Source organism: Vanessa cardui, chromosome 17 (genome assembly GCF_905220365.1).
Source record: "Vanessa cardui chromosome 17, ilVanCard2.1, whole genome shotgun sequence".
Classification (NCBI taxonomy): domain Eukaryota; kingdom Metazoa; phylum Arthropoda; class Insecta; order Lepidoptera; family Nymphalidae; genus Vanessa; species Vanessa cardui.
In genome coordinates, this window is record NC_061139.1 from 8,849,010 (window position 1) to 8,993,188 (window position 144,179).

The following is a 144,179-nucleotide window of genomic DNA, read 5'->3' on the forward strand; positions in this document are numbered from 1 at the left end:
AAAGCCTACTTGAATAAAGTTTATTTTGATTTTGATTTTTTTGTTGGATACATAATGAAAAAAGAAGATAGAATATCTTTCCGAAGGTTTCCTCTTGAAAAAAATTGTGGTAGTAATGGTACATTGGACCCAAGTTTGTAACACTTGCGCACTATAATGCCCTGCGCAGGTGGATTCTCCCTTGAGACTTGTTGGCGTTACCGAAATCGACTTCACCATCAATTATTTTGTATTGAATTGAAACTTTGGAAGATTATATGCTTAATATCTAACTGAGTTGTCCCTTTTAGATACCTTCACACTTGTGCTTATTTTTTGTTTTTTATTTCTATATAATTATATCTGTATAATACACATAATTCATAATTTTCTGAATAATATTTATTCTTTGTTCTTAATTTAAATAAAAGTATTATAGTTTTGGTACCATCATTAAAGTTAATTATTTTGAGACTGCCGTGAACAAGACATTCGTAGATAAAGTCGAAATATCGAGCTCCACCGAACAAAAATAAAGAGCATGGTAAATATCGCGAAATAAGTAACTTTAATAATAAAAATATCCATGTTAATTTAAAATCTTAGTACCATTATGTTGATCTGACGAGGGAGTTATAATAAGGGCAGGGTAACTCTTCAAAATTAATTTATATCCCTGTTTTGGGCTTTCGGACACATTTGCTATGTTTAATTTAATAACGTCATTTATTTTTTCATTTTTCTTATTCTAACTACCTTGATTATTTAAAAATATATCCTACGTCAATAAAATGATTTATACATACTTACATTAGAATTAAAATACAGTACAAGAAAATATACTTCGATGTTAAAAAGGCGTTAAGGTATTTATAATTAGCAGACACATCATCATTCTGGTTATTAGACTGTCATTTAATTTAATTTGAAAAAAAAAGACATACAGAATTTCTTATAAAATGTACATTTTACAGATAAGAAATTTTTAAACCTTTAGTGGCTTAACATTAAATTGAATCATGTAACTTCAGTATTCAAAAGAGTATCTATGGCTTTTTTTTAATTATGATTATATTGATAAGTACCTGTATACACTTATTAGGAAAGAAAATAAAGGCTAAAAAAATATTACCTACTTGTATAATACATAGTTCAAACCGTATAAATACACTATTAATTCTTTTAAAATTCATTGTCATTTTTATGTAAACTTTTTAAATGATATCAATAACTTTGATTCTGACTTGAATAAAGTCCATCATCATAGTACAATTAAAGTCATAGACTATATAAAAAAAGGAAAAAAAAACATTCTCCCTCAGGCAGTTCGAATTTCACATACGCTACCACTATTCCCCATTCGCTCTCTTTCTGACTCATTCAATAGTTCGCCGTGCATCGGCTTCGTCGAAACTCGAAATCGTTCGCTCAATCAAATTCACCCAGTCGAGTCCAGTCGCACGCCGGCCGCCGGATCGAGTGTTTCGCGCATGCGCCGTGCCGCCTAACCAACGAACTGTCATTTCGAACGTAAATAAACAAGTGAATTGTTCAGTGTCGGAATTATATTAAGTGTGTGTTGAATTATATGTATAACAATTACATGTTCTAATACAATAATAACATTAGTTACGAATAAAGCCAATTTGTGCAGCGTTTTTGCGAGTAAGTATCCTCTTTTGTTTTTTTTTTGCACGGACCGGCAGCGGACTGTGATTTGTTTTATGCAACGGCAACAACGTGCATCGTAAGATTTATTAGTTTTTTATTGAATCAATTCATTGTAAATAATATATAATTTGTTTCATTTAGAAATCAATTAAAAAGTCGCATTGATACGTTCGAAGCGATCTTTCATATGCATATATTTTACGACACTCACGATAAAAATAATTTTAACTTTTCAGATTAGGCAATGTGAAAGCATAATTACTAATTAGTTAGAATAACTTATATTTTAAACTGTAATACATAGTGAATCGAAAACGAATGAAAACGTTTATATGAAAAAATTTTTACTAATTATTCACTGAGTTATACATTTCTGATTAATACTTATTTACATAAGAAAGGAACGAGGTAATTCAATATCATTCATTCTTTATTTAATTTGAACATTATTTAAAAAATCTCTGTGCCTGAATTTGTTCATAGACAACCCACAAAACCTAAGTTCCGAAAGATAATTAGGTATTTACATCCGTTCATTGAACCCGAGTCTCGAGCTAAAGATAGCCGCCAACACTAGACTAGATTAAATCTCACGTAATGTTAATAATATTACATTCTAAACCTATTGTGCTTTAAGTCTCGAACATTTTATCGTATGTTAAATTAAAAAAAAAAAAAAAACAAAATTAATTTGACGTTACCGAAACTTGATTTACGGATAATCTCCGTCGTCTGTTTAATCCCTTTATAATTTTGAAAATGTAGCTTGTAGTCTTACCCAAGCTGTATCCATACTAAAATTACACAAAAATTAGCTAACAATTTTGCAATAATGAACAGACGTAGTTACTAAAGCATTTAATAATTATGTAAGTACAGTAAAAAGGAGTGTATTGTTACTTAATTGCGTTATTTTTAATATATTTAAAACCGTGTGATATAACTGATAAATTATTTCTTCATATATTTGAGATACAATTAATTCATAGTATTATTGTTATAAAACTTATTTTCGATTTAAATTGCATTTTAAGTTTCGTTCCACAGATTAAATAATAAAATTACAGTGATTCGATTTGCTATTGAAATATCGGTTTTAGGGGTTGTTTAAATTCGAGGGGACTTATTTGGTAAATTTAGGGGTGACTATAATTGCTTAATTTTGTAAGGAGTCTGTATATTTATAAACGATTAAATATTGAGATATATTTTGGTAAAACATCAAAAGGCAATTTCATTTCACTACGTAATGTATGATAAATATATAATACAAGTATATATGTAAATGTAAGCATGTGAACTATATGTACACTGAAATCTTCTTCAAAACTCATCCATCTTCTGGTATAAATGTTATGTATGGACAGTCAGAGTAAGAAAACCTTCGTCATTTTTCGAATTCATTCCTTTATCAAGTCTTAAACTCTTAGTTCCTTTTGAATCTAAACATCAAATCATTGCAACGCAATATGTCATTCTCGATCGGTAAAACAGATTATCGCCTATATTGAGCACACGAAAATAGGTCTTGAGGTGACGAACCTTTTCTTACCCTGACTGTATATGTACATTGTTTTAGTTAATTGTTACAAAATATGTCCTTTATTTATCAGGTACTGATATGAACCGCCCGCTTCGATGCTCGAGCTTAAATTAATATGTAACTTTTTTTACACAAAAAGAATTGGCCTTTCAATGAGCCGTGTACATGCTTAAAAATTTGATTCGAATCGGCTAAGCAGTTTTGTCGTAAACATTATCATATAAGATTTAGACATTTTATGCATGAATTAACAATTATACAACCAGAAAAATGTTTCCCAATTTATATTAATTTATAATGTATCTTAATTTTTAATCTCTTAATTTAACATTTTTATTTTAATCGCCTTAAGTAATAGATAATTATCGTTCCGTTTCGTCTAAAAGAAGCCTAATATCTATGGTAATTACCTATGGTACAGGTCTTATTTGTCCGTTCGTTGCGTCACAGATAAAATAAACTAATTAGAATACCAATTAACTGTATAATATAAAACCTACTTAAATATGTAATGATGCTTGTTAGTTGAACAAACTTTTCCATCTAACTTTTTAAATTATTTAACCCGTATGCTGAGTGAAGGTTACCAAATTTTAACTTGTTGTTTCATTTGAAATATTTTATTTTATGGGTAGAATACATTTCGTGTTACAACATAATTACATTAAAATTCCTTTAAAAAAAAAGTTCGGAGTTACGATTTAAATAAACTTTATTACGTAGGTAAATAATGGAATGTCAATTCAAACAAATTACCAAGCTATTTGTATTGAAGATTTAGGTACAGTCAGAGTAAGAAAACCTTCGTCAGTTTCATGCCGTTAGCAAATCGTAAACTCTTATTACCTTTCGGAACTAAAGCACTAAACTGACTATTAATATTAAACCCACATCGTATGATAACTTGGTTCAAAATAGTGTAACATCTTTGACTACGTCTAGGTTTATATCAACATGAAACCTTTTTAATGGCGTAATTAGTCATTACAAATTTAAATTAGATATAATATCTTCTGCTGAATTGTCAAAATGTCTGTCAGTGTTCTTGATCGGTAAAGCAGATCATTACACTGAGCACACGAAAATAGATCTTAATGACGAACCTTTTCCTACTGACTGTACATAATATATAATAGACGTTTCAAAGGTCCAACAAATTAGAAGTTATTTATCAATTTCGTTAGGATACGTTCTCTAGCGTATATTGCAAAAATATTTCGACATCGCCTCTCGAAGCTGGGAGCGGCAGCCATACCTGATACGACCGACCTGAGTTCACATTCCTTTTAATTAACGCGATTAAAACTCATGGGAAGTGAAAAGTTTTGAAATAAAAAAACTAAATATCGGTTCAGAATACATCAGTTGGTGTTAATTGGTGGACAAACGAAAGCGATTTGGAAACGAGACCGAATTTGCATTTTATAGCCAACGATTTGATCTGAAGTCTGAATAATACGAAAACATGCACCACGCAGGGCCGTATTTAGGGGAGGGCAACCGGGGCAACTGCACTGGGGCCTCCACATTAGTGGGGGCCACATTTTTCATCAAGTTAACAAATACCGAGATATAGTCAAATTATAATTATGTTATTATTTAATATTTTAAAAGTTAACGATACAAGTAAATAAAACATAGCTTAATGATTGAAATGAAAAAGTAATTCATTCATGATAATATAATTATTAGGTTGTTCACGCTTCTGTTTGTCTAGGGCCCCCACTGCTTTGTGGCCCGGGGGCCTCCAGACCTTTAAATCCGACTCTGGCACCACGTTTAACTATAACACATGTACATGTATATGAAATGCAAAAAACCGGCAAATTGAAATCCAAACGACTGCAAAACAAAGAAAAAAATTATGGTTACGATATGAACTAAATGACGGCAAAATAAATATTTTCTTGTTCTGCTTTTTTGACCGCGTGTTAGGAGGGAGAGTCATGTTTTAGATAAGGTGAAAGAAACTTAGTGGGTTTTACGTTTCTTTTCCTTCCTATGGGAAATAACAGAATAAGTTTACCATTAAGATATTTAATATACCTACTAATATTATAAATGCGAAAGTAACTATGTCTGTCTGTCTCGATTTTACGACAAAACTACTGGACTGATTTAAATAAAATTTGGTACACAAATAGTCTAAACCCTGAGAAAGGACATAGGCTACTATTTTGGAAACAAAGTGATAAGACCCCTTTGTATAACAATTATAACGTAAAATTTTAAGTGAATTTGTAAATATATAACAGCTAGTATAATATATATCTATCTACCAATGAAAAATAATGTTATTTTTTATTAAATTACATCATAAAATAATGTAACAATTAGGATTTGCATACTTAAGTACATTAAAACCAGTTTAAGACACGGAAACGCGTCGCACCTCTAGATAACTCAAACATTAACATCCTGTATGTGACGGTGACCACAAATCATTCACAAGCCGCTCATTCAAAAGAACGATAACTTTATTCTCTAAAATTAACACATTATTATTAACAATTAAACCTATGTTTTCAATATAATGTTTATAAATTACAGACTAATACAGGTGATGATAATGTATTTGTACTTAAACAAAAAGTTTATTTCAAGAAGATTTCATTACTCTTGAATTTTGCATTCTAAATAACAAATTAAAACCTGTTTAGTAAAAAAAAAATACCTTTGACTCGAAAAGTGTAATTAAAAAAAGTATAATGTAAATATTATTTAATAACGTTAAAACTATGGCCACGATATTGACAGTGGCGTTGACTCCAATAGTGATTGCCGCGGCCTCGACCCCTGTGAGACCACGTATTTTTAGTTTTCATTGCATACCTAAACGAAACTAGCGTGTGACTCACAATATTAGGTAGGAAGTTATGCGAACTTTGCCTTAGTAAAAATAACATTTTTATTACAACAGTTAACAACCATGTTCTTGAAATCGAGACGTCATTCTACTTACAAGTACATTGTAAAGAATATTTTGAAATAAAAATTGCCCTGTAACACTTATTTGGCCCAAGGTCACGTCGCACTTTAGGGCTATGTTTTTTTGTCCAACATTTGAATCTTAGGGTTAAATCTTCTATATATGACCTTTGTATTTGTTCTTAGTTATCAAATATGAAACAATGTAATTATTGCTTGTATAATTTAGTATGATAATTATGATAATTAGATGTCTATATTAAATATGTAAATGTTAACGCTATAGGTTAAACAGCATTAGCTAGCGAATTACTAGTAAAAGGAATATTTGCATACGTTTGTAGTTTATCCGCAAATGCCAGATCGCGATCTTTCTGTTAGTTTATTGACACTCTAAATGTGTATTTCTCATTTGCATTGTATTTACGAAACGAATAACATATGACTAATATTTGTATCTAAACTAAATGTTTATTCGTTTGGTTATTTACTAACTACCCTTCCTTGCTTGGGTGGAATAAGGTCACTTAACGCGTTTCTGTTGAAGAAGGAACGCTCAACATTTTATCACAATATTATTAATAGCTTAGGAACTCATAGTAGACAAAAATACAAATAAATTATTTGTTAAAGGCGGACTTAATGCTAAAATGATCCTTTTACAGCCAAACTTAGCAGCAAACTTTAGGTAGGTGTGCAAAAGACGAATAAATTATTTTAAGATTTGTATGATATAGAAAAAATACGTGGTATCATGGGAAATTAAATGCTAGATAATAATTAAAGTTAAACTTGACGTTTAAATGCGCGTGTGAAGTATCTAGCTTTTTATACAAATGTGAGACGTGTTAAATACCTATGTATCTAGGTACCAAAAATTAGTTAACTTGTCTATGTTCCAAAAAACTATACAATATTCCTACATATCGCATTTTCGTGAACCCTATTTTCGTTATTTTTTATCGTTCTTCAAATATAATTGATCGATCTCTTATTAAGATGTAATTTATTCGGTCGAATTATCAGTTGAATTTAAATGAATACATTGAACGTTATCAAGAAATTCGTGTAAACGTTTCAATCCATTATCAAGAAGCGCTAAATTGCATTGCTAAAAACAAAGATAACATTTGATTCTGATGCCATTCATAACTCGAGCATTTTGTTCTTGAAACTATTCACATTCACCTTCAAATAAGAAGAGTTATTAATAATTTAGACACGGCAATTTTACGAACAGGACATAGAATGTATGTTTGTTAGTAGCATGATAATAGTACGTCATTATAATTGGCGTAATTATAGAGTTCATCAATCTCCAGGGAAATGACGAGAAAGCCGCAGCCATTAAGTGACCAGTTAAATGGACTACTAAAATTTTACGGTCACACAGGAGGAAATGCTCATTCCGTTAACGTTATTGTGTCGACAGCATATGGAACTATGTAAGTGGAACGTCAAAGTTTTAAAATGTTAAACAATACACCCTCAAAAAATGATTTTCGTTTCAATTTTGAATTGTATCTTTAAAATTTTTGCAAAATTGTATTATATTCGAAAAGGGATTGATAGACTTTTCACTTAACATGAAAGGCTTTAATCTGTTAGACAAAAAAGCCTCATTTGACCGTAGTTTAAACGAGCTAACATAGTGGAAGTGGAATTCAAACGGATTCCCAGACGGGAGCGTATTTAGCAACGTGGGAGTGGTCGAGGTGCTAAACAACTAGGATCTCGCTCTTTAAGGATACCGGAATCGAGTTTTTATACACTTTAAAAAGGATGTTTGGCGAAGAAATAGTTCCTGTTCATTTTAAATTACAAGCAAATCAAATAACCACGAAACATTGTCCAAAACAAGAACTAATAAACTATTGCAAAAAGATTCAACAAAAGTAATCGCAATAATATTTTTCTTTCCAAAAAAAAAACAAATTTTTTTCATCTTATTGCATTCACTGGTAACTTGTGGTTTATTTTTCGCCCAGATAAATCGGAATTGCAATTCAACGGAGACATGCTGCAACGTTCTTGCCAATATCCACATCATGATTTGTACATAAGCTATTTTAAAATTTTCGTTCCCAGCCCTCAATTTGGGACGAAACAAAAGAATGTTAAACTCGTGAAATACAGTAATATATTGAAAGGCCAAGAATGGAAACGGATCTAACGTTTCCATTCTATAATATCCTAGTATGTATAACCAATTATAAATGCCGCAAAATTTCGAGACATGTCTAAATGCCGTTACCAATAACAGACTGATGTTTGGCGAAAGAATTTTGAGTTTCAGTTAAATAAACACGCCATTGCTTGTCTTCAGAATGTTCGCTGTCATCGTTAGTTCGTTTTGGAAGCCGTGCAAGATCGCAATAAGATAATACAGTATGGCGTTGCACTTTAAGAATTTCCAACTCAACTTTGAAATTTATTTTAAATATACTCTGTTCCCACGATCCTTAACGATTCATATTTATAGATAAATGGCAGCATTGTAAATTAAATCATCGAAGTCCGTGCTTTTGGTGCTTCCTGTTATTTTGATTGGGTTGTATGATTTTACTTCTATGCATCATCAGAATCGATATTTATATCGCGATAGGCTATTCGATTTTTAAACTGTTTGTATTTAATTCGTATTGGTCGTTTGAATAAATATGGAACATCGCTTGTCAGTCTGTTCGAAGTAATTTCGTCTAAGTGCGACACAGCGTACAGTAAGCGATCTAATAAATCAACGAGCAATGAGAACATTACTCAGATGTTATCACATATGACTCATCTGTAATTTTATTACATCTTAGTCTGAACATGTCGTGACCGGTCGATTCGTGTCATGAACTTGACTGATCTTATACCATTTGTTAGACGTATGTTACTATTAAACTGTATGGATTGAAGTAATTAGTGTAATGTGTCGTTGACAAAGACCGGTTGAATGATATTAATAACAAGAGGAAGTGCTGGTTACTGAAGTGTTACTATGAATTTTTATTTAATTGTCTACAATTGTGACCGAGCTATGACGTTTTGAAAGATAAACGTAAATGCCGATGCGCGGAAAACCTTTAACCTTATAAAACGACATTTCGATTAATAATCGTCAAATTCGCTTCGCATCGTTATTCCGAATAAACGTCTTGTTAAATAATCCTATGCAAATAATTATTTTACTTCTTTTTCAGTCCATTAGTTATTTTTGAAAGCAAACTAATCTAACAATGATAAATTTGCATAAATTATTATTTTAAGTTGTTCTTTCTGCGAAAATTAATGACTTCCAATCCCAGTTCGTCTACTGCTTCTAACTCGTTTCGCTGTTGCACTGTTTCTAATTATACGTTTTTTTCCCTGTCAGTATATATTTTTTCGGAGGAAGTATCTTATTAACAGGTTTCTTTATCTTCATGAGTCTCCTCTGATTCACGTTCGACCAATTCATAATGTAGAACTAATTCGTCATCGTCGGATCACTAGTTTGTGCTTAACGATTAATCATAGCTTTTTTTTAATTTTCAAACGAGTGATTATAGGTTTTGTTATATTTGATTCGACTGTTGTCAGCTGTTACATTAGTAAAGTTTTTTTAATTTATTTACTAGGTACCGTATCCCAAGTTGGTACGGGTGAATTGAGAAAATAATTTATTTGGCCATTTTTGATCACGTGACCAAATTTCTATTAAATGTGAGTTTCCTACGCACACATGAAATTGTATACACACATATATAAAGATATTATTTACATCAAATTAGTAATTATTTTAAATATCTCAAACTTGTATGGGTTATATCCGTCAGCGTTTTTTTACGTCCGGCGTTTTAACGGACATTCGCCTGGTTTTAAAGTCTAATAAAAATAACTTAAACTTTATTATTGGAAATGCTATAAATTAGGATTGCAGCATAATATAATTAACAAGCTGACGTATTCGTATTGTGAAAATATTTACTCAAAGAGTAAAAAACCGTACTGGGTTAGACTGGTTAGTTATAAATTTAATCAATTTTAAATTAAAATATTATTTCTAAGAACGTAAACCCTAATCAAAATAACACTCGGGCACGATATTAATGCTATGCAATATACATGGAATAAAAATCAAGAACAACGGTTAGCGCTACATTTAAGGAAGAAACTATGTATCAAACGATCAGCCATTAAAAAATAATGTATGTAGGTGTAAAATGTTCTAGATTTAAAATAATTGTGATATATTTCAGTTTAAAAATATAATCTATTTTAATGGTAATAGTGTTCAAATTGTAATTCAGGTGATATTATGAGTTAGTACGGTTCATGTAAGCAAAAAATATGGATTACTCCGCACATAATGACCCCTTGTGGCTGAACAGCGGATATCCTTCACATATGTTTTAGAGGAAACAAAAAGTCGGCCATGTTTTTATCGTACGGCTACCGTACATTTTATTTCGTTTTACCCTAAGGGCACATTCGCGTGCCGAAAATTATCCACAAAGGAAATATCGAGCAATTTCTTGTAATCTCACTAACAGGTATACAAAAGTACCAGTCATTTCCAAGACGAGATTGTAAGAGCATTGGGTTCCGCGTGTTTACTTTATATTTATTAATTTAATTCAGCGTCTCTGAAATTAATTTGCGCAACTCGCTTCAATTAACCAGTCAGTCTCTTCGGAAATGAAAGCGTTACGAAGTGAAATTATGCAGGTATTTTAGTAAAGATATTCTGTAAGAATGAACCAGAACCACCGAAGACGATCGTAAGATCGAAAAATGATATGGGAAAGTGGCCATTATAATTATTACATTTAAAGGATAGAGGCATTAAAATAGCATACCACCGTATGTCAGATTCAACACTTCAAAACTATATCAATTCATATATACTATGTCAATTCATATATTTGTATTCTAAATATTTTTGATTGAATGTTTTATTTGGTAAGTTCATGTAATGTTTTTAATAAAATTTATTAGGCAAAGCGTACGAAGGGTTTTATAAATTTTAACGCAAAATTGATAAGTAGTTACCATTTTTTGTAATGAGTGGTGTTTGCTGCCCGGGGCTAAATATAATGAGCTAAGTTCTGTCCTGAGCAGAAGATCAATATTTATAAGCTTGTATTATTAGAAGCGTGCCCAATTTGAAATAACAGCTTCACTGAATTTTAGAGTTCGGTTTGAAGTTAATAGTCAGAAATAATAGATACTTATAAATGAGAAAAAAGAATTTAATGTTCAGAAAAATATATCGAAATATTTAATTTCTAATTGGCCGCTCTATATATTTTAAAGTCTTGAACTATTTGTTTCTTTCCAAACATTACTTATAAGTAGGTTTTCTTTAGTGAGCTATTGTTGAATATAGATCAAAATTTACTAATTAAATTATAAATTTATTTCCCAGTTACATAGGAATTTTAAAACGTAATACGTCAAATCTTCATTTAGGTAATGTTGATCACAGAATCTAAGCATAACATTATAGAAAATAAACATAGTAAAATCAACGCGTAAGCTAGAGATTCTACGGGACCCTCGTGGTCATGTTAACCGGTTATTTTTTACTCGGTAGGCAGGTTAACCGTCAGACGAATCAATGTTGATGATAAATGATTGCAGAGATTTAATATAATGACGTACCGACTTCCAAGCGGGCTTCCAAACGCGAGATCTCTTTTATTTGTGTTGTACCGTGTAATGAAATGTGTAATCTTTATTGTTGAACCAGTTATCTCAAAGGATGTTTCGATAGGTATTAATAATTATTAGTAATGCGCTGTTTTGAGTCGTATCGATTTATCTTGCACAATATTTTGAAATTTCGTTTTTTTTTTTTCGAATGCTGGCCAGAGAATGACAGATGATATATGTAACCTTTTTGGTACACTTAAGTTTTATTTTCCCGCCAAGAACCGCTTTGTATGCGTGTTTCGGCTTGGCAGGTGATTTAGTCATAGTAACATTTACAAGGAACACCTTTGTTTCATAGATCAGAGTGCAGTGACATTTAAATAAATTTAACTAAAAATTATTTTAAAAAAAATATCTTAATCATATTACTTCACATTACGTCACCTTCAGCTGCCTTGGGGATCCTCGAAATATTGTCGGCTTCGACTTAATAAACCCAGAATTACTTTAAATAATCTAGAGACGATGACTATTGTAGTAAATACATCTTATTTTGAAAATAATAATATGTATTTTAAATATCATAATTCCGAGCAATACTCAATTGTAACGCAGATACGTTGAAAAGTAATTTTTATCATATATTTCGTGGTCAAACCTGTAAAATAATTAAATGAATTATTTTTCAAATCTTAATTTCTGAAATTAGTAAATATTATTTTAATCAAATGACAGATATAAACAGACATCGAATACTATGAAGAATATATATATATATATATATATATATATATATATATATATATATATATATATTATATGTACATTGCATATGTTGTATTACTTGAAGCAGTGTAAGTAAATATATTTTTTCGAATTAAATTTATCAGTACCCGTAACATGGCTACGGAACCTGCATAGTAAACTGATTACAGAATCCTCGAACGTAAGCTTTATGCAAATAATTTAATGCTATCGTACGAACACTGAATACGGCGGTAATAACTTCTCGCATTCCAACAAACGCCTTTATAAAATTAATGGAGTTAGTGTGTTTGTACATAGAAATCAGTTTATTATTCAACTAGAACAAAAACACTGTTAATATTTATGTAGTTTTTGGTGTTGTCCGTTCGTTTTCGGTTAATGTATTATGTTGTGAAGGATTTTGGAATATGAACTGTCATAAATGTCAGATTTATTATGAACTAACGACTCGCTCCGGCTTCGCACGGGTGTAATACTAATACAAAAATACTACAGATTTTTTTGATTTATGACATCACATTACATACTTCTTGAATGATCAGTGTTTCTTTACTATATATATTTTTTTTTATTTGTCCATGTATTATATACAAAAACCTTCCTCTTGAATCACTCTATCTATTAAAAGAATCCGCATCAAAATCCATTGCGTAATTTAAAAGTTATAAGTATACATAGAGATAGGACGTGTTAAGCGACTTTGTTTTATACTACGTAATGATGTCTTAAAGGATTTTGGAATATGAACTTGTATAACTATAACTAACGATATAGCTTTTGTTTGTTATAATATGAATAAAATATTGTCTAAAATAATTTCATTACAACGTCAAGCCATGTATTCGAATTTATACGTGATCAGAAATTGATGTAGTATTGTATAATTTAGACGAAAGCGAAGTTTGAAATTGCTTCGACAATTTTCAACTAACTACAGATTGTTTAGCTTCCTAGTTATATGTATGTAGATTATGAGAACACTAGCGACTCGACCCGGCTTCACACGGGTACAATACTGATACTAAATATACTGCAATGTCAATATATACATGAGTCATAGCTTTGTATCATTAGACAATACAAACCGTTACAGATAAATTACTTTAATTCATCTTTTAGGATTAGAAACTTCTAAAATCATCAGTTTTTCTTTACTAATTTGTCGATATATATACAAAAACCATCTTCTCAAAACACTATATCTATTAAAAAAAAAACGTATCAACATCATTAGTTTATTATGTAATATATTAATTACAGCAAAAAAAGTTGTTAATTTTTTTATATATACAGTTTTTGTGTATCAAATTACCACACCTTAATCTATAAAAAACATTGAACGCGTTTAAAAGCAGAAAGGGAAAAGCTAATTTTATAAGTAACTATTATATGTACATGTTATTTTATCCATATAACATATAATTAATTAAACAGCTCATTAACATATAATTATTTGTTTATATTTTTTCAATTTATAAATTTATTAAAGAGTATAGTGCACTTATATCAAATTCTATGTAATTACGAAAATGTCGTAACTACAATAGGTAGCAACAATGAGATAGGTATTTCCTAAAAAATTTAATACAAGAAGTATTAAATTTCTTTTTCAAATATTTATCTCGTATTTACTTAAATAAATATATAATCGACGTAATAAGTAGTATAAATTAAATGCTATACGGGGATTATACACGCCACGAAACGTACCTGGTAATTTATTAAGCACGGGGTACATTTAACTTGACGTCTAATTAATTGTCTGTATTTGCATAAACGGTAGTTACTGAAGGCGCATATTATTAAGTATTTCATATTATTTACTCCTAGAAAATTATTTCGAAGCAATATTATAAATCGAGTTATTATCAGTATTTTTTTTTTTCAAGCTTAATTTTTTATTCTTTATTTACATAAGAACTCTTTACATTAAGTAATTGTCTATGTACAAATTAAAAAAAAAATAGATTGAACAAATCGTTACCGCGTGGAGTTCAAGAATTATTATTATATTTAATTTTCGTCCTTCATAGAAGTTATTTATAGATATTTAATGAATATATAATATATACTTATATTTTTTTATCAGTCATTCTATCTTCCTCTTTCGAATGTAAAATTATTAATGATAGACAGAGATGATAGATCATTCTACTGCTATACTTTATCAAAACTACCGAAATCTTCAGTAATGTTTAATGAAGTTTCATGCTAGTAATATATGCTTGTGCTTTGTTAAATATGTTTGTTCAGTAAGATTTGAATATTATAATGAATATATGAAGATCTTAGACTATATTATGTATTATGTATCCCAAATATAAACCTGTATTCACTATTTAATAGTCTTAGTTATAGTGTCTGACCAACACCTTGTCGGTATACCGAATCTGGTCTTGTTCATGGGCACTATTAAGAGAGATTTAAGACCGACATCCATTCACTCATTCCATTCAGTGTTGCCAAATACTCCTTCCAATTTCAAATGAATGATTTCAAAATATATAGACAGTTAATTGTTCTTTTTTTTCTATTTTGTGTGAATATTTGGGCAAGTTTAAGATTAGTTATTTCGGTAAAATCTAAATAAAGATAATATTACAAGAGCGAAAACATCTTTATATATAATTTATTAGTGTTGTATATATGTATTTAATTGAAGTGTTTTTTGACTTTTTATAAAGATCAATGGGCCATTGTGATTCGGTATGTGTGGCATCGTGGGCGCGTGAATGATGCCGGCAAAACGGTCTCATCCTCTTACAACCAGAAATAAATACTTATATAATATAAAGCATCATATTCTAAAACAAAACACATAGGTACTAAATCATTAATCATTCACATATTGTGTTCTATTTTCAAATGTTTAGTAAAAAAATTACAAAATCGTTTATAAATACTGATTATTGTATTCGAATTTCAAAACATATTTAATTTAAGTGCATATCATTTGTAATTAATAATGAATGCATAAAAAACAACTTCCGATCAAAGAGAAATAAACTAACGTGCAAGGAAGCAAGTGGAACTCGTTACGTGAGGTTGACTGATCCTTCGAACTGGTTATGATGTAACAGAATGATCAGATTTAAAACGAATGACACATCTTCGCGACGAAGTTTATCTCGATATTTATATGTTTATTCGAGTGACTATTAGTAGGTGCTTAAGATTTTAATAAAAATCATAATGATAGGCCTACACTTATTACTAATTATAAAACGATTATAAACACATGTGTTTTCAATGTTGTATTTTTAACTGGTGATTAGATATATGCAAAGACAATGTGGACCCCTATAATTATGTCACTCGAATATAAAACAGCTATTTATTTAAATCGATGTTCTAATTCTATTTTTAAAATGCTGTACGCCAGTATGAACGAAAAGGAAAGATCGTTCGAAAAAGTGCTCGAAATTCAAAATTCAAACATGGTATTGTAAAGGCCGCCATTCACCCGTCCTCTTCAAAAACTGGCAACACTACTGACAGGTGTGTTCCCGTCGTGCCCCTTTTTTTCAACGTCCGTTTCGTACTAAGGAACAACCTTTTAAAGGACCTAATAACAAAAAAATATCAAAGAAAATATCATCTTTAATATATAAGCACAAAGTTCAAATTGCATTGTATGAAATTAGGAGCGATACAAGCGTAACAATGAATGGATCATTTCCCATACAATATGCTACAACGGTTTAATTCATCCGCCACTGTAAAAGGAATTTTAAAAGAGTTAACCTTAGTTTCAAATTTGTGTAATTCATATTGTAATTTTTAGAAGCTATAATTGTGTTTTTAATATACTTTAGGATATCGTGTATCTCAAATCACGGCTTTTGTGTTTAGTTGTTTTTGTATTTAGTTTGAGGTCGGGAGCTTTGAAAAACAAAATAAGTTTCTTCGGCTATTTGTTTTTAATTAAAATAATTCTGACTTCTTATATGAGTTGGATTCATCGAAGTGAAATTCGATATCAATTTAACACGATGTTATTCGAGTTTACGATTTCTTTTAATTCGATTTATCGTTTTGTTCACAGCACGTAACTATATCGATTTTCATGCTTCACACGCGGTGATTATTTCGTATACGATGTTAGTCCTCTCACGTTACCGACGACGTGGAGCTATCTTCATAATTGATTCCTGATACGCTTTTAGTCAGTTATTCATCAATAAGTGAGCAAAGAATTTGGCAATATGAGTATCCGTATTTTTCTTACTAGAAATATAATGTTTGATATATGACTATCAGTTTCTTTCTTGTAATAAATATTCTTCTAATATGATTTTAATGATCTGAGATGGCTTAGTGGTTAGAACACGTGCATCTTAGCCGATGATTGCGGGTTCAAACCCAGGCAAGCACCACTATATATATGTGCTTAATATGTGTTTATAATTCATCTCGTGCTCGGCAGTTAAAGAAAACATCGTGAGGAAACCTGCATGTGTCTATTTTCATCAAAATTCTGCTACATGAGAATTCCACTAATCCGCAATGGAATAGCGAAGTGGAATATGTTCCAAACCCTCTCCTTAATGGAAGAGGAGTCCTTATCTCCGCAGTGGGAAATGTATAGGCTGTTACTTTACTTTAATTTTTTTAATGACAGTCAGTAAACCAATTACGAAATAGTTCTCATTGTTTAATGTGTTGTAAAATAAGCATTGTCATAGTGACTCGCCAATTATGCAATTTGCACAAGTGACAAAGAAATTGTTTAGTTACTGATGATATTTGCTCGCTTGGAAAGTTGACATAAGAATGTCTACACCTTAAAATTGAATAAAATAGTTCGCTATAACTAAGCACGAACGTTAGTCTATAGGTTATGATAACTTACTACATAAATAGAATACCTTAAGAATAAACAGAGCCCATCAATACCGATTAAAATAATTTAAAAAAAAAAATAGAAGAAATAGTTTTGATACAAAATTCAAACTAAACTAAATCCGAATACGTCACAAATACCCCATCTGTTTTCGAACCTTTTGAAAATCATTAAGCTGGTGTTAAGACCTCTTGAATAAAGTACAAAATAGTACTTCATTCTATATTGTCATAAGAAATGTCCATACACCGTCAGTACTTCTCCAACTACGAGACTTTAGAATCTTGACCAAGATAAGTTACGTCTTTTCGTCATTAAACTTTAATTCCTTTAATGGACTCACGATACCAAGATGTGATATTTTCAACCGATGGTATTTCAATTGCTGTATTTTCTTGTGCATTATTCTTTGGAAATGTCAGCTTGCCAATTACTTTAACCTTTAGGTTTACCTACAATATTTAGTAGGTCTTTTTTATCAAATGTTTCGACAAATTCCAAATTTGAAAATGTAGATACATTACGATTAAAATTTGACTTTAATTCTTATTTATGTTCGACAGAAAAAACTTAAGGCGATTGTCATCTGTTCTCGTCTAAATAAATACTAAGAAACAATTAATCAATGAACTATATACAAAATCCGTTAAAGTTAAAGCTTCTTCCACCAAAGCATTCAGTTCAACGAATAACCTTTGAGGTGAAAGTATTCTAAATTTAATGTTATTCAATTTGTAAAAAAATATATCTTATATTTTTTTGTCTGTTCCAATGTGAACATAAATCCACAATGCCATCGATTTAAGATATTTAAGAAGAGCTGAATGTATTATTTGAACTCTCGATGGTATTCGGGCTGAAATATTTGCTGACCTAAGTAAGTTTGCTTTGAGTTGATAAGCGAACTAACTTATGGATTTACTTTACCAGTAGGAAGATCTCTCTTGGGATTGACTAAAATGGAAGCAATCTCAATGAGAATTTTATATTACTTCAAGAATAAAAAATTACGTTTGTCTAAAATTTCTCCTGGGCATTCCAATTCATCCGAACTTCATTTTTTATTCATAGATTTATATTATTTCAACTATTGGCTTCTATTGGACAAATTCGTGCCGATAGTAATTTTAATTCATATTTATGTTTAAGGAGATTCTTACAAATGTGACGATGAGTGAAGCGTTATTTGTATTTAATATCAAAGTACCAGTTGAAAGCATTTGAACTGTGTTATAGAGTCTGTGAACCGAGGAATCTGGAGAATATCTCTCTTGCCAGTCGATTAACCCTCAGATATCCAACAGTGATAAACGATTTACGATAGACCAAACCGAATCGGAAACGAGGCCGTTGTGGTAGAGCGGCGTGCTCGGAATAGTCTTAATTATCGAATCTTTGTTGTAGCAGACGTGCCGGTCATTAATGAGGCCGTGGAGAATGGTGGACATGCTGCATGCGCCGATGCAGCTGTTGCACGCAATGTGCGGGGAAATCTAGAGATGAACTATGATTGGTCCTAAATTGCTATGGTGCGTGGCGTTATTATTGTTTTTTACTTTTTTTTTTTGTTATACGAATGAAATATGTTTCAAACCTTCTCAAATGAAGAGGCCTAAGCCCAGTGGGAAATTTACAGGCTGTAGTTGTACGAATGAAATTATATCTCTTAGATAAAAATAATATGGGTTAATAAATAGGTTATGAAGTAGCTTGAGATATTAACGCTTTACTAACGAACTATACATAGTAATGAAGATTTTGTCAGTAATTAATAATGTAATCATTTAGTTATTATTTTTTTAACTTATTTGAAAAAATATAATCTATTTCACTTTTCTGTATCTATATTAAGTAAATAATATATTACACTTCACATTTGAAAGTGAGCGGCGTTGGCTAGTAACAGAAATGTGGGTAAGATTTCTTTCCGGCGCAAGCGCAGATACAGTTTCTTTATAAGCCTAAGATTAATGTGAAGTTATTTCCGATTTTACATTCTTCAACTATATTTTTTATTGCATATATTTACTGTATAGAAAGCTGCTAAAGCCTAAGCCTATTTTAACGTGGTACGATCACATACGGACTTAGATTAAAGAAGTCTTTATCAACCGACTTCAAAAAGGAGGAGGTTATCAATTCGTCTGTATTTTTTAAATGAAGAAATATCTCAGACCAAAGAAGATCCTACGAAAGAAACTCAGTACTTTTACTCCAATATAATCTGTAAGTACCAGTAATACGTTATGGTTTCATTATATGGCATAGAATATAACATTTGCCCTATTAACATATCAAAACCTATGTTAGACATTATTGTTACTTACCCAAAGAGTACGTCGCTGTCATTGTTATATAAACTTTACATATCCATCTAAGGTCTTGGTTAATCTCAGTTTAACTGTTATCTTTAGAAAGCATGCTGAGATAAAGTTTTGTTGACGTTTTTGTTTCCACTTCGCTCATGCTCGGTGGCTAAGGAATGTTCACGGTCCGTGGCGTCTTTCGTAACAGTGCTGAGCGTGCTGAGCGAGCACATAAAAACATTCGCAATGTTTTTATGTGGATGAACCATAATGGATTTGAGCCACGGTAAAAACATCGGCTCGGCTTTAAATACAGTCGCTGATGGAGGAACGATTCCTTCACGATCTAATGCAACGATAATAGCACCTGGCGTTACTATGTATTAGTCAGATATTTTTAGATCTAAATAATGATTCGGCATCTATCGTTTGATGAATCGTTGTTGTATTGAGAATCGTACATTTAATTATAAGTTTCATATGAGAATTAATTCATAACAAGCGGCTCTGAATTTCGTGGAATTTAAAATTGGAATTATTAATTGGCTATTTTTAAAGTCTTTCCAAATTGAGCTCATTTGGTTTCTTTTGTTTAGTCATGTATGTAGCATTTGATAACATGGTTTGATGATGAAGATAATATAAAGCTATGATGCTCATCGAATATTCGTCATGATTTCGTCATTTGTTTTTAGAAACGTTTAGGGCATGAGCTATAGAAATAAATATCGATATTTGAACTGATATCAATACTGATTATATAAGTGTCTTTTCAGCTTATTCTAAAAAATTTATATCTAAAATATTTTGTATGTATAACAATAGTAATAATAACTTAAGATTAATTATACAAAATCGTTTGATTAGTAAGACTTTAATGCCGTATGTTAAAATAAAACTCGCTCTATTTGTTATTATCACATGAATAGTTATTCAAATAAGCTCTCGTATTTTTCTAACTTGATAGTACAATAAAACCAAGTAAAATGTCATTTATAAAATATATTCGTCTGAAATTATTAACGACATCGTGCCTTTTAACTACATCATTTAAAGAATCGATTTTTTTGACCTGAAAGTGTAGTAAGTGTTCAAGCTACGATGTATCAGCGAAAGTTGTTATATTGCGTTTATTTACTTTATTTATCCAATAAAAGATCTTCGAAAGAGCTTGAAGAAAATTAAATAATGTTTCATTTTCCTCGCTATACAAGCACTAGTGTCTGTAGGTGACCAAACACTCGTATCGAAGAGTTAAAAAGACGCAATGAACAGCAAATGGAACCAATAAAAATAAGGACGATAATATTGTATATTTCCTTTTCATATTTAACATTTAATAAATGTCTACTAATGTTATAAAACTGAGGAGTTTGTTTGGTTGAACGAACTAATCTCAGGAACTAATGGATCGATTTGAAAAAAAAAAACATAGCTATATCACGCTACGATATTAGAAAAATCTTGTATGATAGAATGAGTACCTACAGCTTTTCGATGTCGTGATGAACAATTAATAAAAAAACAATTAGTAAATGTTATTAAATATCTCTTAGAGTGAAGTTGTTGAGTTGACTTGATGCACGTATAAAATATCAAAAATCGCAGACAAATTTAAAGTAGGTACCATCCTCGTTTAGCATACGAAGACATCTAAAAATGGAATTATTCGAATTTGGAATGAGACAAAAAAGTCGCACTGAAAACGCGCTAATTTCTTTTTTAACATTCCGCGTTCGAAGGCACGACATGTAATGCTTCTTTAGTCGTATAAACTTTTTTTCAGTAATTTATTTCCTTCAACTCTTAGGTTTGTCTTGAAATGCATGTAGATTGCAGTTATATACGAAAGTATTTCTCATGTTATAAGCCTTGGTCGTGGCCCGTTCAATAGAATCTGCATTTCAGACCAGTTTTAACAAACGACACGATGCATTTGTAACTTGAATTAAATGAAATATACATATAGTCAAATGTATGACGATTTTGAGTTCAACTCCTTGATAAAAACATGTTAAAACCAGTTATCATTTTATAAAAGATTTATGGATTTATTTCAACAATGAGCTTAACTAAGGGGTTAGAATGGATCTTTTACACAACTGAGCTCTATGTATTGTCATCCTATTAATAAACATTATTCGCGAAAATGTAATCTTTCAAAAAATAATATAATAGTAAAAAAAGGTATAAATATTATATCTGAAATTTAAGTAAGTTCATTCCAACACAAATCGATATGGTATTAGAAATTTCTAACCCCAAAGTTTGATAAGCAAAAAAGAATTGATCAAAATATATATGTATATTAAAATAACCGTAATTTCTGAACCGATAAATGTTATATATATTATGAATACACAATGAGGTCCGAAGTTTCAAGAATTTACGAACTTTCAGAGGGAAATATAAATATGATATTATACCCAGTGATACGAAGTAGGTATTATTGGACTTTTGGGTATTATGAATTATGACATTTCAGAGACCACGGCTTTACTTGGAATGTTTAAAATTTACCATTGTTTAATAGTCATTTATTGTTCACAAATATTGTCAATAAATATCAATCTCATTCGAGTCGTTGAGTACTATTACAGCTTACTATTTATAAATAGAAATTACAAACCCTCGTCATCCAATATCAAGACAATGTGTTAAAATAATTGTGATATTAGACAAAATAAATTATACACACATAGCTCAAGAAAAACCTTTGTAATTTCCTCACTCAAATCAAATATTTAAAAAAATTTTCTTTTAAAAAAATGCGGAATAAGCACAAAATAGGTATGTAACGCAGTTACTTCTGCGAAAGGTTTTTTATTAGATAAACCCGTCTGACGACAATGACTATTTCTCTTTGAGATTCTCTGAAGTTATATTAAATATTTATATATTTGTTTCTTAGACAAACCACGCTTATTTTACCTTTCAAGTTTTACAACAAGTAAATCGTTTTGAAACATAAATATCCAATTACATAAAGTTCTTGTTCCTGTTAATTGAACGTTTTACATCATCGACATCAACAGCCTGTAAATTTCCCACAGCTGGGCTAAGGCCTCCTCTCCGTATGAGAAGAAGGTTTGGAAAATATTTCACCATTCTGTTCCAATGCGGATTGGTGGAATACAAATGTGGCAGAATTTCAATGAAATTAGACACTTCCAGGTTTCTTCACGATGATTTTCAAGGAAAATGAAATTTAAGATCGTTAAGAAAACATTGAAAACACACACTATGTTTTAATAGCAAATCTATACTACCCAAGCATTATTACATATTCTAACGCCAAACATGTCTTTGATGTTGTACAGTTTACGCCACTGAAAACGCAAACAAACAAGTAACCTGCTCGGGTCGCGTTAACATCAATATTGCTTATAGTCCCTACGACACAGTCAAGTCAAAATCAAAAATCTTTATTCAAAATAGAAGTGATTACACGTTCTTATTGAAAGTCAAAGCTTAGATGTATCATTGGCAAAATTCGTTAAACCGATCAAATCCGAATTAAGTATGCTATCCCAAATTATCAATATTTATTTCTTACGTGAATATGATCTTTACAAAAACGTAATACCTTGAATTATCATATGACCTAGTATATTCGTCAATTTGAGACGTCGATTTAATGCACTTGTTTTCTTAGGTTGAACTAACGCGAGAATCTATATCGACGAATAGCGTCGAATAGTGCGATTAGGAGCTATTTCTATTGGTTGTATAAATCTGCAGTAATCGTTTTTATTGAATTTGCCAATGATTGTGTCGTATTACTTCTTATGACATCTTAGTCTCCATTAGAGTAAGGTAGGTGAACATTTACCAACAACAAAATTAAATAAAGCTAATAAAACCTGGCTTATGTAAGAAATTCTACAAATAAATTCAAACATAGAACATCAATTAAATAGAATAAAAGACATCTTCGAACGGATAAAGAATAGAAGCAATCAATTTCATGCATCAAATAGTGGAATCGCAAGTAGCGCTCCGGAATGTCACGTCTTCGCAGGTGTAGGAACAATGATCTGTATTTTTCGTTCGATCTTATTCATTCGTTCATTCCTCGAGGCTAGTGCAAACATAATACAATATATAGTTCAACTGCAAACACTACACAATATTTTTCAAGTTTTATTTAATTTGTAATATATATATAAATAAGAAAGAGCAATTTAATGAAAATTAAAATTTCATCATTTTAATGTCCAATTTTGCAATCGTGACTTTCAGTTACGTTGTACGTTTTTCTACTTGCTATATTTCTAGTTCTCAGATCAAGGATTGACTCAAATTACTCATACAATAAATTAAAGGTATAGAAGAGGGTTTATTTAAACACCTATATAATTCAATAGCATTTTGATATTTTTGTGGAAGAAATGCGCCCTTTTTTTATTCATTTATTGTGAGTACATACAAGTAACGGTACCAGTTTAAATATCCATAGTATCCCTGAAAGATATTTACGCTCCTTTTGAGAAGAAAGTTTGAACACGCTGCTCCAATTCTGTCACACCTGTGACGTGATTTAATTGCCATAAGACATTCAGGTTTACTCACGATGTCCTTAGAACTCGCTTAACCACAGAGTAGAACATGTATTATCAAAACAAATTAAGCACATCAAAATTAAAGGTTATTTACATAAAATTTTATAAACCATTAGTAATCATTTCGTTGTTAATAATTACTAAATATATTAATTGTCTACACATATATGAATGTATATCAAAACAGTTCAGTACCTTTTCATTGCTGTTTATTAAACAATGTTTAGTTTAAATTTATCAATAAAAAAAGCAATGGAAATACATAATTAAAAACAAATGTTCGAAACATGCAAATTTTTCTAAAACTTTTCAATATTTCGCCTGAGTAGGTACCACGCAATCATCAGATAATCTCCCCAAGGTTGGCGGTACATTGACGATCTAATTAATGGTTAATATTTCTAGCAGCACCAATGTGTATACCATTTATCAGTAGACGCATTTCCACATCCGCCTACTTTTAACAAAAAAACAACCACTGGCCTAAATAAAAAACTAGCATTAAAATAATTGAACTTAATTTAAATTTAAAATTATTGAAATCCATCGAATGTATTAATACATAAATTAAATGTATATTGGAAAACATCACATACATTACTCTGATCCCACTGTAAGTAGCTAAAGCATTTGTGTTGTAGAAAATCAGAAGTAACGACGTTACCAAAACACCCAGACACAAGACAACATAGAAAACTAATAATAATCTACATCGACTCGGCCGGGAATCGAAACCGGGACCTCGGAGTGGCGTAACTGGTGTACACTCTCGACCACGGAGGTCGTATTGACTGATGTTTACGCTTCCAACACTGTGTAATTCAAGTAGTTTTACTATTTGAAGGCTCTTGTAACTTATTTAAATGGCTTAATTCATTAAAATACTCTGGAATAGTATTTATACACTTAAAATTTAAAACTTAAATTTTGAGTAGGTACTAAATTATTTTTCATTCATTTAAAAAAATACATTTGTTAAAAAAATGGGTATAAATTTTCATTTAAATAAATCCCGACCCTAAATAGTTTAGTTAATAGAGGTCGAATTTAGAACTTTATAATTAGCCTAAAGTTCTAAACGACGTATGTACCTCATCTTATTAGTTTAACCACAATATCGTTAAATTCTCAAATTAATAAATTATATTTAAAAAAATTGCCTTTATTTTTGACGAGTAAATGTCTTAAGGCGTTAGACACTGTGTTGCTAACTGATTAAAATACATCATGTAGGAGCTTAGTTAAATAAAGTATATTTTGATTTATTTCTTAATACGTAAAGAACACTTAAAAACTACATTAATTGTGTATAAATGCGTAATTATGATTATTCCACGTATACATCGATTATAATTACACGTACGAAGTAATTTTTTTATATACAATGTATTTCCTGGAATTGTCTATTGTCATTTTACAATGTTGATTCTCACAGCTATCTCAATTAATCTACTATAATTGCATATCTTATTACCAGAGCTTAAAGCGAATATTCAACGTTTGCGAGACTTAACGCCACGTCAGCGGTTATACTGCTACGACTCTTTGACAGAATAGGCTATATGACTGGTTTTTAAAATCCATTTTATATTATTTAGTAGAAGTTAAAGAACCCAGTAAAAGTTGTGTTTTTTTTTCTAGTACATATTTGCCGAAAAATATCATATTAAAAATTCCATATTTAAATAGCGCGCAAAAACGCTACTTGGACAATATGGCGCTGCAATGGGGTCGGTGACGTCACTTTGCTGTATTTGATCTGTGGTACATATAGTAGAAAAGCAAAGTTTACAAGAAAGTGACTTGTGTCGGGAACGTTTTGTGTCACGTGACAAACGTTTGAAAAAATGCATTTTTATTTATAGATTTTTGAATAAATTAAGTATTATTTTCAACTTTCGTTAGTAAATAACCATTTTTAAACTCATAATATACACCGATTACAATAATTCACAATTTATAGTTCGCATTGTCAAATTCCCTACTATAAATCATATAAATAAATTAATTTATATCTATACATATAATAAAATTGGAGTGTGTTTTTGTAATATTAAAATAGCCCTTTTTACTCATTGCTTATGTACTATTTTTGTCTGTCTGTCAATTTGTTCTGGCTAATCTCTGGAACGGCTGCACCGATTTCACTGTCAAATAACTGATATAATAAGGAGTAACTTAAGGTCGCGGGCACAGCTAGTTGTTAATAAAAACGACTTATTCCACTTATAATTTGAAGTAAAAAATCATATCGTATGATTTGTTAGTTTGATCTATTATTTAAATTATTTTGTATACTATTACATTGTAATTAGTATTTGGCATATCACTTTTGTGATACTGAATAATCGTTGTGAGCGGTGAGTTTCGAGTATTATCATTGTTTAATAAGTACAGAACTAACATTTAAAATTACTTTTCGTTGTAAGCCAACTGTCAAAATATAAGCTTCACAATCGTTTTAATTAGTTGAATTATATTTATTGTTCGGGTACGTTCAAAATCAAGTTTATGTCAAAATTTATTCTCATTTCTAAATATTTGTAGTTTTTACTAAAAAGTCGATATTATAATATGAAAAAAAAAGTATGATTTCGAAAACACAACAAAACGTAAACAGCGTAGAATTCTTTGAAATTCATATAAAGGACGTATTGTCAGACGGAATAAAGTTAAGAAGCTAGAAACTAAACTTAGGACTGGTACGTGTCACGAGCTGCTTACGTACTGCAATTTATTCTAACAGAAGAAAAACTTCACTTTATTTTAAATTTGAAAGGAAATGCTCATTGTTTTCTTCGTCTTTGTGTTAATATTGAATACTGACTATATGTGTATTTAAACGATATTGTATGAAAGTTTTAAGATATACAACAAAAACAACCTGTATATAATACAAATTTCCCACTGCTGGGCTAAGGTCACCTCTCCCCTTTTGGAGAAGGTTTGTAACATATTCCAATACGCTGCTCCATTGTGGGTTGGTGGAATACATATGTGGCAGAAATTCTATGAAATTAGACACATGCAGGTTTCCTCGCGATGTTTTCCGTCACCGCCGAGCACGATATGAATTATGAACACAAATTAAATACATGAATATTCAGCGGTGCTTGCCTGGGTTTGAACCCACAATCATCGGTTAAGATGCACGCGTTCTAACCACTGGGTCATCTCGGCTTTAAGATATATATTTATCTAGATTTAAAAAAAAATGAAAACTATATTTTTTGGAAAAGAGAATACCTACTGGAATCTCAATCGATAACTTTGAATACAAATCCAGAGAAGCATCGCTGCATTTTCATGCGCTTAATGTGTTTATAATCTTCTGCGATAACAAGGTGAGAAGCATCGCTTTTTTATACATAATTGTTTCTCCACGGCCTTTTGCGTTCGTGCCATTTTTTGAGTTTTTATTTTTCATTACACTTTTTCGCTCTGTTACGAGTTAATTGTGTATTTAAATTGTAATACAGTATATTATCTTGACGACCTCCAAAGTTGAGTAGTGTGTAGGTACACTGGTTGTCATGGTTTCGCCACGCCGAGGTCCCGGATTTGATTCCCTAAATACATATATAATAAATATAAAATTGGAATTCCCAAATATATGACAGAAATATATAAGTATAAAATTTAGCATATGAGTACTATAATTCCATTAACATTTTGAAGTTCAAATTAGCGAACATCTATTAAATAGATATCTATTAAATAATAAGTGTTTAGTATTGCAATTTTTTAACTTTTTACTCTACACGAACACTTAAAGTTAAAATCGAGTACGCTTTTTGGTATTAATGTTTCCTTTTACGAAATGTTACAGAAATATTAAAATGCTTTAAAAATTTTAACGGTGCATCCGAAATATTAAATTGCTACACCGGTAAAGTTCGCTGAAGCGTATTATGATCTTTCATTATTTAGGTGCGAATCGCGTTCCAGCCTGGATATTTTATTGGTATATTGATTTAATTACAAGTCAATAATTAAATAACTCATTTAAATATAAATTAATTTTGTTTAAATTCATATTAACTATGTTTAAATTTTCGTATTTTTTTATTAAATGTGATTGATATTTAATGTTTATGTGTGTAATTTATTCCATTCGTATAATCAATAAAGATAAGGAAACCTTAGATTAACCAATTTCAGGCGCTTTGCTAATAGTACAATTATATTTTGCACAACTTACAGTTCTTGAGTAATTAATATATCATTAATTACCTACACTAAAACACTTTTCACTTAACGTCTTCACTTCACTTTAATTTTACTTCTTAATTTTTGATACCAAAATAATATGAAAATTTAGTTCCATTGACATTCAAAACGCCATCTTTAATATCATAGATTATTCAATCATTCAACCAATGATATCACGTCAATTCGTTGTCAAATGTTGTTTATTTTGTTTGTGTTTTCTTGTGTTTGAAATAGACTATATCTTCATCGGCTCATATATTTAACATATTTACTATTTCTTTTCATTGTTAGAAGCACAATAGTGTTTTCATTCATTTCAATAAATCGCTTAAATTTAATAATTTTGATTGAGTTCTTACATTCCTGAGCAAACATTACTGTTATTCTTATAAATATTACTTTCCAGACTAACAAAAAGTATCATCTTATGTAAATGAATAAATATATAATACTGTATTTCAAAAATAAATGACGTTCCTTTATATGCTGGGCGCGTAAATTTTTATGTTTTTATCCGACACAGCCGGCACCTGGCTCACCGTGAAATTAGCAATTGTCTGTCAGTATATTTAAATCGGCAGCACAAATTAAATTTTAGTTTCGTGTTAATGTTTCGTGAGAATATACTTTAATAATAAAACTTTTAAATATTTAAACTCTTTGATTATCAAACAGCTATATTATAGTATAAAAAATGTTGTATAAAACTAAACTGACCACATGTATATCTAGTCAATACACCTACATATTTCTTTAGCACGAACTTCCTTTCTGCTGTTTACAGTAGAGTTTACTGATAGAAACTGTCTCGTAATGAAAAAGCGTTATGCTCTCTCCAGCCGATCTCTTCCTTTCTTCTTTATATTTCTTTCTTTTATTAAGTTTTTATTTTTATTGTGTTCATTCAAACGAGATTTTTAATTACAGTTTAATTTCCTTGTCTCTATAATAATTCAATATAAAATAGTGATAGTAATTTCGTTCTAAACAAGTGCCTCATTACAGCCCTCGTTTTTTTTTTTAATTTCATTCAGGAACGTATTCCATAATTCAATCTATAGTTCACTCATTATCATTGGCACTGCAAGAAAAAAGCCACTCATTAGACGTCATTGCGCTACCAATCATGGGATATAAGATTTAATGTCCCTTATGCCTGTAATTGCACTGGTTCTATCGCTGTTCAAACCGGAACATGGTATATTTTCCTATGAAATTCATATCAGACAAAAAAAGAACGAGTTCTTTTCATTTTAAAATATATAGATCAGAACAGATAATATATGACAGCTCGAATCGAATATAAATAAATCGTTCTTAAATAAAATCGAATAATTTATTTCATATGTATGTGTGGGTAATAAATACCTATTTACCTATATCAATGTGTGCGTCGAATCTGCAGCATTCTAATTGTGGCCGAAATACCATTGATTTATTAAATAGGCTTCTCTTTACCTCTTTAGGATCTCTTACACTGTGCCTTGCGCAATATTTGATATTAGTGAACGTAGGCGATGCATTAACGTATCACGCGAATAATCCTTTACGCAATTTTCGAATGTTTGTTTGACTGCGCAACCAAGCAATGGTATTAAGATTTAATTTTAGAATTGTTTCAATATTCAATGAATTAAACTCTCGATATATTTAATTGACGCGATGACTAACTTGTTGGTCGGTGGACTAAAAACCAAATTCCAGAAGGTTTTTCTACTTGTCAAGAAACCAGAAGTTGCCTCGAGTTCTGAGCTACCTACTCGTTTTCCTTTCCATCATCCCAAAGTGGAACAGCGTGGTGGAATATGTTCCAAACTTTCTCCTCAAGGGCAGAGGAGGCTTTAGCCCAGCAGTGGGTAATTTACATATTGTTGTTGTTGTATTCGTTTCCGTGCCTCGGATTACACTTAAATCTATATAAGTTAATCTTATATAATCGTAATAATATAATCTTTAATATACAGGGTCAAAACGCTACAAGTAATTTATGTATGTAATAATTTAAATCTATAATCTAATTATTTAAACAATCATCATCTGAATAATTTTTAATAACAATAGTTAGTTATTCAGTATTGTATTCAAATAATAACTTTTCTATACCACTATCACTGTAAGTCGGGTGACGCAACCCAAGGAGTGGGTAGCCAATCTATTAGCATTTTACTTGTGGTATGGTATTAGGCTGGCGTCCACTGCGTTTGAATCATTTTCATAGCTTACCTAGAATTAACCTTGGTTTTTAATATTGTGACAGTTTTTTAATCATTTCATTAATGGTTGATGATGGATAAGGTGTGAAATCGTGCGTCTTAAACGATAATTTCATAATGAAATCTAGCACCGATGGATTTCTTGTGCGTATTATCATTAAGGTTTACGGGGCTTTTGTAAACTTCTCTCTTTCTACCACTATTGATTTGATATTCGAAGGAACGAGACAGAATATAGTTAAACTAGTCATCCTTTGAACAATTTTTATAGAATCCGTGAAAATTTATTAAGCGCTTTTAGCGCTTTAATCAAAGGACGGTCTCCATAACAGTATATTACTTCATTCTCTGATGCAATATCATAGCAGTAATCCTATAAAATGATCCAAAAATGATATTTACTTATGAATTTAAAATCTCTGAAGCCGTTGCAATAAAATTCGTAGTGACCATAATTACCAATACTTGAATATTTTATGATTTACTATTTACACTGATAATGATAATGAAGCTTTATTTAATTCAACATACCATAACACTTAGGTCAATAAACTAATGTAAATAAAGATTTTTTTACTATATTGCTAAGATTATTTGTAACTACTAAACTAAATTACTTACATTAACTATCAATAAATGAATTAACAATTTCGAAATAATAACATTGGCTCACTCACCCTTCAAACCGGATCACAACATGTTGTGTACAAAATTGCATGCACTGTTTGGGTATAATATCTGAATGTGTGGTAAGTAATCAAATGGGTTTGCACAAAGCACCACCAAGTAAACGTTATGTAAATGATGCACGTTACACCATAATTATAATCTTGGATATACATTCATTCCAGAAGTTGAAGACAGTTTGTTACAACCAAAGCGGCCAATACGTGAAAAAACAAACGGTACTCGAATATACGGAACGTGGTCATTAGCTAGCTTCCTATAAAATATGTAAAAAATATGTACTCCTTTTCGGATATGCATTTGTAAAAAAAATAAATATTCATTTAAAAAGTGCCAAATAGCAATTTCGATTAAGAATACCATTGATCCATAATGATAACCTGATTACCTAATAAGTGTGATTAATTAATGAGAGACGCAATATGTTTTTCGTTATGACTCAATCATTAATTCATTCTTAAACAGTTGCTTAAAATATCTTTTTATATAGGCGGAAGCGGAAATAACCAGATATTACACATCGGTGACAGTCTTTCTAAATGACCTTTATCTTGATGACACTATTAAAGTTTTGGAGTAATTCTACCTAATGCTACCCACAAAGTTACAGGTAGTCACAATGCATACATATTTGGACTCATTTTCACTTACACATCGTTTCAACAGAAGAATATGTTTGATCAATAGTGGTAGATTAACGGGTTATAACTGAGAATTATATGCATTTATTAATAGTAAATGGAACTATAATAATATTCCTTATTCCTTATGTGTGTGTGAGTGTGTTTCACTTCATGAAGTCCTTAAAAACATTGATATTTGACAGAAGAACCATATACAAAGCTTTAACAAAAAACATAACCTAAAATACTACTTTACCATCGTACTTAAATATAATTAAAAGTAGCTTATCATATGTGTATCTATCTAGTACCATGTGAATTATCTGTTTGATTTGAAAATATGCGTAGCGGAAACATTTTTCTTCGTGCAACATCGTTTTTACGATCTCAGATAGAATATTAATTAATATACTGCATTAATTAAACGATTATTTGCCGTTAAAAGGTAATAAAAGTCATTTACTGAGGTTTAATATATACAGTATTAGTCGAAGCCCATAGTTGAGCAAATATTTCCTACTTTAGAAGATGTTTTGAGCTCAAACGATAAATCTGGGTTATGATTTAGTGACGTTTTTTTAACGCATTTGAGTTTAACGTTTTGGTAATTCTACTAAATTTATGAGTAGCGATTGGCATAAGGTAATTAATTTTGATTATTGAAAGTTGAGGAGTATTAATAGGATTTGGATAAAGAAGCTCATAAATTAGTATTTATGTAATAATACAAGAACCAAATGGACTGGAAAGATCAGAAATTATATTGAGACAAAAATTAACAGATACTTTTATGGTTCCAAAAACACTTGTATATGATGCGGCAAATTGTTATTTTGGTCTGTAATTAAGTCCTTGACAAGAGAACGTCATCAGAACAAGTTAAAATGACACCATATGTATTATATAAAACTGGTATGTTCTAGTCTTATATTACGGTGTTAGTTAAACAATAGGTACATTTGTTTGAAACAAACAAAGAAAACTTGTTAGTCTATGAATACATATGAAAAAATAAGACGATATAAGTGGAAAGAATTGCCTATTCAACAGAACCTAGGGAATAATGAATGAAATTTTCGCGTGATCTCTCCACGTGGGCACTTTTCGCCAGTTTTCTGAATTGCGTATTGTTCAAGCATGTCGCAGACTTCAGACACGACAAATTTGTCGGAATTTTGTTGTCTTAATAAATTTGATATAAGGTTAGAGATTCGTTCTGCGTCTGAATGTCGCAACGTCAAAAAACCGTCCTGTCTAATCATAAAAGTGTTTACTTGCGTATACACCTGTATAGTTTAGTATCTCCCGTAGTGCTGTTGTCTTCAACCGAGCGCTACAGCCGAAGAACGATCGTGAGAATTGAAAATTGAATCTTATAAAATATAAATAATACACTCCATTCCATTACATAGCAGTATTTTAAGACGTTCCTTCCATTACTATACAATTTTTTTTTCAAACTTACTTCTGTAAGACATTCGAAAAAAAATTATTCGAAATAGCAGTTTTATTTCCATACATAAAACTGTTCCTATTTTGAAATGTTCTCTCGATGGAATATAAAGTTAGTAGTTTGCTAGTAGCTGCTTGTTAAAGTTGAACAACTAGTACATAGTAGCATAACCTATTTATAATTTGAATACCAAAAATACATCATTTATTGCTTACATTTATTATAATTACTATGCAATGTATATCAAGTTAAGTAATGAAAATCTCATCAACATCAAACGCGGCTTCGCTCGCGTTTAGCGTGTCGGTTGTCATGTTTTAGGAAAAAAGTAGCCTATGTTATTTTTTCTTTGGAGTTTATTTTTGCTTCATACCAAATTTCATCCAATTCGGTTCAGTGGTTTGGTAGTGAAAGATCGATAGACAGACAGACAGATTTATTTTCACACTTTTATTTTACATAGCGTCCAAACTATGTTGTTATTGAATATGTATTTCTCCAAATAAATCATTGGCGCGATCATATGTAATTTTCAAATATTCTACTGCGCTCTACTTATGGGGTATAACTACATTTAATTCTTAGCGCTTATTATTTTTATACTTTTGTTTGTACAACTTATAAAATCTTGGGAACTAAGATATTATGTCCTTCGTGCCTGTAGTTACTGGCTCACTCACCCTTCAAACCGGAACACAACAATACTGAGTACTGTTGTTTGGCGGTATAATAACTGACGAGTGGGTGGTACCCAGACGGGCTTGCACATAGCCCTACCACCAAGTAAGTAAAATTGTAGTCAGAACGCTTTCAAACATTAAATAAGTCGTGTATTGTCTTAAGTTTGCGCACACCTTAAGTAAATTCACGGAAACGTTTATTTGTAGTCAATGATGCGGAGTCTATCAAAGATTGATTTATTGTATGGCTGTCTATTTATCAACGTCTGTTTGTGTTAGGGAATGAAATGTTTATTTTACAAATTACATAAACATCGCAAGTTCATTTTGATTTTCTGACTGTAATATTAAAAACGAACGTATGCTTCTAATTGTAAGAATACTTCTGTATCTTGTTTTATTTAGGTTAAAGTCGGTAAAGACCATTTCAATATTAACTTAATTTTTGATTGTGTTTACTTGTAGATAGTCAAAGTCAAAGTCAAAAACCTTTATTCAAAATAGAAATGCTTACACTTTCTTATTGATTGTCGATAATCTACCACCGGTTCGGAATATAATACCTCAGACCTGAGAAGAACCGGCGAAAGAAACTCAGCGGGATTTTTTTTTTTTATAATGTCAATTTATAATTTACAACAATAAACATATTCCTGTTATTTGAAACAGCCTGGAAGCGATCATCTATACAGATATAATCATCCACAAAGTGAATCCATACTAATAATATGAAAAGTACATATAATTAGTTTGTACGTAGGTAGATGTGAAACTAACGAGCCAATTCTACAAAAAAAAAGAGAACACTGTTATATAGCGAAATCATTCCTGACTGCTCAGGGGTACCAATTATATATACAACATATCATTTTAAATTTGGTAAAGGTATCTAGTGACAGTACTATTTACTTATTATAATAATTTATTTACGGTGTAAAAAGGTTGTATGTGTAGGTAGCTTACTCGTTTCTACTGGTTTAGTAGTACAACAGAGCCAATTTGTTCGTAAATTGACAGCCTTTGAAAGAGCAAAGCTTTATAATAGAATACCTTCTAAAATTAAAAGCACCTGCTCTTTTAACGCTTTTAAAACTATCCTCGACATTCAACAATTCGTCTGAATTTTGTGTTGACTGATCTATTTAGTTTTTCTGTTCATTTTATGGATTTGTTTACATGGAATACTTGACGTGTACTATTTGAAATGAATTAAACACTTTTAAATTACATAATAGTATTAAGTTACAAAATAAAAAACGAATTTATTGGTAGTAGTAGTAGGCTTTGTGCAAGCCCGTCTGGGTAGGTACCACCCACTCATCAGTCTTTCTACTGCCAAATAACAGTACTCAGTATTGTTGTGTTCCGATTTGAAGGGTGATTGAGCCAGTGTAACTACAGGCACAAGGGACGTAACATCTTAGTTCCCAAGGTTGCTGGCACATTGACGATGTAAGGAATAGTTAATATTTCTTACAACGTCATTGTCTATAGGTGATGGTGACCACTTATCATCAAGTGGCCCATATGCTCGGCCGCCAATCTATACCATAAAAAAAAGAATATAAAAGAAATATTATTGTGTACGTTTCTCACTGCTGAGCTGAGGTCTCCTCTCCCTTTGATGATAAGATTTTGGATCTTCTTCGACCCTTCTTCTCCAATGCGTGTTTGTGAATACACAGGTTGAGTGTTTATGAATTATAAACAAAAAACAAAAATAAAGCACTTTGCAAAATATTGTGATGCTCTTCTGACTTTGAACCCGTTGTCATCGGTTAAGTTGCACGCGTTCTTACCACTCGAACAACTCGTTCCTGCAAAATACGAATACAAGAAGCTATTAAGGTTTCCAATTTTTCATCAAACCAAACGATAACACTTTGCTAAAAGGGTACAAAAATAGCTGAAGTTTTTGAAATTTTCACTTTTACAAATTATGACAATCTTAGGTTCTTACCTAACAGTTTCATAATTTGTGAAAGTGAATGATGTAATATCTATAAAGATGCCCCTATTTTATGTAGACCTGAAAAAGGGTACCCATTCATTTATTCTACATTTAAACATAAAGCTTTTGCTGTGTTCCGCTTTGAACTAGTATAATCACAGGCATGAGGGACATAATAACTCATGTTTGGTTCATTGATGGAATGACTTTCGAAAAACCTTCACCATAATTACTACTAAGCGTCCCGATTGGTCGTCCATTATAAAAAAAAACAGTATGAAAAATGCAACAACGGATTATTTTCAAAATTCGAAATTCAAATTTGAATTTAACAGTAGAAATAATTTAGTATCGTTACAGTTGCTCAAATAAAATATAACAATTCCACTATTTCAAATAAAGAATAAATTGATATCTTGGGGTTCGAAGAAAAACATTGGTTTATTTTATAACGAGAGGCGAGCGGTTTACACTTCCTCCCAATAAGTGGATAATCAGATACCTTGTTTCGGTGCGACGGGTTTTAGTTACTATTTCGGTCGTTACACTGAATTCTTAACTGTAATATTTTATCAAATGGCTGTCACTATTATATTTATTACGATTCTACGTCGTGTTTCCGTTAATCACTTCCGAGTTTGGTATCACGAATTTAAATTTGGAACGGGTAATTCTTGTATAAATGAAAGAGTTCATATATGAATTATTTTATGTGTGTTTGTTTTTAGTGTGTGTGTTTCGGAAGAAATTAAAGCATATTCTTTACTACGGAGTCAAGACATATAATATACAACTTTGACATTTAATAGATACGGTATTATTGTTTGACATCTACATACAATAATATATGTTATTCAGGATGGATTCGAGAAAAATTATCGGCGAATTAGCTACCGGAACTTTACACCGGTTCTCATGCGTACGCCACTCCGAGATCCCGGGTTCGATTCCCAACCAACGATGTAGAAAAATTTCAAATTAGTTTTCTATGTTGTCTTGGGTCTGGATCTTGTGGTACCATCGTTACTTCTGATTTCCCATAACACAAGTGTTTTAGCTACTTTACATTTGGATCAGAGGAATGTATGTGACAAAAATAATGAAGTCAAATAATACTGTAATATAAATAAAGATGTATTCAACTGTTTATACTGCGTAATAAAGTAAAGAGTTCTGTTAAGTTAGAAACTCCTTGGAATATTTAAAACGAAGATTTGTTTCTCTTTTGAAATAGTTTTTAGAAATGTTAGGCTGTTTTTCTTTCACATATACTCTGGACCTAGAAAAAATCTCGGAGATAAAACCACGTAACAAAAATTTCATTTCACATTTAACACTTCATTTAAAATAACTGCATACATTAACCCAATTCTCAACTAACCAATGCTGTTGTTAAAAAGGGTTACCGTGTTATACTCGTATGATATGTTTTAATTCCCAGAGTAATATGGCTTAAACTATATGATTTATTCGGTGACTCGTTAATTCCTACCTACCACGGGAACAGCTGTCGGAATTTTTGCTCATCTCCGTGAGTTTTATCTTTCGGGAGTTCGATATTATTATTCAGTTTTCCTACCATGAGCATGACTTCACGTTAGAGTTTAGGAGATTATTTCATTACGATTTTCCATTGCGGCATTTATTTTTTCTTCAGCGCAGATTGCGCGATATATTATAACAATGCAAGCAATGAACTCTGCCCGGATTTGATTATCATTTGTTACAATCCATGTATTAAAAACTAGGCCATTGTAGTCCTCATCACAACTTGATTAGCATTATTTTCTAATTTGTACGTATAATTAAAACCTTTGGTATAACAACAGCCACTTTCTTTAGTTAATACAGTTTTAGATTATACTGTTAACTTTGAAATACATTGATAATCTCTAGTACGCTTCGGTTCGTAAACTTTGGCACAATATGTACGAGAATTGTTAATTTGCATATAAAGATGTTATAAAAAATTGGGTCTTCATTATCAAGTGTGGTCACGGTGTATGCTCTTTATAATTATAGATGTTGATGGAGTTTTTGCGAATTAGTCTTAAGTTCATTCTTGTTACTTTTTGTAGATCTTACGAACGTGAGAGTCGAAAAAAATGGTTTATTGTTAAATTGTAATAATATATGCGTCTAGAAAATTTATATAATTAACCAAATAAATTTGACCTTTCCATATTACGTATGGTTGTTCTATCCGAGGGTCAAGTTTAAATGTAGATCAGAAAAAAATATACATGTAGCGAATTTAATTAATGTTTAAATGAATGCTAGTGATATTTCTCACGATTTTTTTGTCACTTATATACGTAATAATTATTAATAAAATATTATTTTAAATAAAAATGTCTTGTTGATAACAAATTTTGAAAAATAAAACATCCTATAACTATGAAATATATCACAGATGAAAACGTTCTGATAAATCTTGGTAGTAATTGCGTAGTACTGGAAAAAAACAACAATTGCTTTGTTAAAATAGCATTTTCCCAATAAGCCTATTAAAGATATCAGAACTTTAAAAGGATCTTTTTTACCGACATTCCGAGAATCTTTATGTTGACGGAAGGGTCTTCCTAGTAGGATATATGTAAGGTGTCACCGGAAATTGTAACACTTCGATGGTTAAATATTTTTTGTCACATCAAAAAAAAAAAGAGACGGCATCAATGACATGAGACGAAACGAGATGAGCTGTTACGAGAATAATTGAATTTTATGTTTTTAAATCGAATAATTTTTTTAGAATATTTTACTTAGCTTTTGATCAACCAATTGGGTTGACGGATATTGATACTTAAATCGAATATACTGTGATATAAGATATAACACATTTAAAATTAGAAAAAAAAAACTTTGACATAAAAATTGAAAAAGGAGATTCACTAAAAAGTTTTCACCAAAATTCTCCGATCGTTTTTATTGTAATGTTTCGTGTAATTGAACACTATCGATTCAAGATGTTCAGATTCCTTAAGCGGAAGCGGTCAGAAAACAACTAGTAGTCACGTGTAAATTACATAATTATATACATTTACATATATATTTATATATAGGTACCTATCTTTAAATTAATCTTTTTTATATTCAGCTTAAAGTTGCGACGAGCCTTATGAACTAAGTAGCATTTGCAAATAAGAGTCCATAACGAAACGAAATATTGCGTTTTTTCTTTTTTTCTTGGATAACTTTTAGATATTTGAATGAACAAATCTAATAAAGAAAACTTTAGCACTAAAATGTTCGGGGTCGCCGTCTTATCGTCTTGCGACGGAATTTATACATTTTTTTTAATGATTTGCCATTACTGTTTCGAATTTCAAATATTTCCATTTTATTCGCGTAAAACTTGAATGTGACTGAATTCTAAAAAGCCCAAACAGTCACGATCGAACTTTCGACTTTCAATCCAGGCATCTATTAAGCTATTGGGGTTTTTGGTAGGGTGTAGGTACGCCCGTAGATAGAGGTTTAGTAGATACCTATATACTTAATAGTCATATTTATTTTAATATCTTGTATTATTCATAAAACGAATTATACCAAGTGTATATTATAAAGTTATATAGTTATTTTTTTAAATTAATTTTAATCTAGTATTTACAAAATGAACAAAATATATCATCATATCCAAAATAAACAAAATAAACAAATAATAGTCCTATTTAATTGGTACTTCCAATTAGTGTTTTAAAGCCATATTAAGTACCTACATTATAAAAAGTACTAATTTCGAAATAATAAAACAATTATATTAATGACGTAATTATAATACGTAATGGAGTAGTCTGATGTTTATGATTGTATTAAATACTACGTAATTAACTAAGTTTTTTTTTGTTACAGATTAAATCGAAGTTATGTGCTGAAGAAGATAAACAAATATTCAATAATGCATCTTCAAACTGTTCTAATTTTAAGCGCCTTATTCATCTGCGATGCGAAACTTCCGAGGTTTAAACATCACACGCAACCCAACGACCTACCATCGATTACACAGAACTCACAATCATCACGAAATTTACAAACAGTAAACAAAAACGAGAAAACGAGTCGAATAGTCGACCAATATAGGACACGACATAGAAGGGAATCATATACCTCGAATTCATACGAATCGGGTTTAATATGGGCGCACGCAGAGAGGCTGGATGAAAACGGTGACGTCATTTTGCGGTGGGTTAATACGGATTCGACTATAACGTTCAGATTAGAAGCGAGAACCCGTGGTTATGTCGCTTTAGGATTCAATTCGGCGAGAAATATGAGAGGGGCGGACTTGGTTGTCGCTTGGGTGGACGACAGATACGGCAACGCTCAGATATTGGTAAGTGCACCTGTTATCACATTCTCACGATATCCAATTCACTCCAAGGAGGTCTTACTACTATTACGTAATTTATTTATGATTAGAATTAAGATTAATTTGAATAAATTAAATGGTATAAATAATTGTTTTAATTAATTGATTTAGTGATAGCGCTGTGAGTATGTAGGGCTAGTTACTAGTTACCAACATATACTTACTGTACGCCAAAGAGCAATACTTAATATAGAAGGATTTGTATGCATTGACGACATTGTGGTTGGTTGTGACCACTTACCATAAATTAGTAAATTTTTCTGAATGCAATATGAGTAGTTAAGAGTTTAATATACAAGGATAATGAAATGTTTTCACGTAGAAAATATTTGATTTATTATATATGACGTATAGCGAAATATAATATCGAATACTTTTGATCTTTGTTCAAATATCTTTACAAGATTAACTTTAAAGGAGTTGTATTTCTAGTTTTTTTTTATAGAACAGCCTAACAAGATACCCACTTGCGTAATTTCAACAAAAATACAATACGATTGATTTTTATGAAAGTAGACCTTATTGCGTTGGGATAAGGTACATTCTGTGCGCCCTTTAAGTATTTTTTTTTTTATGAAACAATAGTTCGGCTGCGGTTTTTGAATGCTGTCAACGTCCCGAGTATCGAACCGTGACGGGCACCGCCATCATCTTAACTGTCTCTTTTGTTTACGAGAATTCATTTCTCACCTGCCGATTAAAAAACCCATTTATTTTTTAATATCTAGCAAATTACAAAATCTCGCTCATAGATTTCCTGTTATTTTCTTATTCTATATATAATGCTTTGATATGATAATATTAATCGTTATTTAGACACAGCAAACAAATTCGATTCAAAATTCTTATAATTGCCTCGGGTCAAAAAATTTTACTATGAATCATCAAGCGCTTTATTTTTTTCGGTATAGTAGGATGTATTCCTTCCTTAAAGCGCTGTAAAAACATTCGCTTAAAATGGGATAAGAGCAACGATGATAACGATCAGCGTTGTTCTGTCCTTACAGAGTCCTTACTCCGTATCTCGATGTGAAATTTTGATGAACGACTAACGGTGATATTATATACTTATTTTATTATTCCTTGTTAACAATTTATGTCAGAAAACTTAAATTCAGGTTTGTAATAAACGCTTACAAAATCTACCTACCGAATATTAATTAAAATTTCAATACTTTTAAATAAGTAATAGATTCATAATTTTTAATAAATATTTTTTTATAAAAAAATAAAAAAAATATTAATATGTATGTATATACTGGTATTATAAAAGCGTAGGAAATGCTTCTCTTACTAAGATATGAATCAAATTTGATGAAATTTGATTTCTTATCAAGAAACTCAAAGTGACTTTTTGATACCTAAAACTTAACAAGCCCCCTAAAACGCGAGCGACGAACCGATAAAACCGATAGTAAATTAAACCCTAACAAGACTAGACATGATCGCTAACAATTTATACTGTAAAGCTATAAATCTATGATATAAAGTTTCAGTATAATTAAATGTACAGTCAGAGTAAATCTTAAACTCTTAGTACCTTTTGAATCTAAATACCAAATCATTGTGACGTAATATGTCATTCTGGATCGGTAAAACAGATTATCGCTAATACTCGAGCACACGAAAATAGATCTTAAGGTTACGAAGATTTACTTACCCCGACTGTACTTGTAGATTAATCACTTTGTTAATGTTAATTTATCTGTTTACGTTTCTTTAATCACTAACATAAAGCCATTATTATCGTAATTTTCTAATCGAGTTTCCTTATCTCACACAAATGAAAAAATACTAAAGATTTTATATTTATAGTCTACTTCGGTTTCCCGCACCGGCTTCGCACGAGTGCAATGCTGATACTAAATATACTACAGATTTTTTTTCTCTCTCGAATCACTCTATCTATTAAAAAATTCAAATCAAAATCTGTTGCGAAATTTGAAAGATCTAAGCATACATATGGACAGACAGCGATAAGCGAATTTGTTTTATACTATGTAATGGTGATGTGTATATGTATAGTGTATATAACACTTCGATATTTCCCGATCGTATGTGAGTATCGAGTTCGGTGTTATAGAATAGTTCATCTGTTAATAGTGCTGTACGTTATGGTATATGATTGTCGAACATTTTCGTGGTCGAAGTAACATGTAAAACCACTGATTTATACCTAGATTGCGTTACGCTGAACGCGCATAAATTAACCAAAGTATGTTACGTACAAAACTGTTTAATAGTTTCCAAGACACTTTATCACGTTCTTATACCTATGTATTTTGTGAAATTAACTTATATAAAAGTCTACATCGAACTCGATAGTAGAATGTCAGAATGTATGACAGTGACTACAATATAATGATGATGATTTTCTCCTAACCGAATTTAGTCTAAACGATTTCCCAAGGTTGAACTATGCGGGACAGGATAGAACGCAAATGTTATTCCATTCTTATAATCTAACTAGCAACCCGCCCGGCTTCGCACGGGAGCAAAAGTGATACTAAATATTCTGCATAATTTTGTTTATTTACGACATCACATTAAAAACAACTATCATTATCAGTCTTTCTTTACTATTTTGTCCATGTATTATATACAAAAACTTTACTCTGAAATCTTTCTTTTTTGAAAAAAACCGCATCAAAATCCGTTGCGTAATTTTAAAGATTTTACCATGCATAGGGTCAGATAGCCATGCTGTTTTGTACAATGTAATGATGGGACCGGATATCTTATACATAGTTATAACTTATAGTCCTGGTACAGAATTACTTCTCTTCCATTTTTCTCTACATTTCTACTGTTAATTTAAAGAAAGATAATTCCAATAAATATTTATCAGGGATATGAAGCCAGGACTTCAGTAACTATACTTATGAGTACTACAAGACATTAAATAATAATAACAATTGAACGATCTGCCGTTAACTGATATGATATATGACATCTGATCGATTTTCGTTTTTGATGGCATATGAATACGAAAAAGATTCTCTATCGACATATATTCGCGATTTTTTGATATCTTGATTGGTTTTGGAAATCATTTAATGGTCTGATTATCGAAAGTTACATAGATTTACATTTAAACCCCTTTTTTGCTCATCGCTGATAATTTTATTTAGATAGATAACTGCAAGATATACCACGGCGGCGATGCAATCATCAAAATAGCGTGTAACAGTAAGGCTTTTAACATTTCACGATCTGGTCGGGCGTCAAGTGTCGAATTTATCTTAACTGAACAGCTTTTCACGCTGCGGCTTCGTGTAGAACTTAGACATTTAAGACAGATTTATTTTAAACGGAAATAGTAATCAATATATAACATACATATATAATTACATTTTAACATAAGAAATATGTACAAATATGAACTAAAACTAGTTACTATGTAAATCTTGACCGGGTGGAATGGTGGCAAGAATGCTAGCAGCATTATTTTAACATATTGTGAGGAAGGCCTTGAGCATGGATGTGGATAGATATAGAGGTAGAGGAAAACCATGGATGGATTGTGTTAAAAACGATATGGTTAGAAAGAATGTTACTTGTGAGATGTCGTATGCCAGAAAAGTATGGAAGGAGGAAGAAAAGGTAAGGAAGGGCAGGAGGATGATGATGATATATTATTGTATTCAACTAACATGACTGTATTTTTTAAATGTTGAAAAAGAGTAACTAATGAGTTTCTTGCCGGTTCATCTCGGATGGATCTACTTTCCGAACCGGTGGTAGAATCACTTAATTGTTAAATGACGATTCTAAAGTGCCTGTACGTCTACTTGAATAAAGTTTATTTGAATATGTTTCGACTAGCGTGATCTGCAATCAATGTGAAACCTGATAATAAGTGGACAATTATGGACTCAAAATGTCGTCCCTTCTAAAGGACACACCCTTCAGATCGCTCCTTAGCACAGATTGTAAATAATTCTATTAGAAGACAAATTTTTGCATTGCAAACTTCAAACAGTATATCAGATAAATGCATGTATTCGAGGTCTTAATATGGGTACTTGAATGATACGACGTTTAAATACCTTAATTGTTGTTTTGTTTAGCTATAAGTGATGTTCAAGTGCATACTTAGGTATGACGTATGGGGATATTCTTCTCTATTATATTACTAGTTGCTCCGCTCAGTTCCTGTTACGCCTCCTTAGACCGTAGTGTTTATTTGTCTTTGTTGAGAAATGTTGTATTATTAGTTTTCTTAGGATTCTCAGCTAATATTTGGCCATTTTGTCCATAACTTGCTCAGCTATATAATGGTTCGCGATTTCAAAATTATATTTCAGGATATCCTTAGTTGCTATCTGTGACCTTAAAATATTTCATAATCTTAGGGTTTATAAATTTGGGTATCATAATCAAAGCTCTTCAAATCAGTCCGATTTTATGTAACAGAAATTGGTGAGGATTTGGTATACCTTATAAAGTATACATCTTTGAATATAAGTCACGGCTAAAATATTTTGATCTCAACTAGTTTTGTCGGTGCATAGGTTACAAAACAACAGTAAGGTTATGTATAATCTGTTAAAAATATAAAAAAAGTACTTAGCTAAAGAGTCCACTTATTAAAATGTTTCTTTTGTTACGGCAACAATAGTTATTCATGAGGTTTCTATTACAGTAGGTCGTCGTCTCTGAACTTGAATATTTAATACTCTGTACCAGACCGTCTCGTTTAAAAAAAATGCAGGAGATAAAAAAATTTGAATGTCTTTCTGCTTTCTATGTTCCATTGCAGTGTTGGATACAAATGTTGCAAATTTTCCTTTACCACCCACAGTTTCTTTTAGTTGATGTTATTCTTCACTTGAAATGATTTAGTGATCGTCTACTACTTAAAACCGACTAAGTGTGAGTAGAACTCGCGCACGATGGGTTCCGTATTTCTAAAAACGGCATAACAATCATGTTTATCGCATGGGAGAGACTTGATACATTTCTTGTCATAGCAGCATCAAATAAAATCAATGAGAGCCTAGTGAAAGACGGACGAAAGGACCGACAGCGGAGTAGTAATAGGGTATGTTTTACCTTTTGAGCGTGGAACCCTAAGATAGACTAACAAATAAATATGGCAATTTTGTACAAGTTAATTTATACATTGAATGAATTAAACTTTCTTTATCATACAAAATCTTTTACATACAATGTTTTTATTAAATAACACTTTGATTAGATTTTCCGAACACAAGCAAGCCATTCGATTGAGCTTAAAAAAAGTATATAAAGTATCCCGCCGGCCTGCCAATTGGGATTAACTTGAAATCTCTGTTTATTTAACCCAGGAATTTCAAACTTAACCCAATTCAGCTTTGTTTTATTGCCGGCATTAAATTACTGATTTACACTCAATTATTATTGCCTGCGTAATCCTCATTTCGTGGATTTTAATTAATTATTTATTATGATTGATATTGTAACATCCTCTTAGTACATTTAAATTTCAGTTACTGTTTTTTATAAAAAATAAATATGAGACAACATCACATACATTACTCTGATCCCAATGTAAGTAGCTAAAGCACTTGTGTTATGAAAAATCAGGAAGTAACGACGGTACCACAAATATACAGACCCAAAACAACATAGAAAACTAATGATAAATCTACATCGACTCAGCCGGGAAGCCGAGACTTCGTTGTGGCGTGCCCACGAAAACCTGTGTGCACACCACTCGACCACGGAGGTCGTCAAAATAATAACTTCTTATTATATAAATATCAGGGATAACATACGATGACTAAGAAATAGTAACCATCTCTTACGTCGTCAATATGCCACCAACGTCGGGAAATAAATCGTTCCCTGAGCCTGGCTCACTCAACCTTTAAATCGGAACATAATACCAGGTACTGCGAATTTGTGATTTGAACCGAGAACTTTTTATAAAAGCCTTATATGCCACTTGTTGTTTCCCGAGGCTGCGCTCGCGTTTTAGGGATAGGCTGTCATGTGTTCGAAAAAAGTAGCCTTAGTCTTTTCTTGGAGGAAAGTTTGCTTCATACCAAATTTCCACAAATTCGGTTTAGTGGTTTGGTAGTGAAAGAACGATAGACAGACAGGCAGATAGAGTTACTTTCACATTTATTATATTTATTATAGATTACATCAACGAGTCACGCCGTACCTTAAACTTTTTTTTGTAACACATTAAAGAGTTTATCGGTAACCTTGGTTTTTACATAGACCGCAAACAGTAATCTATATCTATTGGTTACATTTATAGATACGACAGGTGAAACTAACCGCCCATTGGTCAGCTGCTCTTCACACGGCACGAATACTTTGCCAATGATATACTCGTATATTTTATCATAGTATTATTATAAAGGGAAGTTTATTTGTTCTCTTCTTGTTTTATTTACTAATCGTAATCGAACTTCTCAATTTTACACTTTATGACGTTTTCGTTCGGATGAGTTCGAAGCAAAAACTACTAACTACTATTACTAATATGTATGTGAATACTGAGATTAGTGCGTTCAAACAACACACACATGGAAACTTTATGATATACATTTACATGAAATATTATATTAGGTTTTAAAGATCGTAAGGGGCACGGTTGATTACGCGCAAAATAAATCCTATTTATATCGACTGAGCTCCTATTTTAGACTAACTCATAATACTATTTTGGGAACTAGGCCTAATTTAGCTTAATTATACCAGGAAATAACAGCATAGCGGTGGACCAAATACAATATATGATAGTATTGTTAATGAACTTGTTCTGCGGTTCACTTTGTATGTGATGCATGATATCTATTACATGTATACATATTTGTATTATATTTGGACGGCGTATCACCTGTCTTCGTTATGTACAGACTATTTCGTCAACATGATATAAATGAGACATTTTGTACATGATTTGGTGGTACGATTTTGTGCGATACTTGGTAAGGTTTAGCTGTGACTTGAAGGAAGACTGAGCTAGTGTGACGACCTCCGTGGTGGAGTGGTGAGTACACCAGTTTTCATGGGTACGCCACTCCGATGTCCCGGGTTCGATTCCCGGGCGATTCAATGTAGATTATCATTAGTTTTCTATGTTGCCTTGGGTCTTGGTATTTGTGGTACCGTCGTTACATCTGATTTTTCATAACACTTTCACATCTATCCCATTGAGCACAAATTTCTTTGTGCTCGTTGGGATAGATGTCACAGTTAGGCGATGACATCGCGAGCCAGAACATTTCATACATTATGTTCTGTTTTTAAATATTATCGGGGTTCTTTCGTGATCACGAGCCGACCGTCAGCTAATACTCAAAAATTATCCATTGGGAGGGAGTGTAAGACTCCTTTTTTTTCCTTATCTTTTGAATCCTAATTTTGTTGATACAGTTTCAAATGTAAATTCCACTTTGTAAAGAAATAAACTTAGTCTTTACTTTGAGATAAATAAATAACTAAACATGTAATCATAAACATTTTTTAATAAGAAGTCAAATTTTTTATTAATATTACGTAAAAAAGATAAACAAAAAATATCTTACACTCATTAAATTCATTCATATTAAAACTCAATGATTGGTCAATGTTATGGGTTTTTCAAGGGATTACGTGTAAAGCCATACAGAACTCGGGTTGTATGACGAATGGTTAACCGCTAGGGTCTGAATCCCGGTTAATGAGAGAGAGTACTGTCGAATGGAAAAGTGTTTGATTTTTCATATATAAGTTTGAACCTTTATTAATCTAATAAATGTACTATATAGTAGGAAAAGCAACTCCCGGCTCAGAATATAAATTATACTTAACAACGTCAATAAGAGATATATACTACCTTATAAAAACCACCATTAGATAGAGATAAAGTGACAGGAAAGAAAGAGAGAGAAAGTAAAATATTATGATAATAGTAAAATACATATAGACGCATCTTAATATCTTATGTTTTTATAATGACGTAAAATTTCTGATAAACTTTATATAAGTGTATGTTTTATATGGAGCAGGGGAATATTTAGTATTGAAGTGCTACTCACACACAGACAGACACACTCACACAATCATGCATTGATCACACGAACACCTTTATAAAAATACAAGTCAAATAAACACACATATATATATATTAAGAACTGTATATGTGCATTTTACTATTATAATAATATCATAAGGTCAAGTAAACATTGAGTCACAGTACACATAGTAACATATATCGCGACCTTGGATCTAGAACCACTCTCATAGCGAACTTTTCTCGATGAAGTTAAACAGAATGACATTACGTTTACCTATTTAATATGTACAATGTACATATATATGTGTAATAAGAGAACGCTTTGTGGAAAAGGTAAAAGTCTGTAGGTATGTTTATGGAATGGAGAATATATACATATATACATACCTATATATACCTACTAGTATTCGGCACGGCTCCGCTCGTTTTAGGGTTTTGGTTGTCATGTGTCAGGAAAAAAAGTAGCCTATGACCTTTCTTGAATTTCAAGTTTGCTTCATACCAAATTTTATCAATTAGGGCTCAACGACTTGGTCGTGAGTTACTTTCACACTTTTAATAGTAATATAGATTTCAACGTTTTTTTTTTATGGTATAGGTTGGCGGACAAGCGTATGGGCCGCCTGATGATAAGTGGTCAACATTACCCATAGACAATGACGCAGTAAGAAATATTAACTATTCCTTAAATCGTCAATGCGCCACTAATTTTGGGAACTAAGATATTATGTCCGTTGTTCCTGTAGTTACACTGGCTCACTCACCTTTCAAACCGGAACACAACAACACTGAGTACTGTTGTTTGGCGGTAGAATAACTGATGAGTGGGCGGTACCTACCCAGACGGGCTTGCACAAAGCCCTACTACCAAGTAATAATAAGAAAAAAATGTTTGCGTCATGGAAGAAGGGAATATCCGAACGTATTTACATTGATAACCTAAATAAATAATTGTATTGACACATTCATACTTGTACATGTAATAAATGTTGATACGAAATCAAAATCAATTAATATCTTTATATGTAAAGAATTTCTTTCTCTCCAATAACACGGGAGATTTAGAACAGTATGTGTGTCATAGTCCAAGGTAACAGTAACCCAACCCAACTGAAAAATGATCAGGTGTAGGATTATTACGAGGCCTTGCATTCTCTCAAACACGGAACTATAATACCGCCTAAATTTTTATTTTAAAATAAATTGCTTCTTAAAACCTTACAAGAAAGAAAAAACTGATTCAATTTAAATTTCGAACACATAATCTTTAAAGATATGTAAATTCGCAAAGCTATTACGAGCATTTGCGATTTTAAAAGTACAATATTAGTATGCGAATCGTTTAACATGTTACCTTTTCTTAAAAATACGTATCAGATCTAACGATCGAATAAATTAGGATACTTTAAATTAACTAAATTAGTATTCAACATATCGTGTCGTGCCGTCATTGCTTCGGAAAATCCGGATTCTATCATTTGTGTGCACGACAGTACTTAGCCCCCTTACACCCTGAGTACAATCACGTAGAGATGACTCATTCGATGTTTTCTTGTCACATATTGACGTACCAGTTGAACAACAACGTGTATATTAGAACCATGTTGTACTCGGTATTGATGAGTCAACGATGCAGTTCCAGTATTATATAGTATTTCGAAAAGGTTCTAAGATGTTTATTTATTTTTGGTCACGGGTACAAATTTTACGATCAACTATAAAAATGTTTGTAGAATACGTGTTATTGTTTTAGTCTTCGTTGAATACTTATTAGTGTATTTTATGATAATATAGACTCTTCAAGGAAATATGATATGTGGTAATTTCATTAACATTATCTCATTTATTTATAACTTTGTGAAGTGCGCTGTGATTATGGAACCCAAAAAAACCGTAATCCTGATATTTTGAGGCTAATAACACAATTATGCTAATGATGATATTGCATATGTGGATGGTTAGCTGATAGTTATCTAATCACACAAAAATGACTGGATAGATTTAAATGAACATTGAAATAGTGTTAGCTTGTAATGTAACACTTGAACAAACGCCACCCCCCCTCGCTTTGAAGTGAAAGATGGAAGTGAAGGATGGATAAATCAAGAGAGGATGATATCTCACTAAAGGATATCGATTAGGGATGTGAAGAGACCCGGTTCAACTACACGATACATTTATGCAAACGGAAAGATTCCATGCTTGTAGATGGCAAAACTTAGATGGTAAAATACCAATAACATTCTAGAGATCCGTAAACTTCGATGAGACACTCATCTATAACCTGACTCACTAGTCGTATTACTAAGATTTTGTCGATATAGGTAAACGAACAAAAATGAAGGAAAACATTGTGAGGAAACCTGCATGGGTCCAATTTCAAGGAAATTCTGCCACACGTGAATCCACCAACCCGTATTGGAGCGATCTCTACTAATATTATAAATGTGAAAGTAACTCTGTCTGTCTGTCGGTCTTTCACTACCGAACCGCTGAACCGAGTTTGAAGAAATTTGGTGTGAAGCAAACTTGAACTCCAAAGAAGGACATAGGCTACTTTTTTACCTAACACATGGAAGCCAACAGCTTAAACGCGAGTGAAGCCGCAGATGACAATTACCGTGAAGTATCTCCTCAAATAATTCATATTACCTCCTATTAGATACATTCCTTACACACTAAATCATTTCCAAGAGATTCCATTTAAATACGCCGATCTTAATTGAAAAAAACAATTTCCCACAGAATATTAACAAGTTTAGGTGAAGCGATAAAAACCCAATAAATAGCATTTTAAATAAAATCTATCTCCCGTTTTGACGCATAATTTGATAATGTTATGGTTAAATTTTTTTATCGCGCCATTAGATTGATATCTAATTCTCACGTTTACACTGTAAGACCAGTAACGCATGTTATGACTGCATTCATTAACGCATTTACACCTGGCATATTAATTATTAACGCATTTAAAACGCGATACGATTGCGTTATGGTTACTTGGTACGACTAAAAATTGACAACTATTCGTCTTAAATTCTAAGTAAATTATTTTGATGATAATAAGTACAATGTAGATACATATCTAGGTTAATCATGTAACAATGTAGGTACATATCTGGGTTAATCACTTAAGCGATCATTGCAAACATTTGTTGCCATCTTTGGATATTTCAAACTCATTCGATTAATGTGAGAATTAAAATTAAAAAAAAAAAAAAAAAAACAATAGCCTTAAGCCTTAAATCTTTGCTTTAAAATATTAAAAAAATAGAGTTATAACACGTTTTGGGCGTTTCAACATAAGAGTCTGTCTTATAAACAAACTAGCGACCTGCCCCGGCTTCGCACGGGTGCAATAATACTATAGTTCTTTCGATCTATCTAGTAGGGTTCAGCCAGAGTTGAAATCGCTGTTGAGTGTATGTATTATACATACAAACTTTTCCTCTTGAATCAATCTAACTATTGTAAAAACCCCATCAAAATCTGTTGTGTAATTTAAAAGATCTAAGCGTAGAGAGACAGAGCAGTATGCGACTTTGTTTCAACTTAAAAACAAAATAAATAAATAAATAATAAATAAATATGAGACAACATCACATACATTACTTTGATCCCAATGTAGGTAGCTAAAGCACTTGTGTTATGGAAAATCAGAAGTAACGAAGGTACCACAAACACCCAGACCCAAGACAACATAGAAAACTAATGATAATCTATATGGACTCGGAAGGGAATCGAACCCGGGACCTCGGAGTGGCGTACCCTTGAAAACCAGTGTATACACCACTCGACCACGGAGGTCGTCAAATACATATATATCCTTTTTTGACCATCGTGAATATCTAAGTTCGATATTTAAAATGTTATTCAATTTGAAGTCAAAGCGTGTCCTTGGCAGCTATCACTGCGTTATGTCCAAAGAGTCATAACATATGAAGATTTCGTTACACGTCACGTAATTTTCGGTCGACACACTTTAAATTCCACACGATACGGCATTTTAAATGAATACAGACATCACACTTATGGACGAATCGCTGTTAGAATAGATAATAGAGAAGTTTCCTTATAAATAGATCTAATCAGACCCTTTCCTGTAATAGATTCCCACAAGAAATTGTCATTGTCACGAAATACAATGCCGTTTTAAGTGGATGGAAGTTGGATGCTCTTGTTATGTGTTCCATGGGATTGTTAAAGTAACTGTGAATGGTACTTTCTCCATCAATCATTTTTTAAGAATAAGGTATATTTATATTTCCATATACTGTCCACAAGCGAAGCCAACGCTTATTAGTCGTTTTCTATTTGATTCCTATTTCATCATGCAATTTTGGGTATTAAGTATACCTTACATATAATCGAGATGACTGGTAGTCAGAATACGTACATCTTAGCTGCTTGCGGGTTCAAACCCAGGCAAGTTCCTCTGAATTTTCATGTGCGTAATTTATGTTTATAATTCTTCTCGTTTGCGGTGAAGAAAAATATCCAGAGGAAGCCTCCTTGTGTCTATAATATGTTCCTAATCTTCTCCTCCAAAAGGGAGACTAGGCTATAGCCCAATAGTGGGAAATTTAGATGCTGTACATGTCACATACAACATCTACCAATTCCATTACATGAGTCCAACTTCCAGTTGACAAGTAGGCGAAAATTAGTAAATTATAAAATCAATGAACTGTCTTAGGCACTGCACTTTAGCCTTGTGAAGTTTACACCGTGCTGTTCTAATGCGGGTAGGATATGAAATGAGATACGAGAAAGATTTTTATCCAACAAATACAGAGTATATTACAATTATTAATACAAAGTTATAAAATATCTCCTAAAAACACTTGTATCATAACGTAAATAAATTTTGATTAAAATATTAATTGAAAACTCTTCATTAATATTTTTATTTGAATTTGAAAATAGAATATTAAGTATAAAAGGTTATGCATATAAATTCTCGAGTACATTATCGTTCGAAAAATAGTACGTTATATAAAATTTAAAATAAATCGATCGATACTATAAGTATGGGACGTGTAAAATCGTACGAAACGCTTATCTCACCTCGATCTGTCTTGAATTCTTACTGTATCTTACGAGTACATCAGTACACAGTGATCCGTGCATCAATACTCCGGATCTGCGGATTGAATCTTTGTACGGATCGAAATCGCAAACGATAATGAATTATTTATCTTATGTATATAATAATACGTGATATTATTCCTTGAATTTTCTACTTAGTTTTGCCGTTTTCAGAACACGGTATGCTTGAAAAGTTTTTACTAGCATGTAATTATAACATAGAATTTATTAGTAGAACAGAGCTTTGTTTCATTGTTCACGATATTTCTATGTATAAAGGATTAAATCTTTGTTTTGCTGTGTATAATAATTGCTTTTATCGTGGGTAATTATTATAAGTCAACTTAAAATTAAATTATTATAATAACTGTGTATATAAGATATTATAGAAATTAGATTACTTTATAGATACTTAGCTTTGTGCAAGACCGTCTGGGAAGGTACCAACCAATCATTCGATAGACCGCCTAGCAGTAATATTTTGTGTTCTGGTTTGAAGGGTGAATGGGCCAGTATAACTACAGGTACAAGGGACATAACAATCTATTTCCCAATGTTGGTATTCCAATGGTAAACAAGGGAATGATTAATATACCTACTATGATACTTTTTATTAAGGTGATCCATTTGCTTTGCCGTTTACCAATGTACATAAGAAATAATACATTTTTGTACATTTAAGAATTCATACACCTCAGTCCTTAGTATTAATTATGTCAGAGAGACCACGTTAGTTAACTTTTAAAGTGCTTCTAAGGTTACAGTACTAAATTTAATTAGGTCTAGGAAAAAGTTACAGTTTTATGTTTAGCAACTTTGTCAGCTTCTTTGTATATCTATCTTTCTTGCTTCAAATTACACATTTAAAATATGCTTTAATAGTTAAAGGTATTTGTACGTTATGTTATATTTTTTGTTTCTTATGTAATAAATTATTTACATTTTCTTTTATACCTGTGTTACGGTTTACTACGTGCTTAATTCAAAACATGACTTTCGATCGAGGTCATACATAATGCAAGGTGCACGGCAGACAGACAGACACCTGCAGTTTAATGTTTATACGTAGAAATACAAGTAGAATTAATACATTTCTTTCCCACGATGCAAAATAAACTTTAAATTTTATATGTAGAGTCTAAATTTGCATACATATTTATTGTACTTTATTGCTCCAATATCATTGATGGAAAGAATTAATATTTTGTTGACAGTTTGCTTAATGGTTTTAATTATTTGAATAAATTATGAACAGACGACGTATGTACTGAGCAGCTGTGGTATTCTCTTAGAACTCACTATCTCAATCGCATCTCACTCGGAAATCTGGTTATTTTTGCTGACTCTGACGCAGAATTAATTTACTAAAAAAATATCAGCTGTTTTTATATTAGATACTTATTACATCTTTCACCAGAGAACTCGAATGTAAGATACGTTCGTGTTTTCGTTTTTAATACTGTATAGGTATACAATATATATGAGCAACAAACACACCAGTAGTGATTACCATAAATCTTAATTAATAAATTCATAAATAAATAATCAAAATTAAATCAAAAAGTCCACAAAGAAAATAAAGTAATAAGGTTGTTATTATAAAATGTTTCACCTTAATTATAATAAACGTTTGTCATGTGAATACAGATTAAAAATATGTTTTGATTTTGTTTTTTTTTTTTTTGAACAAATTATTTAATAATGCAAATTAAGTATTAATGCATAACCATAACATGTTTGTCGAATAATTAGCAAATTCTTCTTTATACCTGATATCTTTAAATCCTTTTTTTATTTACTTTATTAGTAGTGAATATAGATACAGAATTATTTAATCATTTAAAATTCATACACACAATGTAACTGTATTCGTTTTTTTTAAAGAAATTATTAATATTATTATTATTTTCTCAAAGCAGGTAGCATATTGTAGCGTAACCGATCGTCTGGGTAGTTTTATAAGGCATCTTTAATTCATCAATTTTTTGATATTTTGATCGAATTGAAGGACGAGTGATCCAGTGTAATTATGGATATATAATATACTGCTATTATACGGCCTATAGTTCATAGAGGTTTTTTAATGTAAAGTATTGTGAACACTTCTATTACTTCTGGGTAAAGAATTCGGTGGTCATCGGCCTCCCCAAAGAAATCTAAGTTAATCTTAAATCAGTTGTAAGAAAGTATCGGGATCGCATTCATCATTCGAATTCACATGAACGATCTGAATGGTTCCACTATCGTTTTACGTCAATGTTTCACGGTTATTGTGTTGAAGATTCACATGCGCGAAACATCATTCGATTCTCAAAACTTATTCTTTTGTGTAAACGTATAAGGAATTTTAATGCTTCCGCCTGAACTTGGAATATATTACAACAATAGAATCGATTGCGCAATGCCGGCTTGTTTCATAGACGATCATTTACCTGACGTGGTTCCAGATACCCGATTCTTGGTGTATTGTTATTGTCGTCTCCGATATGTATCTGAATCTGCCCTTTGTAAAATACACTTTGGAATTAGTTGCTTGTCTGAAATTTAATTTTCCATTTGAATAAATAGCATGTATTAAAAAAATGCATGGAATTTTATGCACCTTTAATGTCATTGATCTTTAAAATTAACCAATCAAGATATTGTTATTATTTTTGCACTGTTCGTGTTGCTCAGTGTTTTTAATTTTTTCGGTTAATCTCTTATTTCCGGTCTGAAAATTATTCTAAAATACCTAATGCCGTTAACATATATTAATCCGGTTTTATTTATTTATAAAAACAGATTTACTTACTAAATTATTCATAACTATTTAAATTAGTACACAAAATGTTAGTTTTTGATTACAATTTTCTACATAATTATATTAAACTAAATTAAAGATATGGAACAATATTGAAACATCACTCTCTTGGGTTAGTATTAATTATTATTAAGTTAGTTATTAAATATAATAATGAAAACCAATACAAAGCAACAGAGCAATGATACAGAAAACATTAACAGATACATGTTTGACATTATCGAAATAAATAACCGTGGTGATTAAAATGAGCAATTGTTTCTCTTAACCGCATTTAAAGAGTTAAAATTATGTCGAAAACCCATTTATTTTGTCATATTTTTATTATTTTTCACTGTTTTGGTATTAAATATTATTTTTAATTAAAAATATTATAATAACACAGACAGGTAGACTTCCAAAAGAGCTCCTGATAGTGATAGTGGTATTGTAAGAAATATTAAGCATCACTAAAATCACTAAAATCTCCAAAGCATCCTTACTATTTTCAATGTTAAGTCATCGATGTCTTCTGTTTCAAACTGGAATACAAAAATAATGATTACTGTTTGGCGGTACAATGATTGGGTACCTACGCAGATGGGCTGACACAAAGCCCTAGCACCAATCCAAATTAGTGATCCCTTCAAGCCTTTTTATCTGTACCAATAAGAAAATACATCTGTTAATCTTTCACGGCTGTACTACTGAACAATATTTGAATCTACATTCCAATACAGTGTGTCCCAAGTTCGAACTTCAAGGAACACTTTACAATCAAATCCTAAAACGAACAAAGTTGCCGGATCACTTGGATTATAATTTAATTGTATTTCAAAAATACTCGTATAAAGTTTATTTTGAGATTCGTCTCCTTTCTCAGACTTCATCACTTTGTCGTGATCGTTGTTATTAAATGCGACCTCATTGTCCTCGTTATACACGATAAAATAAAACTGATCGAACTCACTTTTAAAATGTTTAAAATTATTTACTTCGTTTTTTACCATCCTAGTAATATTATAAATGAGACATTTGTGAGAGTATGGATTGTTGATAATCTTTCAAGCAAAGTCAGAATAGATTTCAATAAAATTGGCAATGATATACCATATCAATCAAAATAGGACATACTCAATGCTATATATATATACATTATGTTTAAACTATATTGTTTTCATTGTCAATATATTGTACCCGTGCGAAATTGGAGCTAATTGATGATAAATTATATAATTGCAGAAATTGTTTGTTAATAAGACAACTTTTATTGGGGAATATCCCAATAAAAATCCTAACACACTCATTTCTTTGACTCACACTCACTCACTCATTTCCTACGACTGTTAATTAAAATCATTTTGCGTCTCGCAAATAAATTATTTATTATTAACCTTTTAATATAAAAGTTGTCATAAATATGAAAATTTATTCCTGCGTTACATTCCGGTAAATTCTGATGCGCAATTCGCGTTGCTCACATGTTGACGGGTAATTTATACGTGAATCAACTTGAGATCAAAGTGCACTTTTGTTTTTAATCCAGTTTTTTCTTTATTTATACTAAAACTAACGACCCTCCCCGGCTTCGCTCGTGTGCAAAGCTGATATTAAATGTACTACAGAATTTGTTTATTTACGACATAACAAAAAAGTATTAGAAATTATTAAAATTATCAGTATTTCTTTACTATATTGTCCATGTATTATATATAAAAACCTTCCTCTCGAATCAGTGTATCTATTAAAAAAAACCGCATCAAAATTCGTTGCGTAGTTTTAAAGATCTAAGCATATATAAAGACAGACAGCGGTAAGCGACTTTGTTTTAAACTATGTAGTGATTTGTTCTTCAGACCGAAATTTCATATCGCATTCTCAAAGAAAAAAACACACGTCTGTATGTATACATTTTACAAATCTTTACAAACTTTTCTTTCATTTACGCCCTCAACACGATCGAAGAGCGTTCAGGCATAGTCGTATTCCCCTTTAAACCTAAATCAAACAATACACAAAGACAGCGCTGCAATTCTGGTGCATTGTTTGCCCAAACTGTCGGATTTGTGTATTGAAATGTTGTTGATTGTATTCTATGGCATATTTTTTAAATTTCGAATTGAATGTATTTTTTTTTAAATACCTACTCGAAGTGTCTGAAAGAATGACGTATCATCAAATAATTAATTTACCAGTAAGTCTTTAAAGTTAAATGAGTTAGAAGAGTGAAACTATGTGAGTTTCTTGTCGCTTCCGGATTCTGGAAGCTGTTTTCCTAATGACTGGTATTGACAATTAAAAATTTACTCGACTAAAATATTTTGGATTTACACTTTAATTCCATTATTTTCCCATGTGTGACTGTGAAAAACAATTTACATTAGAAATTGTTGAAAATAGTAACTACTGAGTCTTGATACTACTGGGTAGAATCTACTTTTCAAACCGTAGGTTAATTCGATAACATCACTTTTCTTATGAACGTAATTGAATAAAGATTATAATATTTTTTTAATTTAATAGTAGTATATAGAATTAATAAAATAGCGCATGCAAATCAGTACTTGCGACGAAGGTGAAACTTTTTGCCCGAAACTTTTTAATAAGATATCTTGTACGTTCTCAAGTTCGACCTAAAATTTTACACCTTGCTCATGCGAAGAATTATTAAAAAAAAAAAAAAAACAAAAAACTTATTAGACGGTGTATGTAATTTAATCATTAGTATGTTCAGCAATATCAATTTTGTTACCCCTTGTTGTCTTAAATTTTCGCGAATACACATTGAAATAAAACTAGCTATAACTAGCTAGCTAGACTGTACACTCTACCCGTGACCACGAACGCTGTAAAGTGCTCGAAACGTCGGGATGTTAAAAATAATTAATATACGCGATTCAAATCCGTTATAGCTAGTTTTATTTGTTACCCCTTGTTCGTTTTTTTTTTTTAATAAATATTAATCAATCAAATATTATTTAAAATAAAAACTACAGAATTTTTATTATCTGTGCAAATATCAATGGTAAGATTTATTTAGATGTAAAGGACATGTGTAGTGGAGCATTCATTTTTGGTAAATCGCACGCTTCGTCGCTTGCCGGGTAAACGTGATTTCATGCGAGAATCAACTATGGTAATTGATGAATTGGTGACCCCATGTTTATTCTACCGTGAATCAGACGTTACTGAAGGAATTCCTTTGGCGAAATGTTGCCTAAACATTTGATATTTGATATCAATTATAAGTAATGTTAGAAAATGTAAACCAACTAAGCGGTTACTTATTGGTAAGTACTACCTATTCGATCGTTTCATATTCGACCGCCAAATAGCAGTACTTGGTTTTGTAGTTACCAGGTTTGAATATTGAGTGTGCCAGTGTTATACGGGACATAAAATTTATCTTCAAGGTTGCTGGTGCATTGACGATGTAAGGGATTGTTAATATTTCTTTGACACTCGATAGCAACAAGAGTGATCTTTAGGTGTCCCATTTACAAGTCTTCAATAATACAATGATGGTATCCTGAATAAGCTTGGTATTTCTTTATCTATTAATCCTCACTCTCATAATCCTGAACGGCATTCTGACATTATCGGAAAGAGTTCGCAGGGGTAACAGCTTAATCCTAATGTCCTATCTGAGGCACAGAGTGAAATATGGGAATCTGGAGCTATAGAGAATTTACATACCAAAAACATTCTATAGTAAACATTTCTATATTATCCAGTAAAGATTAGAAACCTCTGTTTAGTTATCGAAGCCATATAAATATAAGAGAATCGTATTATTCGAAGGAGTAGGCTAGATATGATGATATTAGTCATACGTCTAAACCTTGACTGAATTTATTCTACCGAGAAACAGTTAACAATGCTCGTCTTTGTTTTATTACTTAATACATTTTAAAATAGGTATCGTTCTTTAAACTAGGTGTAACTCTGGTGGGCAGGCAAACGGGCCACATTATCGTAATTGGTCACCTCTGTCTGTATATTGGCGTTGTAGGAGATGTTACCCTCACACCGTCAATGTTCCAATAATAGTAACAACCTGTAAATTCCCCACTGCTTACTCAAGGCCTCTTTTCCCGTTGAAGAGAATGTCAAGAGCATATTTCAACACGCTGCTCCAATGCGAGTTGGTGGATACACATTAAACATATTAAAATCCAGTGGTGCTTGCCTGGGTGTGAACCCACAATCATCAGTTAATATGCACGCGTTCTGACTACTGAGCCATCTCTGCTCGATGAACTGAATGCTCCAAAAAACTTGGCAACTAAATAGTTATGTCCTCTATTTCTATAAGTATACTGGCTCACTCACCTTTCATCCAGAACCTAATATACTACGTAGAGCTGTTTAGCAATAGAATAAGGAATGAGTTGATTGTTACTTAAACAAGTTTGCACAAAGCCTGCCAAGAGAAATAAATTCATTTATGTTAATAAAATGTTATTAAATATTACCTACCTCATTAATTATTATTACATATTCTAGTATAAGTGTTTTAAAAACATTAGCTTTTCAAATATTATATTCAGATATTTATAATTAGTTTATCAAATATATATAGAATATAAATGAAAATAATTGAATATTGTCGATCCAAAAATTCCCAGTCATGTATTGTATAGATGCAAATAGGCTGTGTAGGAGCTCACCGAAAATAGTCATGTAAAACAACTTTATCATCAAAGGCTTTTTTGTGTGTATTTGTTTGATGATTGTCTCTGTACAGTTTTTATTTTACTTCCTATTATTACCATCACATTTCATTCAAATCAAAATAAACTTCATTCAAGTAGGCTTTTACGAGCACTTTTAAAACGTCATTTAATAATTAAGTTTTTTTTTTTTACTTTTAATAATTAAGTGAAGTTACCACCGGTTCGGATAGTAGGTTAACCGGCATAAAATTTGGTTCGACTGGCAAATAATACTTTTTGGTGCGATATCTACCTTTGCATAATTTGTATGAATTGTAATAAAAAAGCAGGTCTGAAGCAGTTAGGACCTTAAGCGTCTCTGTAATCTACAACCAGGATCTTAAATTCGGTACACATCGTTCTCATATGCCAAGATATCATACAAGTAATAATTTTATTTGTTTTTTTTTTACACTTATTTGTTAACGACATGCTATCCGGTAGATGGTAGATAATAATCGTTCAATGTTAACGCGTTATTGAATCGCAAATTAAATTGTAACTAATGAAACGTAACATGTGCTATGCCTTGAGTTAGGGTTGTCACGGCGGATATATTGCAATTATAAAATTAGAAATAATACTAAGAGTTAAGGTTGTGAAATAAAAATATAACTATTGAGTTCCTTGCCGACTCTCGATAGCATCTACATTCAGAAACTGTTGTAAATTCAATTCAATCTCACGACGATGAACTTTTGTATAAGGTATATTTTGATCGCACTAATTCCGAATTGTAATTATTACTAATTTTAAATTGATATAATTTTAATTTTAAATAATCTTATTCACAATTTCTCCATTGAATATTTTATTTAAGCACAACATTTAAGACGTTAGTTTAAAGTTATTATTGTTAAGAGCGTGTGTTATATCGACAGCCCTGTTGAGTAACACTCAGAAACAGGCTTTTGCATGAATTCAGCGATTCGACGCAGAACGCCAGAGGTTCCCACGACTCAATAAAACCTCTTTATATTACATCCTGAGCTTAATTGTTGTGATTTCAACTCACCAGACCCGTTTCGCAACGTTTTCCTGCTCGCTTCCTATAGTAAAACAAATAGAAGCTGATAGGGCTTCGATAGTTAGCCTTCATTTTACGTTTCTTTTGTTCCTGTGTGAAATTATATGTCTGTCTCGCTCGTGTTCGTCTTTAATTAATACGTTTGAGACTCTGTGTAAAAAGGATATCAATAGATTTGTCATGTTTGATTGTGATACGTTAGTGCTTTTTTCAAATCAGAAATATGTAGTTATTATTGAATATAAATTTAATTTTGATACACTTTAGTACTATTATATTAAAAAATAATAATCCTTTGTGTTTATATTTTATTAGTATATCAGTAATAAAGGGCATTCGATATTTTTGAAGTTAAATATGACGTTGTTATATACTATGTAATATAACAGCACCGTATTTGAATGCTTTGCAAATACTATGTTAAAAAATATTCAACATTTCATTGCTTTTAAAAAGGAACATCCTATTCATTATATCGAATATAAAAGGTCGCGGATTATTATCGTTCAATTAAAGTTTAACGGTACGAAATGAATATATTTTTTCATCCGTATAGCATCAACAATGCGTTGACGCTGACATTTGGTAAATGACACCCCTGTCAGTACACAGGGCCAGGTGCTTCTGGCACGTGCGATGCGACATCTGCCGGCACAAAAAAAAAAAACGAAAATAGTATAGGAATTATTATTATTTATCTTTATAGCACAGCTCTAGCGCATCTGCCGTTTTACGTTCAAAGCCCTTTCGTCAGCTGTTTCGATATAATATTAAAACTACCGTCGACTTTAACTAGTTATGATACATCTTATCGCGTTGCGTTAGAGTTGATTTTTGCTTGGCATATTGGTCGTAACAATGAGATAGATTTAATAAGGAGTTATTAAAGATAGACTGCTCCTTTTGGAAAGTTGACCCTCGCCTTTATAGCGATGTGGATGACGAATGCCGACGTGAGATAGATGCCGAATTAGTGCGATTTTGTATTATATAATAGTAATATATTTCTTGCTTTTGAGTATTAACATAAGCAAGTTATTTGAGGTCTATACATGTTTGAACTGTTACTGATAAAAAATAGGCAAAAATGTGCTGATTTTTAGTGTATTTTTACATTACTTATCTTCATTACACGGTATAAAACAAAGCCTACTGCTGTCTGTCCTTATGTGTGCTTATATCTTTAAAATTACGCAACGGATTTTGATGCAGTTTTTTTTTTAATAGATAGAATGATTCGAGAGTTAGGTTTTTATATTCAATAAATGGATATTATAGTAAATAAACACTGATAATTTTAGAAGTTTCTAATGTTATGACGTAAATAAACAAATTCTGTAGAATATTTAGTATATATTGCACCCGTGCGAAGCTGGGGTGAGTCGCTAGTTAAATATATTGTTATTTAATAATTCGTACATACGTATTTTCTCATACAATCTCAAATCAATATTCTCAAACTACAGATGAATTTGAATATGAAGAAATCGTAAATGTATTTTACACGATTTTGGACGAACTATCCAGACTAAACATACGAGCGTTAGTGACCTCAGAAATTTCCAAAGAATGTCGACTATGTTCATGATGCAATGCAAAGATTTAAGGCGATAATATAAATACAGCTCCACATATTCTTCGAAATTTAAATAATTCGTATCGATTTGCAGGACTGTCACGGACTAGCGTTCGATGACCGAGCGGTCGCGGACGAAGTGCAGAACTACGAGATGGTATTGGGCTTTCAAAACGACACGCACACAATCGTGGAATTTAGAAGACAGCTGGATACGTGTGATCGACAGGACTTTGTTATTGGTGTGAGTAATCATATGATATATTATTTCTATGTGTGCATTTTCAATATTAAAAAGAAATCACACGTTCAAAGGAATTATTGGTGTGATTAATCATATGAGATTATTTTTCTATGTGTGCATTTTCAATAATAAAAATGAAGCACACATACAAAGGAATTCTATTGCAAGATGTTTTCGCCGCGTTTTGTTTTATTGTACGGTTACACTAGCTTTATATTTTATTTACAAGATTTGTAATATTTTCATAGTAATGTCTTGTTACTTTAACGTTACTTTAATATTTTCCGTTCGATCACGGACCTACAAGGCATGCGTTCTCCAGCGACCGGACTTACGTGATACAGTTCAATAGAGACACTAAATATAAGTACCTTTATGTTGCATTTGTGCAAGACACTCTTCAGTATAAAATATTTTCTCTTATTTGATTGTTAAAATCATTACACGAACTTGAATACCTTATGATACCTTTTGGCGAATTCACTTTAGCTGTAATTTTGTGAGGTATTTGCGATTTGCAGTGTATGCACTTAAGCTTAGCCGTGTGAATATGTATGATTGAATCCATAGGTGTCACTTTGTTTATTAGTAATTCGCAATATAATACTTTCCAAGAAGTATAAGTTTGTATTTCATTTGAATAAGAAAATTAAACAACATTTCAGATAACCTTACTTACAATATATTGTATCTATAAAGAGACATTTGATTATTAAGCGTAGAATTTCACTGATTTATAAAATTAGCAAATTGTCCGCAGCTTTACCCGCGTTTGATCCCTCTAAAATTGCTTGAATATTAATTTGTCGTATCTTACTTATACGAACATACGAACTCAGTACCAAATTTCATTCAAATCTGTTAAGCAATGTTTGAAATATATGCAAACAAACATACGACCTTACATGTTTTTTTAACATTCATTTAAAAATAGAATACGTATTGTCAATTATAAAGTCCTTTTTTTAGTTTTGTTAAGTTCCTCAATAAATAGACTATGCAAATAGGTATTTTAAATTTGTCTGCTCTGTGCATATTAGGACGTTCAACCAAACACTCCAGCTTCATGCTCTTCAAGTTGCTGCTCCATAAGATCAATCATTCAAGAGTTAAACGTTACTGATTTGTCTAGATAGGATGTACCGTCATGTTATTAAATCTATACAAAGGCTATATAATGCATTTTCTTAAAATCATACTATCAATATCATTAGCACGCTCAGGCAAAAACGGATTTACAAAACAGGTATACATTCATCGATATTTACTTTAATTGTGAATGAACTAATGAATGAATGAAAACCAGAACAATTAAAGACAGGTCATCATGGAACATTAAATTTGCAGAAGCCTAATTGTCTTTTATATCCATATTAGGAAGACACAACCCAAATTTTATGGGCGCTTGGACCAGAAGGCTCGGACGGTGAACTTCCAAAACATGTTGAGAGTGGTTCTCGACCTCTACGATTATTGCAGCCACTGCCCAAACCAGACACTATACCGCTTAAACATTGGGACGTTAAAATTAACAATGTAAGTATAAAAATATTTCTCATTCCACATAATAAAAAAGCAATGCCAAAGTTGATTCTCTATTCAAATAGAACTGTAACATTTTTGGGCATATTTTTCCATATTTTCGCAGAAAAAAAAGTAAAGTAATAGCCTGTAAATTTCCCACTTCTGGGAAAAGCCTTCTCTTCCATTAAGGAGAGGGTTTGGAACATATTCCATCGCGCTGTTCCAATGTAGGTTGGAATGCACATGTGGCATAATTTCGATGAAATTAGACAAGATGTTTTCCTTCACCGCCGAGCACGAGATAAATTATAAATGCAAATTAAGCATATATTATTGGTGCTTGTCTGGGTTTGAACCAGCAATGATCGGTTAAGATGCACGCGTTCTAACCACTGGGCCATCTCAGCATGCAATTATTAATTTTAGATGGGAATTGGCAGATATTAAGAAAAAAAAACCAATTCATAAGATACGTTTTTTTTTCAGCTGACAATCCCTCACGTCATGGCAACATTATTCTGGTGCAAAGTTTTTAAAGCGCCTGAATTAACAAAGAAGCACCACATAGTCGGGTACCAACCTTTAATAGATAGCAGACCAATCAGAAATGGAAAACCAGTCCAAGAAAAAAACAGTCTATCTCCTGTCCATCACATGGTGTTGTATGAGTGTGCTGAAGACCACGATAAGCGGCAATGGAATGAGTGGTCTGAAAGTGCAGGGTTTTTTGGACCAGCTCGACCTGGAGAGTTGGCAACGTGTGTGACTCCCATTGCAGCTTGGGCTATGGGTTCTAAAGGTAAATTACTTACCCTTACACACCATCATGTAAAATCTTTATACATATTTTATTAGATTATTAAGACTAAATTAATAAATAAATCATATTATTCATTAAAAATAAGAGCATTGTGTGAGTTTCTTGGCGTCTCTTCTCGCTAGAAGCCACTTTCCGAAACAGTGGTAATACTTAATTATTGACAATTGAAAAACGCTTCATTGTTAAGTTCACTTGAATAAAATTGATTTTTGATTGTCATAAATAACATTCAATTTTTGAACATAGAATGTCAAGAATATATGAAGTCCCAAAAATAATTCACTTTCCAAATATAAAAAAAGTATACTTGATAATATACTCAATCCGGATATTTCTAGTTACATTCAATACTTCTTGTAACATTAACATAGGTTTCAATAAATTCCGGAATAAATCGCAACGGAAAATTATTCAAAGAATTCCCATACCGCGTTCAATTCAAACTTTGTTTATACGCTGCCTATAAAACGTGTGAAATATTTAAACGATTCAAACATTTCACTTAGACAAACTAAACTTCCTCAGCTATGACATAATTTAAATCACTATTACTACCTACGCTGAACTACAATTTACGTCTTAAACATATATCTTTAGCGTCGAATTTCCTTGGGAACTCTTATTTGCATCCACAGTTGATTTTGAACTTAAATGTGATTGTTTTAGAGGCTAATTTGGTTTGAAATTCGTTAAGTAATATTGTGATTGTTTACAGGTGAATTCCTGCCTGAGAACGTTGGTATCCCGCTAGGTGAGAAAGGAGGAGTCTCCTACTATATGCTTGAAGTTCATTACGACAATCAAGCGCTTCATGAAGGTAAGCGCTTAACACCTTAGAACCAGGTGTATATTGTTTGTGGTCTTTTGTAATTTTACTTCTAATATAATTCTTTAGTATCAATCAGTCCATAACATTTATATTCATATAACAATAACAGCCTATAAATTTCCCACTGCTGGGCTTCTTCTCCCGTTTGAGGAGAAGGTTTTGGTACATATTCCACCATGCTGTTCCAATGCGGCTTAGTGGAATGCACATGTGGCAGATTTTCTATGAAATAAGACACATGCAGGTTTCTTACGATCTTTCCCTTCACCGCCGAGCACGAGATGAATTATAAACACAAATTAAGCACATGGATATTTAGTAGTACTTGCCTGGGTTTGAACCCGCAATCATCGGTTAAGATTCTCGCGTTGAAACATTGGGCCATCTCGCCCCCTTTATATTATATATACCATGACTAATTTATCAGGCACGCGTGTTAAGGCTGTGGGATCATGATTACTATTCAGAAGTCGCATACCCAAATTGATATGTCCAAAAATGTATTCAAATATATCTAAATATAGGGTTTTTGATTCAGTTTTAGATAGTTCTGGCATCCGTATCCACTATACCCCGGCTTTGCGAGCGCATGACGCCGCGCTCTTGGGTGCTGGTGTGGGTGTCTCCGCGTTACACGTCATACCGCCGAAACAGAACGCGTACAGAACCGTGGGGATATGTAGCCCAGAGTGCACCAATAGCGTAAGTTATATATCTCTCTTTCTCTTGCTATCTTTATTTTTACAGGATAGAAAATATAGAATTCCTGTCTGTCGGTGTTACCGATAAAAAATGTTAGGTTTTTCAATCGAAAAATTCAGCAGATGTCCTGAGTCTGATTTGCGAAAGTAATTCCTTGTGTCTGACATATTTTAGGTCGCGTCGGATTTGCCATTCAATTAGAGTAAGGAGTTAAAGATTACATCTGTGTTGGTGAACACACCCATACGTAATACGTGCTGTGTAGATGTCAGGTCTTCTTTAGATTAGCTGTTATGGCTAAAAGCGTACAAAAGAGAGCCATATTAAATAATACTACTTATTGCAAAATTCATTCCTCACGTTTTTAGGAATTGCCGGTTGTCAGTCATAAAAAAGTAGCCGATGTCTTACCTTTGAGTTCAAGCTTGCTTCATACCAAAGTTAATTTAAGTCAGAAGAAGGTTAAACTATGAAAGAACAACCAACAGTCCAAGTTACTTTCGTCCCAATGGTCAAATGGTCCCAAATATCAGTAGTATTGCCGGAATAAAGTTATCTCACTGGTTATAATTTAAAACTGATTCTATTTGTTCGATTTGATTTTCACGAAAGACGATTTATTATAAAACCAAAAAAAACAGATAAGCGTATAGCAATAGTGCGTGTCCAAATTTCCTCATGCGATTCTGGTTGAGTTCCACAAGTATTTGCTTTAATCTTACTAGACCATCTTGCCTTTTTCCAGAGATAACTAAGGAAGAAAACCTTTCCAAACCCTACATGACGGTTGCAATGGCCTTAATGTTAAATTGATAGCTCTCAAGTCTTGATCTTCCTTTTCGCTATCTCGAGCATTTGTATACTAAAAACGCAAGCTCATAACCCTGATTATATTTATTTCCACAAAACATTTATGAGAGTATAAGTAGGGTACATGATCTGCTTAATGTTTGGTAACTTTTGTGATATTATATATAACATGAAATTATTTTGCGCAATGTAAAGTGGTACGAAATAATTATAGAAAGCGTATTGGTGGAATTGATGGAATTGTATTGATGGAATGTCATTCTGAGATCGGTGTACGAGACATAGGAGTGTGATAATGGCAACATACAAACTTTGGACAACTTCTAATAATTACTTAAGAGATGACCACAAATTACACTGGCCTATGGACCTTGGGATTTGTAGCCTCATAAGTTAAAATATTACCAGCAGTTAGGTCTATGTGTAATGGTTAAAGTTGTTTAGTAATATTGAAATATTATTTACAAAATATGATTGTATATTTGTTATCATTGTATCGTTTACTTTTCTTTAATTACTAATCGTCTTAAGCCATCATCTTCATTAATCTCAACATCGAACTATACGAACGCAAACGAAGACCTGGTCCAAAATCAGACCACATATTTTCTATATGACTCATTACAAACCGTATGTGTCTATCACTATTATAAAATCCACTATATTTTATGTATCCGTGTGAAGCCGGAACGGATAGCAAATTATTCATAAAATATGATTGTCAATCGTCCTAATTAAAACGATAATTGTTAAATTAAATAAATATTCATAAGTTTTCCCATAAACCGTTAACTACCCGCTAAGCGTCGTTGCAAATGGATTTTGCTTAACAATCATAAATATTTATGGATACCATTAGAGGCATGGCTGTATGCATTAAACATATTACATATATTAAATTAATTTGTGCACTGCTAACGGTACTATGACGTGATTTTTTTAATGAATAATGTTAACTTTGAGACATAATGCCATAATGACAATACAAATGTATTTAAATGTAAGATTTTTTAGAACAAATAATAAATAGTTCATATTATTTAAATAATTATATTTTGTTTCTATCTGTACCAATCGTTTCATGCCTGTAAGCAAGATGTAAAATAATATAATAAATATTCACTGGAGAGCCTTTAGGCTTTTAGTTAGTTTATTTTAAAGGGTATTCAAATTCTATTCAATTTTTTCTTAATAATTTCATATAAAACATTTCATGTAATGAAAATGATATACATTATTATTTTATGGTGCTTTGAAAGTTACAAGATTAGTATAATGTAATAGGTACTTACATAAATTCTATTTTGTCTTTTAAACCCGGATTAGTTGTCTAAATAATGCATGATAATAGTTTTATTCTCAATAAAGTATTTAATAATTTATTATGTTAATGTTATTTAGTAATGCCATTCATAGACGGATATGCTTGCCATATTAACTGATAATTACTATTAACTATTAATTAAAATAAAAATCAAAGTAATACACTATTTCATTGTTATCATAGGAATCAATATGTCATAGATTTGCATAAAACAAGTGGCAGAATTTTATTCGAACACTTGCTAGTATAAAATATTCTTATTTATGGAGTGTGTACTCATTTCAGACTATGCCAGAAGACGGAATAAATATTGTATCAGTCTTGCTACACGCTCACGGTACTGCGAGAAAAATTTCACTCAAGCACATACGAGGCACAGAAGAACTACCTAGAATATCTGAGGTAACATACCAATCATTAGTTAAAAATTTACATTACTGTAACAGCGCCATCTATGGACGATATTGTTAAACTTTGAAATAATGATGTGTTTTATAAGAATAATACTAGATGGCGCTGTAGTAGAAAATATATCTGTATTATTTTTATTACTTGTAAAGTTTTTCGTTAGACGGCTCTGAGTTTAAAATGCTTATTGTGATTTTGCTACAAGACTATAGGAGGCGCTTATACTATATATTTTGTTTACAGGAAAACGCTTACGACGCTCGCTACCAACAATCCCGAATAGTACCAGGTGGAAGAAAGTTCTTTAAAGGCGACACTTTAATAACAGAATGTACTTACGACACTACATCCAGGGATAAACCTATCTTGGGAGGATATTCAGCGACACAGGTTTGTAGCATATATGACAAAATAATACCTAGTTTAGAAGCAATTTACATGTTTCAACGGCGTTTTAACATATTCCGTGATTAAAGAAGTATGCTTTAAAAGGAACATTAAAGCAAAATCATTCCATATGTAGCCAAAAAAAATGACTTTAATAAGCTACAGTGCCAAGTACAAAATACTATCACCTCAAGTAACTCCAAGTTCCAATTTTCAAATACAAATTACACAATATACCTTCTTATTGACTATATATTAATAATTATAATTTATTTTAGGAAATGTGCTTGTCGTTCATATTATACTACCCGCGTACCGAATTAGCTGGCTGCTATTCCATGACTCCAGTTGTTGAATTCTTTGAGACATTCGGCGTTCAAGAGTTCTATGGATTGAATATGATGCAGGTTGAGAACATATTTTTGTCTTCTGGGTGAGTTTGATATGATATTTTCATAAACAAATGTAACCTTATACATGGTGTTTATAAAAAATCATGAATTATCGTATATATTGTTTTCTTTGTAATATATATTACGCATAATTAATTAATGACATTTTGTTACAGTTATTTAGAAAACTTGCCAACGGAATTGGAAGCGATTACAAGGGATCATAGTGCGGAGGAAACGGCTATGCAAGGGGATGACCAAGGCGTTGGTTTGATGAGTAAGTTCACGAGTTACATAATAGATGGCGCTATATCAATTTTTGATTTTAGAAGCTATTCTAAAAAATCTTTTTTGTGGGCTACTTCGTCAATAAGATGTCGTAATTAAGCAACTACTTTAATTCAATTTCATTTATTGTTGGAAAAAGAATCTTCAATCAACAAACATCAAACAACACTAACACAAAATAATTTCCTTATTTTCAGAAGACTTAGTAATTAAAGAACCCTTAGAATTCCGCAATAAGACATTCATGGCGCATTTGAACGAGATGCCGTGGCACGAGCCGCTATTAACCGAACAAATTGAAAAGACCCTGTACCGAGGATGGCATATGACTTTCTGTAAGAAGAGAGACGATAGTTGGGGAGCGGTGAGTTGTATAAACTTTTTTTTATTGAATCTGACAACACTAAAGAGAGTGTTAATTGTTCTGAATTTAAAAGAGATTTCTATGAACATGAAAATATTGTTCAAAAAATTCATGTTGTTTTCGAATAGGTCCCTGTCATTAGTTATGTATATAGTATAATCTTATCTTAACATAATTATATACTTATACTAGCGACCTGCCCCAGTCATGTAGTTGCAATACTGATACTAAATATAGTACATATTTTTTCTTGTTGTATATTGTCCATGTATAATATACAAAAACCTTTCTCTCGAATCACTGTAAAAAAAACTGCATCAAAATCCGTTGCGTACTTTGAAAGATCTAAGCATGTATAAAGACAGACGGCGGTAACCGACTTTGTTTTATACTATGTAATGATAGTTAGTATGGGATATAAATGTGTATTACTCAATTAATGGATTAATCTATGTCATTCGTGATTAATTAATGTAATTTAGTGTTGAATAGGTAATTTCTAACCGTAGCATGTCACCCGATTCTTGGTAGTTACACTAATTGGAAATCCCGGCTATACAAGAGAATCGCTTATTAATTTCTGAAATATTACCATAAGTCATACATGTTGCAAATATTTTTGATTCATTAAAATATATGAAAAAAATGTAATTACTTCAAAAAATCAATCAACAAAAAAATAAATTTTATTTTTAATTTCTGATAAAGCTCTTATGTCTCTTTTTAACGGCGTTCTAAATCGATATTTAAAATAGACAAATGACAAAATTAAAACATACGTATGGGGTAAGGTTTATCATATTTTAAGCCGTATGTTGTGGTATTAAACTGCAGCTAAGATAGTGTGAAAAATACTATAAATAAAACACAAAAATATATAAATAATAGTATCGATTTGTTCTATCTACACATACATATGTATATTAATTTAATAACTTTAATCTTAATTTAAATGTATCAGTTGATTTAATTTGCTTTTAATGTCTTTTTCGTAATTGCACTTATAAGGTTTAAAAAGGTTTGTGTTTAAGTGATTGCTTTCTTTTTCAGCCTATCCAGATACAAAATTATCCGAATTACACCGAAATAACAAGCAACGATGCCTCAGAGAAGTCCTGTAACTATAAAAGCGTGAGATTACACTCAAAAACGAACACGACGGGTTCGTCAACGACAAATAAATTACAATCCGCCATCTTGGCTGTTTGGATCTTGGTAATAATCGCGCGGTAATAATAAAAAAAAAGAAAACAAATTATTATGTTGTTTTAGTTTTTGAGTTTTTATCGCGAGAGCTTATTCATTTGTTTTGGAATAATTTCCGCTCGTTTTGTACAAGAATGTATCGAAAAATGTTTTTTTTTTTGCCAAATTATTTTATATTTCGCGTATTTATTATCTGTGGATAATGATTTTACAAGAGGACACGGTTTTGTGTGTAATGAAAAATGGCAGCTGTTCGATTGTTATCGTATAAGTATTAATTTTAAAAGTCAATTCGTATTGCAGATTTTTGAGGCGTTAATTAAATGGTTTTGTATGTATGGTTATGTATATGCGCTTTAATTGAATAAGTATAACGTTCATTGAGTAGCCTGGTGTGAAAAGGGTATAAGTGCCTTTATAAAATATGAGTTTATTTGTCATTTAAAATCAACATCCGTTCGATCGCTCGATATGGGCCCTTTTGACACCGGGCCACTGATTTTTTTGATATTAATGTAATATCTGCAATGGTAATTATGAGTGAATGGTTTTGTGATAATTGTACTTATGTTTTTGCTCACGGAAACGTTTCAGACATAAACGTGTTCAATTATGAATGTGTGATCAACGATACCAAAAGTATGGTATTAATGTACTTTTTTATTTTAACGAATTCCTTTAAGAATTTTTTGATATTATTTTCTTTTATTCAACGAAATAATTCCTGATTTTTTTGTTTGAATTATTTAAATCTAACGAATGTTCCTTTGATTATTTCATCAGTGAAATGTAATTTATATAAGGAGGCGCATTTTTGTACATATATTATGATTATATATAATTATATTGTGTGTCCGTGTATAGTTACGATAGATATGGTTTAGTTTTTCTATACTTTTTCAGTTGTTGGTTCATTAAAAATGTTAACCTCTAACTTTTAATTTAAAGGTACACTGTATGTTAGAATACAATGACTATAGTCATATAGGGACGACTAAGGACTGTCAACACGACCCCCCCCCCTCCAAGAAAATACGTTGAAATTATGACAGATATTATATATGAGATTAGAAAAAGTTGAAAAATCGACTAATTTTAAAACGGCGTATCTCACATCTCAGTAGTTAAAAATGTTTAAAGCAACCTTAAATAACTATTGTAAAAACAAGCGAATTGTGAATCTTCCTATGTTTGTGAAGTCCCTATACCTAGAACAAAACTATTTGCCAATATAAACGATACCCTTGTATATTCATATATACATAAGAAACTTAATAATTGATATGTATAGCTAATATCAAGAGAATTTTTTCAGTATTGACTGTTAAACTTTAATTTAAATTTAAATTTCGAATGCTGTAACCTCCTTGCTGTAATCCTTTTTTCTTACTCGAAATCTAAATAAACTATGATCAATTAGTCAATCAATCAATGATACAGTAATAGTTGTACAGATAAAATAAATAAAAAAAACTACAATTATATTTCTACGAAAGTATTTTTGTAATTGTAAAATTTCTATTGACATTAGCTATACTATCATAATAAAATAGGGCTGTGCTAAAATAAGCTCTTAAATATTCTGTAACCAAAATATTTTGATAGAATTTTTATGTTTATTTTTTTTCAATGCAAGATTTTTCTATTTCAACGGTTGTTGTTGAAATAGAACAAAAATATATATTACAAGTCATTCTATTAGAAACGAATGCATTTTGCTATAATTATTATTATTTTTTAATTTATACGTCACTAAGGTGTTAGCTATAAGAAAACGCTTAGTATTAATTAAGTTTTATTTATTTAAAAGTCAATATAATGTGTTTTATTACTTGGAAGAAATTGTTTCATTTGTTTTTGGACCATGATATAGCGGCGTCGGCGACGCAACCGTTTTTTATACGTGACGTCATAAATTCGCGTTTATTGGCAACTATGCTCAACAAAGACAACCTTTCTCAATTCATACCACGAAATCTATTGATAGTAATAAAAAGAAAAACTATTAAAGTGAAATATACAAGGAAATGTTATCATGACAACCAAAGTTAAAAACATTTTTTTAGGATTGAAACAAACAATAATATTTTTAGATCATAATCCAGCATTATGCACGATTTTATATTCGCGTAATTTAAATTTAATTTCATAATAACTATTGAAATTAATCTTATTTTGGTATATGGCAACATTTTATTTTGATTATTACTAATAACGCGTCGCATATCTTTTCTTTATATCACGGCCCTTATAGTTTTCATTTTAGTACCTATTATGCCTTCTATACACATTACTGTTCGATCTGCTCTGTGTGTTAGTGGCAGTATTTTCACTCTGACTGTCACTGGTGCCAAATTTGGAATTAAGACCGTCAGTGTCACTGGCAACATTCTGCTGATTGTTATTTGAATTAGTAAAAGAATTGGGTTTCTGTTCGTATGTCTGTGGATTTTTCCTGTTCTCCTCGAGGGCTTTCCAATTTATGTACCAAAAAGGTTGTTTGTCGATTGGAAGCTTGCTGATACGCTCCACAAGATCTCGATCGCCTTTCGCTTCGATGGGTAAAACTAGAGGTGTACCATCGCCGAATCTATAAAAAAACAAATACACATTAGATGATATACTTTGTATGAAAAAAGTAAGTAACCAAAGTATAGACAGGATATTATAATATACAGGATAAGTTTTTATCCTTACAACAGCTTTACTTCTAGACAACACAAAAAATAGTTTAGGTTACATTAATGCGTAATAAATTAAGTGTTTATATATTTAATGGTTGAATTTATGCAAGACTTCGTAAGACTTTTAACATTCTATATAATAATAATCATAATTAAATATGTTTTGTAAAGGACAACAACCTACCAATGTCTCACAATAACTACATATACAATTCCTTTGTTTTGACGTCTTGAACTTAATAAGATGATGTTAATAATGCGTTTAAGATCGATACGTATTATACTAGCTGTATCTGTTCGCCTCACTGGGCATTCAATAAGAAAGGGAGAAGGAAAAAACATTAATTGACGAAAAAACAAATGCGTCAATGGCATAAAAACACAACGTATCTCTATAACACTATAACCGATCTTGGTATCGTCCGTACATAATTAAAGGCTATTTTATTTAACGAAACGGACTAGTAATAGCTAATAATTGGATAAAATAACAAATAATAATGTCCTAAACTAAAATACCAGTAGGTAGTTAAATAATAGTCTAAATAGTCGAAAAGGCTAGTGACTTTCGTTTCGGTTCTCAGTAGAATCTACTTTCGAAGCTGTTTTAGAGTAGCTTTATTTCAACATAATGATTCAACTAAATAATTTGATTCAACGGTAAATACTGGTGAATAAGATAGTAACTAAGAATAAAACTAAAACATAATGTATATATATTATATTTTGCTGATGACAAAATGTGATGAAAATGTGCAAGCAATATTAACAGATATGATAATACAATATCTCTTTCTCTCTTCGTTTTTCATAGAGTTTCTATTCATTAACCCCCGACGCAAAAAGAGGGGTATTATAAGTTTGACGTGTCTGTCTGTCTGTCGATCTGTCTGTCTGTGTGTCTGTCTGTCTGTGGCATCATAGCTCCCGAACGAATGAACCGATTTCAATTTAGTTTTTTTTTGTATTATAGGTGTTTTACGGGCGAGTGTTCTTAGACATGTTTGATGAAAATCGGTTTAGCCGTTTAAAAGTTATGGGGGGTTAAAGTGGGGAAGAAAAACCGAATGTCTGCAAATATGCTCAAGTGGGGTATCAAATGAAAGGTTATGACTTGTACATCACAAAAAACATTAGTAATTAAATAAAATTATTAGAAAAAAAAAATATTAAAAAACAAAGAATATTAATTAGTAACTAAAATAAAAAAGAACAAGATTGACCTTAAAATGTAATCTTAACTTATATGTTTTAAATCGACAAGAACCTACGTATTTACAACTTAACCAGAGATATTATAAGGATGTTTACCTTTAAAAAGTATAAAATAAAAAATTAAATTAAAAATTTCAGAAACCCCCGCCACAAAAAAACATAAGCTACCTTTAAAAAGTAAAAAATAATAAAAGAAAATTAATCCTAAAGTACCTATATATATAAGTATGTATTAATATTAAAAAAAATTCGCGTTGGGGGACCGAGCGCTATTGTACAAAATAATAATAAGTGTTAGATAAAAGATGAGATAGGTAAGCATGTGACACTAACTAATTAGAAGCGGTCCCCCAACGCGAAGTTATTTTTTTAATATTAAACATACTTATGCATATAGGTACTTTAGGATTAATTTTCTTTTATTATTTTTATAGTAAGTTCTCACTTTCAGAAGCTGTGAGTTTCAAAAAGCAAACATACATTTAATTTGCTCTGAAGGTTGTGTATGAAATTTCACGCTTGTTAAAAAATCAAGGACGCTTCATCTAATCTTTCAACCCTTGTTTCACCTTCTAATGGGATCAATTAATAAGATATATGCATATTAATTAAGATATATACGTATTTATGAAACCAGACGCTTGTATATTAAATAGTATGCGACTTAATAAACTATGAACACCTTATATACTATATTATTAGAAATAGATTTAAGAAATGTTATTTTTTTTAAATATTATTAGAAATAGATTTAAGAAATGTTATTTTTTTTAAATATTTCAATGGCGGCCAACAGACATTTTCATTATATGACAGGCTAATTGCTAAAATATTCTGACAGCTAAACGAATAGACGATTATCGCCAACCAGTAGTCCTTATATATCCGGTCACAGTGTTGCTATTTGTGATTTTAAGTTTCTTCTAATAATATATATATATATATATAAGTAAACATTATCCCCAATTTACATACATGTGCTGAGCTTACCTATTTCCAAGTGGATCCGATGTTCTATTTGTCAACTCAGGGAATCCTATCGGTTTTGACCCAGCGAAGGTCGGTCTTTGGCCAGATACGAAGCACGCTACCGTGAGCAGAATTAAGGTCCGTTTGTAATCCATTATCTAGAAAAATATATATTATTATTAAGGTAATTGTTTCACAGTTTTATATACAAGACAAAATGTGTTTGATGTGGGTAAATCATACATATAAAAACAAACACATCAGTTTTCCTTAATATAAAACCAATACAGCTATTCTAACTCTTTAGAAACGGCATTTTTTTATGGTATAGGTTGGCGGACGAGCATATGGGCCACCTGATAGTAAGTGGTCACCATCGCCCATAGACAATGACAACAACCAACAGACAACCTTGGGAACTAAGATGTTATGTCCCTTGTGCCTGTAGTTAAACTGGCTCACTCACCCTTCAGACTGGAACACAACAATACTGAGTACTGTTATTTGGCGGTAGAATAACTGATGAGTGGGATGAGTGGGGTAGGTATACCCAGACGGGCTTGCACAAAGCCCTACCACAAAGAAAATGACATGGTCTTATTACTTGGATTATCAAATTTTACTAACATAACAAAGTGTTTTATCATTCGATAGTATCTAGTTTATAAAATAAAATAACGTATTTTTAAAATATGTACATACCTATAAAAACAATATTTATTTACTAGCAATAACTGTAGTCGTAATCTCAGTATAGGTATATACATATATGTTTGCACTATCGCACTTAATAATAAACTTTGAATAGAGATACACACAAACAAACGATCTGTACAAGTCTGGGAAGGTACCATCCACTTATCATAAATATTTTACCGCCAAGTAAAAGTACATAGTATTATCATTTCAGTTTGAAAGCTGAGTGAGTCAGTGTACAAGCAAAGGGGCGTAACATCTCGGTACCCAAGATTGGTGGTACATGATGATGTAGGGAATGGTGAATATACTACAGGGCCAATGTAAATGGTGACCATTTAACCACCAACTGGCTCTTTTGACATTTAGTCTATCAATATCTTTAAAAATAATTTATCAGTGGGTATATACGCTTTATATGCCTTTGAGGAAAATTAAATCATTAAATATGGAATACACAAATACTTATTATAATTCACTTCTGTAAAGCGTAAACAAAATAATAAATGTTATACATTGATGTGTATATGCCTTAATAATTAATGAAATCAATATTTAATAAATAATATAATAATAACTCACTTGTAATTTTTATTTGTTCACACACATCAGCCTTGGTACGCGAAGCTTAAACGACTGGTTTATCCGTTGTAATGCAAAAAGCAAGTCACTAAACTGCTTCGGTCATAACATTATGCGAGGTCCGTTGTGTCATTATTTAATAAACTATTTTATTATTATAGAATATTCTTATACCACTCACAAATGAAATTCTTGAAAATTACTATTTTTTATATTTGTAAAAAATATTTGATTATGGAAGATTGTTTTAATTGAGTATGAAATGAGTGAATTGGTGAAGATATCATGACGTTTATGTTTTTAACTAGCTGTGTCCGCGACTCCGTGCGCGTTTGAATTTAACATAAGTACATTAGTTGTCTGACAGTGAAAGTTTCGTCGAATCCGAAAATCGGAGAAGCCAAATATTAATGAAAATAAACAGACAGATAAAAAAATCTCGAAACAAAAATTATTTTGTCATAAGTACCGCGTATGCATATGCATTTAGTAAAAGCGTTTATTTTGATGTTACAGAAATTGTACAGAAAATATAATTCGTATATATTGAATATTTATAAATATCACAGAATTAGAAGAGATATCCATTATGAATACTATGAGGAATAATCCAATATTATTGTTTTTAAAGTATGCTCTCGACTTCTTTATATCTTACGTTGACCTTTTGATTTCAATAGATAACCTTAACTATAAGTATATTTAAACATACGGTAATATTATCATCGCGTTAGTTCATTAAAAACTACGATGGAATTAACAAAGTATTATAATCATTCCATATATCCAGCAACATGTAGCTTATTTTGAAGTGTCATAAAGAATTTATAAATAAAATTTTAACAAAAAGAAAAACCGACTTCAAACAAAACACTATTTTAAAACAAATGAATATGCACGAAAAAGTAATAAAAATAATTGCGTATTCAACATATTTTTTAGAGTCTTCCTAAGTTAAATGAAATGAAAAATATTAGACTACTTAAAAGTCGATTAACGATTATATCATGTAGTTATAATTATTGTTATATTTGGAGCCGGTGTCAGCCACGGTGCCCTTGCCCCAACAATCAAAAGAAAGAAGCGATACGAGCCCCTTGATTGATCCAGTATATTATTGTGTAAAAGGTAATTTGTAAAAAACATATTTGTTAAAGTATTCTCGTATCATTATTATTGTTTTTTGATAGATATACTGTAGGGTTTTATTGGCTGACACCGACTCCAAATATAACAATAATTATAACTACATGATATAATCGTTAATCGACTTTTAAGTAGTCTAATATTTTTCATTTCATTTAACTTAGGAAGACTCTAAAAAATATGTTGAATACGCAATTATTTTTATTACTTTTTCGTGCATATTCATTTGTTTTAAAATAGTGTTTTGTTTGAAGTCGGTTTTTCTTTTTGTTAAAATTTTATTTATTTTTTGATTTTAAGTGAAGCTGATGTTGACTAACTAATTTTTTTTAATAAGGATAGATTAAGCGTTCCGTTTATATGAGTCAGAAACTACTTCGAGGACAATTTCAAAGGAAACTTGCGAATAAAGCAAAAATAGACTTTCGAAAATGCGGATTTAATACGTCACGCGGCGTAAACTACAAGGATCCCTCGAAAGAGCTGTAATCGAACTCAGCAAAAAAACTTTGAAAAAGACCAACTATATTTCGTACATCATATGACATCACATCACATACACAAAATTTGATTAAAGATAGTAAGAAATTCTGCCCCATATCGCACCCTAACTGCGAGCCGTATAGGAGTTCCATCACTATATAGTATAAAACAAAGTCGCTTTCTCTGTCCCTATATCTTTAAATCTACGCAACGGATTTTGATGCGGTTTTTTTTAAAAGATAGTGTGATTCAAGGAGAAGGTTTGTGTATATAATACATGAACAATATAGTAAAGAAACACTGATAATTTTAGATGTTTGCGATGTGATGTCGTAAATAATTCTGTAGTATATTTAGTATCAGTATTGCACCCGTGCGAAGCCGGGGTGGGAAGCTAGTTGATTATAATATTCGACTATGATAATTACATAAACATAACCACATTACGGAAGGTGACTCAAATATCCAAATAACTTATAAATAAAAGATTCGACCGAGTATCGCTAACGTGCTCCTCAGAATTGTTCCGTTCCCTTCCGTTCCGTTACTTTGTCATGGATCCTGTGCTCAGAACCTTACCAAACTTTCACCAAATTACCCTGGAATTATATATTTTATAATAAAAAAAGAATTATCAAAATTGGTTAACGTGATTTTCAGTTATTCACCTATTTGTCGCGCATATACATAATGCAAATTTAAGACTTATGTCGTTTTCACATGGATACCATCATCGGAAAAAAAAATAAAAAAATGGGACCCCACGGGAAGCACTACCTTTCAAACAAAAAAAAATTATCAAAATCGGTCCACCCAGTGAAAAGTTATGAGGTAACAAACATAAAAAAAAAAAAAAAAAAAAAAAAAAAAAAAAAAAAAAAATACAGACGAATTGATAACCTCCTCCTTTTGGAAGTCGGTTGAAAAGAAACAATTTATAACATGTCCAAATGTATGTCAAAAGTTTATTGACCTGTTAGTATATTTGGAAGTAAAATTTAAAAGCGTATTGAGATCCTTAGCGTCCGTTTCTATGTGTGTGTGTTAGTGTGTTGCGTATACTCGTAATTGGTTTTGCATGTAGTGAATATTGTTTCGTCACAAATGTCTGGAGAACAAATACGTTGTTACTCGAAATCAATTTAATTGCTATAGAGATTTCATTAAATTCTATACAGTAGGTTTCTTTTAGGAATGACTAAAATTGATCTAGCAAGATTTAAGTAAAAGTTAATTAAGGGTGAAAAACACAGAAATTTGGAAATATTTTTTTTGGGCTATTACAAGAAATCTGTAAAAGTTACATCCTGATATAAGTGACTTTAAATTATTTGTTGCTTTAAAATATTTGCGTGTCATACACTCCTTGAATGAAAAGAAAAATAAAATTCAAGTTATTTCAATATTTACAAAACCCAAAGAATTATTACTCAAAGCAAGGCTAAATCTATAAAATATATTTTCAAAAGTTATTAATAATAATATAACATTAGTTATTTATATATTTACGTGCAAATAAAACATAATTTTAATTGTAACTGCTTCTAACAAATGAGTGAGTTTATTTCAAGCCTAAGAAGTACAATTTTCCTTTGTAGTCTTTATCGCTTCGTTGACGTTCGAACAACCAAGTTTTATGAATAATGGTTTGCAATCACGAAAGTCTTGCAAAACAATATGCGCATATTGATCAATGGCCGAGTGAGGACAAGGCTTACCGAAATTCAGACATCAAACAGCCACTAATTCACATTCCTGTTAATATTTCTACCAATAAACATCCATTACTTCACATTTCTGTTAATATTTCTACCAATAATATGATTAAGAGTTTATTTCAATGTACACCACGAATGCAAGGGTCATCTGTTATTGAAAGAAAATTTTCATTCATTGTTTTAGTCACTAATTTCTGGAATTGTTTGAATTTATAAAATATTCAATTAAATTAAACTTAAAGTTCATCTGTTAAAAACCCCTTTTTTCTATTACCTGAAAATAAAATTTGTATCGATAGTTTTGACAAAAACAACTTTAGGTATTTTAATTGGTGTTTTTAATAAATAAATATTGATCCTTTAATATATCATTACATTTTAGAATAAATTTTCGTAAATAAATTGCGACTCTATGAATAGACTATACAAAAATAATGTTAGAAATTTACACAGGTAACGTTATTTTCTTACGATAATAATATACAAACTAAAATATGTAAACCGACCAAATTAAGAAGTAATCTTTTTGCCAAAATTGACTCAGTCCCAGAGTCTTCCTGGGTTTCTTGACAGCATTTTGTACCGATTTCTAAAACTTTTGGGTAAAAGTCCGTCCAAAATTCGAATGCCTTATAATTAACTGTCTGCGGTGTACTCATCGTGAAATTCTGTCTATCAATGATAAAGAAGCCAGGTCTCTCAATCTCGAACGTATCCCATTGAATAATAACACCCGAATTAGTGGGATTTGAATACCAAGCAAAATTGGTCCACATTTTCATAATAATCTCGGATATGCTCTTATCTCTGTAGTCCCATTTCGTTAAATCTTCGGGCAAAGCTAAATAGGGCATACCAAAGGTAAATATTAAGTCAAAATTGTGTGGCACTGCGATCCAATCTGGTATACCTTCGTTGGCTATATCAGAAAACGGTTTTAAATCAAATCTATAAAGGTAGACAGGAGAATGCTTACTCATATATTTTGCTAATTGGTAAGTTGTAGCTCCGTATACTTTATCGGTATAAAAGTCCAAAAATTGTTTCCTCAATATAGTCTCATTTGTTGTTGGTGGAATCGGTTTATAGAAAAACGCAACCGCATCTTGTATATGATGTTGGTTTGTAAAACACGAGCTATTGTCCACTATTATATCAGAAAGAATAACTTCTTCGCGCATCACATCAAATTCTCTTTGACTTATACCAGAATCTTCATTCCCATCTTTATCTAAGAGGAGAGCGTCTTCCATATTCGTAAAACCGGTTAAAATTGGTACCGGACTAAATATTTCGTCACTGAACATTTTACTCGGTAAATCTGTTAAAAACGGTTGAGATATATTACTGAAACCGTTGTCGACGATCGGTTTCCAGGAAGCTAAAGGTTCTCCAATATCCAGTAATGCTTGGTAGTTTACTCGTCTCAGACAGTCAAGCAATTGAAAAGTTGGCTTTCTGAAACAGCTGAACGCTGTGGCCACTTTATCGACCGTTATCAATTCCTTTCTCGCTATATTAACTGTTTCAGGCGATAGTACATTACCGCTCATGGCAATTGCCTTTTGAAACAGGCCTGAAGAATACGGTGATATCAAGTGTAGTCCAACACTCACAGCACCGGCGTCATGACCAAATATACATACGTTTTCCGGATCACCTCCAAAAGCTTCAATGTTATTTTTGACCCAAGTCAGAGCCGCAACTTGATCTAACAAGCCAAAATTTCCGGGAGCTTCGTTATCTAAAGTTGAGAAAAAGCCGAATATATTTAAACGGTACGCCACAGATACAAATATAACCTGGAAAAATGAATAATTCATTAGCTTAATTCAACTGAGAGATAAAATAAAATTTTAATAGCAATTACATCAAAAGTAATATTAGCGTCTTGCTCGTACTAAACCATGGAATAGAGTTACATACCTTTTGTTTGAGTACTAGTTGAAATGGATTGACATTATTTGGACTGCCTCGAACGAAGTCTCCGCCATGAAACCAAACCATTGTTGGATAACCTTCGACTTTAAAATCTGAAAATAAAATACGCAATATATTTAATTAACAGAAATTTTAAACGCCGCTGAATCGATACCTTTAATCGTAATGTGTAAAATGTAATATAATTAAGAAGATATAGCTCTTATGTAGTGAAAACTAAAATTGGGAAATCATGTTTTGAAGTTTATTGTTATGAATAAAATTGCAGTGTGGTAAGAAAACTATAATTAAGTAATTTAGCAGGTAAAGGGCCTCCGAAACGAGCACTAGCCGACATAGTCAATAAGGCCCTTGCTTAAAAAATATTGTATAGAATTAAAACCAAAGTGTTCTTTATTGAAGCAGGCCTACTTTGCAGGAATTTATGAATCGTCACGTTACAGTGTTGAATTAAATGTAAAGCCACGTAAGGAAAGTAGATCCTTACAAGAAGATGCGAAGACAAATTCAGTAATTACTGTTATCCACAGTATGCCAGTAATGTATAATTAAATCTTTATTTATCTAGAAATCAACAAATTCTAAGTCCACGCCTTTTATCTTATATAATCTGACTTTGATTTATCGTTTAGTAGTTATTAGTGTTTTTTGACATGAGCTGTAAATGTTATAGGTCAAGTTAAAAATAACTATGGAATATTATTATAGAAACGAATACCGTGCCCCAGGACGGGTATATCAACCTTGCGAAATTTTAAACTGGTCATAATTAGTTTAACTTTCCTGGTCGTGTCTGTGCAATAAAATTATTGTCTCCGTTTCTTTGCAAAATATCTATATAATTGGTAAACATACTTTGCAACTGTAAGTTAACGTACTTTATTAAAAAACATCCCAAAGACGGTCGAACTTCAAGACTTTAAACAGACCGGACAGCTCTTTTTTGAAAGAAAAGTTTCAGCATATTTAACGTTAATCCAAAATACTGTAAGACTATGTATTGTATGTATGAAGGAAATTATAGTAAATAAATACCTAAATAAATATTGGATAACATCACATACATTACTGATCCCAATTTAAGCAGCTAAAGCACTTGTATTATAGAAAATCAAAAGTAAAAGAATACTAATATATTATAATGCTTGTGTAATCAGAAGTAGAAGGGATGAACCCCTTGCTACCTACACTGTGTTCTTTAAATTTAATTTTTTTTTCTGAATAATCTATGTATCTATGTAATGTATGTGTGTAGCAAAATAAATGGTTTAAATGGTCTAAGTAAACCGATTTTAGTCCCCGTGATTATGAGACGATGGTTGGACATCGAAAATCGTTTATCTTCTTCTTGGTCTCATTTTGAAGAGCACCAGCCGTGGTGCAGAAAATTAAAGAGGATTCTTGATTTTAATTACTAAATTGTTACGATTTAACAAATTATTATATTAGAAAAAAGTTACTGGCCACGAAGAGGAATACTTCGGCTGTAGAAAAAAATGTAAAACATGGGAACATACAAATTATATTAGAACAAAACCTGTCATCGGTTTCGAATTTTCAAAAAATCTCTTAAATAAACGCGAAGTTATGCGGGCGAATCGCTGTTTTATAAATATCTTATACTTAATATTATGAGGATAATATGAGGAAAACATAAACGACGAACCTTTCATATTAAGATAATATGTTAATATTTTTACTATCGTCCAATAAAATACAAATGAAACAAAATATATATTACACATTTTTATATTTAGCCATGATGTTATCTATCTTTCATAAAAATAATTTAAACACAAAGATATTATAATTATAATGAATGTATTTCTTAAAGAGAATCAACATATTTTGTTAATAACTTCAGAAATTTTAATAATGGGAGTCAGATCGCGAGATATTTATGTAAATCTAAAATGAAGGTATTTCTAATAAAAGGTACGTCGATCAAAGCGAAGACGTGATTGGTCTAAAATATACTAAACTATAGCGATTGGTGCAAAACATTTTTTAAATTTTTACTTCGTTAGACACGTTTGTTAAACTACGTTTGGATATGATTGACAACTTGTTTGCAAGGGACATATTTTAAAAGAGCTAACGTTACAAAAAAGCTTAGTACACCATACACATAGTAGGTTGACAGCCTCGTCAGTAGTGTTAGTCGAAAAAAGTTATTGGGTTTCTTTGTCAACAAAATCTCAATCCCGTATTAAAGTTTTATAGACCTCACTGACTTGCCCCCTAAAAAATATTCTTGGATTTGAACGCTTTCCGGTCGTGAAGAATTTTCCGCCCCATGCCGGTTTATTAGGATGTAGATATAAAGAGTGTATCTGTATATCTAGTGTATTATGAAATATCCTGTTTGGTTAGCTGGTGTCCCTTGAAATTGGCCCGCTGTGGCCGAAATCGGACAGGACTACATTATCACCAAGATATGTAGGAGACTATCTTGCAGTTCTTTTTTATTTATTCTTTCTGTGCAGAGGGGGGTCAGTATAGAACACCTGTTTAAAAAAGAAACGTTTCGTATCACTCACGGAAATTAACATAACCTTTAATTCTAATAATTAATTGTCTTAATTACAAAACGAAACGTTAATATCCGATCGGTAATATCAATTCCAAAATATAAATATACATATATCAAAGGTTCGAATAAAAATAAAAGACAGGAAATTCAGTCCCCTCTAAATAAATATTTGTGTTGAAAATGTTACTTTAATAAAACGCAATGTAATTCGAAAATAACTCCACATTCAAACATTCTAAAGTTTTTCCAAGAATTATAAAGTTCGATTCACACAAAACAAATATATGTTAGACAGTCGCAATATCATGACAACGCGTTAGTAAGATGTGATGTCACGCAACTGGGTGAAAAATCCTTTTATTTTTGAGTGAAATGATTATGGGATGCAAAATCTTATCGATTCCATTTAAAATTTAAGCAAACTCAGCAAGTGTGATTTAGTTTTCATTTGTTTAATGAATTTTTGAATCAGTTGAATCTGATGTTCAGCCGTGAAGAAAAATATTAATAGTGTGTCGGAATTGACACATATATATGTAACAACAATTTAGCACTCGAACAGCACACTGAAATATCTCCATAAGATCCAAATCTTCTCCACAAGATAGAAGAAGAGAAGAGAGCAGTAAGCCCCTCAGGGAAATATTCACGGGCCTTCTCATCACCAAACAAGACGGGAAAGAATTACATAAGAATTTTCAAATATTTATGTTATTGTTAAACTAAGACAGTCGCAATATTTACCGCGACTGTCTTAATGACAGTGTGCGTGTATATTTAATACAGTGTTATAATTTAGGTCAGGTGGTAGATTAAGGTTGGGCGGTCAAGTCAAAGTAGCTTAACAAGAGTATTGGCACGGAATTCCTGCATTAATGTCAGGAATTCATACTGAATCACGATGCTTAGGCGGCGTCTACATTGTTCGTTGTTATTTAGCTCATACTTGCTTGACAATTATGGAAAACTTTGTAAACTAACGTGTTGTTTGAAACAACAATATTATGTTATTTAAATTTTACATAAATACTAAGCAATCCAATATTAGAATTATATGGACGTGAAATTTACAATGGACTTATAAACTAAAGTTAGGATGAAATATGTTCGTTAACCAATTTCATACTTAGAGGAAGTTCGATCTTGTTATATTTTGGTTTGCTAATTAATATACAGGGTTATTGGTTTCGCAATAATTTTAACCCCTGTATGCACAATCCAAAAGTGAACCATTTTTGAATTTTCACGTTTTTTAGCTATTTTCAAAATTTTTGTGATGTACGTCGAATTACCAATAACCCTGTATATGTAAATATAGATGAGCTTACTTATTCTAGAATAGCGTTACGGCATACATTTTAAATATTTTTAAGAAGGTGGTTGGGTGGGTAAATTTGATTAAATCTTACTTTTTTATCAATACCTACTTGCTCTTTTTCTTATACCAATCATATAATATAAACTAACAGCCTGTGAATGTTTTACTGCTTGGTTATACCCTCCTCTCTTTTATGATGATGTTTGGAGCTTACTTACGGTTGGTAAAACGCATGATAAATGCTCATCTCCCATATGTACAGTAGATCACGATGTTTAATCTCACCATCGATCACAAGTCATATTATAATCAACATGTATCCACGTGGAGAATTAACAATTAAGATTAACATCTTCTAACCTCTGAGACATCTCAACTAATAACCAAAAAGTAATTATTTTATCTAATAATTGACGTATTGCAAAATATAGTAGATATCAAATATGACCGATTAACTATTTTTTGAGATGATAGTATCTCATTATCAACATAGAGTATGAGTGATATTTTATCGTAAGTATAATGTCAACTTTGATAAGATCTATCACTACTATAAATATTATCGTAAATACCCAAATACTTGATAGAATTAAAATTGGGACAAATTAGATCAAAGCTTACTTCTCGAAATTCTTCAAGGAAAGGTGAATGTTGAGATAGATAGTGATATTGTAAAAATGTTACCGAATTATTTAAACTGCCTTTGACCATGAGATCAAAGAGGAGAGAAGGAATGAAGATGTCCCTTATGCTTGTAATTGTATCGGCTAATTTGGTTACTTATTAAAACTGAAATAATACAAATCAGTTTTCTTTGATTATCATTTATAATAATATATTGTATAAATTTGGCTTTACCAGAATTATGTGAACATGAAACTGGCTTAAAACATTAATTTATTATTTGGAAAATATCTTTCTAAAAACACATATTATATATTATATTTGTAAATGTATGACTTGTTCGCGTCCGTTTTCTTATTTTGATTTTTTTTTTATGGTATAGGTCGGCGGACGAGCATGGTTAGTGGTCACCATCGGCCATAGACAGTGACGCTGTAAGAAATATTAACCATCGTCAATGTGCCATCAACCTTGGGAACTATGATCACTCACTCACCCCTCAGACCGGAACACAGCAATACTGAGTACCGTTATTTGGCGGTAGAATAACTGATGAGTGGGTGGTAACTACCCAGACGGGCTTGCACAAAGCCCTACCACCAAGTAAAATGTAGTTACGTATAATCGTCTGAATCAATTGATATGAAATGTAAGCTCGTGAATACCAAGAATCACCCAAGTGGGTGATTGGGTATGTTCCTACGTACTATATCAATAAAATAATATAATTAAGGAAGGCGTAGATAGCCAGTTAGATAAAACGTTTAACATTTTCATATTAAAAAAAAGCAACATATAAAATGTAATGATTCTTTTGTTTTATTGCAAAACGGAGTGAGCTAACACCTATGTTAGTCACTATTTTCAAGTGCACTCATGTTTTATTTATAAGGTAATACAGCTATAAAATGTTACTTTTTATGGTCGCAATACTTAGTAAATATAAGGGGGAGGGTAGTTTATCTTCATACAAATTATTATTACCAATTGAGAAATACAAAAATCTAAATCAAAATATTATTCAAGTAGGCTTTTACCGAGATTTAAGCCGAGATGGCCCAGTGGTTAGAACGCCTGCATCTTAATCGATGATCGCGGGTTCAAACTCAGGCAAGCACCGCTGAATATTCATGTGCTTTATTTGTGTTTATAATTCATCTCGTGCTCGGCGGTGAAGGAAAACATCGTGAGGAAACATGCGTGTGTCTAATTTCATAGAAATTCTGCCACATGTATTCCACCAACCCGCATTGGAACAGCATGGTGGAATATGTTCTTAACCTGTCCTTAAAAGAGAGGAGGCCTTAACTCAGCAGTGGGAAATTTATAGGCTGTTGTTGTTGTAGGCTTTTACAAGAACTTTTGAAGCATCATTTTACAAAACTATTAGGCGAAGCCACCACCGGTTAGGAATATAGTTTAGCTTAATATATGCTGAAATAAACATTGTGAAACCACAATGTTATTTTTTTCATAGACATATATATTGAAAGCCACTTATGTATAAATTTATTTCAGTTTATTTTTCACGCAGGTGACAGATACACTAAATTACCATCAGAATATAAATGGGATACATCTAACATCCCATTTCACAAGACAGTGATGTGATCACATTGAACCGAAAGATAAATATCTCATAATAAAATAGCAGAAAAAGGTAAATCGAACTCGAGGAATATTTGACGTTGTTAATAAAGTTTAGTTTAGTAAATATTTAAATATAGCTCTTTTATATACAGAAAATAATCTGTGTTAAAATTTTTATATCTTATTTAAATGAAATAAAACTACATATCCACTAGCCTCCATTGCACGTGATGGAATTGATTTACTTGGCGGTAGGGTTTTGTGTTAGCCCGTCTGGGTAGGTACCACCTGGGTAGGCACATTGAAGACGTAAGGAATAGTTAATATTTCTTACAGCGTCATTGTCTATGGGTGGTGGGTAATTGTGACCACTTACCACCAGGTGCTCCATATTCTCGACCGCCAAACTATAACATAAAAAAGTAAATAATAATAATAATCCCTAAAAGCTTTACCAAAAAGGAATCTTTTGTCCATTTTCAGGTCAGACGTTAAGGTTACTAAACATACTAAATATTTATAACACAAGACACGTGGCTAGTAATCAGTTATTATTTGTATATAAATCTCCGAATACATTGATATTAAGGTCAGTTACCTTATATATATGCATATGAAAATGTATATTCATAAACATTAACACATCACAGTTGCTTCAAAATGTTTAATCGATAAAGCAATTAATCGTCACAAGATGGGGTTTTCAGAGGGTAATTGCTTAAGAGGAACCGGAACAGCTTTTAATTAAAGGCGTCAAATGGGATCATACCATATAAATTAAATGAAATCATTAATATCATGTATGACATTTAGTAACATGTTAATTAATATGAACTCCAATCAAATCAAAGATTGTAAGACTACCTCCATGGTCGAGTAAAGTATGTACATCGGTTTTCTTGGGTACGCCACTCCAGTTCAGAATAGAATTTTGAAATTTTGAAAACAAAAATGTTGAATTTTTTATTTTTGTATGTTGTCTGGTCCGGGTGTTTGTGGTACCGTCCTTACTTCTGATTTTCCTTAGCACAAGTGCTTTAGCTACTCACATTTGGATCAGAGTAATGTATGTTGTCACTTTCAAAAAATCATTCTGTGGGGTAAATTAAATTTTAAATTATGACTAGCTCGGTATGACTTTTCGAGACAAAAGTTTTATTTATATGTGCTCTATGAAATTGAAGAACTCTCCGCTTTTCATTTCTCTTCACAACTTCAATTGTAGTGTTACTTGGAAATGAAATCATGCAGCACATCAAGTGCTGAACTTCAATCATATAATGAAATACACCAGAAGGCATACATAAAAAATCTATATCTAGTTTTGAGTAAATATATTTTTTTTATGTCACAGGTTAATAGACTAGCATATGGGCACCTAATGGTAAGTGATCACCACCGCTCATAGACAAAGCCACGATAAGAAATATTAACCATTTCCATCGCCAATGCGCCACCAACCTTGGGAACTACGATGATAGGTCCCTTGTGCCTGTAATTACACTGGCAAAAATACTGAGTACTGTTATTTAGCGGTAGAATATCTGATGAGTGAGTGATACCTACCCAGACGACATTATATTAACGTTAAGGTTTTAAATAAGAATTAAAAATAGTAACTGTAATGACCGCGTGGAATAGTGGACAAATATTAGAAGCATTTTTCCGAAATGTTATAACATTTATATATATTAGTTTTGGTTTAAAATATAAATTTTAATTTATTCAATACAAAATTTGGCAAAACTCGGACCTTTTACTGCTGAATGATAAACGTTAACGGTACAAATATAACTTTGCCAGCTTTACGAAATATTTGGCGAAACTACAAACATCAACGTCCGGCGAATTACTATTTCGTTGTAAACTTATTCGAACCGACAAACACACGTCATATTTAAATCTAAAACATTATTTTAAACATTTATACCTTGCAACCTAAAGCCATTACATTACGTAATGAATGTTTATGTTATACATTTTAAATTAGATTCACCCAAAGATTATTATTTATTAATTTTGTTTTTCTTCTATTTATGATAAAGGTGGCAAACGTAGTATGATTTATACAATAACCATTTGACAATTCATGGCGTTGAACAGTTTGCTGCTGATATTAGTTTTGATATGTATGTATTTTTTTATATTTAGCTTATGTCGTTGGTGTTACAACTGGGACTTGGGGGTGCATGTCAGCCGCCTCCTCGTGGTGCAACCTAACCTCGTCGGTCACGGCTAAGACTGGCGGAAGGGATGCCGCGACGCTACTCCTTGTACGTTTCTGGTTAGCGTCAGGGCGGACCATTTGAGTGGCCTCGTTGGTTAGGAGGGAGTGGAAGGGCTTGCTACTCCAGCCTCCCAGGTGTTTTACACCGGTGGTCAGCGGCGGAGCCTACCATATTTTCCGCCGCAGGGCGTCAGCTTCGTTGATGCCCAGCCTCCAATCGGCTAAATTGGCGGAATCGGGGGAGTTCGTCACATAAGTGCATGGGGGATGAGGAGGAAGGCGCGCACTAGACGCGCTTTCCACGTTTGTGCAGCAAATGCGTTAAGTCTTGATATTTTTCATTCGGCTAGCAAATGCGTAGCCGGCCTTTAAGAAAAGCGGAGGGTCTTCTTTTGAAGGTTTTCAAGTCATATCGGTTCGCAAAAAATGGCGGCTTAAAAGTGAAATTTTATTTATATTTTCTTAGGTTTATCAATTCTTTTACATATCAAATGAAGTCCTATCCCATCTCAAAAGTGGATCCATCAATTCGCTCGTGAACACGCATTTATCATCTGTCGTAGTTTATTTTCGGTAATTGAACAAGATTGTTAATAAATTAATAATATACAATCAAATTGTTGTAAAAACTGCGATACCAAATACATCATTCTATTTCATAACAAACAGAGTTTAAGGTTGTTAATAGAATCTTGGCAAGTGAGCCAGAATAATATAATTGTAACTATTCAAAAGTTTACAAAGCCGGAGGACAATAGAGCTTGCACTGCTTCAGCAGAGTAGGAATACTAAGGAATAATAAACGCACGTATCTAGCTGGAAGTCGAATCAGAAACTTCCCAAGTTATTGGGGATGATATGAATTGCAAGGGAGAACTTAATAAAGAATAATTGTTACACTGAAATTATTACATCGCTCCAAAGAAACTTTCTTGTGGTCATAACTTCTGGTATTATAAAACTTGCCCTGGCATTATGGCCCTGGAATACGCAAGACACAATGCCAAACTGTCTTTATTGTTTCAGATATACATACCGAGTCTCCAGATTGTGCTACGGGATGTTTTATTCTTAAATTAATATAATATTTTGAGCTCCCTTTAATGATCAATGTGTCACCAATATTAGAAAATGTTTTATGGCTAACTCGCCATTCAAATCAGTACACTGTATTGCTGTTTGAGAGCAGGTGTGATAAGTGGATAATTCCTACCCCCAGATATACTAAAAGCCCTACTAATATGTAAAATTACTATTCAATATTATAATGATATATTTATTAAATAAATTAGAAATTCCAATATAATTTGTTAACAAAACACACAGCGAAAATATATTTTTCGATATTCAAAAAAAGGTTAAAATATACCATAATCACACATCATAAAAAATATCATATGTATTTATTTTTTTACTGATGACTTTAATTATTGTTATAATTGAATATCAATAAGTATTATTCTCAATTTAAATAATAAATAAAAAATCTCATAAGCACTACTTTGTATAATGGGGTCAATTTGACGCTCGATTTAATCTCGATACGACGTAGATATACCTGTCTGTTAATTCAGAAATCGTGCCTATGTTGATTCATTTATGCGTTATGCGGTTACCCTTTCATGTGGGCGTATATGGTCCGTACACCTTCCGCTTAAATTACAATTTAATCATATACCCTAATACACCATTAAATGTTTGCATGCTGTGTAATAATATGCACTGAATTGTCATATTGTTAAACCATCATTAATAATTAATGCTGTAATATTTAATGTAGTTCCACTTTGATTCCATATGATTAGACTTAGTGGTAGTCATGCAAATCTTTTTTGGTAGGTAGCATCAACTCACCAAATATTCTACCACCAAATACTGTATAATTAATAATAATAATATAATTGTATTGTGGTTTGAAAGATGAGTGAGCTATTTTAAAAACATAGACGAGGAAAATTATATCTGTACTCAAAGTTGGTGGTAAATTGTTGATGTAAGGTAAGTTTCATATATCTTACAGAGCAATAGGTAGCTATGGTGTCTCACCATCAGATGGCTCATTTGTTCGTCCCCCTACATATATAATAAAAAGAACAGACAAAAACTTGCTTAATATTATGTAAAATTAATATATTAATATATGTTACAACAACAACAACCTGTAAATTCTCACTGCTGGGCTAAAGGCCTCCTCTCCCTTTGAGGAGAAGGTTTTGGAACATATTTCACCACGCTGTTCCTATGCGGGTTGGTGGAATACACATGTGGCAGAATTTCGATGAAATTTGTCACATGCAGGTTTCCTCACGATGTTTTCCTTCACCGCTGAGCACGAGATGAATTATAAAGACAAATTAAGCACATGAATCAGCGGTGCTTGCCTGGGTTTGAACCCGCAATCATCGGTTAAGATGCACGCGTTCTAACCACTGGGCCATCTCGACTCAATATATATAATATATGTTACATCAAATAAGTATTATGACTTTTTCGACACTTTCTTGAAATCGCTTGTTAATCCCAAATTTCTCTCTTTCACTCGTCATTAGTTTGAGACTTGAAAGAAGAAGATAGCATAATATTCATCTCCTAAACACAATTTGTATCTAAATTTGTTATTAATTAAAGCAATGGATGCTTGTATAAATTTAAATTCTCAAGTCAACTCACATGCACTATTTTTGGAAAGAAAACGCGATACATTTATTTTATTTCACAATAAAAATATAAATTATACAGTGTTCCTGCATTATCATAAGAAATTAGGTGCAAATGGCTGAGGCGTGTTTCACGAGGAATTTGAATAAACTACGCATAATAAGGTTCCCTTATACGCAAGATTTCCTTGCATTTTTCTAAGAGGCATAAAATATAGACGGTTCTATTTGTGTATTAACAACAATATTATTCTTAGTCGTATATACATAAGTTAAAAATAAAGTCGGAACGACCTCGGGGAGAAAACCACGCGAACCTTATACAATAATCTTGGGTATCTTGGGCATATCCCAACTTTTTCGTATAAGTATGTCCATCAGACGGGAAATTTGAAGGATGTTTCCGTAATATGACATACTGATACGAACATGAATTGTGCCTGATAAAATATTAATACATAAACCTGAAAATGATTCTATGAGAATACTTTAAACTTACCGCAGAACACGATCGTGAAATGTCAAGAGATATTCATAGTCATTGACTAAAAAATTATGACAGGTAAAAATATAATATCGTCCATACATACATACATAGTGACCTATAGTAGGTATCGGAGGATATTTAAATATTGCTATATTTAGCCTCATCAAAAGAAAAAAGCTGTCAAATGAATTTGTATTGTAGATTTTAATCACGTAAATCATCAATTAATGTAAGTGTATCTAAAATATAAATAAATTATTTTTAATGACTGTTAGGGATTTGCGCAGTTACTTCTGGTCTCTCATGAGATCGGTCGCAAGAAACAGCATGTAAATTTCTCACTGCTAGGCTAAGGCCTCGTCTCCCTTTGAGGAGTTTTGGTGGATAAACATGTCGCATAATTTTGTTGATATTAGACACACGCAGGTATCCTTATGATGTTTTCCTTCACAGCCAAGCACTAGACAAATTATAAACACACATTCAGTGATGCCATCGGTTAAGATGCACGCGTTCTAACAATGGGCCATTTCGGTTTCTACAAAAGAAATTCCTAAGCTTACGTTAAATATTTACGTTTGAACGCGACGATCTACTTCGTACGAAAACAAATTCTTTTGAATTATGTATACATTTGACTTTGATAAACATATATTTTTACAAAGATTACATTGATTCCGTTAGTTCCTTGTCAGAATTCTACCGAGAAGAACCGGCAAGAAACTCAGTAGTTACTCTTTTTCAACATTTAAAAAATACAAAGTTATGTTAGTTAATACAATTATTTAAATTAATATAATATCCTACCTGGAAGGCAACAGGTATTAATTTCACGCTTTTTTATCATCTACAAAATCTTGTATCGAATAATACGCCTTCTTTACCAATGTATTTTTTATAAACGATTTGAATTTACGAAACGGCAAAATTAAAAATGTCTGCGGAATTTTAGTACAGAAATGGATACCTTGCCCCTAGAAAGATTTATTGACTTTGCGGAGTCGGAAACTTGGCGTTATAAGCTTATCCTTACTTCTAGTGTATATACAATGATTATCACTGATTTTATCAAAGTGATCAATGCTGTAGTATAGATACCACAGCCTTTAATCCAACACAGTTATTTATCAGAAATGTTTTATGAGGACAAGTCCATCATCTTTATTTTACTGATTACAGTATAGCGAAAAAGAATGCGTTAAATTGCAATCATATTTCACAGTTCACAATATTTCGACAGTTTACAATCTGTTTCGTCAGATTGTAATCTAACGAATTTTTGTAATATTTCGGTGACATATTAGGGGATGTAAGGGGGCGGAAACTACATCTTAGTGCCCCAAGCCAACCTCACCTGCCCGTGGTGCATCCTGCCGACTAGCAAACGAGGCTCTGGCGACCGAAATGATGGCGGTATAACCATAAAAATAAACGTAGCTAAATACCACAGGCCCATGACGGACAGCAGCGTCACCGGTGCGAGAAGCTACGTTCTGCAATCGCCAACACGCCTGCCCAGCGTGGCGATTACGGGCATACCCTTCTATGCAAAGAACACGCAAGCCAAGGCCCCTAGTTCCTGGCAGCCCCGCTATTCCTCGTCATGGTGGCGACGATGTTGACGGCGGGATGGGGGGTGCTAAGAATCACCGGGCTACGAGAGGCCACCACCAATGACTGACCCTTGCGACGTACAACGGACGCACGCTACGACTTGACTCGCATCTAGCGCAACTTGAAGAGGAACTTGGGAAAATTAGGTGGCACATATTAAGGCTATGTGAAGTCCGTAGAGAGGGAGAGGACACCATAACCCTCGAATCACCAATCCAACACCAATCGGGCCACCTAATATACTTCCGAGAGGGAGACCAACAATCCCAAGGTGGCGTTGGATTTCTGGTTAATAATTCCCTAGCTGACAATGTTGTGGAAATCTCCAGTGTGTCGAACAGGGTAGCGTACCTTATTATAAAGCTCACCGAGAGGTATAGCCTCAAGGTGGTGCAAGCGTACGCACCGACCTCGACACACTCGGACCATGAAGTGGAGGAAATGTTCGATGACATATCGAGGGCCCTCCACTTTACCACAAAAACTTACTACCTGACCGGACCTCATGGATTTGGAAGCAGGAATCATAGGGGGCAAATGCTGGTCAACTTCCTCGAACGGGAGGGACTCTTCTTGATGAATTCGTTCTTCAAGAAACAGCCCCAAAGGAAGTGGACGTGGCAAAGCCTACTACAACTACTATACTATGACCAAAAATGAGATAGACTTCATCATGACAAACAAGAGGCATATATTCAGAGACGTCTCAGTGATCAACAGGTTCAATGCCGGTAGTGATCACCGACTTGTCCGAGGCTCTCTGAATATCGATTTTAGGGCCGAGCGCGTCCGTCTGATGAAGTCCACGCTCCGACCAAAGCTGCTCCAACCCATTGCGGGATCTGAAACGTTCCAGTCCAACCTGGAGAACCGATTCGCTGCCGTGAAAACCACAACAGACGTAAACCAGACCCTAGAAAATATAGTTCGAATTCTCAGGGAAGAAGGTACAAGATTTTGTGGCATGCAGCGTAAGGGCAGGAAGTCCAAACTTTCAGAAGAGACTCTAGGGCTAATGAAGAAACGACGTGTAAATCCACCTGTTGGTTTAGTTGCCGAATCTCTGACGAAGTGCGTCAGAGATTCGGCAACTAAACCAAGAGATCAGCAAGCGCGTACGCTACGACCTCCGGTGCTCCAATACTCTTATGATTAAAAGAGCAATCGAGCGGAATCGGGGGTCTTAGGTGTTCGTACAATCTCTTGGAAGGAGCCATCTGACGAAGGTGACCACAGCAAGTGAAGAAGTCGTTTCTTCCAAGCCGGCAGTTCTTTCGGAAGTAGAGGATTTCTACGACCGGTTATATGCATCGCATGCATCTCGACCTGATCCCGAAAATGAGGATTCTAGAGCTACATTAACACGCCATTTCTCAGAAGACCTGCCTGAAGTCAGTGTTGGCAAAATCGAGATTGCTCTTGGACAGCTTAAAAATGGAAAAGCCCCTGGAGAGGACGGTATTACTATAGAGTTATTAAAAGCAGGAGGTAATCCGGTACTCAAGGAACTCCAAAAGCTTTTTAACTCTGTCCTCTTCGAAAGGAGAACTCCGGAGGCGTGGAGTAAGAGTGTGGTCATCCTGTTCTTCAAAAAGGGAGACAAAACCCTGTTGAAGAACTATCGTCCCATATCCCTACTGAGTCACGTCTATAAGCTGTTCTCAAGAGTGATCACGAACCGTCTTGCGCGAAGATTCGACGAATTCCAACCCCCGGAACAGGCCGGGTTTCGGACCGGATACGCTATCATAGACCACATCCACACAGTGTGGCAGATTATACAGAAGTCCCAAGAGTATAATCGGCCCCTGTGTCTTGCATTCGTGGACTATGAGAAGGCCTTTGACTCGGTTGAAATCTGGGCTGTTCTGGAGTCCCTGCAGCGTTGCCAAGTTGATTGGCGATACATTCAAGTAATGAGATGTCTCTACGAAGCTGCCACCATGTCCGTCCGAGTACAGAATCAGCAAACAAATCCCATACCATTGCATCGAGGAGTGAGACAAGGGGACGTTATTTCCCCCAAATTGTTCACTAATGCAATGGAGGATATGTTCAAGACGCTGAACTGGAAAGGACGTGGTATCAACGTCAATGGCGAATACATCTCTCACTTGAGATTCGCAGATGACATCGTCATCGTGGCAGAAACGCTGCAGGACCTACAACAAATGCTGAACGAGCTGGCTGATTCTTCTATGCGTATCGGCCTACGGATGAACTTGGATAAAACCAAGGTCATGCTCAATGAACATGTTCTACCGGAACCGATTGCGATACACGATACCGTCCTCGAAGTTATTCAAAATTATGTCTACCTTGGGCAGACTTTGCGATTTGGTAGAAACAACCTTGAGGACGAGGTGAATAGAAGAATTCAGCTGGGTTGGGCAGCGTTTGGAAAATTAAGTCGAATCTTTACATCGACGATCCCACAGTGCCTTAAGACGAAAGTCTTCAAGCAGTGCGTCCTACCCGTCATGACATACGGAGCCGAAACGTGGACACTGACGGCAAGGCTGGTCCACCAGTTTAAAGTCGTTTAGCGTACTATGGAAAAGGCTACGCTCGGCGTTTCTCTGCGGGATCGCATGCAGGATCGCAAACGTAGTGTAGGACGTCCTCGGGCACGGTGGTGTGACGACTTACGCAAGACGGCTGGCAGGAGCTGGATGCAAGTAGCCCAAGAATGATCTCAGTGGCGTGCAATGGAAGAGGCCTATGTCCAGCAGTGGATGGAAATGGGCTGATGGATGGATGGACGGTGACATATTATATACTCACGATCAGAGTGGTGCTCATGACGAATATTACGGGCTTAAAACCCCACAAGCACAACTGAATTTTCGTATTCTTAATTTATCTCAGCAATATAAAAAATACATTTTTCGGAAATCTACTTTTAGGTTATTGGTAGGCAACTTAATATTTTGCATCAAAATTTGCTTTAATATGTGTTTTATGGTCTGTTTTACCAAGATACATTGAACTGGTGGCTTGGACTTCTAAATTCATCACAAGAAGAGCAAACATTAATATTTTTATTATGTTTTATCTTTAAAGAATAAAAGCGCCGCGTTTGATTTCCTAATTATGTGGTAAAGAGTTTTGTTTGAACGAAAATTATTCAACATCGAGATCGGTCCAGTAATTAGTTAGACATTAATTGACTCAAGTTTCGTAACTTTTGTAATAAGAATGAAAGATTCCAAAATTTATTTAATTTTAATAAAAAGTCTTGCCATAAAGCAATTCGTCTTTCATTAAATTTTCTCTTATTTGTGGCTAATTTTTAATTCACTACAGCTGATTGAATATCCGCCGAATGAAAGAGGTTTTATAAAAAAAAATTAACAGCGTTTTATGGTTTTTCACTTTTTATATAATCAAATTAACATTTTAAATGTTTGTTTGACTCGAGATGTATCTTAATTAGTTGTCAAGCCGTCATCTGCGTTAAGCAGTATAAAACATTTTTTCATTAATGATAATTAAATAAAATAATATTATATGCATCAAATCTAGATCAAGTCGCTAGACTTGGCACTCTCAGTGAAAACCAGTCTTAAATATAACAAGCACTCGGCTACTCGGGTGATATCCAATCCCAAAAATAATATTTGAGTGAAATTTAAGATTTCACTAGCAGTTTTCGACAACAAGATTTTTGCGCAACCGCGATAAGGACGAGTGATGGGCCGAATATGTTTTATTCGAAATTTAAATATTCAGTCAAGATCGCATATGTAACATTTATCATTTTACATATGTATGTTTGCACTTGCATTGTTTGTTTACATATTTATGATATACCAGCGTTACGATATTCGTTCCGACTGCGTACGGATATAGCAAATACATTTATTCATGTTCCAAGTTTAAAAAGTAAGTTAACTACAGCCATCACCAAAATCAATTATATAAATGACGTAAGTACAGACTTTGTACTGCATCCGAGAGTCATTATTAATTAAAGTTAACTTTTGTATAAAGTATATTTTGCAGAATCGTTTTCCTTTTAAGATATTATTCCGAAATATGCCGAAGACCGAACATAAAACAAATAGTCGACCCATCGCTGATAAATTTCACTACACGCCGCAAACTTTACCTTTTACGGATTTTTTTTGATACGTAGGTAAGCAATCTGGCAAATGGGCTATCGCATAGAGATCAACACTGCCTATAGACATTACTTCTTTGAAATATATGAATCAGTACTCAGAACCACAAGGTGCTACCATCATTCAAACCGCTGGTCTTCTTTCATTTCAAATAAACTAAAACTTTAAATGTAAGAGATTTTCCTTACAACTGAGAGACCATATATCAGCATGAAAAGCGTCTTGATGTATGCCATGCTGGGAATCGAGTCTGTATTATGCCCAAGATGTCTCAATAGATATTTCCCATCAAATATTATATGCCTTTTTTTTATCATTAACGAGTTTTTACCAAAAGATGGATTTAGGAAGTTAGGGGTTGGGCAATTATTATATATATACAACATATGAACAACATCACATACATTACTCTGATACCAATGTAAGTAGCTGAAGCACTTGTGTTATCGAAATCAGAAGTAACGACGGTGCCACAAACACCCAGACCCAAGACAACATAGAAAACTAATGGTAATCTACATCGACTCGGCCGGGAATCGAACCCGGGACCTCAGAGTGGCGTACCCATGAAAACCTGTGTACACACCACTCGACCATGGAGGTCGTTATTATGTATGACTATGCCGAAGAATTATAAAGCATTCTATAAAGTTGTATATAACAACAACAAATAATAACAGCCCGTAAATTTCTCACAGCTCGGCTAAGAAGTCCTCTCCAATGCGGATTGGCGGAATACACATATGGCAGAATTTCCTTTAAATTAGACACATGCAGGTTTCCTCACGATGTTTTCCTTCACCGTCGCGCACGAGATATAAACACAAATTAAGCACAAGAATATTCAGTGGTGCTTGCCTGGTTTTGAACCCGCAATCATCTGTTAAGATGCACGCCTTCTAACTACTCGGCTCGGCTCAAAATAAAAGTTGCATAATTTACATTTAATTTCTCTCCCGTTCTATCATTACTAATTTGAAATAAAAAAGACACTTTGTTCTTAACAAATAACCTCTTAAATACGAATTACGAGCAAGATTTATATATCGTCCTGTAATAATAACGTGGAACAATATATCATATAAGTGCCATTGTGATCGATGTGAGTCTGAACTGTTTATCGAAATCGAATAAATTAATCTCAGTGAAACACTCGTAAATAAATCAGACTTTGCGTGTCGCGCTGATATCCTTACAGTGATAAATTCTGCTAGAATTTATTGCCCTGTGAAAAAATCTTCCTGTATATTACAAAGTCAATTCTTGAGTACATTTTAATAGTCTTCTTAAAAAACCACTAACTATCGAAATATTCTTAAAAATGAATGTATTTGTATGTAAACTCTGTGATGTGATATTCGTCGTTAATATGTAACCCCCTGTGTTATTTGATCTGAAGAAAAAAACCAACGCAAGTTGAATAATGATGAAAAGTAATTACTAATTTTGTTTCTTTAATAGAATATCATATGAGATCTAATTGTTCGAGTACAAAACATAAATGTTTAATACAATAAAAATGTGTCATATTATATAAATAAAAATAATAAAATATTTACTCGGATTAACTTTTACTTGGTGGCAGGGCTTTGTGCTAGCCCGTCTGGATAAATAACAGTACTCAGTTTTGTTGTGTTCCGGTTTGAAGGGTGAGTGAGCCAGTGTAACTACAGGCACAAGGGACATAACATCTTAGTTTCCATTGACGATGTAAAGAACAGTTGATATTTCTTACAGCGTCATTGTCTATGGTTGATGGTGACCACTTACCATCAGGTAGAACATATGCTCGTCCGCCAACCTATTCCATAAAAAAAAAATTAACAAAAGCAAAGTTATGTATATTTTTATTTATTATTATTTACTAATAAACATAAACTATACTAAATCAAATAAACCTATCGATCAAGTCAATGTTTTTGCTCTTGATGTCACATCTGTGTGATAAACCTTTAGGTTCTAAAGTGTCACGGCGGAATGTATCTTTAAGTGATCGATGGCGATAAGCAAAACCAACGCTATCGCAATAGTTGAGTGGGTGCCCGAAAGGATCCACCCGGCTTCCACGGGGACACCAGAGAGGATCGCATTCCTTTAAACCTAAACAAAGGCATAGGGAAACATGTATTGTTCAACTCAAGATTCAATTTAAAGAATTCTTTATTTAAAATGCACCGATATATAAAAAATAATGTATCTATAGGTTAATTTTTTATTTGTTAGGTACAAAAAGTTGTTGTGATGTTGCACGTTGAAATATTGCTACGTGCACAATATAATCATTTTGATTTTGATCAATAAATACAATTTAAATTAATTAGAGTCGAGATGGCCCAGTGGTTAGAACGCGTGCATCTTAACCGATGATTGCGGGTTCAAACCCAGGCCGCCACCGCTGATTCATGTGCTTAATTAGTCTTAATAATTCATCTCGTGCTCAGCGGTGAAGGAAAACATCGTGAGGAAACCTGCATGTGACAAATTTCATAGAAATTCTGCCACATGTGCATTCCACCAACTCGCATTGGAACAGCGTGGTGGAATATGTTCCAAACCTTCTCCTCAAAGGGAGAGGAGGCCTTTAGCCCAGCAGTGGGAATTTACAGGCTGTTGTTGTTGTTGTTTGTTGTTGTAAATTAATTAACAGTCGTATTAACATTTTATTAATGAACTTTTTTTCACGAAACGTGAATTTCCACGGTAAATCATAATAATATGATCAATCAAAAGTCAAAAGAGGATAAATTATAGGAATACAAGAATATATTATAATACACAACGCTAGTTAGTGTTCACAAATTTTGAATAAAAACACAAACTCACATATTTTACTGCACTCTCAACACTACCATAAAGATTTTATTTTTTAAATACATTTTTATTATATATATTATTTACACAAGAAAACATCATTTGAAAATATATAATACAACATTTTATGAAAAATATTATTTATAATCTGTGCAAAATGATCAAAACATACTTATAATGCTCTATACAATTTCTGTACCAAAATGAAAAATATCTTAACTATATAAATAGCATCTTCAATTCGTTGAGTGAGTGAGTTGAGTGAAACCAGTATGCACCTAGTCCTACTATCGATAAAAAGCGTAGTTTTTATAACGATACTGAAAAATCTCCAAGCATTTTAAAACACTATTCAAGGAATATTAAACTGAACGATAACAAAAATATACGATATGGTTCGGCTTACGACCACTTCAGTTCTTTTTGAAAACTTCAGCAATTTTAAATCGCATAAGTTGCTTTAGTTCTGAATACACTTCACTAGTTATAAATATCGATAAGTACTTAACGATAAAGTTTGGAAACATTTTTATTTAAAATAGGTTGATTGGAATATAGGTCACGGTTTGGTTGGAAACATGACACATTAAGAAATAATAACTAGACATTATCAACGCACCGCATTTTTGGTAACTACTGTTCTTGTACTTCTTGAATATTTTGTAAAACCCGAGAATAAGAGAGCCGAGATGACACAGTGGCTAAAGCGCGTAAGTCTTAACCGATGATTGCAGGTTTAAGTCCAGGCAACCACCACTGATCTTTCATGTGCTTAATATATGTTAATAATTCATCTCGAGCTCTACGGTGAAGGAAAACATCGTTGAGAAACGTCTAATTTAAACAAAATTCCAACAACATTTCAATAAAAAGGCCTTAGCCCAGCAGTGGGAAATTCACAAACTGGATGGGTATAATTATCATGATACATACACACACACCAGAAGCGTAGCGTGCCTTAGCGGGGCCCCGTATAAAAATTTGGTTGGGGGTCCTTAGTGAGAAATCTTTACCCTTCCGGTAAAGATTTCTATTTCTATTTTTTTTTTTTCAAAATTTGTCAAAAATGCATCTTTTAATTTTTTTTAAAAGTATCAGTTGAATCAACTTTTGTCTTCTGATCCAAATTTTAAAATGCGGGACGGAAAACGATTTTTTTTAATTGCTTTTTTGCTTAAAAATACCTTAAAAACAAAAAACTAAAAAAACATCCATTGAAAATAAAATACTAACACTTTTGATTAATAGAAATTAAATATTTAAATAAAATTTAGAAACATAAACAGTTCAATAGCTAAGTTAAAAGTAAGACATTTTGTAAAATAGCCTAAATAAAGTGTTAACAAGCGAATTCGAGAAATTCTTTGTAACAAAGCACAGCACACACAGCATATTCTACAGTGAATAAATAATACAGGATTCTATCTTTACTATTATCCTCACGAAGAAGTCCCTGAATGGCGAGTTATATATACGATAAACGCGACTTTTCTTGACTTAGCAAAAAAAATTCGGGGGGGGGTTTGAACCCCCAAAAACCTCTGCCGACAGCCATGGGTGTACTGACGTCTGCATAGCAGTGAATGTTCCCATTTATTTATAGCTGATGATGACTTTAGTTTTTCTAAAGTTTCTGCTTCTATGGACAATGAGTCCAATGAGATGTTTGCTTCCCCCGGAACCGTTCTTAAAAGCAGAGCTCTCATTTGATGTCGCTCGTCGCCCGTCGCTCGCGCACAGTGTGCAGAGGCAGTGTGCAGATTACGTGGGAATAAGAGAAATTGTTTTTTTTTTTTTACTTTTGTCATTTGTGAAATAAAAAAAAAGTTGGGAAGATTTTATTAATTTTTGCTTACACTAGTTGGGGGCCCTGAGGCCCGGGGGCCCCGTATAATTGATACGGCAGATACGGCGGTAGCTACGCCCCTGACACACACTAATATAACACACACACAAATATAATTATAATGATATATACACACGCACTAACATAACACACATACACATACACAAATATAATTATCATGATACACATACACACACTAAAACAATACAGTCATCATCGAAATCACACTCAGCATCGAAACTGGATTCTGTGTTAAGTTGTAAGGTCGATTTTTGTTCGTAAAAAATATATATATATTGCCTGTTTAACTTTGCAATTTGCGATCACGATTTTGGTTATCTAATGTCATTGGCGCATTCGATCAAACTCACTAACTACCATTAATTAATCATTTGTAAAAAATCGAAGGCGATGTGTCAATGTCCGAACTGAGAACGAGTCTCTAATTGAGATTAAATAAGTTCCTTGTCGGCACAAGTAACATCCATTAAACTAAGAATTTAATTGATATTACATAAATCAACTGGCACGTGACATTGGCGAAAAAGTTTCGGCATAAATAAAAGTAATAAATAAAATTTTAACAAAAAGAAAAACCGACTTCAAACAAAACACTATTTTAAAACAAATAAAAATGCACTAAAAAATAATAAAAATAATTGCATATTTTACATATTTTTTAGAGTCCTCCTAGGTAAAATGAAATGAAAAATATTAGACTACTTAAAAGTCGATTTACGATTATATAATGTAGTTATAATTATTGGTATATTTGGAGCCGGTGTCAGCTACGGTGCCCTTGCCCCAACAATCAAAAGAAAGAAGCGATACGAGCCCCTTGATTGATCCAGTATATTATTGTGTAAAAGGTAATTTGTAAAAAACATATTTGTTAAAGTATTCTCGTATTGTTTTTTGATAGATATACTGTAGGGTTTTATTGGCTGACACCGACTCCAAATATAACAATAATTATAACTACATTATATAATCGTAAATCGACTTTTAAGTAGTCTAATATTTTTCATTTCATTTTACCTAGGAGGACTCTAAAAAATATGTAAAATATGCAATTATTTTTATTATTTTTAGTGCATTTTTATTTGTTTTAAAATAGTGTTTTGTTTGAAGTCGGTTTTTCTTTTTGTTAAAATTTTATTTATTTTTTTATTTTAAGTGAAACTCATGTTGACTAACTATTTTTTGTTAGTATGGATAGATTAAGCGTTTCGTTTATATGAGTCAGAAACTACTTCGAGGACAATTTCAAAGGAAACTTGCGAATAAAGCAAAAATAGACTTTCGAAAATGCGGATTTAATACGTCATGCGGCGTAAACTACATGGCTCCCTCGAAAGAGCTGTAATCGACCTCAGCAAAAAACTTTGAAAAAGACCAACTATATTTCGTACATCATATGACATCACATCACATACACAAAAATTGATTAAAGATAGTAAGAAATTCTGCCCCATATCGCACCCTAACTGTGAGCCGTATTGGAGTTCCATCACTACATAGTATAAAACAAAGTCGCTTTCTCTGTCCCTATATCTTTAAAACTACGCAACGGATTTTGATGCGGTTTTTTTTAATAGATAGTGTAATTCAAGGGGAAGGTTTGTGTATATAATAAATGAACAATATAGTAAAGAAACACTGACAATTTTAGAAGTTTGCAATGTGATGTCGTAAATAAACAAATTCTTTAGTATATTTAGTATCAGTATTGCACCCGTGAGAAGTCGGGGCGGGTCGCTAGTTGATTATAATATTCGATTATGACAATTACATGAACATAACCACGTTCCGGAAGGTGATTCAAATATCCAAGTAACCCATAAATAAAAGATTCGACCGAGTATTGCTAACGTGCTCCTCAGAATTGTTCCGTTCCCTCCCGTTCCCTTAATTTGTCATGGATCCTGTGCTCAGAACCTTACCAAACTTTCACCAAACTACCCTTAAAATATATATTTTATAATAAAAAAAGAATCATCAAAATTGGTTAACGTGATTTTGAGTTATTCACCTATTTGTCGCGCATATACATAATGCAAATTTAAGACTTATGTCGTTTTCATACGGATACCATAATCGGAAAAAAATTAAAAAAAAATGGGACCCCACGGGAAGCACTACCTTTCAAACAAAAAAAAATTATCAAAATCGGTCCACCCAGTAAAAAGTTATGAGGTAACAAACATAAAAAAAAAAAAAAAAAAAAAAATATACAGACGAATTGATAACCTCCTCCTTTTTGAAGTCGGTTGAAAATTAACAAATTAAGTAAATAAATGAAGCCATTTTGGATATTTGCCATATATTTAACAACATTCTAATTGTAAATATTGTAACAAGCGGTGTTTTTTTATGGTGTAGGTTGGCGGACGAGCATATGGGTCACCTGATGGTAAGTGGTCACCATCACCCATATACATTGACGCTGTAAGAAATATTACCTATTCTTTACATCGTCACTGTGCCACCAACCTTGGGAATTAAGATGTTATGTCCCCTGTGCCTGTAGTTACACTGACTCACTCACCCTTCAAACCGGAACACAACAATACTGAGTACTGTTATTTGTCGGAAGAATAACTGATGAGTGGGTGGTACCTACCCAGACGGGCTAGCACAAAACCATAACACCAAGTAAATCCAAGTGATTTATTTTTAAGATTTTTAATACACCAAGTGTATCAATTAATTCTCCACCTCATTAATCAATCAATTATTTTGTTGCTTTTCATTAATTCAACGAGACATAAGTAGAGAAATATATTGAGTGTGTTGTGTGACTTTAAGCACCTAAAATATACTTACATATATTGTTGAATATGGATCAATCCATACCTAAATGTTCTGAACATCATATTTATCTAAGTTTCCTTATGTTAGAAAACAAATCTATAAAATGTTGTCCAATATTAATGATCCAATTGTATGTCCTAAATATAATGAGGTGCTTGGCTCACAAAGAATTAGGTACCCATCATTTACCAAAATCTTGTATTTACCATGCAATTTCGTTTGTAGTTTTCTATTTCTGTTACATTTATTTAACTGGTTTGAATGTTATTTGAATTTGACAATACATAGTTCGAAAGTATATAGTTACATAGCAAGTATTTTATATATGTCAGTCATAAAATGAAATATTGCAATAATATGACCCAAAGTTACATTATTATCAAGGGATTATTTTTAGGTACTTTTAATCATAGACTTGACAAAAATGTGATCGATGTTATGATATGATTATCAGACCACCAAAACCAAAATTCACAAACGAATAAATCAGAAAAGCTTTTTTTTTGATAAGCCTGTGCAAACCACAAAAGGGTAATTTAAGATTCTTTTGAATTCAATTTATTAAAGTTATTCAATGTTTAAAAAAGATTAAATGACAGTACTTAATATTATTGTATTGATTTTTTGGTAGGATATATATAAAAAATAAATTATAGTTAAATGACAGGCCCTGTAATTAAAATGTTGTAGAAATTTTCTTAATCAATGGTAGCTTTATATTTAGCTATACACTGTAACATGACTATTGAAACGCGATTTAATGAGCCCTGAATAAGGAATATTTTGATTTTGGTTGATTCGAAACATTACCCATTTCACATGGACGACACCTACCAAGACTGGCTTGCACAAAGCAAGTAAAGTAATAGGAGTTATTAATAAAATTAATCAATAGATCTAGATGTCATACTTTATGATTCTCTCTTAATCTAAATTATCATAGTTCATAAGCCATCGCCAAATATTTTCGTAGATCACCAAAAATAGTAATATTCTAATTTCAAAAAAATCGTGTAATAATTAATTAAAACACAAAGAACGTTATTTAAAAAATGGGGTGAAAGAATATGATTTATAGTTAGACCAATCACTAAGTAATTAGTGAGGGTTAAGGTAGATACGTAAAACGCCACACGGCGAAATGGTGCTCTTATCTGATGTTAGGGAAATCACCTGTATTTTAAAAAGTAGGCTAACATTGAATTAGGCAGTTTCACCCAAATTTAGTTCGGGGTTTTACGTCATGACTTGTAAAAGGAAAAGATAAGAAAATCTTTTGTTTACTAAGTAAATTCATTAACATATAATTAAAAACTTGTTGCTAATTCTTCTAAAAAATTCTAGTCCTTTGTAAATACCTGCCTTATATTAATTAAGAGACATAATTTATTTTAAAATACCTTACCATCTGGCACGTAGACGTTGAGGTACAGGCAGTCTTCAGAATACTCCTTCTTCCGAGGTTCCTCCATTTGAGATTCCAATAATTTTGTAAATAGTTCGTCATGTTTATTCAATGGGTGTTGTACGTCCTCTGTCTTTGGGTCGCTTTGCATGCAATCATGTGCATAAACGGTCGCGTTTCTCACACCTTCCCATTGAGGAAGATCTGTATATTCAGGCGGAGTGAATCGTCTAAAATCAATCGGAGGCTGAGCGTAAGGTAGCCCAAGGTACGCCGCTATCCTCTTTGTTCTAAACCTCGTTATGTACATCCCCGCTATCGTCCCTTGATTTGCCAATGTGATTTGCTTCGGCTCCTTTGCTGATAAAACCGTATTCAATAACACGGATATCATCAATATAAAAATCATCTCCATATTTTTTGGAAAATTTCAGTCAGGTATCGAAAATATCAAATGACAGTTCCATTAATAAATGTCATTTCATTGTTCCAAATTTAAAATTTATTCGAAACCCATCATAATATTCATATTAAATATTGTTCAATTATTGCACTGATGTTCGAGGCGGTAGTTCACTTTCGAAGGTGGTGCGTTACTGTTTCTCGTGCAGACTTCGGCTCGTAAACAGTAGGGCCGTTCGTCGTTATAGCGACCAAGGAATTGGTTGTTAGTTTTAAGAAGTATTAGAAGTGACCGAGTTATTTTGTGGACACAGAAATAATTACAACTTCAATATTTACTTCCAAAGAAAGGATAGTGACAACGAGTTCAAATTTGAAATGAACTGAATCGGTTTTTCAGATACAAGAAAATCATAGTTAATTTTATTTGGCGATTGTGTCGTATCAACATATTTGTATTTAGATAAATTTGCATTCACATTAGCAATACATTGGTCGTGATGTTGTTTTAAAACAAAATCAAGTTTTGCCATTTCTATTTATATTAATTCTACAATAGTTGGCAGTAAGCTTACGACGCGAACAAATCGCGTGACTGAAAACTGAGCATTGGAGTCATTGCATTCCGACTCCGGACTTTTTGTTACTTTCCATCTTCCCCTATATGGGTCAATGCGACTGAATTATTGATCTTTTGATATTTACTGTAAGTATTTGAGAGTCATATTCTTTAGAAAACTATGGCCACCTATAATGACAAGAGTCTTTCTGAAATTATCTTGATTTGATTGAATATTATTTTTTCGATGAAATCATTTACAAATTTTATTCTTATATATTTATGTCATTACATAGTATTTATGTTATATAATAAGAATGTGATATAATTGAAAGTCAAATATAAAGTGTATGTAGCAATCCGCTTGGAAATTAATGGTAAAGTAGTTTCTAGATGAGTCATACTTTATTTTTTCTGTATTTTTTCGACCTTCAGTTTGTTCTAGTAAAATCATAATCACATATACTTACTTGAAAAAAAAATCGCAATAATTCAAACAACGTATTTTTATAAAATCCCCTAATATAGGGCTATTATCTGCAACATGCGATAATATTATGGAAGACCGAAAATACTTTTATGATTCGAATATACTTTTAATAGCTCAAGGAATAGTGTTCAAAATCGCATAAACGGTGTAGGCAAATTCATGATCGAGGTATTTAGTACTATCGTCATTTGCATGAAGTGTTCAAAGCGTTGGAAGTGTGATTTTCTACGTTTCTCATTTACATATGTATCGTAGTAATCTATGTATTTGATCTACACCGTAAATAAAAACCATATGTATATAAGAATATTAATGAGTTATAATTAAACGACGTCACAGTTATTCAAAGTTATGAAAATGAGGAGAAGCAATAAATAACAATAGTAGTTTCTTTTATCTTGGACATAACATCTAATATAAGTGTTTTCTGTGTGATATTTAAAGTTGTATCGAAGAAACGTAATAAGATAGTTAAACTAGGTATAGCTGTAGCTCTTGATACCTGCTAATGAAACTCGCGTGCATGTATGGCTAGTAATAATCAATGCGTTATGCCTCCTGGTTTCTCTTTAACCAATTTAAGAAAACCTTACCGAAACTTTTGACCTAGATTTCTAACAGATATTACCTAATATATTGATGATTGTACAAGCTGAAACGATTCAGTGATTACTTTAAATATTAGACAACATCACATACATTACTCTGGTCCCAATGTAAGTAGCTTAAGGAATTGTGTTATGGAGAATCAGAAGTACCAATGGTACAAAACACCCATATCCAAGTCAATGTAGAAAAGTAATGAACATTTTCTACATCGACTCGGCCGGGTGATTAGAGAAGATCATGGCTTTCAGTTAAATCCAAGCAATACTGAATTTTCAAATGCTTAGATTTGTGCTTATATAAATAAAATTTTAACAAAAAGAAAAACCGACTTCAAACAAAACACTATTTTAAAACAAATGAATATGCACGAAAAAGTAATAAAAATAATTGCGTATTCAACATATTTTTTAGAGTCTTCCTAAGTTAAATGAAATGAAAAATATTAGAATACTTAAAAGTCGATTAACGATTATATCATGTAGTTATAGTTATTGGTATATTTGGAGCCGGTGTCAGCCACGGTGCCCTTGCCCCAACAATCAAAAGAAAGAAGCGATACGAGCCCCTTGATTGATCCAGTATATTATTGTGTAAAAGGTAATTTGTAAAAAACATATTTGTTAAAGTATTCTCGTATTGTTTTTTGATAGATATACTGTAGGGTTTTATTGGCTGACACCGACTCCAAATATAACAATAATTATAACTACATGATATAATCGTTAATCGACTTTTAAGTAGTCTAATATTTTTCATTTCATTTAACTTAGGAAGACTCTAAAAAATATGTTGAATACGCAATTATTTTTATTACTTTTTCGTGCATATTCATTTGATTTAAAATAGTGTTTTGTTTGAAGTCGGTTTTTCTTTTTGTTAAAATTTTATTTATTTTTTGATTTTAAGTGAAGCTGATGTTGACTAACTATTTTTTTTTAATATGGATAGATTAAACGTTCCGTTTATATGAGTCAGAAACTACTTCGAGGACAATTTCAAAGGAAACTTGCGAATAAAGCAAAAATAGACTTTCGAAAATGCGGATTTAATACGTCACGCGGCGTAAACTACAAGGATCCCTCGAAAGAGCTGTAATCGAACTCAGCAAAAAAACTTTGAAAAAGACCAACTATATTTCGTACATCATATGACATCACATCACATACAAAAAAATTGATTAAAGATAGTTAGAAATTCTGCCCCATATCGCACCCTAACTGCGAGCCGTATAGGAGTTCCATCACTACATAGTATAAAACAAAGTCGCTTTCTCTGTCCCTATATCTTTAAATCTACGCAACGGATTTTGATGCGGTTTTTTTTAAAAGATAGTGTGATTCAAGGGGAATGTTTGTGTATATAAAACATGAACAATATAGTAAAGAAACACTGATAATTTTAGAAGTTTGCGATGTGATGTCGTATATAAACAAATTCTGTAGTATATTTAGTATCATTATTGCACCCGTGCGAAGCCGGGGTGGGTAGCTAGTTGATTATAATATTCGACTATGATAATTACATAAACATAACCACATTACGGAAGGTGACTCAAATATCCAAATAACCTATAAATAAAAGATTCGACCGAGTATCGCTAACGTGCTCCTCAGAATTGTTCCGTTCCCTTCCGTTCCGTTACTTTGTCATGGATCCTGTGCTCAGAACCTTACCAAATTTTCACCAAATTACCCTTGAAGTATATATTTTATAATAAAAAAAGAATTATCAAAATTGGTTAACGTGATTTTCAGTTATTCACCTATTTGTCGCGCATATACATAATGCAAATTTAAGACTTATGTCGTTTTCACATGGATACCATCATCGGAAAAAAAAATAAAAAAAATGGGACCCCACGGGAAGCACTACCTTTCAAACAAAAAAAAAATTATCAAAATCGGTCCACCCAGTGAAAAGTTATGAGGTAACAAACATAAAAAAAAAAAAAAAAAAAAAAAAATACAGACGAATTGATAACCTTCTCCTTTTGGAAGTCGGTTGAAAACATCTCAGGCTGGACGATGGAGGAATAGATTGTAAGGAAACATTCATGTTTGAATAAATACATATGTATCGATCTTGTTCTATGTAATGGGGTTGGGTAGTTGATATGGAAAAGAGGTCTTAAGATCAGGAGGGAAAAATTTAAAGGCTATATATTACTCAATTTTGACTTTTAGCCTTAACTAGTGGCTCACCCCGGTTTTCCATGGATGTAAGGCGGATACTAAATTAAATAATTGTTATTGTAGGTCATCCCGGAGAAATAGGCATATATATACTTTTTTGAAGACCTTTTTAAGACGTACAAAACTGTAGCACATTATTTTTATATATCTCGAAGGGTTTAAAAAACTCTGTTTATGTACGACATCACTAGTCATCTCTATAATTATAAGTGTTTCTCTACTATATTGCGTAAGTATTAAAAATATAAACCTTCCTTTTTAATAAATCAATTAAAAAACCGCATTAAAATCCGTTGTGTAATTTTAAAAATCTTAGCATACAAAAGGACAGTCAGCGGTAAGTGAATTTGTTTTATACTATGTAATGATGATGATAATGATAATGATGATTTGTGATAAAATCCAATCAAACTTATTAGAATGAAATAGTTATTTATTTTTTATAAGATTTGTAGAACTACTTTTAATAGGTGACGAATTTAAAGTTGGCGTGATTAAACCAGCTTTCTGCGAACAGCTAACATCGGTTAGATCATAATCTTTAGTGTTTAGAGCAAATGTATGAACTTATGTCGCCTACAATCGCGCTGGCTAAAATAAACCGTTGAACAAAGGAAATTGTAATTTTAGGTCGTCGCTTTTAATTAACAATCTTACGTGGCATATTATTAACCACCCGTCATATAAATTTAACCCTTCCGTTTACTCCCAATAAAGTTGAAATTACCAAAAAACATTTTTTGGTGGATGTGTACGTGCTAATATCAATTTTATTTTATTCCAAATTTCATCTTTCTAGAAATCTAGACACAGTAGTTTTCGATACCTTATTACCTTTATTACTTTTTTGTATTTGTAGTATTTTTTTTTTATTGTTAGTAATTTCATATTAAAATATTAATATTATAATGTTACTGTTGCCTTGCAGATTCCCTTCATTAAATTTTATTCTCGTTACTTAATACAAGTATAGGTTGCAAGTTTGTTTGACGTTGTGTACATTTACACTACTACGATCCTTGTGGCTATTGGGCAATATGTCTATGACTTCTCTAAAAAAAGGGACTCTTTTAGTTTTAATATGTTAAGTGAGTAGGTATATATGTAAATCGTAACGACAACTTCAAATGCTGCGATTAAGAAATAGATATTTTTTCAATTTGTTTAGATGACAAGTATATATGATATTTATTTGTTGACCATTAGGTCAACAAATAAATATATATATATCGAGCCTTACAGACTAGAAGCTGAAAATACTGTTTAAAAAGAGATTTATTATATAATAATCTTCATAACTACTAAAAACAACTTTAACGTAAAATTTTCTTCGAGCTAAACTTCGAGCCAAAATGTAAATCCAACTATCAGTGTCCAGCGTTCGCTCGTTTTATTTTAAGTGTTTCGATACAATTCATTGGTGCATTAGGCGGTAAGAGTAGATTATCTGCTTTGGCTAAAGATTAAGAGTTTCCATTTCTGACTTTCCTTTATCAGTGGTTCCCCCAAACAATTATGTATAACAATAATGATTTTAATCTAAATCCGTTTGCGGCATCAATCTAGGTCCGGATACAAAATTTCATTATAATTCATTATTCCCAGAGCTTACTTAGCATAGATACTGCCTCGCCTCAGCTTACAAGACAGCGTACTTTCATTATTATGCCAGCATCGAATAAATATAGATTGGGGTTCAACCATTAAGCTCTTGAGACTTAAGAAATATAGCTTAGGTAAAATTAATTAAGTACTTTACTAAGTTTGTAATTAAATATTTTGATAGCTATCGCTTTCACTTAACAAAATATGTATTTATTTATATAATTATGAATTTAAAATAAGTTAAGGATATCCAACAAACACTATTTTACTGGCAACCCTAGATGAACAGATATATCATGTAAATGATATAAAATTAAAAAAGAAACCTAATAAATAATGATAACAAGAATTTGCAATAATAATCAAACTCAAATATAATTTTGTTTGAGTAAACACAATATATCATGTTTACCAAGAAAAAAAACCTAAATCATGATGAACACTAAATAAGATTAGAAATAATATATGTAGACGTTTGATTATATTTGCGGCGTATGAACAAATATTTTAAATTAGTACTTAAATGACTTAATTAAAACTAAGCAAAAAATGTAAAACATTCGCGCAAATGTCTAAATTCGACTGTATTAATTTCATCAGCTGATACTAACTAATACTAAATAACATCCTTACAACTTAATAAGATCAGGTACTTATAGGTTTAATCTTTGCCAATTTGTAATTATCAGATAACCCCTTGTCAAAATAAATATCAAATAAATAAAGTTTAAGTATATAATAGTTCCGATAAAATCAGCCATGGTGCGGCAAAAGCAATATTCAATAACATTGTATTCTATAGCTTCCAACCACGCAATACTGCAGACATCGTACTGCCTTATCACATCACTGACACTATAATTCTCGTATACCCAATGAACACACTGATTGTGTTATACTCACAAATCATTACTAAACATTACTTCTTATGTAAATACTAGCTGAATATTCTTATGTAAATACCATCCTTTTTGTTTTGACAACCTCCATGGTCCAGTAGTGTGTACATCGGTTTACATGGGTACGCCACTCCTTGGTCCCGAGTTCGATTCGGCCGAATCGGTGTAGAAAAAGTACATTACGTATCTTGGGTCTGCGTGTTTGTGGTACCGTCCTTACTTCTGATTTTCCACAACACAAGTGCTTTAGCTACTTATATTGGGATCAGAGTAATGTATGTAATGCTGTCCAATATTTATTATTATCCCTTTGTACATATAAATTTTATACTATCGTCATTCTTCCCATTTTCCCCAAAAGATAGCTTTGAAATACCTACAAATCTTTTTCAAATTTTATTTTATTAAATAAAATTTTTATTCAAATTCACCACTACCTGACATAACCACTGGACCGATGAAGCTGTCTCATGCAATACAATATACATATAATACAATACAAAGGAAACGGTTTCTGTTTTACAAGATTTTATTTCACTACACCCCTTCGTACGTATGGTTGAATCTTTGCAAGTGAATTTTAAACCAAGTCTACTCCACCGATTGAATTGAATTATTCATTAATTCTTTTATTTTTGATAAAAATACAATTTATTATAAAAAATAGTGTTGATGAGGCAAATAATAATCTAATATCTTCTCTAGCTGAGATGGCCTAGTGGTTAAAACGCGTGCATCTTAACCGATGATTGCGGGTTCAAACCTAGGCAAGAACCGCTATATATATATGTGCTTAATTTGTGTCTATAATTCATGTCGTGCTTGGCGGTGAAGGAAAACATCGTGAGGAAACCTGCGTGTGTATAATTTCATGGAAATTCTTCCCCTACTTTTTTACTTTAGTATCTTCTCTAATTTGTCTTTAGAACCAATTCTAATAATTCATTGATGATGTCAGGGTTCAATATGAAAGTGATCATTTTGATTTCAACAATTGCTATATTCGTTTACATAGTATTTCATGCTGGACGGTGGAAGAAAAACGAATATATCATCATAATCATAATTCGTTTCAATGTATTCCGTTTACAAGAAATAACAAAAACTACATTTGGTAGATTATTACCGCTAGTCGCCTTCCTGACGCCAACGCTTAGGAATACTATAAACGATTGTATAGTTTGATAGTCTCGTTGGTGAAGTTATAAACTTGTACGGCTACAAATTTCACGTTAATATCCAGAATCTGACTGATCGATTTGTTTATCAGGGAATTCTCTCTAGTATCCCGGAGTGAGAAATCTATTAGTTTAGTGTTATGGACATTGGGCAATTGGGCATGTTAACTTGTACGAGATTGAAGTCTGATAGTTGTCACTTGTTGTTACTATTTTTAATATAGCAATATATATCTCTCTCTATCTCTCTCTTTCTTGTGCATTTATTATTCCCACCCGAAGGTAGGATCTGCCCTCGTAGTCCTTTACTTCCAACTCACTCTATTTGACTTAGCGTTTTCAGAAACATTGTAGGAACTAAGATCTCTGCCAACATCTCTCCATTTTGTTTTATGTCGCTTTATCTTTTATACATCAAAATATACAAAAAAAAAACGAAATATATTCCAATTTTTAAGAATGCAGAGCCGAAGAATATTTTAAGTAGGATGTTTGTGACGTCAACTGACCCAAAGAAAGAAGATGTTGTGATTAGGTCGTGATGAGTTTTTATTATTTTGGTCAATACCAGATCAACTCTCAGTACTCATCAGTCAAAAAATCTATGTTTTATGGATATGGTGGCAAATAGATTTACATATTTTAAGCAATTTCCTTTCACCTTTAGTATTTTCTAGATATAACTATATCTAAATTTGTTGCATTCGATAATTGAAATTACCTATTATTATCTTAGTCTCAAAATCGTACAAAAACCTAGCAATACGTTTTTGTACTTATGCTGCGTAGTAATTATATCGATTAAGTGGCGTGTCTGTTGCGACATGTTCATAACTATAATGGTGTCTAAAGGTAATACCGGTGATTTGCATAATATTAATGGCTGCATTATGCAGAACATTATGATTAATATAAATTGTTTTACTTTCTATAATCGGATGATAATTTCAATTCGAAAAAATAATCCTTGTACACTACAAGTTTTTATAGACAAATATAATCATACGTAGCATATTAGGCATATTTCATTTTTATTCATCAATTATTCATCCACTGTATTATATGACAGTAACATCTCCTCAGATGCATGTGCGTTTACGTATTGTTTATGAATACTTTCATCCTAATTTTGGTTTAGTCTCATCCAAATTTTAGAAGAAACATTTTTTTTACAATTGCTGCGTAAAATCAACTCAGTAAATGGGATATGTGATAGTTTGGGTAGACCTAATACTAACGTCAAAACATATTTAGCTTTACCGGAGGTCCTTTGAAAAACTGGAGCTACCGATATAGTTTACAAATTAGAATTCTGAAGAGGCGGTGTTTTGATACCGAAGGTCGCTTAGGATGACGAATTAATAAGTGAAGCGGATCAGTAATCACAGCTAGAGTGCTTTTCAATTTGGACATTTCATAGTCGAGTTCGACAGAGCTAGGCTCAAAGCAGTAGACAGTTGACTGCGATATATAGTCTTTTCCTCGTTTTAATGATATCACTACTTTCTCTGTCCTTATATCCTTATTTATACTATTTAAAACTATGCAACGGATTTTGGTGCAATTTTTTTAATAGGTACAGTGATTCGAGAGGAACATTTTTGTATATAATGTATGGACAAATTAGTAAAAATAACAAAAACAGAAACATTGATAATTGTAGAAGTTTGTAATGTGATATCGTAAATAAACAAATTCTGTAGAATATTTAGTATCAGTGTTGCACTCGTGCGAAGCCGGGGCGGGTCGCTAGTTTTATTAATCTAATAACGATGGTTTTCACTGAATTGTTTTATTTTAATCGTATTACTTACCGTTCCTATGTAAGTCTATGAACAATTGGTAATGTAAAGGAATTTATATGAGGAGTTCAGTTGAATATTTAATTTCTCGGACATTGTTTGGAATATCCTCTTCAAACCAAACCTTATAGATCAAAGAGTTCTGTGTTATATATATAAAACCTACAAAACATTTTGAAGTAATATTGAAATAAATGGGTATTTGAGTAAGCATTTATAAATAAATACAGATCTATATTTGACCTTGTTGAATATTTGCAAGGACTACAAGCATTTATCCATTAAATCGAAATTCTAATAATTCTGGTGAAAAATGAGCTCGCTTCTGTCAAAAGTGGAGATAAGGTGGGTGTTTAGACTTTCGCTTTACTAAATTGTCTTCCATTAAATTTAATTTTCATTTCAACTTTTGTGATTAATTTTCTAGACGGTAAGTATTTGTAAGAAGTACATTTAACAAATTGACATTCAACACGCTTCGAGTGAAATAATGAAAACTTTGAGCAAGCATGTACCATACTCTGTTTGAAAATAGGTCTTTTTCAATATCGGAAATTATATTTACAAGTACGTACGATTTCTTCGAAAACTTTCCATTTTATGCGAAAAAATCTATGCCTTCCGTCATGCTTTAAGACCCAACCCTTATATTATGCTTGATTACTGTGGCAGTTAAAATAAATTACCTACCTTCTAGCCTTCTTGTGACCTTGACGTTTGAGTTGTTGATATCAGGATTATTCAAGGGTAAATTTTATGATTTTATTACGAGCAATATTTTACAGTCCAAAATAGCACGATGATTTTCGATTAAAGTAGATTAAGAAAATAATAATGAGCATAATATTTATGTAACATTTTGTAATCTAACTGACTGACTGATCTGACTTTGTATCTATCTCTTAAGGTTTGTATTTAAAATGATGGTATAATGGAATGATAAGGTTATGAGGAAATCATACTAAAATAATTGTATAGAAACTCGTAACTGAATACTAGCTTACGATTTGAAGGAATACTAAAATTGTACGACATATATAAGAGATAGTGCTGAAATGTGTTCGTAAATATTAGTGAACACTCTATTTACCCACAAAAACATTTTAGTACTGACAAATAATAAACAGAAAAGCTAAAAAAATCATTATTAAGAAAGGCCGAAAAAGCTGGTGTAATAAAGACAAAGGTGAAATAAAATTTAATATACATTTAGAGCATAATAGATGAACTGTTTAAAGGTTAAATAAAATTGGCCAATGACGTGGCTTCTAATCTCCACTAAAAAGTTTTACTTTAAGTATATAGTTTTGTAATTTATCAGAAAACCGAAGGGATTATTTTCAAAAGAAATTTTATAATAGGTAAGGAATTTATTTTCTTACGCTATTCCAACGCATGGGAATACATTCATGTGGCATATTTTTGATCCGATTGATGCTGATGTAAGGCATCGTGTCGATGAAGTGTATACTTCATCGACACGATGCCTTACATCAGCATCAACAACAACAGCAGCCTGTAAATTCCCATTGCTGGGCTAAATACTCCTCTCCCTTTGAGGAGAAGGTTTGGAACATATTCCACCGCGCTGTTCCAATGCGGGTTGGTGGAATACACATGTGGCAGAATTTCTATGAAATTTGTCACATGCAGATTTCCTCACGATGTTTTCCTTCACCGCTGAGCACGAGGTGAATTATAAAGACAAATCAAGAAATATATAACATCACAAGAAATCATAAACACCAACAACAAATACATGAAAATGCAATAAATTATTTGCACAACGTTATTATGTAATATATTATTGTGAATAAAATTGACTCAAAAATAAATATAAATATAGACAAGAAGTTAGGCATTTAAAAATCTATACTAATTTTCATGTGAATTCAATTTTCAAATTTATAATGTGAAAGTAACTCTGTCTATCTGTCGCTCTTTCACGACCAAACCAATTGGATCAAATTTGCTTTGAAGCAAGCTTAACCTCCAAGAAAGGACGTAGACTACTTTTTTTACATAACACATGACAAAAATACTTGGTGGTAGGGCTTTGTGCAAGGCTGTCTGGGTAGGTACCATCCACTCATCAGTTATTCTACCGCCAAATAACAGTACTCAATATTGTTGTGTTCCAGATTGAAGGGCGAGTGAGCCAGTTTAACTACAGGCACAAGGGACATAACATCTTAGTTCCCAAGGTTGGTGGCACAGTGACGATGTAAAGCATAGTTAATATTTCTTACAGTGTCATTGTCTGTGGGTGATGGTGACCACTTGCCATCAGGTGGCCCATATGTTCGTTCGCCAACCTGTAACATAAAAAAAACCCTAAAACACAAGCGAAGCCGCGGAAGACAACTAGTAATAAAATACTCAGAACAAATTCTTAGCATGATGAATTATAATATCGTATTGAAGTATGTGCAGGTATTATATATGAAAGATTGAATATAACTTTCTAAGAAATGACCCAATTTCGTTTCAATCAAGATTCAAATATATTTCTCTAATTATTTAAAACAATTAAATTCCAACTAAGTATGCGTTTGTTTCGTGATATTTTCTAATACATAAATCCTTTTTAATAGCGACCACGTATCGAAATTACTCGAGTGTTTTTCTTATCGCTTTCTTTAAAATGTTATCACGATCTAACCTTCATTTTGGGGTACTAGTCAATGCCGTAAATTGAGTAACTACAGAGTTAGTTCAAGGTCCAAGGGGTTACTTTGTTATTCATGAGGTCCAAAACAATTTTATCTGATCGCATTAGCTAAGAATGTCAAGTCACTTAAACGTTTTTTCAAACGTTCTTGGTATATATACGATTTTAACTCGTTCCCTCGTAGGTCTTATGGCTAGATATAAGAATATTGATCCAGAGGTTATGTGTTCCAAAACTAGATCGGATTGACAAAACCCTATTGAAAAAATCTCATCTATAATATCTTGCCTTGGAAATCATGTAAATAACGTTTCCCTGAATTATTTCCTGTCATGCTGCCAGTGGCGGATTTACCAATAGGCTAAGTAGGCTAAAGTCTAGGGCAGCAGATATACAGGGGCGGCAAAAAAAAACTTATATATTTACGTTACACACACACACACACACGTACACATTACGTCTGTAATCCGTATAATCGTCACTACATAATCTAGTAACTGACAGAAATATCACTCAGTTCATAATCATATTAATAATGGAAAAAGGCGGTGTAATGAGGACAATAGTTGCAATTTAAAGTTGAAATTTCAAAATAAATGTAATCAATATGATTGTGAACTAAACTAACATATTGAATTTCAAAAGTAGGGGCAGCAAAAATCGAAAAGCCTACTAGCGGCAAATTTGTAAATCCGCCTCTGCATCAGCAACCACGCATCAGCTGTCTAATCAGACTATGACATCGAAAGAATACAGACTGCACCTGTGCTTGTGCTGTGTACATGTGCACATAATGTTATCTAAATGTGTCCTGCGTTGTTTATTGGCCACCGTGACCTAAATCGGTCAAACTCAAACTCAATACAGAAGCATTACATTTAGCAAGCCTTTTAAAATTGCTACTTCTGATGATCAGTTATTGTAAAATTAGTTAAGTAAATTCGATGAAGCATTCATGATAAATCAATAAAACTTTGAAGAAAGTAACTCATAACTTTTCTATTCGTCACGTGTAGGTCACGTTATGTTTGACGCATGACGTTATCAACCACAACGTAAGGTTTGAAAATAAATTATAAAAATATTTAGACTGAAAAAATATAACGAACAAATATCACGAACATTTTCATGTTTTATAATTACGTGTGACACATTACACTTCTGTTAATATTTGTTACGTGTGTGTGTTTTATCAAAGGGAATTAATGCAAATATTTTATTAGAACATAACATTTTGCTTTATTTTAGGAGGTCTTTAAAGAAACGTATATAATATTATCTTTTACCTAGATTTTGGACAAGTAATTAAGTAATGCGATGTATCAGATCAAATATTACACTACAATAAAAATATTACTTATCAATAATTTTTTCGCTTTAATTTGAAACTACTAAAATGATAGACAGAAAAAAAATCATTTTTGTATAAAAAGTTTTCTTATCAATCAAATGTCAAAGGTACATTTCCGACTTATAAATTCTCATCTGTCTTAACAATTTGACCAATTAATGCTAAAAAGCTTTAGTTAATTCGTTCCAGTAAGTTCTAGTCGCTTGTTGGTCCCAAAAATTGCGAATATTTCGTTTTCATTAATATAATGAAAAAAAAAACAAAGGACATTTCTTGTATTTATAAATATCTATATTTCTTTTTTCATTTTAGCTTAAATAAAACAACAAAGCATAACTCAAATTGAATAATTGAATATATTAATACAAGGATACGATAATTTCTGTTTATTCAAATTATTCATTTTCTCTAACGAATCTCGTTTCCCTTTAACTCACACGTGTGGCGATGTTCTTCCACTTTGATGATCTCAATATTGTGTAACTCCTCGACTTATTTAACCAGGGATTCTAAATAAATAGAAATATCTTCGTCTTCCATTCCTCAAGTCGGTTGTATGATATTGTACCGACGGTCCACTATTTCAGTGAGAATTTCCGTAGGAGTTTATGACAAATACTTCACAATTGATTGAAGTTTAGTCGGTAGTGAATTAATCCAAATCGATAATATCTACTTGCTTCGTAGATACTGTGACTAGATTATAACAAGCTTCAGATCTTGAAGTTATGGGTTTGATCCCAAAACAAAAATAAATTAATGTTATTAGGCTTTTCAGACAATAAATTCTTAGTAACACATAAAATTTGGAAGCCGGTAGTGTTCCAGTGTCTCAGAATGTGTGTTATACGTTGGTTTTACGTCTGAACTGTGGTCTTAGGGATAACCTTACGACACAAATACTTGTTGTTGTCTGTTTTAGTTATTCTTATGCTATATCATCTGCAGGTATTCTCCTTTGCAAATGACTGCCTTTACTGAAATTAATATGAACATCACAATAAAAATAGATTTGAGATCATTTTATTTGTATCATCAACTCCCTTAAAATTATAAATTAAATTTATATGTTATTTATATTATTATATAATATAATTTTGAATACCGTACTTATTCCGATGTTCGCCTCTACGCGATTGATTTTATTTTATCTTTTAATCTCTCACAATTTCTCTTTTGATAAGTGTGAAAAGATTGTATTTAGTTTTTTATCTTATCCATACAATACATGTCTGCTTGTATGGTGAACTGATCTTATATTTTAATGATATATTTTAATGATGACTTTTCTACAAGTTTTAAATTGTTTTAGGGTTAAAATAAAACTCTATGCTGTTCACTTTATTTATCAAGGAGCAATCAAAAATTCTAGTTAATTGCTACATATCTCGACTCGAAGTACTATATTCGAATTGTATTTTTAAATAGCTGATGTTTTTCAAACAAACTATATTTTAATAAATGTTAGCGATGAAATTCCTCGCCTTTTCTGAATAAATTGTTCAATGAATATGTGGAAATTCCCTAGGGGATAAAAGCTGACAGTTTGATTGACATTGTGTATAGACACACAAGTTATTTGTATATTTATGATTTGTACAATATTTTGGAGGACCACGTGTAAGAATCACAATAAGAAACAGTTTATTTGGGACCATTTGAAAAATAAAATAATGTTATCTACACAAACAAATTATAATAAGGGGACGAAAGAGATTATAATAAGAATGGTACCGACCTTGGTCCCAAATAGGTATAATTTAGACTCCAAGTTGGTTTCCAAAACACAATTCTGTTTTTCACTCTGATACCTATTTGTCATAAGCTGAGATGACGTGTCTGTATAAAATAATGTCAAGGTCGAATATGAAATGAAAATTTACTTACAATATCAGCCTTTAATTGGATTTATGACGTATTTTAACGAATTATTGTAAAACACACGTCATGTCATATAAATTAAGGAGTAAGGAATGTGTACATAAGAGGAAGTTTGAAAGTGGCAACCGAGAAGCTATGTGGAAACCAGCTGTCATGGTATGGTCATATTATGAGGACCATGTTGTAAGGAAGGTCTTAAGCATGGATGAGGATGGACACAGAGAGGACGACCAAAGAAACGATGGGTGGATTGTGTGAAAGAAGATAATGATGATATAGGTCATATAAAGTCATAGACAGCTCTGAATTATAGTTCTTGAACTTATAAGTCTTCTCAATCATTTATAAAAGGTAACTTAATGACTATTAAGAATTCTAAAGTTAGGACTAATTAAGGCTAAAGTGTTCCACGAATAACTCAATTCTCATATTTATTATAATTTATAATGATTGAAATTTTTGTATTTATTTCTAGTTAGATGAATCGAAATTCAAAAAATACAGGTGCATTTTAAATATTATAATTTTTATAATTTATTTTGAAAATCACACTTGTATAATAAATTAAATCTTTATACTTAGTATTGTAGCTTTAAATTGTTAACCCATTCGAAGATATGGTCTATATTTTAATTATAAATATTGCAGTGAGTCGTTGCTTGTAAAAAAAAATGAAATAATGTATGTCATGAAATTAATAAAATTCAATTGAATAATGAGTATATGAAGCATTTATAAAGTTTATTTAGTTCAAATTAGTCCATTGTGTTTTTGGTGCCATAGTATTTATAGATTAAAAATAAACAGGTTTTATATAAGGTAACGCAGTTAATTGAAACTCCTCGGTATAATTAAATACGCTATTTGATCGCTTACTTAATTTGCGCTTCGCAGGTTCTGAAATTGTCTTCTTAATAGCCACTCGAACAATTAAATGAGACGTTTAAGGATAAATAGTGAAGATGCTAAATGCAAATTTGTTTTGAACTTTATTTAAATGGCAAGGTAATACAGCTATTATTTTAGGTTTTCTTTTAAAATAACAATAATGTACCTTTTTAATCAACATTAACAGCATGGAAATTTTGTTATTTTGGAGAGAAGATTTGGAACATATTCAAACACGCTGCCCCAATGGGTTTTGGTAGTTACACATGTGGCAGAATTTTGTTGAAATTAGGCACGTGCAGGTTTTCTTACTATGAGCGCTACGCGCACCTTCTCTCATCGGCTCAACAGGCGCCGCAGGGATCAGGGGGGTCTCAGTACCCTGAGAATCCCCCCTAGGTGTTGGAGGCTGACGGTCACTGAGGCGTCACGGTAGCATGCGAGAAAGCGATCCCTTGGCGCCCACCGAAAAGACGAAAAGAGCTTTTTAGTGGGTATCCCGGTGTACCTGGGCGTTCTCAGCGTCCAAGCCATCGGGGAGAGAGGATAGCCACATCCCCACTTCCATTACATGAGGGAAGCGTAACGCGTTTTTCCAGCGAGAGATAAAAAAGGTTTCCTTTACGATGTTTTTCTTACCCGCTGAGCACAACATGAATGCACATGCAATTAAATATCAAAAAAACAAGTCTGGCAATATCCATATAGTATATAAATATTTATTACATAGGTATATATAACTTATACATTTGTATTTTTTAATTGATCGATATATTTTATAGTTGAAATTGTGTTTTAAGAAAAATACCTAACAATAAATTTTCGTTGAATACATTTAAAAAAAAAAATCATGTTATTGTTAAAAATAGATAGTGTACGGAAATGTTAGGTATCTAACCTGTGTAAATGTGAATTTAATTACAGATATGAATCAATCATATTGAGGTAAGCAAAGTGTAAGAAACCTTTTGATGTCTCACTAGTTGTTACATCATTGTTTCCACGATGGCCACCTGCCATAGTACCATCTTGGTGGAAATATACAACAACAACAACAACAGCCTGTAAATTCCCGCTGCTGGGCTAAAGGCCTCCTCTCCCTTTGAGGAGAAGGTTTGGAACATATTCCACCACGCTGTTCCAATGCGGGTTGGTGGAAGGTGGAAATATATATACCTAGAATTGGTATGACTAGTTATTCAAATGAAAATCTAGTGACTCATACGAGTATGACTATGACTCAGCTGCGAAATTTATATAATTTATTTTATCTATGTACAAGAATTGAATTTGAATAATTCATCGCTGCCTCTAAGGATTTGAACTCGTGAATTTTCAGATGAGACAATTTCTATTCACTAACGTATATACATGTGTTTATAAAATATTGAAATAAATTGTCACACATTCCAATTATAAATATTCATTTTGTTTTTTTTTTTTTATTCACAGACACGTATAGTACGACACAATTTAGATGTAGCATCGGCAAAATTCGTAAACCGATCACATCCGAATTGAGTACGCTATCCCAAATTATCAATATTTATTTCTCATGCGAATACGAACTTTGCACAAACGTAATAACTTGTAATGTCATATGACGTAATATATTCGTCTATTTGACACTTCGATTTACATGCACTTGCTTTCTCTGAGGCGAGAATCTATAGCGAAGAATAGGGACGATACGGAGCTATTTCTATTGGTTGTGTAAAGTTGTTGTTGTTTTTGTTTGTTGTATGTCGTAATATATAAAGTTTATAAAAAGAGGTTTTATATATTGTTTAATTCTACCTTTACACGATGTTATAGTGTTATATAAAAGCAGCACTAACTCAATTTCTCATTCAATGACGCGGCACAAAACTGAAAGATAATTTTATTTACAAGAGCTTCCTTTAAGTCCAAGTTAAATCGACACGAACGAAAGCTGACATCGTTTCAACACGAAAATTTCGGAGTTGCAGAATAATTGCTGTTTATATAACACTAGCTGTGCCCGCGAACTTGTACGCGTTTGAATTTTACAAAAATACATTATTATTGTAGCCTAAGTTACTCCTTATTATATCAGTTATCTGCCAGTGAATGTCCCGTCAAAATGGGTACAGCCGTTTCAGAGATTAGCCGGAACAAACAGACATCAATTGTAAAAAAAAAATATTTTGTTATATGTACCGTCTACACGTCACGTGTCTACTACACGCATTGGGTAAAGAAGGGCTATTTTAATATTACTAACTTCAATTTTATTATATGTATAGATAAGAATCTAAAGAATATTATGGTATAATAGTATTATTGTTTACTATTATAAATGTGATAAAGTGATATTCGAATATACAATGTCTGTTGCTCTTTGAGCTGAGATGGCACAATGGTTAGAACGCGTGCATCTTAACCGATGATTGCGGGTTCAAACATAGGCAAGCACCACTATATATATGTGCTTAATTTGTGTTTATAATTGATCTCGTGCTCGGCGGTGAAGGAAAACATCGTGAGGAAACCTGCATGTGTCTAATTTCATCGAAACTCTGCCACAGGTGCATTCCACTAACCCGTATTGGAACAGCGTGGTGGAATATGTTTCAAACCCTCTCCTTAATGGAAGAGCAGGCCTTGTCCGTTAACGTTGCTCTTTCATGGCTAAATTATTGAGTCTGATTTTGATGAATTCTGGTAAAAAACAAGCTTGAACAGCTGACGAACAGCACTTAAAACCCGACCAAAACCGCTTGCAACAACTCATACAAAAAAAACCGTTAGCTCTTTAATTTCTTTAATGAAAATTATTTCAATATTACTTTTCTTAGTTTTCAATTCAAATACGCGTTTAATCACAGTTTAAGTAACTTTCGCTACTAGCCCAGGCAACGAATGTAAAATAAAAATAAAAAATACGAACGTTTTGAAATTTGGTTACAATGTTCATTCAGGCTTATTAATGAACGGGTTAAAAGTCCTGAACAATTGAAGCTCCGGAATCGCAGCCAACTTGAAAAAAAGGTGCACTTTTATGGTTTTTGCGAAATAACTCCTCTATTGTGATATTTATTGAACAAATAGTTATTTATTGAAGTTGGAGAGCATTAAATTTCCATAAAAAAAGTCAAACTGTCAATTTCTCGAATAAATCGACGAGCGTCAAGCAGATGGATAAATTGTTTAAAAAAAAACTTTTAAATAATTTCTCTCTCTCTTAAACTCTTTATTTAAAACAGCATTCTTTTCGTGTGTTCCATCAAGTGCAAAAATGGCTTGGGAACGAATTAAATCCTGAAACATGGGGTTGGAAACGAGTTCAAGATTGCTTCGATTCGATTCGAACGCTGGACTCCATTGCACCTGAAAATTTATTGATTTTTTTTTTGCAAATGCACAACTGGCTGTGCAGGATTATGCTGGTGCAAGAAAGCGGGAATCGAATGCACAACAGTTTGTAAAAATTGTCACGGAGACTGCTTCAACGGACCAAATATAGTCGACGACGAAAATGAGAAGGGAGGCGAGGACGATTATTCCGATTTCGACAGGGTATCCCCAATAACAAGCTCAAGACGATCATCTTGTATGGATGAGCTCAGTATCGCTTCATCGATTTATGTCATGGTTGAGGATAACTTTCGTTCGTTGACTGGGCGTGTCTACTTCATAATTGAATTGTAATTGAAAACATTTCTTTAGGAAACTCAGATAGCATTTTTGCTTCGATATAAATATGCCCGATACATATAACTGCGTTGATGTAACATGTGAATAAAATATAGTAAATAGTAAAAAAATCTTCAAAATTTTAAGCTACGCTGAGGATAATATATTATAAAATAACGCCCTGAGCTGTCGTTACAAAATTATTTTCAGGTGCATAACTGATAGCTTCACGCGCTTTCCAACTTCGGACTGCAATTGACTATTTATGGACGGAAAACTCTACAACTTTTTCAGTTCGACCCAGATTTGAACTCTAGACTAATTACTAGTAGTGGTTTGTTTATTTAAAGTAGCTTTAATTTGGAACATGGGCTAATTTATGGTAAAGTGGTCTCTATTGCTTACAAAGCTACGGATATTGGTAAAGTCTAAGTCTAAAAAAATAATGTGTTAAATTGCAATCATCATATCGACAGACATCATATCAATATTACGACAATTTACAATCTAACGACATAGATTGTAATCTAACGATGTTTGTAGTTTTACGGTAACATATACATTCCTATAATATCGCTAACCCATCACCAACCTTGGAAATTGGGAGGTTGTGTCGGAGGTTACAATGGCTCAATCACTCTTCAAACCAGAACACTACAGTATGTAGTTTAATTTTTTTTTATTATATTTTATAAGTACATGGGAACCAGACGGGTTTAACAAAAGTTATCCTACCGAGTCTAGGAATGAATTTTTTTTTTTTTTAATAAAATCCGGTTAGGCATATGACTCCACTCCACCTGATGGTAAGTGGAAATGGAATCCAAACGCGAAGAAGACTAGTACGCACAGCAAGAATGAGCTGCACCTTCGCCATGCCGGCCCGTAAGATGCCTCTTCACGCCTCGTTTGAAGGCACCCAGGTTTTAAGAGGAGGGGAACACGTGTGCTGGTAAAGAGTTCCATTTTTTGGCGGTGCGACAAAGAAAAGAGTTGCCAAATTTCTTTGTACGCGTTGGGATAGATGTCACAGTTAGGCGATGACATCGCGAGCCAGCACGCGTTGATCTTTGAAGGAAAGGGGAAGCAGGAATTAGAGAGATAATTATCTCTCTGTTTATCGTTGTATAACAACATATAATCACATTACAATATCCTCTGTGCCTGACACTATAATAATTGAGAAATCACTCCAAAAAATCAACAGCAAATCAATATTAATTAAAATATTAAAACTTTAAACATTTTACATAAATTTAGGTCCAAATAAATTTAAAATGAACCATAATTTTGGTATTCATTTATATTATCAGGCTATTCTTGTATCCTCGTTCGACTTTCAAGTTATTTGCTCAGAAGTTAAAGGTCGTTGGAACCGTAAAGCAATTATTGACATATGATATTTGGATAATTAATTATTTCATCGTATTTAATTTTATCACTAAGCTTAAGAAGTGGAATTTAGATTACTATCTATATTAATATTATAAATATGTAAGTAACTAGTCTGTCTTTCTATTACTCTTTCACGACCAAACCACTGAACCGAATTTGATGGAATTTGGTATGAAGCAAACTGGAACTCCAAGAACGAACATAGGCTTTTTGCCTAACGCATGACAACAATAGTAGGATATAATATCCAATTTTTAAAGGAAAAATAAAAGATGAATGAGATGATCTTGTGTTTAAGAACACGTGAATATTAACCGCATTGGCGAGTTCGAATCCGGGTAAGTATATTTCAATATTGTAGTGTTTAATTAGAGGTAATACTTCATCTCGTGTTTATCTTATTTCGACAAAAAATATGGGATTACCTTCGTGTTTCGGATGAAAATCTGCCACATATATCACCCAGTGCAAAATCAGAGCAGCGTGGTGAAATAAACAGCAAACCTTCTAAAAAAGGAGAGAAGGCCGTATGTTTCCCAGCAGGAAGCCTGTATGAACAGGCTGCCTAGTAATATAAATTGTTTAATTTGTAAACAGTGCTTCTTAAGTATAGATTAGTATATATTTTGTTAATAATATTAAATATGTTAGAAGTTGAATTGATATACTTCTATTATCTCTTAACAGATCTTCGTGTTTAAAGAATTAAAATTAAAATTCATTATAATCGTAACAAAATTAAAATATATATTTATTTATCTTGTATATCACACAGCAACGGCTCCTGCAGATATAATTAAACCTTTCTTCCGGATAATTAAATGAAAATTGAGATTTTAACAAGGATTCTTCCGGATATATTTTAACCTGGAATGCGATACTCAATCAATCAATTCAACCTGTTACAGTGTTGAATTAAATTTAAAGCTTCTTTTCGGAGAGTAGATTTAATCGAGAAGTACTGACAAGAAACTCAGTAGTAGATATTCTTAATTACAGAATATAGTAGAGATATAAATTTTGTATTATTTTTTTATTTCGCTTAATAATCAATAAATATTCTCCCTCTTTAAATATATTGATAAAGATCAATGTTGTTTTTATTAATGGTAATTTAAAATTTTAATTTTAGTTAAAAATAACTGTCATATAAACAATTTAAAAATGTATCTTGAAAACGAAAACAATGAAATCAAAATAATGCACAATCCATTCCAAATATCTTTGACAAGTTTGGAATACAAAACTACAATAATAAATTTTAAATAATAAGTTCTTCGTCTGAATGACAGTATAATTTTAAGTTTTTATGAAGTTCATTCCTTTTAATACATTCCGTAGTTTTAACTCTCCACCATCACGTTCGAAAAGAGTCCATCAACAATAAGTGTCACTTAATTTCCTATTTACCTGACTTTAATGTATACTTTTATTCACTCGTAATATGAAAAATTACATAAAACACTGCATTACTACAAAAGTTCGATAAAAATGTCCAACTGCAAAATAAAAATTAAATTTACTGTAAAATAAAATGTAAGATAAATCGTCCCAAAAAAGTAAAGTAAAAGTAAAGTAACAGCCTGTACATTTCCCATTGCTAAGATAAGGCCTCCTCTTCCATTAAGGAGAGGGTTTGGAACATATTTCACCACACTGTTCCAATGCGGGTTGGTGGAATGTACATGTGGCAGAATTTCGATGAAATTAGACACATGCAGGTTTCCTTACGGTGTTTTCCTTCACCGCCGAGCGCGAGATGAGATATAAACACAAATTAAGCACATATAAATAGTGGCGCTTGCCTGGATATGAACCCGCAATCATCGGTTAAGATGCACGCGTTCAAACCACTGGGCCATCTCAGCTCAAAAATTACATAAAACACTGCATTACTACAAAACTTCGATAAATATGTCCATCTACAAAATAAAAATTAAATTTACTGTAAAATAAAATGTAAGATAAATCGCCCTACTTTTTTGAAATTGCAACCGTGGACGCTTGCAATTATGCAATGTAAGCAGTATTTCTACACTACCTACGAAGTGAGTACGTATCTATGTGGGCGTGTGCCCACTAAGTTAAAATTTAAGTCACATTTAAATATGCTCTACGTATACAGGGTTATTGGTAATTCGACGTATTCCTCTTAGGAGGTGATAGGGGTGTCTATTTGCAATAATTTTAACCCCGATATGGATAGTGCAAAATTAACCGTTTTTCACAACTCTCCCTTCATCCTCTTGGTGAGGATAATAAGAAGGATAGAATCCTGCATCATTCACTGTAAAACATGCTGTGTGTGCTGTGCTCCGTTAGAGTTTCTCGGATTCTCTTATTAGTACTTCATTTAGCCTATATTACAAAATACAGAAATAAATATTACAGTTATAACTTAGCTATTGAACTGTTTCTGTTTCTAAATTTTATTTTTAATTTGTATTAAGCAAGTCACATGCAACTTTTTTTGCTTAACACATGACAACCAACATTCTAAAACTTGAGCGAAGCCACGGGCGATTACTAGTAGTAAGGTTTTAGATGTAGCAAGGAAGGTTTTAGCATTGGTTATTATTTTTACTTACTTTTGTGGGAATTTTAAAGAGCGACCTTTAGTAGGAATTCGTTCATGTTCGAATACGAATTTCCACCAACGTCCTTTCCGGTCATTTTATTTCGGTTGCTTTGAAATAAATTCCTACTTTTTAAACATTTTTGGAAAACGGGCATGTTTTTAGAATAATCTGCAGGCCAAGTTCTATAATGTTTTTTTTTTTGTTTATAAGGTAGTTCTGAGGAAAAAAAAAATAAAAAGTATATTGAAATAAAAAAGTTTTCCACCTCCCATTTTTAAATTTGGGTCGATAATGATTGTTTAAATATTGACAAATATCCAGTGTTTATTATTTTTTATAAATCGGAAGAAGAATTTTTATTGATAATTTTTTGTAAATAAGTTTTTGAAGTTGCATTTTTGACAAATTTTGAAAAAAGCTTAAAAGTTTGATATAAAAATATTGTTAATTTTTGCACTATTCATATAGGGGTTAGAATTATTGCAAATAATGACCCCTATCACCTCCTTACAGGAGTCGGTACATTGAATTACCAATAAATATATTCTACGTATTCTCAACTCATTTAAGATAGGAGTCACTTTAGGCACGTATGTTAAAAAGTCGAAGTTAAAGTAACATCAATGCGGAAATCCATTAACGAAATGGACTGTTATCCCAAAGAAGTTAGCGGGACCCATTTGGATGAATTGGGGAAGAACTACTACAAATACTTTTCACATATGTACAGATCATGAATTCACATATAACGCGACGGATATTAAGTTATCGTTGTGCGTTAGCAGACATTATTTTAATAATGATTTTTTTGTTGTCTTTATTCTTACATTAGTTATCTGACGCACACATATCACAACAACAACCTGTAAATTCCCACTGCTGGGCTAAAGGTCTCCTCTCCCTTTGAGGAGAAGGTTTGGAACATATTCCACAACGCTGTTCCAATGCGGGTTGGTGGAATACACATGTGGCAGAATTTCTATGAAATTTGTCACATGCATGTCATGCAATCCTCAAGATGTTTTCCTTCACCGCTGAGCACGAGATGAATTATAAAGACAAATTAAGCACATGAATCAGCGGTACTTGCCTGGGTTTGAACCCGCAATCATCGGTTAAGATGCACGCGTTCTAAGCACTTGGCCATCTCGACGCACACATATGCATTTTATAAACACAAGCGTCACATATAGTACAGGCAAGCCGATAATTTGTTGTGGAGGGGCGCGTCTTCACGAGCGCTTGTATACGCACAAAATTGGTCGTTTGATGTTTAAAAAATTGACATTCGTTTGATATTGTTCCCCGAAAATAGATATGGTTCATGTTTTTGATCTTTCAATTTATATTAATTTTCCGAAATTGATAAAGTTAGCATATTTCAAAGGAAATTGTTTTTATTTTTTATATTTTTCTTTTACGTATCGGAACTATTACCAGATATTTAAGTGTTTTTACTCATCTAATTAAAATGTATAAGTATCTTATTTTGTATAGTATATGATCAAGGAAAATACTTTTAAAAATTTATAATGTCGAAACTGCCTGCAATTTTGGCTCGATAGTTGGAACATTAATTACTCGATGGAATTCAAGAAAATATTTGTCGTAAGTTACCTTAAGATATGTGATAGTCTTTATCGATTAAAGTTCTTATAAACACTGTTGCAAAGCAAAAACTTTGTTTTGATTTTCATTGTTTCAAATTATTGTAATTATATTTGTATATTGTTAAGATCGACCAATATAAGATGATACTTACTCAATTGGATTTTAAAACTAACATATTATTTCAAATTTGGTCAATAATCTTTGAAGGCTCTTTATAAGATATGAGATATTTATGAGTGTTTCTTTGCCTTTACACTCATGACGATTAATTTTTCAATTCGAAATTCGAAAATATGCATGAACTTAAAGTGTATGCAATCATTTTGTTATAAGTAACTGCTTTTGAGCTCTCAATATAAAGTACCAGTTATAACGATTTAGCATATAAATTGAGTTGAAGTCTCTGAACATTATAAAATCTTTACAATTAATGTCCATAATTCAACTCACAGATTGCTTTTCTATTGAAACTTGTTGTTCAATTTACAAAATTATAAAAAGAAAAACTTTATGTATAACTAGCTGTGCCCGCATTTTATATGCGTTTGAATTTAACAAAAAAGTTATTGTTCAGTTCGCAGATTATACAATATTTTCTTACACATTAAAACTAGCCTAAGTTACTCCTTATTACATCAGCTATTTGCTAGCGAAAGCCCCTCAAAATCGATCCTCATTCCATCTAGTCATTCCAGAGGTTAGCTGGAACAAACAGACAGACAGACTGACAAACAAAAATTGTAAAAAATGTTACTTTGGTAAATGTTTTTAAGTGGTAGTGCCACGCTGTATACCTTCGGGTTACAGCCGAATGGGCCGGCACGCCCGGTGAAGTACCACTCTCTCACCTAAAATCGGCGTAAAGTGGTAGCTATGCTACCGCGTTTCGTCCGGTAAGTGAGAGTTCCGGAGGCCCAATCCCCCTCCCCCCCAAAAACTTGATGGTTGTGCAGAATATGGTTAAATTACCCTAGGAGGGTACCATCAGCGACAGCGGTGGAGAATCCCTCTCTGGGCATCCATGCTCAGGACATACACCACCTGAGCAGGGATGCCCAGGCTGCCCTCCGAATTCTGGGGAGGGGCAATTTTGCGCTCGCCACTGTTCGAGGCAAGCGGAGCAGGCATCATAAGGCAACCCCTACCACCCTCGCTGTGGACTTCTGCAACATAAGGGGACTCAACTCCAACCTCAACGCCGTTCACTACCATCTGGAAACGGCGAAGCTGACCTTGCTCTTTCTAACCGAGACCCAGATATCTTCTCCTGCCGATACGACTTTTCTTTCGTACCCTGGGTACAAATTGGAACATTCCTTTGTACCACGAGCTGGGGTATGCGTTTACGTCAGAGATTATATCTGTTCTCGACGCCTCGGCAGCCTTGAAGGACAGGACCTATCGATTATCTGGCTGCGTGTAGACTGCGATGACCATCCGCGAATCTATGCGTGCCTTTATAGGTCCCATAGCGGTAATGCCGAAACCGACCGACTGATTGAGCACGTCCAATTGGCTACAGATTCCGTGCTGCAGCAGATTCCATCCGCAGAGATCATTATTCTGGGCGACTTTAATGCCCACCACGCTGAATGGCTCGGCTCACGCACCACCGATCATGCGGGTAGATCTGTTCTGGACTTCGCTCTAGCATATGATCTGACACAACTGGTCAACTCGCCAACGCGAATACCGGATGTGGAGGATCATACACCTTCCCTGTTGGACCTTCTGCTGACTTCGCATCCGGATGGCTATCAGGTTACCGTCGATCCCCCTCTGGGCTCGTCGGACCACTGTCTCGTCCGGAGTACAGTGCCGGTTATGCGGTACTCACGGCCTCGCTTTGTTGGGTGCCGCCGAGTATGGCACTACAAGTCAGCAGATTGGGATGGGATGCGGTCTTTTTTTGCATCTTACCCATGGGGGCAGATTTGTTTCTCGCCGGATGATCCGAGCGCTGCTGCTGACTCTGTTGCCGATGTGGTGCTTCAGGGTATGGAACTATTCATTCCTTACTCTGCAGTACCCATCGGTGGCAAGTCCCAGCCTTGGTTTGGTCGCTTCTGCAAAACGGCATCATGCCGAAAGTGGGAACGCTATCAAACCTGGGCTAATGCATCTGCGTCTCGTGATGTAAATACCAGCGCATTCAAAAAGGATATAACTCTGCCTCTAGGTCCCTTATAAACGTGATTGCTAGGGCGAAGACGGAGTACATTGGCAGAATTGGCGGAAGACTGGTGCGCCTCCCTTCAGGAACACGTGCGTTCTGGTCTCTCGCTAAGGCTGTCTTAGGGAATTTCTGTCAGCCTTCGATTCCATCTCTGCACAGGGACGGTGAGTCATTGGCCCATACCGCGAAAGAGAAAGCTGATCTTTTAGGCTCTCTCTTCGCGTCGAACTCGACTCTGGATGACTAAGGAAAGTCTCCACCGACAATTCCGCGGTGTGATACCACGATGCCGGAGGTTAAATTCCGGCAAAGTGCAGTTCGTAAAGCACTTCTTTCCTTGGATGTTCATAAGTCGAGTGGACCTGATGGCATCCCTCCAATCGTGCTACGGACATGTGCTCCCGAGTTGGCACCGGTCTTAACGCGTCTTTTCCGGCAATCCTACACATTAGGCGTCGTCCCGAACTCCTGGAAGACAGCTTTGGTGCACCCGATCCCTAAAAAAGGCAACCGCTTAGATCCGTCCAATTATAGGCCTATAGCCATCACCTCCTTGCTCTCCAAGGTAATGGAGTCCCTTATTAACTGCCAGCTCCTGCGGTATCTAGAGAAGAACCAGCTGATTAGCGACCGCCAGTACGGTTTCCGTCGGGGTCGGTCGGCCGGTGATCTTCTAGTTTACCTTACTCATAGATGGGCTGAAGCAGTTGAGAGCAAGGGGGAGGCATTAGCAGCCAGCTTGGACATAGCGAAGGCCTTCGATCGCGTCTGGCACAAAGCTCTTCTTTCGAAGCTTCCTTCCTATGAGCTTCCCGGAAAATTATGCAATTGGATTACCAGCTTTTTGGCAGATCGGAGCATCAAGGTCGTTGTCGACGGTGCATGCTCCAACTTAAAATTCGTCAATGCTGGTGTTCCACAAGGCTGCGTTCTATCACCCACTCTGTTTCTTCTGCATATCAATGATTTGTTGCAAATCGGGAACATTCATTGCTATGCAGACGACAGTACCGTTGACACGTTATACACCGGCCGCGCTAATATTTTTCGGGAAAACGTCGAAGAGAACCGGAACAAACTTGTGTCTGAAATCGAATCTTCGTTAAACGAAATCTCGAATTGGGGCCGACTAAATCTAGTACATTTCAACCCCAAAAAGACGCAAGTTTGAGCGTTAACCGCTAAAAAAACACCATTTGTCGTATCTCCACAATTTGAGAACATTCCGATAGCCGCTACAGGTAGTATCGGAATACTTGGCGTTGATATTTCGAGCCTCATTCAGTTCCGCGGTCAATTGGAAGGCAAAGCCAAATTTTTCAGCTTCAAAAAAGCTTGGTGTGCTCAGCAAGGCGAGACAGTATTTCACGTCGGCCCATTGCCTAAAACTTTACAAGGCGCAAATTCGGCCTCACATGGAGTACTGCTCTCACCTCTGGGCGGGTGCTCCCCAGTACCAGCTCCTTCCATTTGACCGCATTCAACGTAGAGCGGCCCGAGTTATCGACGATCAAGCCCTTTCCGATCTCCTTGATCCTTTGGCTTTGCGTAGAGATGTTGGATCACTCTGCATCTTCTACCGAATTTTTCACGGGGAATGTTCCGAGGAATTGTTCGGATTAATCCCGGCTGCTGAATTTCACCTTCGGACATCTCGCCAAAATTCTAAGTTTCACCCGCACCACCTTGATGTCCGAAAATCCACAACAGCGCGATTTCTCAGACATTTTCTGCCTCGCACAACTACTTTGTGGAACCAGCTTTCGCCGGCGGTTTTTCCGAACCGATACGACATGGGAACCTTCAAGAAAAGAGCGTACTCCTTTCTTAAAGGCCGGCAACGCACCTGCAAGCCCCCTGGTGTTGCTCCATGGACGGTGGTAGTCACTTTCCATCAGGTGAGCCTCCTGCTCGTTTGCCACCTATGCCATAAAAAAAAAAAAAATTGTACGTTATATACGCACGTATCCATGCAGTTATTTTATTATTACAAATAGACCCTTCTATTTTGTTTTATGTGTAGATTAGAGCTCTAGAATTTGTGATGTCAAGTTAATTCGACCAATTTTACTTACAGACTGTGTTTTTTAAGCGATAGAATTATAATACGATTGATGTTATATATTCTTAATTTAAAAGTGCATCTAAAAGCAAACAAATACTGGTACTGTATGGTACCACCAGTCTCGAAATGCGTCAGCGTTTTAAATGAAAGGTTTATTTGACATGCATACAAAACTTTGTTATAGTTCAATATTGTAGAAATAGAAAGTGGTACGTAATATTTATTTATATTAACGCGGCATTAAAAAACTAATAATCTAAATAATTTTATTACTGGTTATATCCCGCAAAAGATAATGCCATAATACTCTTTGCTAACACCAATCGACTTATTCGGAGTTTACGAAGGGATCACCTGATCCCAGTTTCCAAATTTTATCGCTTCTCGGACAAGGTTGTCTTGATGAGCTTTCTTTGTGTTTTTCTGTCCCCCGAACAAAGGAAGGTTTTGCAGTAAAGTCGAATGCGTTTTCACTATATGCCTGTAGAAGGCTAAATAGTCAATACTTGATTTTTGATGATCTGATTTTTGCCAGCCTTATGCAGCTATTTCGTGAAAGCGCTTATATGGATATATCACTACTAGACAAAATTTCATGTGTATGATGTTAATAATGAGAGCCGAGATGGCCCAGTGGTTAAAACGCGTGCATCTTAACCGATGATTGCGGGTTCAAACCCAGGGAAGCATCGCTGAATATTCATGTGCTTAATTTGTGTTTATAATTCATCGTGAAGAAGCCTACATGATTCTAAATTCATAGAAATTCTGCCACATGTGTGTTCCACCAACGCATCGGAACAGCGCGGTGGAATATGTTCCAAACCTTCTTCTCAAAGGGAGAGGAGGCCTTGGGCTTGCAGTAGGATATTTACAGTCTGTTGTTGTTGTTGTTATTAATCGTCGATAAGACCGAAGGCTAAATACAGAAGTCACAGTCCAGTCAGAATTATTATGAAAAAAAAAAATTCAACAAAATTTCGTATCTATAATTTTCAACGCTATGGAGTTCCTTCTCTATAATTTAAACTCAGCGTTTACTGTGAAATATTTTCATTCTTAGACAATGTTTATTAAATCAAATTATGTTCAAAGCTGCAACGAACAAAGGAAGCAAATATTCGTATCTTATTCCAAATGATGTCTTGTTCAATTCACAGACGAGCAAGTTGGAGTTATAGAACAAGAATCTTTATTAAAAATATAACATCGGTTGTTTCTACTTTGAACCTGTTTTGTTTCCTTTAAATGATATAACAACCTAGTCATGTCATGTGGAGTAGCTATTATTAATTTTGTACTTTTTATAAACACTTACTGTCAATAATTGTTATATAACTTTAACCATTTTAAAAAAATCTTATAACACTTATTTTTCCTTAATTTTAAGTACAATATTATATTTATATAATGACAGTTAGCGTTACGTTTCAATTAGCGGCTTGAGATCAATCAATCAATGCGATTAATCAACAATCAATTAATTGTCAATCATGTAATAGATTACATTCAACATCAATAATAATTATTATACAATGTACCGATAGTATATTGATAATATTTAATTCTTTTCATTATAATTATTTCGAAAATACAACAATCAAGGTAGTAGCAATATTTATAAAACACAAACTTCCAACCTCCGTTTTACTCCCTTAGGGGAGAAGTGACTCAAAGTCCTTTCTTTGTGGATTTATACCCTAAAAGGAACTTACCTGCCAAATTTCAAGTTGATAGCCGTTATAGTTTTTGATGATGTTTTTGACATAAATATATATATACATATAAATAAAGATGTATTCATGATAAGAAAAAGTTCAAAATTATTTTTGGTTGTTTTTAATGACTAGTTAGTTAAAGTAAATGAAATAATACAATTATGGTAATGAAACTCTACCGTATTAAAACCTTCGAGATGAAATTTATAATAAGATGAAATGTGTACAGACTTTCATAAATATAAAAAATACTCAACAAAAAAAAAACAGTTTCAAGAAGTATCACGCAAATTAACATTGCAACTATGTTAAGATTACACTTCAGTGACCCTCAATGAAAATTCTTGATGTTATTAAATTATTCAGATTACTTGGAATTTGCATATAAATTTCAAATTTAACCTCGAGATAGGATACAAATTAGCGTCAAGATATTCATCTACAAAACCCAGATTATAAACCATTCACAATACAAATACAATAGTTACAAAAAATAAACTAAATATATACAATAAAAGAAATTAAAGTTAACAGGTTTTCTTCTATGTGATTGATACATATAAGTATGTATGTATAAATCACATGAAGATATAAACTAAAGTAACAGCCTGTAAATTTCCCACTGCTTGGATAAGGCTTCGTCTTCCATTAAGGAGAGGGTTTGGAACATATCCCACAGCGCTGTTCCAATGCGCGTTGGTGGAATACACATGTGGCAGAATTTCTATGAAATTTATCACCTCTGTAGGTTTCCTCACGATGTTTTCCTTCACCGCTGAGCACGAGATGAATGATAAACACAAATTAAACATATATATATATATATATATATATATATATATATATATATATATATATCTCATCAACACCAGCATTACATTACATTATCATACACGCAATATATAGATGCTTAGTTTCCGTCCAATGAGAAATTTATGAAAGGTTTTCGCTTCTATTCCGATTTTATAATATAGATTTCTACCACCAATTGTACAGTTTTCCGCTTAAGAACTGCCATCACCATACCTCAATACCAGAGGGATGAGTGAAGACACGATAGTTAGTACTGGAAATATAGAAAAGTCTAACAGCAGTTTAAAAACTTTAGAGAAATCCGAGATGATTCGAAAGATGATGTCGCTTAGACAGTTATATAAAGTTGTTAGTAGTGTAATGAGTATTTTATAGAAAACAGTTCGCAGTATTTTGAAATATGATATGATTAATGTACATGACTTGTTTGAGCTTGTTTACGAAAAACGCTTAACTTTATTCGTTTAATATCATGAGTTGCAAAGTTCGGTGAAAAACTAGATGATCAATATTATATTTTTAAAGAAAATGCTTGTTTTTTTTACATGTTTATAATGAATATTAACTTAAATGAAAATTTAATCATCGTGATTCAAAGAAAAGAACGCTATTATCTTTAAAATTTACGACTCCAGAAAGGTTCGATGCAAAAAACGCCTCATCTCTTGCTGCCTGTCTGTACCACATGGATCTTACTCAGATATTCGCTAAAACAACCTTGACCGTTGTATGTCGGATGATAATCCGATAGTTTCATTTCAACCAGCGATTGAGAAACAGCAACAAACTAACAGCAACAAATTTCAAAGATTCGAGCGCGTTTAGAGGGAGCTTGGTTTTAGTTTTCTGATTTCAGAGAGGGGTTGACTACTAATAAACTCTCGACTTCATGTCCTCTTTCTATATCTGTTTTCCTCTACATCTTTCCTAACCGTGTCTATGTGATTAATTTACTGGTGTACAATAAAGAGTATTTTGATTTGATTTGATGCCGCCAGGAGTAGGTAATAAATCCGTCTGAATAGAACTATTTATGTCTGAATCCAATTCATATATCAATTAAATGAAATTTATCATTAACCTCAAACACATTTTAAACGCACTTCTTAAACGTTTTCGGCCAATGATTATTTTAAGAATAAAATAATATTCGTAATATCAGAGGCAGTAGGAAAACTAACGGAAAAATGAGCCCAATAAACCTAGTTACAAACGCTCATAAACATTTCTCAAGAAATATTAATCATTCAATGGGTCGCCAA

General features: G+C 32.6%; 2 protein-coding genes across 3 annotated transcripts; one reads left to right on the forward strand and one right to left on the reverse strand.

Annotated features, from left to right (window-relative positions):
• Positions 1-1,401: 1,401 nt before the first annotated feature.
• Positions 1,402-74,929, forward strand: LOC124536702 (MOXD1 homolog 1-like). Of its 2 annotated transcripts, none has more exons than XM_047113265.1 (13): positions 1,402-1,644; positions 39,894-40,374; positions 63,689-63,838; positions 65,216-65,374; positions 65,849-66,161; positions 66,898-66,999; positions 67,550-67,713; positions 70,133-70,249; positions 70,499-70,645; positions 70,921-71,075; positions 71,211-71,311; positions 71,523-71,686; positions 72,737-74,929. In XM_047113265.1, the coding sequence occupies exons 2-13, from the start codon at positions 39,940-39,942 to the stop codon at positions 72,917-72,919; spliced, it is 2,190 nt and encodes a 729-aa protein (XP_046969221.1). In that variant the 5' UTR covers positions 1,402-1,644; positions 39,894-39,939; the 3' UTR covers positions 72,920-74,929. The 2 variants fall into 2 exon arrangements, with proteins under 2 accessions (XP_046969221.1, XP_046969220.1); XM_047113264.1 differs by having other exon boundaries at positions 1,403-1,644; positions 71,520-71,686.
• LOC124536703 (fatty acyl-CoA hydrolase precursor, medium chain) lies at positions 74,675-110,806 on the reverse strand. The gene is made up of 5 exons (XM_047113267.1): positions 110,377-110,806; positions 84,312-84,418; positions 82,947-84,187; positions 77,782-77,916; positions 74,675-75,482 (listed from the first exon to the last, which is right to left on the reverse strand). The coding sequence occupies exons 1-5, from the start codon at positions 110,789-110,791 to the stop codon at positions 75,155-75,157; spliced, it is 2,226 nt and encodes a 741-aa protein (XP_046969223.1). The 5' UTR covers positions 110,792-110,806; the 3' UTR covers positions 74,675-75,154.
• Between the last annotated feature and the right edge of the window lie 33,373 nt (positions 110,807-144,179).

Coding starts and splice junctions, on each gene's coding strand:
- LOC124536702 (XM_047113264.1), top strand. CDS start 39,940: ATGCATCTTCAAACTGTTCTAATTTTAAGCGCCTTATTCATCTGCGAT. Junction 65,375..65,848: donor GGGACGTTAAAATTAACAAT/GTAAGTATAAAA, acceptor TTTTTTTTTCAG/CTGACAATCCCTCACGTCAT. Junction 67,714..70,132: donor GCCCAGAGTGCACCAATAGC/GTAAGTTATATA, acceptor TACTCATTTCAG/ACTATGCCAGAAGACGGAAT.
- LOC124536703 (XM_047113267.1), bottom strand. CDS start 110,791: ATGGAGATGATTTTTATATTGATGATATCCGTGTTATTGAATACGGTT. Junction 84,419..110,376: donor CAACGTCTACGTGCCAGATG/GTAAGGTATTTT, acceptor TTTTATTTTCAG/ATTTTAAAGTCGAAGGTTAT. Junction 75,483..77,781: donor TCGGATCCACTTGGAAATAG/GTAAGCTCAGCA, acceptor GTTTTTTTATAG/ATTCGGCGATGGTACACCTC.